This window comes from Adiantum capillus-veneris, chromosome 6 (assembly GCF_014529385.1).
Source record: "Adiantum capillus-veneris isolate H3 chromosome 6, ASM1452938v2, whole genome shotgun sequence".
Lineage (NCBI taxonomy): Eukaryota > Viridiplantae > Streptophyta > Polypodiopsida > Polypodiales > Pteridaceae > Adiantum > Adiantum capillus-veneris.
Window position 1 is genome coordinate 9,048,997 of NC_140936.1, and position 144,179 is coordinate 9,193,175.

The 144,179-nt window shown below is 44.0% G+C and overlaps 4 protein-coding genes and 1 pseudogene across 5 annotated transcripts; 4 read left to right on the forward strand and 1 right to left on the reverse strand.

The window, feature by feature from the left end:
* Positions 1–8,321: 8,321 nt before the first annotated feature.
* On the reverse strand, positions 8,322–104,311 carry LOC147455118 (uncharacterized). 2 transcript variants are annotated; one of them, XM_086513954.1, is made up of 17 exons: positions 104,180–104,311; positions 103,907–104,062; positions 103,529–103,604; positions 103,293–103,400; positions 103,107–103,191; positions 90,119–90,176; positions 12,665–12,765; positions 12,411–12,567; positions 12,261–12,335; positions 12,127–12,186; positions 11,944–12,042; positions 11,718–11,828; positions 11,210–11,281; positions 10,995–11,111; positions 10,762–10,911; positions 10,390–10,490; positions 8,322–8,935 (listed from the first exon to the last, which is right to left on the reverse strand). In XM_086513954.1, the coding sequence occupies exons 1-17, from the start codon at positions 104,180–104,182 to the stop codon at positions 8,641–8,643; spliced, it is 1,824 nt and encodes a 607-aa protein (XP_086370080.1). In that variant the 5' UTR covers positions 104,183–104,311; the 3' UTR covers positions 8,322–8,640. The 2 variants fall into 2 exon arrangements, with proteins under 2 accessions (XP_086370080.1, XP_086370081.1); XM_086513955.1 differs by lacking the exon at positions 104,180–104,311 and having other exon boundaries at positions 103,782–103,920.
* On the forward strand, positions 72,034–73,122 carry LOC147455119 (uncharacterized). The gene has a single exon (XM_086515159.1). It carries the CDS (start codon positions 72,205–72,207, stop codon positions 73,120–73,122), a length of 918 nt encoding a protein of 305 aa, XP_086371285.1. The 5' UTR covers positions 72,034–72,204.
* LOC147455120 (uncharacterized) lies at positions 74,421–75,028 on the forward strand. The gene has a single exon (XM_086513956.1). It carries the CDS (start codon positions 74,421–74,423, stop codon positions 74,919–74,921), a length of 501 nt encoding a protein of 166 aa, XP_086370082.1. The 3' UTR covers positions 74,922–75,028.
* LOC147455121 (uncharacterized) lies at positions 75,030–76,943 on the forward strand. The gene has a single exon (XM_086515160.1). The coding sequence runs from the start codon at positions 75,105–75,107 to the stop codon at positions 76,941–76,943; it is 1,839 nt and encodes a 612-aa protein (XP_086371286.1). The 5' UTR covers positions 75,030–75,104.
* On the forward strand, positions 78,318–79,237 carry LOC147455122 (nuclear envelope-associated protein 2-like; annotated as a pseudogene).
* Positions 104,312–144,179: the final 39,868 nt, after the last annotated feature.

Sequence of the window (144,179 nt, forward strand, 5' to 3'; positions counted from 1 at the left end):
TTTGCAGGGGAGACTCTGCCAAAAAATTTCAGGTTTTCTATCACCTTCTTTAGTGTAGTGGATCTATTACTTTTGTTCCTTGTCGAGTGATGGCTTCATCATCGGAGAACTCTTTGTTCAACATTGAGAAGCTAGATGGCACTAACTTCCCATTTTGGAAGGAACAAATTTACAATGTCTTAGTACAGAAGAAGCAGATCTGGCCGATAAAGATGAAAGGGATAAAGCCCAAGGATATGGATGAGTATGATTGGCAGGAGTTGGATGAGCTTGCCAGATCCACCATCATGCTGACTTTGTCAAAGAATGTGTACTTCAATGTGAACATGGAAAAGACTAGTTATGAGTTGTGGAAGAAGTTATGTGACCTGTATGAGAAGCAAAGTGCATCATCACAAGTTTATTGGCTAAAAAACTTAGTTGATTTGAAGATGGATGAGGGCACACCCATGTGCAATCATCTCAATGAGTTCAACACAATTTTCAGTCAGCTTTCTGTGCAGAGTCAATTTCGACAATTCGGTCAAAGCAATGTTCTTGCTAGTTACGTTGCCAGAAAGTTGGGATACTTTTCACACAGCCATAAGTAACTCAGAACCTCCTGATGGTTTAACATGTGCTGATGTTGAGGGCAGTTTGCTTACTGAAGAGGTTAGCAGGAAGAATCTTGATACTTCTCTTGGTACTAGCAATGCTCTCATTGTTCGTAGTCGATCACAAGAAAAGGGCAAACAGAATCAGAGAGGAAAATCTCGTAGCAAATCACCTGGCGGAAAAGACATTGAGTGCTATCATTGTCACAAAAAAGGTCATATGAAGAAAGATTGTCGAAAGTGGAAACGAGAGAAAGGTAAAGACAAGAAGTCGGAAGAAGGCAAGACTAAGGAAAATAGTATAAAGATTGAAGAGATCAACAATGTTTTTGTTGAAGATTTTGATGGAGATATTTATCTCACATCTGCCATGGATTCAGCATTTTTGGTTGCCACTGATGACTATGCTTTATAGGATTGGGTTATCGACTCAGGTGCATCGTTTCATATGACTCCTCACAGAGAGTGGTTCAGTACATATGATGCAACCCGTAAAGGTCGTGTTCGTCTTGGCAATGATTTTGCTTGTGACATAGTCGGTGTCGGCGATGTGCAACTGAAATTTCAGAATGGTTCTTCATTCATGCTCAAGAATGTGAGACATATGCCGAAGCTTACCAAAAGCTTGATTAGTACAGGACAATTGGATGACGTGGGATATTACTGCACATTTGGTGATAGTTCGTGGAAGATCACCAAAGGTTCTTTAGTGGTAGCACATGGTTCAAAGTCTAGGACTTTGTACATGCTACATGTATCCAATGTTGAAAACCATGTAATTTGTGTAACCGAGCAGCCAAGTGTTTCTTTGTGGCATCTCCGGCTAGGACATATGTCTCAAAAGGGAATGAAAATCTTGTCTCATTTTGATTATGTGCCTAGCTTCAATTTCTCGGACTTTTCAATCTTTATGGTAAACAAAAACAGTCACCACACAAAAGGGGAAGCACTCGGAAAAGTGAGCCATTAGAGTTAGTACATAGTGATGTGTGTGTACCTATGCCTAATGTATCCATGGGAGGTTCATTGTACTTTGGTTACATTCATTGATGACTTCTCAAGAAAAGTGTGGGTATATCCTCTCAAAAAGAAGGATGAAGTTCTTTCAAAATTTCAGAATTTTTTGGCATTAGTGGAGAATCAGTCTGGCAAGAAAGTCAAGTGCTTAAGGTCAGACAATGGTGGTGAGTATGTCACTAAAGCCTTTCGGAATTTTTGTGATTCCAAAGGCATCAAAAGAGAGTTGACTGCTCCATAAAACCCTCCACAAAATGGTGTTGCTGAGAGGATGAACCGTACCATACAATAGAAGTTATGTAGCATGTTGTCTAATGCAAAGTTATCTAATGGATTTTGGGTGGAAGTGTTAGCAATTGCTGTCCATCTTATTAATAGATCTCCTAACAAGTCTTTAGATGAGAAGGTACCTGAAGAGCTTTAGTCTGGGAAGCCACCTTCTTACAAGCATCTTAGAGTCTTTGGCTATGAAGCGTATTGCCATGTTCCAAAGGAGTTTTGAAGCAAGTTGGCTCCTAAGTCAAAGAAATGCATATTTCTTGGTTATGGCAATCTTGGTGAGATGGGATTTCGGTTACAGGATCCTGAATCTAAAAAGATAGTTCGCAGCAATGACGTATACTTCAATGAAGAAAAGATGCATAAGAAGCCTGTGCATACAGTGGAGGGCAGGAGAATTATCTTCCAAGAAGATGGAATTGTCCACAATAGGGTTGAAGTGCCTAATGTCAGACAACAAGTACTACAGTACAAGATGTTGTTGAGGGACAACTGACTCAAGCAGTTATTAGAAGGTCTACAAGAGTTTCAAGGCCTCCTGATAGAATTACTCCCTCATTGGACTATATTATGTTGATTGATTGCGGAGAGCCTTCCTGCTATAAGGAAGCCATGTCATTGGATGACAAGGCGAAGTGGGAGAAAGCTATGCAATCAGAAATGGACTCATTGCATAAGAATCAAACTTGGAAGTTGGTTCGGTTGCCTAAAGGTAAAAACGGCATTACCATGTAAATGGGTGTACAAGCAAAAAATTACACCTCATGATAATAAACCCAATTACAAGGCACGACTTGTTGCTAAAGGATTTAAGAAGCAGCACGGTATTGACTTTGATGCGATCTTTTCTTCGGTTGTCAAGATGACTACTATGCGGTGTGTACTTGCATTGGTTGCTAAAGACGACATGGAACTTGACCATATGGATGTCAAGACAACGTTCTTGCATGGTGATCTTCAAGAAGAAGTTTATATGCAGCAGCCAAAAGGTTTTGTTGAGAAGGGCAATGAAGACTTGGTGTGTGAGTTAGAAAAGACTCTTTACGGTCTAAAACAATCATCAAGGGAGTGGTATCGTAAATTCTACTTGTTCATGCTCTCTCAAGGCTATAAATATAGCAATATGGACCATTGCCTCTACACTAAGCGAGCTAAGGATGGTAGTTTGTTGATTTTGGTCCTTTATGTGGATGATATGTTAATTGCCGGGAAATGCATGGATGAGATTTCAGCCTTGAAGTCAGAGTTACATGCAAACTTTGAAATGAAAGACATGGGTGAAGCAAGCCATATCCTTGGCATGCGTATTAAGCGAGACACATGCATGAAATTGGTTTATTTATCTCAATCTGCGTACATTGCTAAAGTGCTCAAGCGTTTCAATATGGAGAAGGGGAAGGCATTGAGTACTCCATTGCCTCCATATGTGAAACTCTCTAAAAATGATTGCCCTAAATCTGAAGAGGAAAAGGCTGAAATGGCACAAGTGCCTTATTCATCTGCATTTGGGAGTTTGATGTATGCTATGATTGCTATACTTCCTGATATTTCTTTTGTAATGGAAGTTGTTAGCAGATATATGTCAAATCCAGGCAAGAAACATTGGGAGGCAATGAAAGGGGTTAAGCGATATTTAATGGTACAAAAGACATGTGCATTTTCTTTGAAAGAAAGGAAGCATGTGTAATGGGTTACACGGATGCAGATTATGTCGGAGACTTAGACAAGAGAAGGTCCACTTTAGGCTATGTTTTTGAATTCACTGGAGGTGCAGTTTCAGGGCAACCTCGTTTGCAAGATTGTGTTACCTTGTCTACTACAGAGGCTGAATATGTTGTAGCTTCAGAAGCTTGCAAGAAAGCTATATGGCTTGGTCGGTTGGTGGGAGACTTGGAAATCAATGTTGAGATGCCTGTGTTACATTGTGATAGACAAAGTGCTATACAATTGGCAAAGAATCCATTGTTCCATGCAAAGACAAAGCATGTAGATGTGAAGTATCACTTCATTCGTGAGGTGCTTGAGGACAAGCGATTGCAGCTTGCCAAGATTCACACCACTGAAAACCCTGCTGATCTTCTAACAAAGGGCTTACCTTGAGAGCGGTTTGCACATTGTCGGGCACTCATGGACATTAGGTAGATGATGGTCATTGTCTACCTGTATTATATGTATATATACATTGTTACCCCAGCTTAAAGACACATTGTCCTTTAATTAGGAGGTTGTTGGGGTGGTAAAGCCCAATGTGCTGCGCCTAAGTGTTGGACAGTCGGAGACTGATGGGAACTAACACTGACCATTCATTCTACATAAAAGAATAAGGACTCATAACCCTAACAGTATTGTGTTTGGAACCCACCCAAACCTGTGTCTCATCTCTTCTCCTCTCTTCTCCATTGTTGCACACACACATGCTCTCGCACGCGCACTTCACAACCTTGTACTTCAACATGGTATGCCTCGTGATTGGAGCACTAATTGAGTCAAGTCTTTGCATAAAGGAGGGAATGTAAAGAATGTAAATAACTACCGAACTATAATGATTGCGTCCCTTATGGCAAAGTTTTTTAGGTACTTAATGGAGATAAAATTGAGTGATTGAATTGTAGACAAAAGCAAGTGTGCAAAAAAACAAGCAGGTTTTGATCGACTCCATAGCACCATTTGTCATCTTGACACTCTTCGTGTTCTCATGTAGAAAAGTCGATTGAAAGGAAAACGGTTGTATTAATGCTTTGTGGACTTTAAGAAAACTTTTAATACGATTCCACGTAACAATTTGTAGAGAAGGATGGAAGAACTCCAAGTACCAAGTGAGTTTATGCTTGTGGTTTTTCAAATTTATGAGAAGGTGATGTGTCAATTACGCATGGAAAGAGGAATTTCAACAACTTTTGCAAGCACTATTGGGGTTAAACAAGGATGTTCATTGTCACCAACTCTCTTTGATCTATGCATTGATTAATTGGAGCAAATGGTTCTTGACTTTATGCAAGAAGAAGGCATCGAAGGTCACTATTTGCAATGCAGTAATCATGCTTTTGTTGTACGTGGATGATGTAGTGCTTCTAGCACACACTTTAGAAGATTCACAAAAGCTTATGGTTGTCCTTGAGAACTTTTGCTTGCATAGTTGGCTGCTTGTGAATGAATCTAAAACAAAGGTTATGCTTGTGAAAACCAACCATAAGGAGAAGTCATGCATTGTGTACAACAATGAGATACTTGAAGTTGTTGAGAGCTTTAAGTACATTGGCTTTGAGATTCCGGTCAATCATCACAAGTGGCATGAATGTGTTATACATCATTTAGAAGCCGAAAAGAGAGAGTACTATGCATTTAAGAATATGTGTAATGCAAAAAACATCAAGTGTTGGGTTCTCAAGAAGTACCTTTTTGATACATTGGTGACATCCGTTCTTCTTTATGGAGTTGAAGTGTGGAGCAGGAGCATCTCAAAGTCTACTTGGAGATAGTTTAAGAATGTCCAAAAGCGTTTTCTTACAAATGTTCGCCAAGTTAAGACACAAACACCATATATACTCCTACTTCTTGAGTCGGGATCTCTTCTAATTGAGGTTATGGGCATGGAAAGTATTGCAAAGTATATGATAAAGATGTGTCAAAGCCCCTCAGATCAACTTCCTACAATTGCATGGGAAGCAAGAAAAAAATTTAAAAGACACATAAAAGCAAGATCTTGAGCACATGATGGATGCAAGACATAAAGAATAGATTTGGGAGATGTGATGTATTACACTTGCTACATAGTGCCTCAATAGACTCCCAAGTGAATGAAGCTTTTCTACAACGCCAATGTATTATGGCTTGGCAAGAATTTGATGGGTCACGCTTCATACATTACACCATCCATATTGCCCCCAACTACAAAACCATAATTTTTACTGTTCACCCTTACATACTTGAGTCTATCCCCTTGTTAGTGATACGCACTATCGCAGCCATTCAGCTTAGCTCCCACTCCCTTCGATGCAAGATAAGGCATTGGGACAATGGAGAAGAGTTAAATCGATTTGTACACTATGCTCACTGCAAGTTCGAGAGTCTGAGTACCACACACTACTTGAGTGCTCAAATTTTGGTCACATCCAAACTTGCTTCCCTCACATTTTTAGCCAGGACTTAAGACCTACACACTTTCCTCTCCCAGCCTTAGTATGGGCTCTCCTTTGCGACTCTTCACCACAATTTTGGAGCATCGAGAATCAATTATCATCCACATACATACTACATCACATGTAAGTTTGGTCTCATAGGTGATATTTGACCTCGGAGGATAATAATAAAATCTATCTAAAATCTGTGTGTGTGTGTGTGTGTGTGTGTGTGTGTGTGTGTGTGTGTGTGTCCTATCTCTGATCTTCCTTCCAAACTAAAATTAATTTAACTCGTAAGATCTTAAAATCAATAATATTTAAATAATTTATCTACCTATTTCTCTCTCTCTCTCTCTCTCTCTCTCTCTCTCTCTCTCTCTCTCTCAACAATGGAAGGCTTTTCTTCTACATTAACATTTCTAAAGTAAACAAATTCAACGAAATTAACTCTCAACTTTCTTTTTTGCATACAATGTCTTTTGGCACTAAGCGAGGTGAAGACTTATGCACACTTGCAATGGAGAATGGCACGCTAAGAGTTCATTTTGTTGAGAATAAGCATCTCAAGAGGACACTTGAGATACAAACAACATGTTCAAATCAACTTGAAGAGGAAGTCAAAGAATGAAAACACTCTCTTGTTGACGGGAATGCTTTGAAGAAGCAGAAGTGCAAAATGGAGAATATACATATATTGAAAGAGAATAAAGTTGACGCCGTGTCATGCTATATGCAAGATGAAAAATGCATGCCCAAATAAAGTATCGGACTAATGTATGTGGTAGCAATGTGATTTCCAATTCCTCTCATGCAAGTTATGGCCCCAATAAAGAATGTTGCGAATGTGGATGTAGAAGAGATGAAGGAATAAGATCGACATTCAAAGAACATTGTTATTCATGGAATTTTCGAAGAGAGATCAAAGACACCTTTTGCCATTGTTTTTTAAGATATCTTCAAAACCCACTTTGACATGTCAAGAGTTATGATTTATGGGAAACACCGAGCGGATAAACAAAGAGCTCGTCACTCGAGAGAACAGCCATATATACACCATGCCGGATGACGCAAAATGAAAGATTATCCTTGATAATAGTTGGATTTATTTGAGGAAAAGAATGTTTTGTATGAAAAGATCACACTATTATGCAACAAGATGTCCATCAAAAAGCATATGGGGATGGGGAATAAGAAAAACAAAGACATGTATCATGAGAAAACGTGCCCAAGGAGGAAACACAAAGATAGGTATAGATAAACCAACTAGCAAAGCCAATGTACTTCTTGTTGAAACTTTGGAGCATAATACACAAAGGAATACTGGTCTCAATGAACACGATGTATATTCATTGATATGGTCAAAGAATCACAAGCATCAAAGAGGACAAGAAAGATGGCATGTATGATTAAGAAAGGATCGAAAGATTTTTGTATCAATTGTAAAAGATGTCGAACACAATCGTTATGTAATGATGTAAATTAAGACACCAAAAAGAGCACCCATTTTTGTTTTATACATTTCTCATCATGATTCTCTTTTATGCTAGCATTTATAAAGATCAACCATTTGTTAATGTAGGGAAGAACATTGCTTATTTTAAAGACAATGGTGATCTTATTATCTTTGGACATATGAATATCCGCACAAATATTACAACATGATACACAAATAGTTGATATGCCATACATTTCAAGAGAGTTGGAGTAAGTTCACTTGTATGATCATACTTCAATGGATGAGAGAAAAAAAAGAAACAAAAGTGGCTTGTAAACATATCCCACTTCTCATTTATTGGAAAAGGGCTACATACATGTGTGTACACACACATCACACGATGTCCACACCATTTTAGGACAATAATGTATGAACCTAACTTAAACTTGTTGGCTTGCGACCTTGTTGCATAACAACACACATCACCTATTTCACCCACAAAATCAAAGAAATAAAAGTGACAACCAAAATGAGTCACGTAGAAAGCAAGTGTTGCGTAGATGTATATGCTTACCCATATGTCTACGTATATGTATAGGTATATAAAAATACATACACATATAGATTTGAGTAAACAAGGGCTGTAAAACTTGGTTTTACAGTCATGAGTGGGCTTTTGCATCCATTCAAATGCTTTTACTCCATTTCTCTTAAGCAAGCACCCCATGCATAAATGCCACCAAAAAGTACTATGCTAAGAAAGCAAACCTTTGATATTGCCTAAACCGGATGTGCAAATGCACCGAGTACATTAGGTGGAAAAGAGATGCAAAAGTTAAGCGTACACCCAAACAATGTGAGTATTGCAAAAGATCATAATTGAAACATGATTGTAATTAATTTTTCTATTTGAAAGTAAGCTCAATTAAGGGTGATTGTATGCAATTTGTCTACTTTACAAGCATGCCCACAACCGCAAACACTCGGGGGCAAAGCCGTTTTACAACAAGGATGACCACAACATGAGTGCTCACCTGTATACATAGGGTATAATATACAAACATAAATCTATACCTACATTCATTGTATATACATGACCATGAAAACCATGGGAAGCAATAGACCTTTTTACAAGCTAAAAGAACTAGGCCTTTTCTAGGCAATGATTGTATATATAAATCAAGCACCTCGAAAACTAAAGCATCGGCACAGGAAGAGATGGGGGAGTGCCTGCAGGTATACATGCCACACCCGAGTCACCAGCAAGTATGCAGAGTGATTCAGCATCCCGCAAAACGGCTTCGAGGTTGAGGTGCCCACTTAGTCCATTTATAAATCTAAGTAAGCAGTCAAAATCCATCTGCTCATCCACTATTTTCCTGCGGTACTTCTTTAATAATGCAACACATATATAGAGATGGAAATGCTCTGTAAGATAATGAGTCCAAAGAACCTCCCACAGTCGCATAACATTCTCATATTCAAATTCTCTGGGAAAACAGATAAGACCAACATCAGGCCTTCACATTCTGAATTTGAGAGCGCAATAAAAAACAATGTAATAAACAATGCATGCACCTCGACCAATGGCTTCTACGATGAAATTATTAGCATCCTCTAAGAGGCCAAAGGGACAGATAGATGTACCAAATAAAGTGCAAGAACATTTGTACAAAATTCTATACAAATAGAGTGCAAGGACATTATGGATAAACGGGTCTATTTTTTCCCTTGTGTGTGTGTGTGTGTGTTTTGGTTGGCCGGGGGGGGGGGGGGGGGGGGGGGGGGGGGGGGGGCTCTCTGCCTGCACGCACGCATGCCTTCCTCAAGGAATACCAAGATGACATGGCTTGCACCTTTGAAGGAGTTGGGGACAAAGATAGCCTTGTATCCAGAGCACTTTCTTCATACTCCGGACGATGGCTTCATCGTGCGACCGAGATACATGGATACCCATCTTTTACATGGTTTGAGGAGTACCATCTTTCAGATATGCACCTCATCACATCAGCGAGAGACAAGAGACAAGAAGATACAGAAGTACACCTCAAGAGAAGCGGATATGTCAGCAAGCCTGAGACAGAGGAGCATTACATATGCCACTGCACTGCTTATTATGAGATTCCACTCTCTTTTTAAGAGGGGTTTGGACCACTTTCTCAGATCATGGACTGCACGGACCAGAGAAGCTTGGGGCTCTTTCTTCTAGAGATACACCGGTTTAGAGAGAGAGAGAGACTTGGAGAAGCAGAAAATTGACACACACAGCGCTGACCCAGAGAAAGCTTAGGGATTTCTTCTTGAGCACCACTCAGGATGGTGCTAATCGGCAACATACCCTATTGCTTGATCGAGCAGTCTAGCCTCCTCGTCATAAGTCCGGGTGGCCTGCTTCTGCTTCACCTCTCTACTACAGTCGTCCTTTGTCCCTAGTCTTAGATTTTGTAATTCTTTCTCGTGGTTTGTTTGTGGTCATTGTTACATCTCAGGGGCTTATGTAATGCCTAGGGGCCTTGTAACTTGTTTACATAATACACAAGAGTCTAAGCCCTCCTTTAAGAGCTAGAGAGGGGGGTCGAAGGGGGGGGGAGGCAGCAGAGTCCGGATAGGATGAAAGAAACGACAAGGATCATGACCATGACTGGACCAAACCAAGAAGAGAGGATATGCCATGAGATCAAGCTCAATCCCATGTCTCTCGTAAACCTTTCATTGGAGTCGCGTACACCTGTTTTGACAAGACAAAAGCTCTAGACATAATAGCCATTTGTCCAAGGTGGAAAAATTTTGATCACTCAGTCATCCAAGAGGACGTTCTATTAAAAAAAGGTATCAAACTGTAAAAATATCCTCCTTTAAAGAAGTACTAATTGAAAATCCAGAAGACAATCTAACTACCAAGATAACCACTAAAGTCCAGTCTTCAGGGTTTTCTGAGACTTACCTTTTAAATTGAATCAAGATCCAGCGGAAGCAAAAGAAGTAGTTCAAGCAGTCTGCCTGCTTCAAATATTTGTGCAATGGGCTGTCAAGGAGCTCCACCAACTGAAAACATTATATGCAGAATCCCTCAGAAACATTGATAAAGAAAAAAGTGTGTGTGAAAACCTAATCCCAGACATATTTCATGTCCACAAACAAAAAAAAATCGTTGTAGCAAACTGAAAAAAATTTGCTAAACCTTGCAAAACTTTTTCATCAATAGTATCCACATGAATGACTGGCAGTGTACACACTCATCATCCTTACAAGTGGCTAATAGCTTGCACCTCTCACTAACCCAAGTATGAACTGGTGAGGAAAGATTAGAACATACCTTGGCGACTGCTAAAAGCTGTGAATGCATCCCATTTTGATCACGATTGAAATTTGGGGCCAGATGTTCCATAAGAGCCACAAAACACCAGAATGATTCTGATTCGTCTTCCATTACAAACAGGATGGGGGATAAAAAATCACTCATGCCCTGCATACACAGATTCAAGGCTATAATCATGAAGAAACTGAAAATCCAGTACATGTAAAACAAAGGCCACTTTTACTAGATACCTGACAGTAGCCAATGTCAAAATTGTAAAATGAATAAGTGACCAGAATGTCATGAAGTTTAGACACGTTTTGGTTGTCGTCACCCGCATAAAATGGCAAAATTCGATCTGTCCGAACCTGTCTCAGTTAATCAAAACATAATTAATACATCCCTCATCGAAAAAGTTTTGAGCAAGCACTCAACGACTCTTGCATAGAGGGACCAAAAGTTTTACCACATCTTTTTCAACACGACTCTTGCGCTCACGAAACTTTGCAAATCGTTTTGCTTGATCTGCTGAAATAGTCTGCACATAAAAAAACTCAGTACGATAAACCTCAAATCAGACCACAAAGCAAGTAGATAATCACCAAAACATATGCCAACGACACATTGGACAAAGCTGCAAGCCCTTCCCAAAGACACATTGGGCACAGTTGGCAAGCCCTTCTCAATTGTCATGTTTTTCATGCACAATGACCAGAAACATGTCTCATGGGCTTAGTACTATAATATTATACTCAAGTATTGTCATTTTTATGATCAGAGAATACCCGAGTGAGGTATAGGTGAGGTAGTTTCAAGTAGAATCAACATTCAGGCATTTCGAGAGCAGTAATCAATCATATAGGCCACAAATAATGACTTTTTCATGACAAAATTTATTAATTGGACCCTCAGTAGCAACCTTGAACCGAATCCAATCAAGTACAATGCCCAAGATCAAAGATGATGCAACACACCTGCCATTGCGCCTTCAAAAGCTTGTACTCCTTGTATTTCTTGGTACGAAGTTCCTCCCGTTCCATGTATGTTGAGTCATATTGGTGGTAACCTAGAAGGAACTTCCACACCTATAAAGATGTATACACTCTCAGGGCCAAAGGGTCCATAATGCAGTTCATTACAACCTGGAGAAGTCTCAAAAGCTAAATAGAACACATGGTTAAATCTCTAATCAAGACAAACCTCACGACGCAGACGATGCCCTAGTCCACCATAAAAAATTCTCTTTCGTAATGCTTTTGAGTCAACCACACGCCCTTCACTGTCAAGAAAAGTAGCCCACTGCAATATGTGTGAACTTTGGCTCAGAGATATGCAAAAGTTTAGCTGTGAGAAAAAAGAAAACTGAAAAGGCGAGTCACTCACTTCCTCATTTTCCAAAGGAGGTAGGCGAGCCCTTCCCCATACAGAAAGAGAATAATCATTCTGAAAGAGGAAAAATCAGTATTAATTTCCCTTCACTTTCCGGACGAAGCATTGTACTGGTTCTAAAGCAGTACCAGTTTAGACTCAACGAGTTCAAAACTGCCAACACGTGTGGATGCCATCTCATCGGATATTGTAGTTTCTTCAAACTGTCAGCAAATCGAACCATTCTTAAGAATAAAATAGGGTGCCCAACATGAAAACAGTCGTAGATTCTCAAAAACCTTGGAATCAGATTGCGGCATTTGTTCTCTCTCACAGTGACTTTGTTGTGCTGAAGGCCTTGATTCTTCCTGTCTGCCCACTCTTCTAGAATACAGCTTCCTTTGTTCATACCCAGTACTTTCATTAGACACTGAAATTGCAGTATTTATCTTGGAGCTACAGAACCAAAGCCAGAGAGAAGTTAATTGAACATTTCTAATAAACGGCCAAACTACAAAAGTAGGCCATGAAACGGTGAAATACTAGAGCTTACCTTCCATTTTCTGAGCTAATAGCAGCCAATAGCTGGTTCTGTGCAACTGCAACAGACGTGACAGGCACAACATCCCTTAGTTCCAAAGACGATAGACTTTTCTGCACATGCCCAAAAAAAAATCAAAATGATGAAACCATCCATTATAAACACGCTCTTTGACCAGAAAAGTTTTGAACGTTGAGAAATGAAGTACATCAAGGAAGAATATTAGAATTTAGAGAAAGTGGTCTTTGAAGTTTGAGCACCGATTTTTTTCCGAAATAACGAACTTTCTTAAAATCTTTTGGAAACCACGTTGGCACAACCAGAAGGTAAATCAACTGGCACTAGACTTGGCAGTATGCAGAGTTGGAACAATAAAAGGTCGACAAATAATGGCCATTTTGCAAAATTAACCATTGGAAATTTGGATTGGAAGCGTTTGTTCCAATCAGAAAATAATAAGATCTATGTGGTCCAATCATGCGGAGTGGTCCTTGTATGGAAAACCTATTTAAGATGCCAAACCTCAATGGAAGCACGTATGGAGTTTTTTACGCCATTAATTCTCTTCTCTGCCTCATTTCAGTTGCCTTATCATTAGCTTCATTAGCAAGAGTGCTACTCTCTCTTTGCCCCCATAACTGCTGCACTAACAGTGGTATCAGAGCCAGATTAGGTCCTAGTTAGGCATCTTAATCTCCTCTTTCCTGGATCAAGTGAGTTCTCTTCTTGGCTCACCTTGATTGATTAATCTTCATGTATTAAGCATGCATATTAGATTTGCACTAATCCTCTCTAGGTTATCTTTAATGTGAGGGCATTGTACATACTTGTGCCACTACCCTTCATTAAGGATGATCTTTGAGGTGGATTAGCATCGTCATTTTTTCTTTGTGCCTCTTTCATTCTCCTCTCCACCAGATCTGTTTGAAGCCCTTAAGCACAAAATTTGGACTTAATTATCATTCTTAATCTCACCCGTTAAGGGATGTGTGTGCGCGCTTGCACACTTGTGCTCGGAATAAGGTCAACGCTGTTTTCAGATGAGTTCTCCACATGGAAGTTAGTGGTTAGTCAATCTTATCCATCTTTGGCAAGTGGGCGGATACCATTCGGGATTGAAATTCAGTTGAAGTGGATGTCCGGGTTCTAGCCAGTCGGACAGTACCCATCAGAAATCTTTTTTGCAGGGATCCCCGACCGATTAGTTCAGTCAACAGGCAGACGTCAAAGATGTCTTTAAGTCCAACTTATAGAGCGGTAAGTCTGCCAAGGGGTGCTCTCGTGGGAAGTTTGTCTTATCACCAAGCCCATCTAAGGGCAGCTTCATACTGAGCACCAAGTGCTACTTTATACAAGAGATTATTCCCACTGTTTTGGCAGTGCTGCCAGACCACAGTTTCCCCTAAAGGCTGAAGAGCACCATGGAGCAAAATATACTTTTACCTTCTTAAGGTCATAAAAATTCTGAAATTACAAATATAAGAGAGGTTAAAACACTTACAAAAACACAAAAGCAAGGGACATAAGATAACGGACAAAGAAAAAACTAAATCGCCTTCTTTGTTTCTAAACAAAAATAGATAGAAACAAACCATTATTCACTTGAAAATGCTCTTAGAAAAGGCATATGCAAAATAAGTTAAAGCTGCCTACTTGACTGAAACTTTGAAAGAACTTTAAACGATCACAACAAGTGTAAGATATATATACATAGATGAATCCAGGATAATCCCAAATTCACCCTTAAAAGGAAAGTGCAAGGTATAGACCAATGGTAGTCACCCACAAGACAATATAACCATCAGCTCCATCATGCATAGTATTGACTAAATACCACGACATCCCCACTAACGTCGTCAGTGCCCAATAGTGGGTGTAGAACTAGGTACTAACATATGCTCCCAAACACATCACACACACACACGAGCATACATCAACACAAAGTTCAGCGTACTGAGTTTCTGTCATCACTCCGGAGATCAAGGGCAAAGTGTAAGATATCACAAAGACTTAATCTTAACTTTCAGACTCCACACCACAAAGAGAAAAATCTTAAATCCTAATGTAAGCTAAAGACTAAAATAAGAAACTACTACGTACCTACCTACAAAATCTGAAATCCTAATGTAAGCTAAAGACTAAAATAGAAAACTAATACGAACCTACCTAGAAATGGCAAAACATAACCAAACTACTAAGAAGTTGAAAACTTGACAATATGCGACCGTAACTTCATTGCTTGTCCAAACAGGTAGAATCAGGTCATCACCTTTATCATGCATAGCGTGGACAACATCCCAACTCACATAATTAGTGCCCAAGTAGAGTTCATTCATGATTAGAACGTACTCTATAAACAAGTTTCTATCACACTCCAAAGGTGGCGGATTGTTATGATCAAGGTTGCACAAATTCCGTCGTCCAAGAGGTTATTGTTAAGAGTTTCACATTCCTGTCCGGTGGTGGCTATAGTATCTTCCAAGAGCAGATTAGAGAAGTGAGATGTTTTGTGGTTGTGCCCAGCCGTACCTAAGGTAGACGTGCTTTCTTGGTGGTGCATTCCACAGAGTTGCCCACCCGGTAGGCTTGCATGAGGCGGGACCCCTGTTCCTAGGGGTTAAATTCTCCAAAGTTCTACAGTTCAGCTACTAAATGTGTGCAACAAGTCACTTTTCTTGAGTTTTCACATTTATTACCAATCATGGGGTTCTAGCAGTATAGGTAGGGCAAATTGGAGTCCCCTATAGATACTACCCCCTCTCTTCCATATTATCAGCGAGCAAAGCTTCTGACATTTGGGCCATATACTCTCTCTAGCATTTTCTCTCTCTTCTAGCATTTTATGCATCAACGTTTTCTCTCTCCCCCTCAGTTTGCTTGTGATCACTCTTCTATCTCCTAGAGCTTCCTTCTCTCTCTCTCTCTCTCTCTCTCTCTCTCTCTCTCTCTCTCTCTCTCTCTCTCTCTCTCTCTCTCTCTCTCTCTCTCTCTTCACACAGGTTAGAGATTGAGATCGGGAGACATACTGGTGTTCCCAGGGAGGAGCGAGTCTGCAGAGCCTGCACAGAGGAGGTGGAGAGTGAGGAGCACTTTGTATGTAGATGCAGAGCATACACTGAGATCAGAGGCAAGTATGAGGCCTTATTCAGAGGACAGCCCACTCTCCGAGAGATCATGGACTCTCGAGATCAGAGACAGCTCGGACGGTTCTTACTAGAGATACAGAGCCATCGGGACACACTACTACAGCCACACACAGCTACACAGACAGAGGGGAGACAGTCGCAGCTCACAGACTTCTTTCAGAGGATTGCCGCCCCTCCCTCACCAGACACTCAGAGGGGAGTGACACTCCCACAGGCGGAGGTGAGCCGAGCTAGACGACGACCACGAGTCACAGGCTACAGGGGCGCGAGCTCCCACCACCGACAGATCGAGGAGATCTGAGCCCGGGAGCGCCGTGCCACTGAGGAGCGAGTGGCTCAGATGAGGGCCGACCCGACAGCTTTCATCCGGGTAGCCTTGGCACCAGACCCGCCCATGTACCACATCTTACATCCCCCCATTAGTACAGGATGGAGCTAGATAGCTTGATGCATTCTCATGATTGTACTACCTTGAGCATATAGACATGCATATACCCCTAGAGATAGAGCTCCATCCCTCCTCAGATACCCCACTACCTACATTCAGTTCAGTTTTGTATCAGTTTTGTTTCATTTGTCTTTCCGATAGACGGATGACATACACACTATGTACATTTGATTTGTCTCATAGGCCGATTTCGGCCTGACATAGACGTTAAAATCTTTCTTTCTTCTCTCTCTCTCTCTCTCTCTCTCTCTCTCTCTCTCTCTCTCTCTCTCTCTCTCTCTCTCTCTCTCTCTCTCTCTCTTAGGTCATTTTGGCCTTTTGAAGACGTTAATATAACATTTCATTTCATTTTCTCTCTCTCTCTCTCTCTCTCTCTCTCTCTCTCTCTCTCTCTCTCTCTCTCTCTCTCTCTCTCTCTCTCTCTCTTTTTTTTTTTTTTTTGAAAAAATCAGGGCTGTATATTACTGAGTACAAGATAATCCCCAACGGATGCCAAAATAGCCTATCACGTGGGGTCTACAAGCTGAATGTAAGGTTGAGAGCCACTATAGTGACAACTCGACTAGAACAATCTCATGGTGGTCTGTATGATGAGTGGAGGAGAAACCACTGAGGAGGTGCATAATGCCATGTAATTTGTCCACCTGTAAGTGTGAAGAAGAGTGGAGATCGGGCCCAACGCCGAAGGAAGTCAAATCGACGAGCCTCGGCTGCTCTAGATGTACCTGAGGAAGAATCCCACTGCCAAATGAGGGTGTGAATGATGTCCAGCCAAATGGCAGTGAGGGTATCTGGAAGGAGCTGGGGAGCCGCTCTGAGAATATGAAGACAACGAGCTCTCCAAACATTCCAGAGTGCAATGCTAGTGATGATTGAGAAGATTTCATCACGTGTCTGAGGATCCCCTTGCCAAGCAATCTGTGGTAACATAGCCAAAGTCCCTCGCCGGTAACCAGTCATGGTAAGCATAAGAGCTGGATCTGTGTCTGAGCCCTCGTAGAAAAGATGCGGTCCGAGCATCGGCATCAACCAGGAGACAGATCCCCAAGTGAGAAATCCATGCTGAACACCAGCTTTGCTAAGTAAAAAGCAAACTGCTAGCCATACTGCATGAGAAGACGAGCATGACCAAAGGCAGTGTGCAGGTGACTCTCGTAGGCGCAAAGAACAGCGAGTACATAACAGATCATGACCCATAGAAGCTAACCAAGTCCCAACTGGAAGTCCGGCATGTGCAGTCATCCACAGGAAAAAGGAAATACGACGAGCCACATGTAAATCCCAGATGGCTGACCAAAACTGTTGTATATAGGCATGGGAGAGACCTGAATGTAACCAGAAACGCATACGAGTGGGCTGCTCTGGGTGTTGTCTCATCAATGCGAATCTTCCAATTTTGACTGTGTACTCAAAGAATGATACATGTGCGCCGGTGGGTTAGAGTGAGGCCAATGCCACTCTCCTGGGTCCCAATAAAGCTGAGATAGGGCACGACCCTCCCACACCCAAAGCCTCCAAAGTGCAACATTAGCGGAAGCGAAACGGGGGTCAACACAACGACGCTTCCCGCAGGAGCCAACTACTCGTATGGCCTCCCATCGAGCGCCGGAGTAGACAAGGCGCGGAGAGGTAGTAGCATATGTCAGCCTAGCATGCATCCCCGAAGAGTAGTCAGTATCAACTGTGAACAGCATGGTGTTGAAACGAACTAATAAGAGAGTGCTCTGAGTAAAGAGGCCTTCCCAGCCACAATGTGGAGGCATCTGAACTGTGCCTCGCATGACTGCGTCCCAGTGTGAAGGAATGGCAGAGCCAATCTCAAGCAGTCTGTCTGTTACCCCACGACCAATGGCATAATGTTCTGCCACAAAATCTGCATCTAGCATACGTGTCTCATGAAATAGCCGCATAGAGGCAGCAGGGCCAGTGTCCCAAGCAGCCCAATCAATGTGAGTCCTCTCTCCAAGCTGACGGGGTGGATTAACCGAAGAATCAAGAACTGCATCATTCCAAATGAGAGGCTGGCACTCAATCTCCTCACGGCATGAGGGAGGTGAGCGTTTGATAGCTCGTCGCATGGATACCCAAATCTGAAGGAGCGATCGGATGAAGGGTGAGAGAGTGCTGGTACACAAGGGGGCATCCGTAAACAGAAAACGATACCCTGTTTGCCAAGTATGGCCATCTCTAGTGCCGTGGCGCGGAGTCGCTGTGGAAAGAGCAGCCTGAAGAAGCATCTTCCAAGGTTCTTGGCCGGGAAGAAGACCCCGAACAATAAGCTTGGTAAGAAGAGCGCGGCTCTGTAATTCTCGATCAATAATGCCAAGGCCACCCTCTGATCTAGGACGAATAATCGTGGACCAGCAAACTCGAGCACGAGTATCAGTAGTCCCATCTGTGCCACTCCATAAAAAGTTCCGCACGAGTCTGCGGAGCTGAGCTATCACTCCAGAATGTAGCATCCAACAAGAGGCCGTATACCATACTGTAGCCAGAATGACCTGGTTGGCGACCAATGCACGGCCAGCCAACGACAGATGACGTGAAGACCAATGACAAAGCTTCCTGCGAATAGACTACAGTACGGGTGCAAACTGTTGCTGTGAGGAAACGTCAAATCCAACCTAAAAGCCCAAATATCTGCATGTCTGACCTGGCTGTAGCCATGTGAAACCATCAGTTACCCCCCAAGTAGGTATGTCATCACTGCCAACCAATAACCCATAGGATTTATGCCAGTTAATGCGTGCATCACCGGCAATGCAGAAAACCTCCAGGGCTCCCCGCATGGCATCAAGACTCAAGAGCTGCTAGCAAATAGCGCAACATCAGCATAGTGTCATCAGCAAACTCCTGATCGATAAGGTCCGGAGCTGAAGGTACTGGCATGGTCAAGCCACGAAATGCATGACTCTGAGCACGAAGAAAGTCGGACATAGTCTCTCCCACAAACAGATACAGATATGCTCCTAAAGGGCATCCCTGACGGACAGATCGAGAGAGCTCAAAACTGCGACTGACACGACCACCAATAGTAATAGCACTGCCGGCAGTCCTGAAGAGAGCGGAAATGCTTGAGATCCATCTCGAAGGGAAACCCATCCTGGCTAATGATCCTTCGAGAAACTCCCACTCAACACGAAAGTCAAGGATGAAGAAAGCGAGAGGTTCAGAAGATGATCTGGCCCACTCTACTGCCTCATAAAAAGTGAAGATATTATCAAGTATGCATCGATCCATGACAAAGCCTGTCTGAGAAGTATGAATAATATCTGGTAAGAACGGTCGCAAGCGATGGTTGATCAGTAACGCTAATATCTTATAGACCGAAGGGAGTAGGGTAATAGGTCTCCACTGGCGAAGCTGAGTGGTGTCACCCCCTTTCCGAATAAGAGATATGAGACCTGAACAAAGATCCGGATGCATATAGCCTGATGCAAAGATATCCTGACAACCACGAAGCAATGGTATATGCAATACATCCCAATAGGTCAAAAAGAAAGCTCTAGTGAGGCCATCCTCGCCTGGACAGGAAGATGGATCTAGACTCTCGATAGCAGCATGAAGCTCTGCAAGTGTGAATGGGGCCAACAAGATCTCTGCCATAGTGTCTGTATAACGACGTCGGGTGTGATGCCAGATCTGCTCACGGGCAAGTAAAACCTCAGTAGTGCATACATCAGCAGTGAACAATGCCTCAAAATAATCTGCAGACATATCAAGAATAACATCAGGATGCATATGAAGTGTTCCTTGAGCATCGCACAAAGTCCTGAGGGTGGTGCTAGGAGGGCGCTCTTTATGCGCAGTGAAGAAGTCCTTATTCATTCGATCAGCTTTAGCTGTCCAATGAGATACTAAAGCATGATGAGTGAACTTAGACCTAGCCTCCTGTACACAATGAATTTCCTGTGTGAGCTCTGTTTGTCTAGCAGCGAGATAAGCATCCTGAGGCCACTCCTCAAGCAAGCGCTGTGTGGAACCAAGAGGAATGTGGAGGTCAGACTCACGTACTCTCAACTGACGATGAATACTAGCAGTTTGATCACGGCAATAAATACTAGACTCAGTAATGCAATGGGCAAGGAACTCTCCAGGGGGACCACAATAAGAATCACCCGTGGACCACAAGTCACGAATCTGCTGCTGCAAAACTTCAGTGGTGAGAACACTGTCAGGGATGCTGAAGCCTCGTCTCTGTGCAGCGGATCTAGTGAAAGAGATAAACAATGAGATGGGAAAATGATCGGAGAGGCTGTCCCTCGCCAAATAGCAGTAAATCCACCTAGAGCTGCTGCCCAAGGGCCAATGTAAAAACGATCAAGTCGCTCTAATAGTCTTCCCTGCTGTCTCTGAAACCCCCACGAGTAATGAAGTGTAGCAGGGTGGTGACCAAAAGAGGGTATGTGCCAGGCGTCAACACCTTGAATAGCTAGAAGAAATCGATCCCAAGCTGGCTGCTCATCTGGAGAAATGGATGATAGAATTGGAGGAGTGAGCGATCGCCAATCAGAGTCGCTCTCAATGTTGTTGAAGTCGCCTCCAACAACCCAAGAGTCCACAGCAGGTAGAGCAGCAACCAAGGAGGAACAAAAAGTAGCTCTCTCCCGAGGAGTAGTGGGTGCATATACTGACATAAAGCCAATCGTAGAGTCCCGAATCCGGATAGAAACATAGACTGCTCTGCCAGCGACAAGTGTGCCATGCTGCTGAACTGATGCCAAGTATCGTGGCCCCACTGAAATGCATACACCACAACTCTGTCCATGAATGCCTAGAGCAGGCTCCCAAAAAGTGTGAGCGCCCGAGGGTATGAGATTACCAAAGGGAGTGGCAATCTTATGCTCCTGTACTAGTAATATATCCACAATGCCTACTACATGAGCATGTAAATCTCTGCGAAGTAAAAGCTTACGTGAACCTCTTACCCGAGAAGTCTGTAAACCATTAGTATTCCAAGAAACTACATGTAAATCCATAGTCTGCATGGAGGAAGTGGTAAAGCATCTGACTAACTGCGCATCTTCTTGGAGGCAGCTGGGCCATCCAAGGGATGAGCTTCTGGCGGGAGGTAGGCAACCGGCAAGCCCTCTCTAAAATATGGCGTCTCATTGCACCAACTGCGGACCTCAGCTTGTTTACATTGCATGACCGATGCTGCGGCTTTGACACCCCAAATGCGCATAGACATAAGAAGCACCACATCCGAGGATACATGAATGATCATAGGCAATGAATAGCAAGCATAAACATCACTCCATTCCATTGCACCAATACAGGAAGGGAAGTGTGGAGACAATACATCTGGAGCGGAAGTAGACAACCATAAATTAAGCTGAGCCATAGTTTGTGCATGCACAAAATGCAGAACCTGATCCTCGGACCATTCCTGAGCTGCATGGAACGAAAGGAAAAAGGAATGGGTAGGCTGAGAGCGACTGCCTATTAAAGAGGGAACACAACCTGGCTTGTGGTGCATAAGGTAGAGCTGCACCCACAATGGTCCTTCTGAGTCACCGCACATTTCAGCTCGATGGGTGCCCCATGAAAGAGGGCAAGAGCTGAGAAAACTGCGTGCGACGTAAGTATGAGAGGGGGTGGACCAGAAGGTGGAGGGGGGGGAGTAAGGGCGAGAGGGAGAGGAGGAAAAGGGAGAGGTAGCAAAGGTGAATGATCCATCTGCATGGGAATAGGGACCTCGGGAATAGGGGAAGGAGTAGGCAGGGGAATGGCAAGTAAAGGAGGAGCTGGTAGCAGAGGTATGTGATCCTGGGTTGAAGAAGAAGAATGGCGAGGAGAAGGTGGGGGTAAGGGAGTGGCAGAAACTTGAGAGGGAGCAGGAGAGTTAACACTGGAGGTTGCTTGCGGGGTGGGTTGATGACGAGGACGGAAGGAATGGTTACGACCTACTGTCTGCCATGCAGTCTCAGTAGGAATTGAAGCAGAGGGAGGAACATGGGGGGTTGAAGCTCTGGGAGCGCCCTTAGGCTGCTGAGGTGCTCGAGTAGTAGTAGTAGTAGGAACCGACTGTGGATGCTGACCACGTGGCTAAGTGTGGGTGCCACGAGTTGGCTGTTGTTGTCGCCGATGGCGTGGCTGAGTGGGACAATCGCGTGCCAAGTGTCCCATCTCGTGACAACGTAAACACTGTCCTGGGCGGCCAGTGACTACCATTCGGCAAGAGTAGTCTCGATCACGCACAGCCACAGTAACTGTATCTGGTAATGAAGTATCTCCAAACACCAGGACCTAAATGCGAGGTGGACCAGATGAGAAGATGCAGGATCTTGGAACTACTCTGCCAAAATGAGCAGCAATCATCTGAAGGAGATGCTCATCAATAAAATGGAGAGGCATATCCGGGAAGGAAAGCGTCAGAGGGAATCTGGGAATAAGATGTCAGCTGTCAAACTCCTCAGTAGTGAACTCTGGATACCACCTCGTCAAGTATATCATTCTGCGATCAGAGAGTATCGAAGAGCGAGCCAGGAGAGCTGAGGCAGTGGCGGGATCTGAAAGATGTACCATGAATATGCCTCTGCCAAGTAATGTAAGTTCCGAGACCCGTCCCTAAGTAGTGCCCAGTGCAGTCTGACACCAATCACGTATAGAAGAGCGAGGTGGAGACTGTCCAATCATCCGGCCAACCAAGGCATGCTGTGCCAAGTGTTGAATTTTGGAGTCAATGCGTGTCAACAGGTCACCAGTACAATCCGCGCGACAGGCAAGTGGTGATGGAGTGCCGTGTGTGGTACTCAAGACCGGCAAAGCCGCCATGAAGAATGGGCGAGACTGGCAAACGGGAAAAGCAAGACCCAAAGTGAAGCTTGAACTCTTTCACGCTCTTTCTCTCTCTCTCCTTCCCTTGCAGGTAGTAGAACGATGCACACGGTGAAGGTTTGAAACAGGTGGGGTTGGCGGACTGTTAGGGTTTCGGAGAATTAGGGTTCTTCAGGGAATTAGGGTTGCAGGAAATTAGGGTTTTCAGGGATTAGGGTTTCGAGAAATTAGGGTTTTCAGGGATTAGGGTTCTGTGAGGCTGAGACGCGTGGGGCTGCAGGCAGCAGAGCGCGAGGAGGAACGCACGGTGACGCGCTGCAGCCAAGAGACGCCGTGGGTGCAGGCTGCAGGGATGGGGTTACGCGGCAGCAGCAGGAGCGCGTATAGTGATGCTCGCGGCTGGCTGCAGGTTCACGCAGGGAGCTTTGCGCAGGGTTGCTCGCGCAGGCTGAGACGCAGGGTTGCTTCGCGTAGGGTTGCTTCGCGCAGGCTCTCTCTCTCTCTCTCTCTCTCTCTCTTAGCGGGCTGATCATGAATGGATCCAAAACGAAGGTTATGCTTGTAAAGACCCTCAATGACGAAAATCCATGCATTGCATACAACAATGAGCAACTTGAAGTAGTAGATCACTTCAAGTACCTTGGCCTTGAGGTTCCATCCAATCATAAATGGAGGAATTGCGCAATGCATCGCTTGGAAGCCGGAAAAAGGGCTTATCATGCATTTGAGAACATGTGCATTGCTGGAGAGATCAAGTGTTGGGCTCTCAAAGAGTACCTCTTTGACACATCGGTGACACCAGTGCTTCTTTATGTGTGGGGTGGAAGCATCGGGAAGTCTACTTGGAAAGAGTTTGAGAATGTCCAAAAAGCGTTTTCTCACCAACTTTCTCCAAGTCAAGACACAAACACCCTACATGCTCTTACTTCCCGAGTCCGGATCGCTTCTTATTGAGGTCTTGAGCATGCAAAGAGTTGTGGAGTACATGCTTAAGACACAACATAGCCCTTTGTATCGACTTCCTAGAATCGCATATGAAGCAAGTCAAAAGGTCCAAAAGACATGCAAGAGTAAAATACTAAGTTCGGGGTGGATGCTTGACATCAAGAAATGGTTTGGAAGATGGGATGCATGTCACTTGGTCAAGGATGCGTCGATCGACTCCCAAGTTAATGAGGCCTTCTTACAACGCCAATGTATCACGGCTTGGGAGAAATCCGGAGGTTCTCGCTTTAGCCATTACACCACACACATTGGCCCCAACTACAAATCTCTCTTCTTCTCCGAACGAGGTAGCCGAACCCATCCCTACATCCTTGAGCCCATCCCATTGAGTGCGATCCGCACCAGTGCCTCCATTCGTCTTAGCTCCCACTCTCTACGTTGCGAGACAGGACGTTGGGGCACTGGTGAGGAGTCTCATCGACTTTGCACCTTATGCCCTTGTCAAGTGCGAGAGAGTGAGTACCACACACTACTTGAGTGCTCAGCTTTTGACCACATTAGGTCCTCTTTTCCCCATATATTCAGCCATGAGCTCTCCCTACATGCCTTCCTCTCCCAACCACGATGTGGACTCTCTATTGCGACACTCATAGCCATTTTTGAGCATCAAGAGTCACTTATGACCTCCACTCACACCACGTGACATGTTCATTTGGTCCCATAGGTCATATTTGACCTCCGAGGACGATAATAGAACTCTCTCTCTCTCTCTCTCTCTCTCTCTCTCTCTCTCTCTCTCTCTCTCTCTTTTGGAAAAATCAGGGCTGTATATTACTGAGTACAATATAATCCCCAACGGATGCCAAAATAGCCTATCACGTGGGGTGTACAATCTGAATGTAAGGGTGAGAGCCACTATAGTGACAACTCGACTAGAACAATCTCATGGTGGTCTGTGTGATGAGTAGAGGAGAAACCACTGAGGGGGGGCATAATGCCATGTAATCTGGCCACCTATAAGTGTGAAGAAGAGTGGTGATCGGGCCCAACGCCGAAGGAAGGCAAATCGACAAGCCTCGGCTGCTCTAGATGTACCTGAGGAACAATCCCACTGCCAAATGAGGGGGGGTGTGAATGATGTCCAGCCAAATGGCCGTGAGGGTATCTTGAAGGAGCTGTGGTGCTGCACTGAGAATGTGAAGACAACGAGCTCTCCAAATATTCCATAGTGTAATGCTAGTGATGACTGAAAAAACTTTATCACGGGTCTGAGGATCTCCCTGCCAAGCGATCTGTGGTAACAGAGCCAAAGTCCCTCGCCAATAACCAGTCGAGGTAAGCATAAGAGTTGGATCTGTGTCTGAGCCCTCGTAGAAAAGATGCGGCCCGGGCATCGTCGTCAACCATGAGACAGATCCCCGAGTGAGAAATCCATGCTGAACACCGGCTCTGCTAAGTAAAAAGCAAACTGCTAGCCACACTATATGGGAAGATGAGCATGACCAAAGACAGTGTGCAAGGGACAAAGGTAGTCGCAGAGGACATCGAGTACATAACGAATCGTGACCTATAGTAGCTACTCAAGTCCCAACTGGAAGTCCTGCATGTGCAATCATCCACATGAAAAAAGAAATACGACGAGCCGCATGTAAATCCCAGATGGCTGACCAAAACTGTTGTAGATAGGCATGGGAGAGACCTGAATGTAACCAGAAACGCATACGAGTAGGCTGCTCTGGGTGCTGTCTCATCAATGTTAATCTTCCAATTCTGACAGTGTACTCAAAGAATGATACAGGTGCACCGGTGGGGTTAGAGTGAGGCCAATGCCACTCTCCTGGGTCCCAATAAAGCTGAGATAGTGCACGACCCTCCCACACCCAAAGCCTCCAAAGGGCGGCATCAACGGAAGCGAAACGGGGGTCAACACAACGACGCTTCCCGCGGGAGCCAACTACTCGTATGGCCTCTCATCGAGCGTCGGGGTAGACAAGGTGCGGAGAGGTGGAAGCATATGTCAATCTAGCATGAATCCCCTGAGAGTAGTCTGTATCAACTGTGAATAGCATGGTGTCTAAACGAACTAATAAGAGAGTGCTCTGAGCAAAGAGACCTTCCCAGCCACTATGTGGAGGCATCTGAACCGTGCCTCGCATGACTGCGTCCCACTGTGACGGAACGGCGGAGTCAATCTCAAGCAGTCTGTCTGTCACCCCGCGACCAATGTCATAATGTTCTGCCACAAAATCTGCATCCAACATACGTGTCTCATGAAACAACCGCATAGAGGCAGCAGGGCCACTGTCCCAAGCAGCCCAATCAATGTGAGTCCTCTCTCCAAGCTGACGGGGTGGATTAACCGAAGAATCAAGAACTACATCATTCCAAACGAGAGGTTGGCACTCAATCTCCTCACGGCATGAGGGAGGTGAGCGTATGATAGCCCTTCGCATGGAGACCCAAATCTGAAGGAGTGATCGGATGAAGGGTGAGAGAGTGTTGGTGAACAAGGATGCATCCGTAAAGAGAAAACGATACCCTGTATGCCAAGTATGACCATCTCTAGTGCTGAGGCGTGGAGTTGCTGTGCAAAGAGCGGCCTGAAGAAGCATCTTCCAAGGTTCTTGGCCGGGAAGAAGACCCCGAACAATAAGCTTGGTAAGAAGGGCGCGGCTCTATAATTCTGGATCAATAATGCCAAGGCCTCCCTCTGACCTAGAACAAATAATCGTGGACCAGCGAACTCGAGCACGAGTATCAGTAGTCCCATCTGTGCCACTCCATAAAAAGTTCCGCACTAGTCTGCGGAGCTGAGCTCTCACTCCAGAATGTAGCATCCAACAAGAGGCCGTATACCATATTGTAGCCAGAATGACCTGGTTGGCAACCAAAGCACGGCCAGCCAACGACAGATGACGAGAAGACCAATGACATAGCTTCCTACGAATAGACTGTAGTACGGGTGCAAACTGCTGCTGCGAGGAAACGTCAAATCCAACCTGAAAGCCCAGATATCTGCATGTCTCGCCATGCTGCAGCCATGTGAAACCATCAGCTACCCCCCAAGTAGGTATGTCATCACTGCCAACCAGTAACCCATAGGATTTATGCCAGTTAATGCATGCACCACTGGCAATGCAGAAAACCTCTAGGGCCTCCCGCATGGCATCAAGAGTTGCTAGCAAATAGCGCAACATCAGCATAGTGTCATCACCAAACTCCTGATCGATAAGGTCCGGAGCTGAAGGTACTGGCATGGTCAAGCCACGAAATGCATGACTCTGAGCACGAAGAAAATCAGACATAGTCTCTCCGACAAATAGATACAGATATGCTGCTAAAGGACATCCCTGACGGACAGATCGAGAAAGCTCAAAACTGCGACTGACACCACCACCAATAGTAATAGCACTGCTGGCAGTCCTGAAGAGAGCGGAAATGCCTGTGATCCATCTCGAAGGGAAACCCATCTGGGCTAATGATCCTTCGAGAAAGTCCCACTCAACACGATCATATGCTTTCTCGAAGTCAAGGATGAAAAAAGCGAGGTTCAGAAGATGTTCTGGCCCACTCTACTGCCTCATAAAAAGTGAAGATATTATCCAGTATTCATCGATCCATGACAAAGCCTGTCTGAGAAGCATGAATAATATCTGGTAAGAACGGTCGCAAGCGATGGCTGATCAGTAACGCTAGTATCTTATAGACCGAAGGGAGTAGGGTAATAGGTCTCCACTGGCGAAGCTGAGTGGTGTCACCCCCTTTCGGAATAAGAGATATGAGACCTGAGCAAAGATCCGGATGCATATATCCTGATGCAAAGATGTCCTGACAACCGCGAAGCAGTGGTATATGCAATACATCCCAATAAGTCAAAAAGAAACCTCTAGTCAGGCCATCCTCTCCTGGACAACAGGATGGATCGAGACACTCAATAGCAGCATGAAGCTCTGCAAGTGTGAAGGGTGCCAACAAGGTCTCGACCATAGTGTCTGTACAACGGCGTCGGGTGTGATGCCAAATCTGCTCACGGGCAAGTAAAACCTCAGTAGTGCATACATCAGCAGTGTACAATGCCTCAAAATAATCTGCAGACATATCAAGAATAACATCAGGATGCATATGAAGTGTCCCCTGAGCATCGCACAAAATCCGAAGGGTGGTGCTAGGAGGGCGCTCTTTGTGCGCAGCGAAGAAGGCTTTATTCATTCGATCAGCTTTAGCTATCCAATGAGATACTGAAGCATGATGAGTGAACTCAGACCTAGCCTCCTGTACGCGACGAATTTCCTCTGTGAGCTCTGTCTGTCTAGCAGCGAGATAAGCATCCTGAGGCCACTCTTCAAGCAAGCGCTGTGTGGAACCAAGAGGAATGTGAAGATCAGACTCGCGTACTCTCAACTGACGATGAATAATAGCAGTCTGATCACGGCAGTAAATACTAGACTGAGTAATGCAATGAGCAAGAACTCTCCAGGGGGACCACAATAAGAAGCACCCGTGGACCATAAGTCACGAATCTGTTGCTGCAAAACTTCAGTGGTGAGAACACTGTCAGGGATGCGGCAGCCTCGTCTCTGTGAAGAGGATCTAGTGAAGGAGATAAACAAGGAGATAGGTAAATGATCTGAGAGGTTGGTCCCTCTCCAAATAGTAGTAAATCCACCTAGAGCTGCTGCCCAAGGGCCAATGTAAAAACGATCAAGTCTCTCTAATAATCTCCCCTGCTGTCGCTGAAACCCCCACGAGTAATGAAGTGTAACAGGGTGGTGACCAAAAGAGGGAATATGCCAGGGGTCAACACCTTGAATAGCTAGAAGAAATCGATCCCAAGCTGGCTGCTCATCGGGGGAAATGGATGAAAGAACTCGAGGTGTGATGGATCGCCAATCAGAATCGGTCTCGACGTTGTTGAAGTCGCCTCCAACAACCCAAGAGTCTACAGCAGGTAGAGCAGCAGCCAAGGAGGACCAAAAAGTAGCCCTCTCCCGAGGTGTAGTCGGTGCATAGACTGACATAAAACCAATGATAGAGTCTCGAATCCGAATAGAAACATAAACTGCTCTGCCAGAGACAAGGGTGCCATGCTGCTGAACTGAGGCCAAGTAACGTGGCCCCACTGAAATGCATACACCACAACTCTGTCCATGAATGCCTAGAGCAGGCTCCCAAAAAGTGTGAGCGCCCGAGGGCATGAGATTACCGAAAGGAGTGGCAATCTTATGCTCCTGAACTAGTAATATATCCACAATGCCTACTACATGAGCGTGTAAATCTCTGCGAAGTAAAAGCTTACGGGAACCTCTTACCCGAGAAGTCTGTAAACCATTAGCATTCCAAGAAACTACATGTAAATCCATAGTCCGCATGAAAGTATTGGTAAAGCATCTGACTAACTGCGCATCTTCTTGGAGGCAGCTGGGCCATCCAAGGGGTGAGCTTCGGGCGGTAGGAAAGCAACCCGCAAGCCCTCCCTAAAATATGGTGTTTCATTGCACCAACAGCGGACCTCAGCTTGTTTATATTGCATTACCGATGCTGCAGCTTTGACACCCCAAATGCGCATAGACATAGGAAGCACCACATCTGAGGATACATGAATGACCATAGGCAATGAATAGCAAGCATAAACATCACTCTATTCCATAGCTCAAATACAGGAAGGGAAATGTGGAGACAATACATCCGGAGCGGAAGTAGACAACCATAAATGAAGCTGAGCCATAGATTGGGCATGCACAAAATGTAGAACCTGATCCTCAGACCATTCCTGAGCTGCGTGGAATGGAAGGAAAAAGGAATGGGTGGGCTGGGAGCGACTCCCTATTAAAGAGGGAACACAACCTGGCTTGTGATGCATAAGGTAGAGCTGCACCCGCAATGGTCCTTCTGAGTCACCGCACATTTCAGCCCGATGAGTGCCCCAGCAAAGAGGGCAGGAGCTGAGAAAACTGCGTCGCACGTAGGTATGAGCGGCTGATGGAGGGGGAGGACCAGAAGGTGGAGGGGGAGGAGTAAGGGCGAGAGGGAGAGGAGGAAAAGGGAGAGGTAAGAGCGGGGAATGATCCATCTGCATGGGAATAGGGACCTCGGGAAGAGGGGAAGGAGCGGGCAGGGGAACGGCAAGTGAAGGAGGGGCCGGTAGCAGGGGTAAGTGATACTGTGCTGAAAAAAAGAATGGTGAGGAGAAGCAGGGGGTAAGGGGGTGGTGGAAACTTGAGAGGGAGCAGGAGAGGTAACACTGGGGGCTGCATGCGTTGTAGATTGCTGACGAGGACGGAAGGAATGGTTACGACCCACTGTCTGCCAAGCAGTCTCGGTAGGAGCTGAAGCGGGGGGAGGAACATGGAGTGTCGAAGCTCCAGGAGCACCTGTAGGCTGCTGGGGTGCTCGAGTAGTAGGAGGAGGAACCGGTTGTTGACGCTTGCTCCTGTAGGCTGCTGGGGTGCTCGAGTAGTAGGAGGAGGAACCGGTTGTTGACGCTGACCACGTGGCTGAGCATGAGTGCCACGAGCCGGCTGTTGTTGTCGTCGATGGCGTGGCAGGGTGGGGCAATCTCGTGCCAAGTGTCCCATCTCGTGACAACGTAAGCACTGTCCTGGGCGGCCAGTGACTACCATTCGGCAAGAGTAGTCTCGATCGCGCACTGCCACAGTAACTGTATCTGGTAATGAAGTATCCCCAAACACCAGGACCTAAATGCGAGGTGGACCAGATGAGAAGATACAGGATCCTAGAACTACTGTGCCAAAATGAGCAGCAATCATCTGAAGGATATGCTCATCAATAAAATGGAGAGGCGTATCCGGGAAGGAGAGCGTCAGAGGGAATCTGGGAATAAGGTGTCGACTGTCAAACTCCTCAGTAGTAAACTCGGGATACAACCTCGTCAAGTATATCATTCGGCGATCAGAGAGTATCGGAGAGCTAGCCAGGAGAGCTGAGGCAGTGGCGGGATCTGAAAGACGTACCATGAATATGCCCCTACCAAGGAATGTAAGCTCCGAAACCCGTCCCTGAGTAGTGCCCAATGCAGTCTGACACCAATTACGTATAGAAGAGCGAGGTGGAGACTGTCCAATCATCCGGCCAACCAAGGCATGCTGTGCCAAGTGTTGTATTTTGGAGTCAATGCGTGTCAACAGGTCGCCAGTACAGTCCACGCGACAGGCAAGTGGTGATGGAGCGCCATGTGTAGCACTCGAGACCGGCAAAGCCGCCATGAAGAGTGGGCGAGACTGGCAAATGGGAAAAGCAAGACCCAAATGGAAGCTTGGATTCTTTCTCTCTCTCTCTCTTTCTCTCTTTCTCTTGCAGGCGGTAGAGAGATGCTCTCAGTAATGGTTGGGACAGTTAAGGTTTACGGGATTTCACGGAATTAGGGTTTACGGGATTATGGTTTACGGGATTAGGGTTTCGTGGAATTAGGGTTCTGCAGGCAGGTTGCGCGGCAGACAGAGCTAGGCTTCGCACAAGCAAGAGAGTTGATTTGCGCGCGCAGCAAGGCAGGGATTTCGCGCGAAGACAGGCCAGCCGCAGATCGCGCGCAGGCAAGCCAGCAGCAGTAGATCGCTGCAGGTCGCGGCAGTGCGTCAGCAAAGCGTGCGTGGCAGTGCAGCAGCAGAGCGCGCGCAGGCAGTGTAACAGCAGAGGTCGCGCAATTGGGGTTTCGCTCTCTCTCTCTCTCTCTCTCTCTCTCTCTCTCTCTCTCTCTCTCTCATAGGTCTTTTTGGCCTTTTGAAGACGTTAATATAACATTTCATTTCATTTCATTTCTCTCTCTCTCTCTCTCTCTCTCTCTCTCCACGTCCCTGCAACCCTAATTCCAACAGACTCTCACATTATGGGAAAGGTTATAATTTTGATTATAACTCGGTCCATGATGAAGTACGACACGAGGAAGTTAATGATGAAGCTTTCGTCAACAAGGAGTGGGAAGATTGATCCCAATTGAAAGCATCTTTGGTTTTATTTGAGTACTCTCCCCGTGAGCTCCCTGCTGCTGTACTCTCCCGCTGCGCCATCGCCCCCTCCCCCCCCCCCCCCCCCCCCCCCCCCCCCCCCCCCCCCCCCTCCCCTCCCTCCCTCACGTGCTGCCCGCTGCCCTCCTCGTGCTGCCCTAAGCCCCCGCTGCCCCCCACCTGCTGTCCCTCCCGCCTGCCCTTTGCCCCCGCTGCCCCCCCCCTCGCGCTGCCCTGTTCCAGCCTTTCTGCCCGCCCTCAGCCTCATCCCATGCTGCCGCCTCACGCCCTCATCCCTTAGCCCAAACCCGCTTTATCCCCCCCCCCCCCGTCTCGGCCCATTCACCCATCAGTTAGGGCCCCCCGCCTCGGTTGCTCCCTGCAGTTTCGGCACTCTCGGCATCTGTTCCAACTCCTTGGAGCAGTGTTTGCGCGCCCTTCTGCAGCATCCTCCCGTCGTCCTCTTCTTACGCCACAGCAGTAGACACAGATGGAGGCTCCAGCTTCGCCACAGAGGGACTCGCCTGAAGCCCCCTCGCCCGACCCCGCTGAGCCCACCATTCGACTTGCTCTTTCGCCGATAGAGCAAGCGAGCCTTGCCGCAGAGGTAGAGCGCTTGCAGGCAACTTCGGTCATCTGCAAGGTTCTCGGCACTCGACATAGTAGAGGAGAGCTGCGAGACCTTCTCCAGGCCCGCCTTCTCACAGAGGTGGGCAAGATCTTGGATGTCCATATTCTCGGACGGGGGTACTACCAGATTGAGTTCGAGACTTCCGAGATGGCCTCCAAGGTCATTGCTATGAGTCCACTGGCCATCCGAGCATCACGCGCCCACTTTCGACAGTGGCGACATGGTTTTGACCCGACTTCGGATGTGCTAGTAGAGGAGGCAGACATCCCCATCTCAGTATGCTTTCCGGGTTTACGGAGGGAGTACCTTCCACTTCTCTCCAGGATTGCCTCCGCCATCGGGACAATCCTGGAGACACCTCGTACGGCAGCATCAGTAGCTGCCAAGGTGGCTGGCATCCCTTCAGTTCGAGTTTTAGGCAGAGATACCCACACGCTCCCGAAGGTCATCCTTCTGCCTCGGGTGAGTTGGGGTTGGTTTCGACAGAGTGTGGAGTACTCGGGTCTCCCGAACCAGTGCTTCATTTGCAGACAGATGGGCCACCTAGCGAAGGCCTGTCCACGGAGGAGACCACGACCCGCACCCCAGCCTCAGCCCCAACCTGCCAAGGCTGGGCCGCAGCCACAGCCAGCGACACAGAGCACAGATTCAGCGCCACCCTCCGAGCCTGGGGCTCTAGCGGAGGAGGGGTGGCAGCAGGCCCGTGGCCGTCGACGCCAGGGGCCACAGCGATAGCCTGGCACTCAGAGTGGCCCCCAGGTGCCTACTCAGCAGCAGTGGGTTCCCACGGGGAACCGCTTTGGGCCTCTTGAGCAGGAGGAGCCTCCTTCGCCAGCCTCCACCTCCGCTTCACCCTCGCCAGCCGCTCCGCCTTCCGATCTCCCCTCCTCCTCATGCCCTCCCCCGCCCTCTGCTACCGCTCACCCCCCACCTCGCCCCCCCATGTCTCTACCGCCCCACCCCGCTTCTCCTCTCCCCCGCCCCCCCCAGCCCTTCTCCCCCTCCTCCTGCTTCAGTACCTCAGTCGGCTCAGGACACTGGACCCTCGCCGGCGGCTAGGAGATCTCTTGGCAGCGCCTTTGCCACGAGTCGCCTAGCGAGAGAGGGTCAGCCCTTCATGCGGCCCCCTCTGCAGATTCAGACATCTTCTCTTGCAGCTATCCCGCGTGGTTTGACGAGCATTGACCTCCGACGCCGCTGGGATTTCTTCGATTACGGGTTTACTCGTTTTCTTGGCGACTCCGCAGCAGACCACGAGGCAGCCTGCTTCATAGTCCACGCTTTGTTCCTCGCCGCTAGGGGGACAGAGGCCTTGGACTCAGCAGTTGGTTTCTCCTTCCCCCTTTGTGGCAGGGCTGAGACAGAGTGGTCCCTCAACTCAGTGGTGGGATGGTTGCATACACAGGTTCTCGAGTTCTCTCACCACATGGGAGAACTTGGCGTTACAGATTTGCTGCAGACGTTGTGGCCACTGGCCAAGTTTGCGGTGACACCCCCAGACTCAGCAGGATGTAGACACATTGTGGTGTACTTTTTTGCTGATACGCAGTGTTTGCCTTGCTATGTATTCATTCATGAGGACTCCTGGACAGAGGAGGTTGCTTTACGCACGGCTCGCTCTGCTTGGGCTTGGACCAGGCACTCACTGCAGTCTCACCTATCTAGAGGACGCTCGGATGCGGATTACTCCCCATCCAAGCCTGCTTCGAAGATAGCTCGTCTTGCTGCTGCGGCAGCATCTGTTCTCTCTCGCTCCCCATGAGGATCGTCTCGTGGAACGTGCAGGGACTAGGTGGGCCCCAGTTTCAGCGACAGCGGGGCCGATTGCGTCAGGAGCTTCAGCGTTGCCTTGTGGGAGGAGAGATTGATCTCCTTATGCTTCAGGAGCACCATTTGTCTGAGAGCCGCATTCGGCGATGTGGTCAGATTTTGCGTGGACGCTATGATACCTTTTGGTCAGCTGCTTTTGGACCTGGAGGCATCAAGGGTGGGGTATGTATGACTATTGCGGACTCACTACAGCATGCCATTGTGGGCAGAGGGATTATTGTGCCAGGCAGGGCTCAGTGGATTACTATGCAGGTTCAGGGTAGCCTTGTGGGTTTCCTAAACATCTATGCGCCCAATGTGGCGAGTGCTCGTGCAGAGTTTTGGTCACAGATTGTTGAGTCTTTGCCACAGGTTGACCAGTGGTGTGTAGGAGGGGACTTCAACATGTTGGAGGATCCTTCTGACAGGATCGGAGGCAGCCATGCTACTGTGCATGGAGTCGAGTTAGCAGCTTGGGAGAGGTTTTGTATGACGCTGAGGGTCTCGGATACATGGCAGCATTCTGGCTTTGTGAGGCCTCCAGAGAGTCTTGCCTTCTCTAGATCGGACCGCAGAGTGGGAGGAGTGAATCTATCGCGCATAGATCGCTTCTACACTAGTGACCACTTCAGTGACTTGGGGGGATCAGTGGGCATCCTGGCAGGGACATCCTTCTCGGACCATGCACCAGTGATTCTCACAGTGGCAGATAGGCAGAGGAATGGGAGCACGATGCTTCGCATCCCAGAGCGGGTCTTGTTGGACTCAGCACTCAGAGAGAGGGTCGAGGCTCTATGGACAGAGGGCATGGATAGCCAGGCTCCACCTGCAGACAAAGTGGCCTCAGGCCTAGCTCAGCTTAGCCACTTCTTTCTCCAGGAGTCTCTGGCTCGACGGGCTGCAGCGAGAGAGGAGGAGCAGCGTCTCAGACGAGGCATTGCTTCACTACAGAGGATGCAGGAGCAGCATCCAGACAGTCCATGGTTGGAGGAGCAGTTACAGCAGGCTCGACAGGAGCTTGCTTGCACAGAGGAGAGGCGCCATGAGTTTGCCTTTCATCGACAGGCATCTCAATGGACTCAGGTGGGTGACAGGGTGACAGGTGGTTTTTTTGAGACAGTGGAACCTCGGCACTCGCATGCCAAGGTCAATCAGTTGAGGAGACCCGATGGGTCAGTTGTTTGTGAGCCTGAGGATATGCGTGCAGTCGCTATTGACTTTTACCGTGAGCTACTGTCGGCTAAGCCCGAGTCAGAGAGACAGGATGCATGCAGGGAGCAGGTTTGGGCACAGATGCCATGTCTTGTGACTAAGGAGATGCGGCAGAGGCTTGAGTTACCTCTTCAGCTTGAGGAGCTGCACACGGCTCTTAGGGCCCTCCCTCGTGGTAGCTGTCCAGGTGAGGATGGGCTGACTCTAAAACCGGCCTGTTCAATCCAAAAAGGGCGGTAGACTTTACTTTAAACCTTGATTTAGCTTTCACCCATTATTAGTCGTCTATTTTACCTGTACTTTCAAGACACAACAAAGGGGAGAGGGATACAGGCTGCTAGATTGCACCTGTATGAGTAGACAGACACCATATTGGCCCCTAACTTAGGCGCCCCTTTCGGTATTTCTTTATTGTTCAAAAGAGGGAATAAACGCTGTGGTTCCTACAAGCTGCCCCGCACAAACTCGGCTGAATTTCCTCTGTTCCAGCCCGATTTCGGCAGCATAACTGTACTAGAACCCTTCACGGTCAGTATTCCCACGCATTGACTGACTTTCCCGACGCATACGGGCACTTTGCAAAACCTGGCGAGAATCTGCAGCACGCTGAATTCTCTGTTTTCAGCCCTGAAAATGCGCCAGATCGCCTGTACAGCGGTCCCCTTGCGTCCCCGAACCTCCTGGGGGTATTAGGGTCCGTTTAGGGCCAAAACCCTAAACCTGCAAAAATACACAGCAGGCTGTAATTCACTGTTTCGGGCTCCGTTCTGCGTGCCGGTCGCATCCCTAGCAAGTCCTCGAGCTCCCGCACCTGTAGGGCTACTTGCCCTTTGAATCGGACGAGATTTCTGGCGTGAAACCTCTCCGAATTCACCTGTACCTGCGGGGGGATTAGCCGCTAGCTAATCCAGTACCTGTGCAAGAGGCTCTTGCCTCGGCAATCGCGCATGAACCCACACAACTGTACATTGGTCAAATGAAGAGCCCACTAGAGGGGCATAACATACTGCCAAAGGGGAGAGAGAGGGCAGTGCGTAGCGTGCAGGGCATCACTCCTGGCACCGCACTGTGCATAAGAGGGAAAGCAAGCACTCCATAGCTCTTAACCTGTGACAGAGACTTGCAAAATGAGCCTCCCAGCTATAAATCACGTTTTTGCCTTGTCTATAAGTAGTAAACTGGCCTCAGAGTGCCAAGTGTCACTCATTTGTGCATTTTCCCGCTTTAGACCCTCGGGTCTAAAAATATCTCACCTGCAGCCTCTGTTGACTTGGCCACAGAGTAACAAAATGATCCCCATGTCAAACTGCACGTAATGACGCGAAGACATTTTCAGGTCCCAAAATAGCAGTTCCCTAAATTTTAGGAGATGCTGCCATTATATCTTTCTAGGTCATCCGACCCTCTTTGTACACTGTGGCCACATCCAAAACTGAAATGTAGCCTCTGTAGCAAAGGATTCCACTTTGGCTAGTCAATGACCCCACTTGGCTAACCATAGTCCTTGTCCAACCTTAGTGCTCTCTTGCCCACAGGCCTGGACTCCCTCTGGACAGTTCCACACTAGCTATGCAATGCAGGGCAGTTAGATTTCCTGAGGGGTGTTTCCAAAAAGTGAAAGTAAATAGATAATAAGAAAGAAATCAACAAAAAGGATAGATAGTAGTCACACGCTGGTGACATACCCCCCTCCTTAAATCTCAAACGTCCTCGTTTGCATCTATGTCGTACATGCTTACTATCAACACTGATGTATTCAACACCTGTCGACACATATACGACACATACATGCTCATTGTCAACCCTGGTGTATTCAACACCTCGTCGACTCATGTATTGCCTGTGTGTGAACCCTGTCCCAATGACATAGTGGTAGCTGCACACTCTGCCATTGCTTTGAGTCACTAACTTTCCAATGACAAAATGGTAGCTGCACATTTTGCCACTGTCCTATAGTACACGTTGGATCCCGTAACACTTTCGAGCATACCCAAACCGACAGTTTAAGAATGCAGTTACACATGTACTCTTCAATAGAAGCAATCACTGTATCCTTGACAAACTGACAAGAAATACTCACTTCTATAGCACTAACCAAACTTTTGGACATTCCATAAGAGCAATTGCCAAACTGACAATCTGTACAGCTCTAACATTCATGTAACAGGTATTTGATTTGAGCTCACTTTAAATACCTTGTACATCATTTGTTTCAGAAGCCATTGTCACACTGACAATCCATTTAGCTTTGAAACTCAAGGGGTCAAGGTAGGTTGCAAATCGAAGGCTTCCAGGTAAAGTGATAACACAGTTGGTGACTCTGCAAGTTCACCTTCTTCCATCCACTTAGCATCCATTGGTGGATAGTTTCTGAACTTTACCAAGTAACGCCTAGCAACCTTGCCTTTCACTTTCCTTTCTTTGTGTGCCAAAATCTGTTCAGGGACCAAGATCTCGTCAAGTTCCTCGACTTCCGGCTGATCTTCAGCTTGTATATCTTCTGGCACATCACCCACATAGGGTCTGAGAAGACTCACATGAAACGCATTGTGAATCTTCCAACTGTCAGGCAATTTCAGCCTATATGCAACATCACTGATTATGTCGCATACTTGAAAAGGCCCATAATAACGCATGCTGAGCTTTGGAAAGAGTCTTTCCTTGCCCTTCATCTTCTTTAACCTTGCCTTTTCAAACCGTAGAAGCACCCAATCACCAAGTGAATATACCACTTCACGACGGTGACGATCAGCTGCTTTCTTTTGCTTTGCCTGAGTCCTTTCTAAGGCCACTTTGACCTTCTTGTACATTTCATCCATGTCTTGAACATACTTATCTGCTTCAAATATCTTGTCCTTTGTATGCAGTATGGGAGGAACTTTCTTGCCACCTTCAACTATCTCAAAAGGTGCCTTGCCAGTTGATGAATGCACTGTATTATTGTATGCATACTCCACCAATGGCAAATACTGCTCCCACTTTCCTTTATGCTCTGACACATAGCACTTCAGCAGATCTAGGACAGTAGAATTTGCCTCTTCTGACTGTCCATCTGTTTGAGGATGAAATGACGAAGAGAATTTGAGCGTGGTACCCATATTCTCAAACAAGCCTCTCCAGAACAAACTAGTCATGCGTGGATCACGGTCGCTAATAATCGACTGTGGGATGCCATGATACTTGAAAATATTGCTCATAAACAAGCGTGCCATCTGATCTGGCTTTATCTTCTTCCTGACAGGAATAAAATGAGCCTGTTTGCTGAATCTGCAAATAATGGTCCAAATACCATCATTTCCTGTCTGCGTTCTTGGAAGATCAAAGATAAAATCCATAGCAATACTTTCCCATGGTTTATCTGGAATAGGTAGTGGTTGCAATAACCCTGGTGCCTTTTGCCTGTCAAACTTGACCTTTTGGCATATTAGGCATTCTCGCACAAAGGCATCCACATCCCTTCTCAATGTAGGCCAATAGAAGAATGTCTCTACCGCTTTAACTGTAGCATCGATACCACGATGCCCTGCATACGGTGGGACATGACTCTCTTCCATAACTTTGCGTCGCAATGGCTTTGTGACACACAATCTGCCATGCATCATCATGAACCCGTCTTTAAGAAGATAGTGTTCATGACGTTGTCCATCCATTAGTTGCTCGAAGACCCTTGCAAAATCTTCATCATTTGCATACTGTTCTCTCATATCATCAAGTTCATGATGATAAGGAATCGACACAGCTGAAATTTGTGGCTTTCTTGACAAGGCATCAGCCACAACGTTCTTCTTGCCTTCCACATGCACAATCTGAAAATGGAACATGGACAAGATATTTGCCCATCGCATATGCTTTTCAGATAACTTTGTCTGTGTCAAGAAGTATCGCAAGGTCTGATGGTCCGTTTGGACAACAAAGTCTGCACCTAGCAGGTAGTGTTTCCAACTTAAGAGCGCATGAATCACAGCCAGTAACTCTTTCTCATAGACCTGCATGGTCATCTCTGGCCCTTGCAAAATTCTGCTCTCATAGGCTACTACCCTGCCCATTAGAACCAGCTATAGGCTGCTGAAAGGTGGCGGGCTGAATTGGTACAGCTTGAAAAACTGGCATCTCAGCCACCTGTTCTTGCACCTTAGGCATACGTTGTGGAGACTGCATGTTCTCCGTCAAGTGTACAGGTGTTTCCATTGACTGTGCGGTATGAATCACCTGTGCTCGAGCCTTAACAGGCTTTTGAATATGATCCAGTGACCCAACTTGCTGAGACGGAACAGGAGGTTGCAGAAAGGCTAAAAACCTTGGGTTCTGCATTACTTGTGTGAACATAGCCACAGCAGTAGCCAACTGGGTCCTGAATATATCATCATCAGTCTGTGGTGGTCTTGAGGACTCACCCACTTCATGTGTCTGTTGACCCTGTGAAGAGGAAACCTCTTCAGTCACATCATCTGGTCTGTCAGCCATAATTACAATTCCCTGTGTCTGGTCTATGATCCCTGTGTCTTCAAGCCCAAAACTGACCAAGGCTCACTTCTATGGGAAAAAGTGATTTAATCCCGTCGATGGAACCATGAAACCGGCCTGTTCAATCCAAAAAGGGCGGTAGACTTTACTTTAAACCTTGATTTAGCTTTCACCCATTATTAGTCGTCTATTTTACCTGTACTTTCAAGACACAACAAAGGGGAGAGGGATACAGGCTGCTAGATTGCACCTGTATGAGTAGACAGACACCATATTGGCCCCTAACTTAGGCGCCCCTTTCGGTATTTCTTTATTGTTCAAAAGAGGGAATAAACGCTGTGGTTCCTACAAGCTGCCCCGCACAAACTCGGCTGAATTTCCTCTGTTCCAGCCCGATTTCGGCAACATAACTGTACTAGAACCCTTCACGGTCAGTATTCCCACGCATTGACTGACTTTCCCGACGCATACGGGCACTTTGCAAAACCTGGCGAGAATCTGCAGCACGCTGAATTCTCTGTTTTCAGCCCTGAAAATGCGCCAGATCGCCTGTACAGCGGTCCCCTTGCGTCCCCGAACCTCCTGGGGGTATTAGGGTCCGTTTAGGGCCAAAACCCTAAACCTGCAAAAATACACAGCAGGCTGTAATTCACTGTTTCGGGCTCCGTTCTGCGTGCCGGTCGCATCCCTAGCAAGTCCTCGAGCTCCCGCACCTGTAGGGCTACTTGCCCTTTGAATCGGACGAGATTTCTGGCGTGAAACCTCTCCGAATTCACCTGTACCTGCGGGGGGATTAGCCGCTAGCTAATCCAGTACCTGTGCAAGAGGCTCTTGCCTCGGCAATCGCGCATGAACCCACACAACTGTACATTGGTCAAATGAAGAGCCCACTAGAGGGGCATAACATACTGCCAAAGGGGAGAGAGAGGGCAGTGCGTAGCGTGCAGGGCATCACTCCTGGCACCGCACTGTGCATAAGAGGGAAAGCAAGCACTCCATAGCTCTTAACCTGTGACAGAGACTTGCAAAATGAGCCTCCCAGCTATAAATCACGTTTTTGCCTTGTCTATAAGTAGTAAACTGGCCTCAGAGTGCCAAGTGTCACTCATTTGTGCATTTTCCCGCTTTAGACCCTCGGGTCTAAAAATATCTCACCTGCAGCCTCTGTTGACTTGGCCACAGAGTAACAAAATGATCCCCATGTCAAACTGCACGTAATGACGCGAAGACATTTTCAGGTCCCAAAATAGCAGTTCCCTAAATTTTAGGAGATGCTGCCATTATATCTTTCTAGGTCATCCGACCCTCTTTGTACACTGTGGCCACATCCAAAACTGAAATGTAGCCTCTGTAGCAAAGGATTCCACTTTGGCTAGTCAATGACCCCACTTGGCTAACCATAGTCCTTGTCCAACCTTAGTGCTCTCTTGCCCACAGGCCTGGACTCCCTCTGGACAGTTCCACACTAGCTATGCAATGCAGGGCAGTTAGATTTCCTGAGGGGTGTTTCCAAAAAGTGAAAGTAAATAGATAATAAGAAAGAAATCAACAAAAAGGATAGATAGTAGTCACACGCTGGTGACAGACTCCTAGCTTCTTCTTGGAGTACTGGGACCTGCTTGGCCCAGATCTTTGTAGTGCCTTTCCCTTTCAGTACATTCTGCACACAGGAGTGATGCCGGATAGCATGAGTGAGGGCCTGATTTACCTCATTCCAAAGGAGGGTGGCTCCTTGGATGAGATTCGACAGTGGCGCCCCATCACCATTCTGAACTCAGCCTACAAAATTCTTGCCAAGGCTCTGAGTTTGAGGATTCAGCCACTTTTGGAGAGCCTTATACATGGGACTCAGACAGGTTTTGTCAAGGATCGCAGTATCCTTGACAACATCTTCACTTTTTGGGAGGCTTCTGCCCTTGCACGGCTCCGTGGGGAGGACCTTGTGATTCTTCTTCTCGATTTTGAGAAGGCATACGACAGAGTCGACTAGGACTTTCTAGAGGGCACGCTACGCAAGATGGGCTTCTCAGAGGCTTGGATCAGAGGGGTGTCAGCTTTGTACAGACAGGCTCATAGTCAGGTGCTTTTGGCAGGAGGTAGAGGTGAGCGCTTCATGCTCACACGATCGGTCAGACAGGGTTGTCCTCTTGCCCCCTTTCTCTTTCTGTTCTATGCGGAGGCGATGAGCAGATTTTTGGTGTCACAGCAGGTTGGTTTGAGGGGCTTAGCACTCTCTCTACGGGGAGATGAGCTCCTGGACGCTGAGTTTGCCGACGACTCAGCCTTGTACTTAGAGGGCCAGGAGGCCAATTTACACAGATGTGGGCAGGCTTTGGAGACCTTCTGCTGTGCATCGGGCGCACTCATCAACCGGAGAAAGACAGTGGCTTTCTCGGTTGGTAGTGCTCCTGTGCCAGATTGGATGCCAGGAGAGGGTTTCAGGTGGATTCCTCCAGGGACTGCAGTTCGGTACTTGGGTTGTCAGGTTGGTTTGGATTTGTCCCCCGAGCAGCAGATTGCTCCTCTTCTCCTGTCCATCAGGAGAAAGCTGTTACATTGGAGCTCAGCCCGACTTTCGCTGGCTGGTAGAGTAGTAGTTGCCAACCAGGTGTTGTTGGCAACTATGTGGTACATCACTTCTTGCTGGATCTTCTCGAGTTCTTGCATCAGCCAGGTACAGAGGCTGATCAGGAACTTCCTTTGGTCAGGTCGCGACACTCAGATTGCCCGAGCCAAGGTGGCTTCGTCGGTCATCACACTTCCTTGTTCTCAGGGAGGGCTTGGGATCATTGATCCAGCACAGCAGAGCAGAGCCCTTCTTGGGAAGTTCGTCGTCAGAGGACTTCTTCCAGGCGAGGAGCCCTGGAAGGAGTTCTTGTTGCAGAGGCTTCGTGCCAGGGTGCCTCAGTCAGGAGGCCCTTGGCAACCTTCGACCAGATGGATCTTTACAGAGTTGCGTCGAGTTGGTTTGAGCAGGAGACTGGAGGACTGATTCGCTGTGAGTCTACTTCGTTCTTGGGAGCTATTACGGCGTGGCCTAGAGCAAGGACAGCCGACGTGCACGGAGGAGCGCCTACGGCAGCCCCTCGTCTGGAACCCCATGGTTAGCACTCAGCGAGGCCACTTGGTTGGGAGTAGGCCTCATGTTTCTTGGGGTCCCATGGCAGCAGGTCCAGCGCACTCTCTAGGTGACTGGCTAGAGTTCACAGGTTTGTCAGAGGAGGTGCAGGTTGTCCAGCTACAGGGCATGAGAGGGGTTCAGAGCATGTGTCAGGACATCTCAGAGTCAGTTCCAGCTGACTGGCTCACGCCTCTCGAGCCAGTAGCACCCCGGTGGATGGGAGCCTTCACACGATTGGAGGTTCTCATTTCAGTCAGGGCTTGCTCAGAGACTGTCCCAGCCCTGTTCTTCGAGCTTCAAGGTGGGGGACGACTACAGAGAGTTGCAGTAGAGGCCCCGCAGGTAGCAGAGTGTTGTTTCTAGAGGATCCGAGTTGTGGGCATCTGTGGAAGGACTTGCGTCATAGACCCTGACCCAGCAGCTCTTGAGACAGGACACTGGAGGCAATGGGCTTGGGAGTGCTGTCCACTGGCACGAGTACAGTGGGATCCTGGTGAGTGGCTATGGAGGGGCCCCTTCTCTTCTGCAGACCGCCCAGGAGTCCCTTTCTTTCAATACACTGTTCGGCTTGGACGTCATATACTTGCAGCACAGAGTGAGGCCCGCCCCGCTGCAGCACGTCATTGGCAAGAGGAGGGTCTCACAGTTGAGTTCTTGGCAGCTTTTTGGCAGAGGCTGTGGGACTCCAGACAGCCGAGGCGCGTCACCTTGTTCCAGTGGTTGGTTGCACACAGAGCCACAGCAATAGGGAGCTGGCTTGTACATAGTGGTCTCTCGGCCGCATGTACAGCCTGTGACCAGTTGGTGGAGAGTCAGCGTCACTGTCTTTGGGACTGTCCCTCGGCCCAACAGGTGTGGCTACGAGTTCTTCGGCTGATGCCTGCCCTCTCCACGGCTCGACAGTACACTTGGGGGGCAGCGGCTTGGTCCACCCTCACGGGCCCGGCACTTCAGTTTGAGCTATCTTCCACCAGCAGGATGATAGTGATACAGGGGGGTCGACCTACACTCCAGCCTGCTACAGACCTTACTCCACAGGAGTGGAGCAGTGAGAGAGCGGAGTGTTGGGAGCTCATCAGCGGCCTAGCTCTCTGGTTCATCTGGCGGGCCCGTTGTTTCCGCATCTTTGAGGCTCGCCTTGTACCACCAGCAGAGACTGTTCGTGACTTTTGGCTAGAGCTGATCCTTACTCTCAGAGGACAACTTGAGGGACTACAGGGCAGCTCCGACCGCATGCGGGAGCGCCGCGAGGCTTTCCTTCGACTCTGGTGCCCTGGGCCGTTCTACTCCATGGTCCAGGGGGTGCTCAGATGGCACTACTGTCCACCTGTGTGGCTTTTCCCTCCTCCCATCTCTTGATTTAGCCCCATTGTACATATGCTGTTTTTTCATTGGGAGAGTCTCCCCACCATGCTTGTTGTAGCCCTCTCTTGCAGAGGTGGATGTAGCCCTATGGGCAGTTTTCATTAACTAATAGAAGGATCTTTTTCTATTAAAAAAAAAAGATTGATCCCAATTCTCCTCCGACAAAGGTGATCAACCAATCAAGATACTTACCTTTCCCACGGATTGGCAATTGAATAGCGAAAACTATGCCATTTGGAAAGCGAAGATGACGGCACTCTTCGCCTTGGAGGCTTTATTACAATCAGCTTTCTAAAGCCAAGGGATACTTGGAGAGCAAAGTCATGGGAACGTGTCAATGCTCGAATCCGTTTATTCATCATCCTCAATAGTACACCATTTGTCATCAATCACATCCGATTGGTGAAGGACGTGAGCAGATATGGGATCGCCTTTTATCTTTATATGATCGAGTTTCTCCGATGAAGCGGATAGCTTTAAAGGTGCACTTGACGACCCTAGATGCGAAGCACCCATCCATAAGTAATCACATCAAACAAAATGCAAGAGCTAAAACAAGAGGTACTTCATCTGGGAAAGTTGATCAAATCAAAGGACATGGCCATCCAACTTTTGGCCGAGTACCTCCTCGGTATTCCAATTTCTGTTCTTCACTGATTACGAGTGGCCAATAAATATTATTTCTAGGGACAAGATTGTTCCAATGGTGTTGGACCAAGAGACCGGTTCTTCCAAAAACATCGGCAGAAGGGTAAGAAGAAAAGTAACAACAATCGAAAGAAAACGAAATGGGGAGCTTTCAAGCATGTTTGTCGGTGGACTCGAAAGTTTAGCCACTCGCAAAAAGGGAGATCTTCAAGGTATCAAGCCAGAAAATTGGAAATGATTAAATGGACAAGAGATTTTACACATGAGCGGATGTGTGATATGTTTAACCTTGCACGCTTGCCATTCTCTTCAACCCAATCACTCAATTTTATCTCCACTATGCACCCAAACAACTTTACCATAAGAGATTGTAGTCCGGTAATTATTTACATCCTTTACAATCCCTCCTTTATGCAAAGGCTTGACCCAATTAGTACTCCAATCACAAAGCATACCGTGTTAAAATGCACGACAACCACAAAGCACCAAGATAGATTACACATTCACTTGCAGATAAGTAATCACCTAAACCACACAAATACTCGAAACAAAGAAGCTTAAAAAGAACTTCATTAAGTATTTTGGGATAGAAATACAAAATTCAAAGACATATATGGTTATTCTACAAATGAGAAATATATAATAAGGATGCCATGGTTTTCCGCATTGATAAGAAGATAAAAAGCAACTGCTTCTTGCAAAAACAAAAAGATTCGAATTATGAAGCCATCACTTAATTATTATGTTGTGCTAGTCCCTTCAGTTCAAATGTCAATGAGGTTTAAGAAGTAGAATCGCCCTTAACTGAGTTAAAGATGTAGCGTGGATAGTGTGTCGTGCTCTCTCCAGTGGGTGCTCCTCAGTGCAATGTGCATGACATCTCACTCAAACAGAATGAAAACACAGGAAACAATAGATAACAACAAATCAACACAGAGACACAGTAGCAGACCAGAACATATGGACTCGACTCTCTCAAAGGAACTGTCACCAGGAGGTGTATTTTTCCTGTTGCCTTCAATAAATAAGTACTAGATATTTTTATTTATTTTTATTTTTACTTGTTTCCCCGGGACCCTTGAAAAAGGTGCAAGTGGCCATTGCATGGTCAGTGTGAAACGGCTGCGACCGAATAGGTTTCTCACATCGGGAGTCTCGATCGGTCGGTCAGGGACTGGTCGGGGCCAGTTAGCACTGAATTCTGATGAGTATGGAAGCCTGTGTGCACCACATGAAGTCTGGGCCACTCGGAAAGTCACTTATAATTTTATAAGTTAGTGGGAACTAGAGAATTAACTCAAAGGGGCAAATTGGACACTTGGCAGGAGGAGAGCTGCCTGCAGGACACCTCAACTAGAGGAGGCGCCCAAGAGAGAGGGGGCTGATTTTTTACTCACAAGTGACCTACAGTGTGTGTGTGAGTAGTGGGTGCAGGTCTACAGCTTTAATGAAAAGCTTGCCTTCTCCTCTGTCTCATGTAGCGCGATGATTTGCTTTCGTGCATCTCTCTCTCCCCTTTGGCACATATGGTAATGCCCCACTAGTTGGGCTACTCAGATGAACATGTACAGTTCTGGGGGTTTATGCGCGTTTGCCAAGGCAAGAGCCTTCTGAACAGGAACCAGATTAGCTAATTGCTAAACCCCCACAGGTACGCACAGTTCCATCGCGAAAGATTGCGAATTCGGAGAGTTTTCTCGCGTGAAAACTCCGTCCAATTCACAGGGGAACTGTCCCATTGCGTGCGGGAGCCCTTGGGACACGTGTAGGCCTGTTCGCTCCGCTAAAAACGATCCGAAACAGTGAATTACAGCCTGCTGTGTTTTTCTGCAGGTTTAGGGTTTCGCACCTAAACTGCAAGGGAACCCCAGGGCTCGTGAGAGCCTTGGGATGCTTGTACAGGCTTGTGGGCACCCGGCAGTGAAAAACAGAGAATTACAACCCGCTGAATTTCTGTGACAGCTCACCACAAAGTTTCCGGATAGCGAGGGAATCCGTCCTAGATAGGTGCTTTTGACCTACAGGCGTTTTTGTGCCGTCATGCTGCCAAAGTTATGGCAGAAAAGAGAGACCAAGTACCTGAAGAGGGATCTTCCTCACATGGCACGGAGAAAGTTCCTTCAACTCTTCAAGAAGAGGACAGGTTGTTTAGAACTCAACTGCGTTCCTGCATGGACATGTTTCAACAATTGGCTAACAACCCAAGGATGCAGGAGTTCTGACAGGCTCCGACACAGGGTTTTCAGCCTCCTACACAGGGCATGACTGATGATGCGCAAAGGACTCATGATGCTCGAGGGAAAGCCCATGTGGTTGAGCAACTAGCGGTGTCCAATGATCCAAATCAACTTGCTTTAGCTGGACAGGAACCGTTTGTGAATGGTCAACGGAGTAATGAACACGCTATGCATCAGACCCTTCCATTACCTAATACTTATCCTGGTTATTTTGGAGGTGGTTCAGTGTTTCAAGCTATGGCTGGACCTTCCACAGGTTATATGCCAGGGAATGTGTTCGGGACAATGCAAGCAAGCATGGGTTACCCTATGTACGCGAACATGGGTGTCCAACCAGGTTTTCAAGGTGCCTATGGCCAGTTTCGAGTGCCTGGAACACAATTCGGTATGGCTGGTTTTTCGAAGCCATACGTACAAAATGCAGATATGACAGGTAAAACAGTTGATGCGAGTGCTAGAATGAACAATCATGGAGCACCACTGTTACACGCACCTGTTTATGATAATGTGGCTCCTTTGAGTCAGCTTAAGGATTACAAGGAAGGTGGGCAAGGAGTGAAGTTTGAAACTTTCAAAGGAACTGAGGATCAATTGAAAGCTTTGACCTTCATACAGCAGTTCAATGCAGCTTATGCTGGAGGAAACTTCACGGAATCTTCAAAGATACGCAAGGCTGCCACTTTCTTGAAAGGGAATGCGCTTCAATGGTGGACCGCATTGTTGAACCAGGGTCAAGCCCCAACAACGTGGGTCCAATTCAAACAGCTTTTTGCGCCTGCATGGCTGACAAACACTTTTGAAGTGGATGTGATGAGAGAATGGCACGAGTTGAATGCTAAACAGTGTGCGAATCTGGAAGAGTACAATAAATAGTTTTGGGTCGCATTGTTGCCAGTCAACTCTTACAAGTTTGTGCCATTGTCAGAACAGACTGAGAAGTATTGTTGCGGATTGCCCAAGAAAATCAAGGACTACTGCACAAAGACTACTGTCATGAATATGTTTCAGTTGATTGAGAATGCAAGAGTGGCCGGCAATCTGTCGAAGGGAGATTCCGATGGATTTAATAGCCACAAGAAAGGGTCCCAGGGCAAACAGTTTTCAGCCAAGGGCAATGTTGCAGCAAAGCCTTCTGAGCCTCCCACAAAGAAGCCCTCCACTGAAGAAGGTGATACGTCCAAGAATCAGTCTAAGTCTTCTTTGGGACGAGGACAAGGACAAAAAGGCATTTTTCTGGCAAAACTTTTGAAGAAAGGAAAGCTCTTAGGGAGGCCAAGAAATGCTACATTTGTGAACAGGAAGGACATTTTGCAAATGAATGCCCACAGAAGAAGTCACAGGATAAGGATGACAAGTCAGACAATAAAGGGAAGAAGCCAAAGCCAAGTGCAGGACTTGTTCCAGACTTGGTTGGAGACCAGCCAAACACAGATGCCACGGAGCTGTGCAGAGCTTGGGGCAAAGATAGAGACCAAACAATGCTGGTTTTCTTTGATCCAGGAGCCCATGCAAATTTCATATCACCAGAATTGGCATCAAAGTTGGGCATTCGTGCAAAGGAGATGGATATGACAGGAGAAGCAGGTTTGGCATGCCGAGGTCATTCAGAGCCCGTTACTCCCATTTCGGGGAAGCTTCGTCTGCACATTCAGAGTTATGTGGATGCGGAAGAATTTCATATTACGCCACTTGAGGGCTGCGATGTGTTACTGGGTATCCCATGGTGTTACAGGTTGCATGCTATGGTGGATACTTACAACAAAAAGATTACCCTTTGTACATAGAGGAAAGACTCATGTCCTTGATGTAAAGCTTAAAGGCGAGTCTGTTCCAGTTGTTTCTGGTTCTGCTATTTCATCTGTAATAAAGAATCATCCTTCTGCGTACTTGATCTTTGCAAAAGAAGTACCTCAAGTTGTATCTAATTTGTCTACCTTAGATAAAGACAGGTCAACTTTTTTGAGTGGTTTCAATGATTGTTTTTCAAACTCTTTGCCAGGGGAGTTACCTCCTGAGAGACCTGAGGATCATACCATAGAACTTGTGCCAGGTTCTCGTCCACCGAATAGACCACCATACTGGGTTAGTGCAGCCCAGCAGAAAGAGATTATGAGTCAGGTCAACGAGCTTTTAGAGAAGGGGCTGATTCAGCCCAGTTCATCCCCTTTTTGTTCGCCTGTACTCTTAGTGCAGAAGAAGGATGGTTCATGGCGCATGTGCATTGACTATCGCGCCTTGAATAAGAATACCATCAAGAACAGGTTTCCCACACCGAGGATAGATGACATTCTTGATCGGCTTGAGGGAGCGTCATTGTTTACAAGGATAGACCGGCTACCATCAGATACGCATTAGGCCAAAAGATGTCCATAAGACTGCATTCAGGACAACATTTGGTCTCTATGACTTTCTTGTTATGCCATTTGGTCTCACAATGCTCCTGCCACGTTTAATAGAATGATGGACCATGCATGGCACTTTTGTGATACGTTCTTTGATGACATGATTGTCTATTCGAAGTCTGAAGAGGAGCATAGGGATCACTTGACTGCATTTTTCAATGAATTACGTAAGAACAGGCCACTCATTAATGCGAAGAAGAGTGAATTCTTTTTGCAAGAAATTCACTTCCTTGGGCACATTGTTTCAAAGGATGGGGTACGCATGGATCCCGCTAAAGTGGAAGCAACTAGGTCATGGCCAGACTTGAAGTCCGTACATGACATTCGAAGCTTTCTAGGCTTATGTTCCTACTACAAAAGGTTCGTCCGAAATTTTGTTGAGATTGCTTCTCCACTCCATGCACTGCAAGGAAAAGGAGTTACTTTCAAGTGGACAGCCAAGGAAATTTTAGCGTTCAAACACTTGAAAGAGAAGCTCACTTCAGATCCGGTAATCATTTTGCCAGATCTTTTGAAACCTTTTAGTGTGATGCGTGTGGCCATAGTCTTGGTGCAGTTCTAATGCAGAATGGCCGAGTAGTCGCATACGAGAGCAAAATTCTTTTGAAGACTGAAAGGAACTTGCAAGTCTATGAGAAAGAATTGCTCGCAGTAATTCATACTCTCACTAGTTGGAAACACTATCTGCTAGGAGGCTGATTTTGTTGTCCAAACAGATCATCAAACCTTGCGATATTTTCTCACACAAACGAAGTTCTCTGAGAAGCGCATGCGATGGGCAAACATCTTGTCAATGTTCCATTTTCAGATTGTGCATGTGGAAGGGAAAAAGAACGTGGTGGCTAATGCATTGTCACGAAAGCCCCAAATTTCAACAGTGTCAATTCCGTACCATTGTGAACTAGACGAAATGAAGACACAATATGCTGAAGATTCAGATTTTGCAAGGATCTATGACCAACTTGTTGATGGGCAACATCATGAGCACTATATGCTTAAGAATGACTTTCTCATGATGCATGGAAAGTTATGCGTTACTAAACAATTACGGCCAAAGATTTTGATGGAAAGTCATTCTCCACCTTATGCTGGGCATCGTGGAATTGATGCGACAATGAAAAGGGTTGAGACATTCTTCTATTGACCAGCTTTGCGTCAAGATGTTGACACATTTGTAAGATCATGCTTAGTATGCCAAAAAGTCAAATTTGACAGACAAAAACAACCAGGATTGCTGCAACCATTGCCGATCCCAGATAGGCCATGGGAAAGCATAGCAATGGACTTTATCTTTGATCTTCCAAGGACGCAAACAAGCAATGATGGGATTTGGACTATCATTTGTAGGTTCAGTAAGTAGGCCCATTTCATTCCTGTGAGGAAGAAAATAAAGCCAGAACACATGGTCAAGGTATTCATGAGAAATATCTTCAAATATCACGGGATGCCTCAATCAATTGTCAGTGACAAGGATCCACGTATGACGAGTCTTTTCTGGAAGGCATTGTTTGAGAACATGGGCACTACACTAAAGTTCTCTTCTTCGTTTCATCCGCAAACTGATGGACAGTCAGAAGAGGCAAATTCTATTGTCCTGGACCTGCTCAAATGTTGTGTCAGAGCACAAGGCAACTTGGGAACACCATCTTCCAGTGGTTGAATATGCTTACAATAACACTATGCATACATCAACAGGTAAGGCACCATTTGAGATAGTGGAAGGAGGGAAGAAAGTCCCGCCCATTTTGCAGACTAGGGACAAAATATTTGAGGCAGACAAGTATGTGCAAGATATGGATGAAACATACAGGAAGATAAAGATTGCTCTTGAGAAGACTCAGGCTAAGCAAAAGAAAGCTGTTGGATCGTCACCGTCGTGAACTTGTATTTTCACTTGGCGATTGGGTGCTTTTGCGCTTTGAAAAGGCAAGGTTAAGGAAAAGGAAAGGCAAGGAACACTTGTTTCCTAAGCTCAGCAAGCGATATTATGGTCCTTTTCAGATTTCAGAAAAGATCAGCGATGTAGCTTACAGGTTAAAGCTACCAAAAGGCTGGAAAATACATAATGTTTTTCATATCAGCCTTCTAAGACCCTTTGTTGTTGGTAATGTGCTAGAGAATATGCTTGATGAGGAACAACCCGAAGTGGAAGAATTGGATGAGATCCTTGTTCCTGAACAGAGATTAGCACATGAGGAAAGAAAGGTTACAGGGAAAATTGCAAGACGCTATTTGGTGAAGTTCAAGAACTATCCATCGTTGGATGCCAAATGGATGGAAGAGTCTGAATTGCTTGATTCACCTCAGCTATTGCAATTGTATCTTGAAGCCTTTCAGATGGAACCCACAGTGACTTGATGTAGCCTTTTTGGAGCAAGGCAAGTGAAACCGGCCTGTTCAATCCAAAAAGGGCGGTAGACTTTACTTTAAACCTTGATTTAGCTTTCACCCATTATTAGTCGTCTATTTTACCTGTACTTTCAAGACACAACAAAGGGGAGAGGGATACAGGCTGCTAGATTGCACCTGTATGAGTAGACGGACACCAGATTGGCCCCTAACTTAGGCGCCCCTTTCGGTATTTCTTTATTGTTCAAAAGAGGGAATAAACGCTGTGGTTCCCTACAAGCTGCCCCGCACAAACTCGGCTGAATTTCCACTGTTCCAGCCTGATTTCGGCAGCATAACTGTACTAGAACCCTTCACGGTCAGTATTCCCACGCATTGACTGACTTTCCCGACGCATACGGGCACTTTGCAAAACCTGGCGAGAATCTGCAGCACGCTGAATTCTCTGTTTTCAGCCCTGAAAATGCGCCAGATCGCCTGTACAGCGGTCCCCTTGCGTCCCCGAACCTCCTGGGGGTATTAGGGTCCGTTTAGGGCCAAAACCCTAAACCTGCAAAAATACACAGCAGGCTGTAATTCACTGTTTCGGGCTCCGTTTCGCGTGCCGGTCGCATCCCTAGCAAGTCCTCGAGCTCCCGCACCTGTAGGGCTACTTGCCCTTTGAATCGGACGAGATTTCTGGCGTGAAACCTCTCCGAATTCACCTGTACCTGCGGGGGGATTAGCCGCTAGCTAATCCAGTACCTGTGCAAGAGGCTCTTGCCTCGGCAATCGCGCATGAACCCACACAACTGTACATTGGTCAAATGAAAAGCCCACTAGAGGGGCATAACATACTGCCAAAGGGGAGAGAGAGGGCAGTGCGTAGCGTGCAGGGCATCACTCCTGGCACCGCACTGTGCATAAGAGGGAAAGCAAGCACTCCATAGCTCTTAACCTGTGACAGAGACTTGCAAAATGAGCCTCCCAGCTATAAATCACGTTTTTGCCTTCTCTATAAGTAGTAAACTGGCCTCAGAGTGCCAAGTGTCACTCATTTGTGCATTTTCCCGCTTTAGACCCTCGGGTCTAAAAATATCTCACCTGCAGCCTCTGTTGACTTGGCCACAGAGTAACAAAATGATCCCCATGTCAAACTGCACGTAATGACGCGAAGACATTTTCAGGTCCCAAAATAGCAGTTCCCTAAATTTTAGGAGATGCTGCCATTATATCTTTCTAGGTCATCCGACCCTCTTTGTACACTGTGGCCACATCCAAAACTGAAATGTAGCCTCTGTAGCAAAGGATTCCACTTTGGCTAGTCAATGACCCCACTTGGCTAACCATAGTCCTTGTCCAACCTTAGTGCTCTCTTGCCCTCAGGCCTGGACTCCCTCTGGACAGTTCCACACTAGCTATGCAATGCAGGGCAGTTAGATTTCCCGAGGGGTGTTTCCAAAAAGTGAAAGTAAATAGATAATAAGAAAGAAATCAACAAAAAGGATAGATAGTAGTCACACGCTGGTGACATACCCCCCTCCTGAAATCTCAAACGTCCTCGTTTGCATCTATGTCGTACATGCTTACTGTCAACACTGATGTATTCAACACCTGTCGACACATATACGACACATACATGCTCATTGTCAACCCTGGTGTATTCAACACCTCGTCGACTCATGTATTGCCTGCGTGTGAACCCTGTCCCAATGACATAGTGGTAGCTTCGCACTCTGCCATTGCTTTGAGTCACTAACTTTCCAATGACAAAATGGTAGCTGCACATTTTGCCACTGTCTTATAGTACACGTTGGATCCCGTAACACTTTCGAGCATACCCAAACCGACAGTTTAAGAATGCAGTTACACATGTACTCTTCAATAGAAGTAATCACTGTATCCTTGACAAACTGACAAGAAATACTCACTTCTATAGCACTAACCAAACTTTTGGACATTCCATAAGAGCAATTGCCAAACTGACAATCTGTACAGCTCTAACATTCATGTAACAGGTATTTCATTTGAGCTCACTTTAAATACCATGTACATCATTTGTTTCAGAAGCCATTGTCACACTGACAATCCATGTAGCTTTGAAACTCAAGGGGTCAAGGTAGGTTGCAAATCGAAGGCTTCCAGGTAAAGTGATAACACAGTTGGTGACTCTGCAAGTTCACCTTCTTCCATCCACTTAGCATCCATTGGTGGATAGTTTCTGAACTTTACCAAGTAACGCCTGGCAACCTTGCCTTTCACTTTCCTTTCTTTGTGTGCCAAAATCTGTTCAGGGACCAAGATCTCGTCAAGTTCCTCGACTTCCGGCTGATCTTCAGCTGGCATATCTTCTGGCACATCACCCACATAGGGTCTGAGAAGACTCACATGAAACGCATTGTGAATCTTCCAACTGTCAGGCAATTTCAGCCTATATGCAACATCACTGATTATGTCGCACACTTGAAAAGGCCCATAGTAACGCATGCTGAGCTTTGGAAACACTCTTTCCTTGCCCTTCATCTTCTTTAACCTTGCCTTTTCAAAGCGTAAAAGCACCCAATCACCAAGTGAATATACCACTTCACGACGGTGACGATCAGCTGCTTTCTTTTGCTTTGCCTGAGTCCTTTCTAAGGCCACTTTGACCTTCTTGTACATTTCATCCATGTCCTGAACATACTTATCTGCTTCAAATATCTTGTCCTTTGTATGCAGTATGGGAGGAACTTTCTTGCCACCTTCAACTATCTCAAAGGGTGCCTTGCCAGTTGATGAATGCACTGTATTATTGTATGCATACTCCACCAATGGCAAATACTGCTCCCACTTTCCTTTATGCTCTGACACATAGCACTTCAGCAGATCTAGGACAGTAGAATTTGCCTCTTCTGACTGTCCATCTGTTTGAGGATGAAATGACGAAGAGAATTTGAGCGTGGTACCCATATTCTCAAACAAGCCTCTCCAGAACAAACTAGTCATGCGTGGATCACGGTCGCTAATAATCGACTGTGGCATGCCATGATACTTGAAAATATTGCTCATAAACAAGCGTGCCATCTGATCTGGCTTTATCTTCTTCCTGACAGGAATAAAATGAGCCTGTTTGCTGAATCTGCAAATAATGGTCCAAATACCATCATTTCCTGTCTGCGTTCTTGGAAGATCAAAGATAAAATCCATAGCAATACTTTCCCATGGTTTATCTGGAATAGGTAGTGGTTGCAATAACCCTGGTGCCTTTTGCCTGTCAAACTTGACCTTTTGGCATATTAGGCATTCTCGCACAAAGGCATCCACATCCCTTCTCAATGTAGGCCAATAGAAGAATGTCTCTACCGCTTTAACTGTAGCATCGATACCACGATGCCCTGCATACGGTGGGACATGACTCTCTTCCATAACTTTGTGTCGCAATGGCTTTGTGACACACAATCTGCCATGCATCATCATGAACCCATCTTTAAGAAGATAGTGTTCATGATGTTGTCCATCCATTAGTTGCTCGAAGACCCTTGCAAAATCTTCATCATTTGCATACTGTTCTCTCATATCATCAAGTTCATGATGATAAGGAATCGACACAGCTGAAATTTGTGGCTTTCTTGACAAGGCATCAGCCACAACGTTCTTCTTGCCTTCCACATGCACAATCTGAAAATGGAACATGGACAAGATATTTGCCCATCGCATATGCTTCTCAGATAACTTTGTCTGTGTCAAGAAGTATCGCAAGGTCTGATGGTCCGTTTGGACAACAAAGTCTGCACCTAGCAGGTAGTGTTTCCAACTTAAGAGCGCATGAATCACAGCCAGTAACTCTTTCTCATAGACCTGCATGGTCATCTCTGGCCCTTGCAAAATTCTACTCTCATAGGCTACTACCCTGCCATCTTGCATTAGCACTGCACCAATGCTACTACCGCAGGCATCACACTGGACCACAAATGACTTCCTAAGATCTGGCAACACAATGACTGGATCCGAAGTCATCTTTTCCTTTAAGAGATTAAAAGCTAAAATCTCTTTTTGTGTCCATCTAAAGGTGACTGCCTTCTTTTGAAGAGCATGTAAAGGTGAAGCAATCTCAGCGAAATTTCGGATAAACCTTCTGTAATAGGAGCATAGTCCCAAGAAGCTTCGGACATCATGCACCGTCTTCAAATTTGGCCATGACTTGATCGCTTCAACTTTTGCAGGATCCATTCTGACACCATCCTTTGAGACAATGTGTCCCAGAAAGTGAATCTCTTCCAGAAAAAACTCACTTTTCTTTGCATTGATGAGCAACCTATGACTGCGTAGCTCTTTGAACACAATGGCCAAGTGATGCCTATGCTCCTCTTCATTCTTTGAATAGACTATCATGTCATCAAAGAACGTACCAACAAACTGCTGGTGTGGACGGAAAATTCTGTCCATCATCCTATTAAACGTAGCAGGAGCATTTGTGAGACCAAAGGGCATCACTAAAAATTCGTAAAGGCCAAACGTTGTTCTAAAAGCAGTCTTGTGCACATCCTCTGATCTAATGCGGATCTGATGATACCCACTCTTTAGATCTATCCTGCTAAACATAGCTGCTCCTTCTAATTTGTCCATAATATCATCAATTCTAGGTATAGGAAACCTATTCTTGATGGTATTCTTGTTCAGTGCACGGTAGTCGATGCACATACGCCATGAGCCATCCTTTTTCTGCACCAACAACACTGGAGAACAGAATGGAGATGAACTGGGCTGAATCAGCCCTTTTTCTAACAGCTCCTGTACTTGGCCCATTATCTCTTTCTGCTGAGCCGCACTAACCCTGTACGGAGGCTTATTTGGTGGGCTACAGCCTGGCACCAAATCTATCGCATGGTCCTCGGGTCTCTCTGGCGGTAATTGAGACGGTAATGAATCGGAAAAACAGTCACTATACTGTTGTAAAAACATTGACCTTTCTTTATCTAGCACAGATAAATTTGATTCATCACAATCTGACACTTCACGTGCAAAAACCAAGTACGCAGAAAGATGCTTTTTCATTACAGAAGTAATAGCAGAAGCTGATACAGTAGGAATAGACTCCCCTTTAAGCTTTACATCCAGAATATGAGTCTTTCCCCTGCTCTGTACAGTGATCTTTTTGTTGTAGGCATCCATGATTCCCTGTACACGAAATAACCAAGGAATACCTAACAACACATCACATCCGTCCAGTGGCATGATGTAAAATTCTTCAGCATCTACATAGGACTGGATATGTAGACGCAACTTTCCGATGATGGGTGTCACAGCCTCTGTATGGCCAGGACATGCCAAACCTGCCTCTGCTGTATACCCCATCTCTTCAGGTCTGATTCCCAACTTTGAAGCCAATTCTGGGGAAATGAAGTTGGCTTTGGCACCTGGATCAAAGAAGATAAGCACTGTTTGATCCCTAACCTTTCCCCATGCTCTGCAAAGCTCACTTGCATCTGAATTTGGCTTGTCGCCCACCATATCTGGCACTAGACCAGCCATGGGCTTCTTTCCCTTCCTGTCCTCCTTGTCTTCAGAATCAACTGGCCTTTTCTTTGTAGGACAGTTGTAAGCAATGTGGCCAGGCTGCTCACATATAAAGCATTTGTTCTCTGTCCTCAGGACCTTCTTTTGCTCTTCTGACTTGCGAGGAAAACGTCTTTTCCATTTCTTTGCTGGTCCTTTTTCTGATTCAGCCGTAGCTTTGTCTTTCCCTGCATTGGCTGACTCCTGAGTCCCTTTAGGAGCCTCATTGGGAACGTGCTTCTTGGCTGAATTTTTCTTGCCTGATCCTGCCTTGACGCCAGTGTTAAATTCACAATCTTCTCCCTTGAGCAAACCATTGCCAGTGTTTGCTACCTCGATGAGCTGCGTCAAAGTAGTGACTTTGGTCTTTGTGCAGTATTTTCTCAATCCTTTGGGTAGGCCACAACAGTATTTTTCTATCTGTTCTGTCAATGGCACAAACCTATAGGAAGTTACTGGAAGTAGAGCTTTCCAAAACTTCCGATTGTAATCATCCAGATTTCTGCAAGTGGCAGCATTAAGCTGGTGCCATTCTGTCATGACATCTGCTTCGAAATCATCAGATAACCATGCTGCTGCAAAAATCTGCTTGAAGTAAATCCATGTGGACGGAGCTTGCCCTTGAAGCAATAAAGTTGTCCACCATTGTCCCGCATTCCCTGTCAAGAAAGTGGCTGCCTTGCGGACCTTTGAAGCCTCTGTAAAGTTTCCCCCTGCATAGGCCTTGTCAAACTGCTGGAGGAATGAAAGAGCCTTCTTCCTGTCATCAAACCCTGTAAAGGTCGTGAATGACACACCTTTGCCACCTTCTTTGTACGGAGTTGGCCTCTCCAGCGGCGTTAAATTGTCATATGGAAGTGACTGAAACATGGGAACACTAATAGGGTTCATCTGTGTTCCTTGGCCGCTATTAACTTGACCTGGAAATGCCATATTTGGCTGCTGATTTGTAATTCCAGCCATACCAAAATTTGCTTGTGGCATCCCAAATTGTCCCTGAGTGCTTTGAAACCCTGGTTGCATACCCATGACACTGTACATGGGGTTAGGCATCATCGTTTGAGCACCCGCAAACACTGTTCCTGGCGTATAAAACTGATTTCCAGGTGCATGACCAGCCATGCTCTGAAATACCGATCCACCTCCAAAATAGCCAGGGTGTACTGAAGGTGGTGGGAAGACCTGTTGCATAGCCTGTAAGTTGCTTCCCTGCCCATTAGAACCAGCTATAGGCTGCTGAAAGGTGGCGGGCTGAATTGGTACAGCTTGAAAAACTGGCATCTCAGCCACCTGTTCTTGCACCTTAGGCATACGTTGTGGAGACTGCATGTTCTCCGTCAAGTGTACAGGTGTTTCCATTGACTGTGCGGTATGAATCACCTGTGCTCGAGCCTTAACAGGCTTTTGAATATGATCCAGTGACCCAACTTGCTGAGACGGAACAGGAGGTTGCAGAAAGGCTAAAAACCTTGGGTTCTGCATTACTTGTGTGAACATAGCCACAGCAGTAGCCAACTGGGTCCTGAATATATCATCATCAGTCTGTGGTGGTCTTGAGGACTCACCCACTTCATGTGTCTGTTGACCCTGTGAAGAGGAAACCTCTTCAGTCACATCATCTGGTCTGTCAGCCATAATTACAATTCCCTGTGTCTCGTCTATGATCCCCTGTGTCTTCAAGCCGAAAACTGCCCAAGGCTCACTTCTATGGGAAAAAGTGATTTAATCCCGTCGATGGAACCATGAAACCGGCCTGTTCAATCCAAAAAGGGCGGTAGACTTTACTTTAAACCTTGATTTAGCTTTCACCCATTATTAGTCGTCTATTTTACCTGTACTTTCAAGACACAACAAAGGGGAGAGGGATACAGGCTGCTAGATTGCACCTGTATGAGTAGACGGACACCAGATTGGCCCCTAACTTAGGCGCCCCTTTCGGTATTTCTTTATTGTTCAAAAGAGGGAATAAACGCTGTGGTTCCCTACAAGCTGCCCCGCACAAACTCGGCTGAATTTCCACTGTTCCAGCCTGATTTCGGCAGCATAACTGTACTAGAACCCTTCACGGTCAGTATTCCCACGCATTGACTGACTTTCCCGACGCATACGGGCACTTTGCAAAACCTGGCGAGAATCTGCAGCACGCTGAATTCTCTGTTTTCAGCCCTGAAAATGCGCCAGATCGCCTGTACAGCGGTCCCCTTGCGTCCCCGAACCTCCTGGGGGTATTAGGGTCCGTTTAGGGCCAAAACCCTAAACCTGCAAAAATACACAGCAGGCTGTAATTCACTGTTTCGGGCTCCGTTTCGCGTGCCGGTCGCATCCCTAGCAAGTCCTCGAGCTCCCGCACCTGTAGGGCTACTTGCCCTTTGAATCGGACGAGATTTCTGGCGTGAAACCTCTCCGAATTCACCTGTACCTGCGGGGGGATTAGCCGCTAGCTAATCCAGTACCTGTGCAAGAGGCTCTTGCCTCGGCAATCGCGCATGAACCCACACAACTGTACATTGGTCAAATGAAAAGCCCACTAGAGGGGCATAACATACTGCCAAAGGGGAGAGAGAGGGCAGTGCGTAGCGTGCAGGGCATCACTCCTGGCACCGCACTGTGCATAAGAGGGAAAGCAAGCACTCCATAGCTCTTAACCTGTGACAGAGACTTGCAAAATGAGCCTCCCAGCTATAAATCACGTTTTTGCCTTCTCTATAAGTAGTAAACTGGCCTCAGAGTGCCAAGTGTCACTCATTTGTGCATTTTCCCGCTTTAGACCCTCGGGTCTAAAAATATCTCACCTGCAGCCTCTGTTGACTTGGCCACAGAGTAACAAAATGATCCCCATGTCAAACTGCACGTAATGACGCGAAGACATTTTCAGGTCCCAAAATAGCAGTTCCCTAAATTTTAGGAGATGCTGCCATTATATCTTTCTAGGTCATCCGACCCTCTTTGTACACTGTGGCCACATCCAAAACTGAAATGTAGCCTCTGTAGCAAAGGATTCCACTTTGGCTAGTCAATGACCCCACTTGGCTAACCATAGTCCTTGTCCAACCTTAGTGCTCTCTTGCCCTCAGGCCTGGACTCCCTCTGGACAGTTCCACACTAGCTATGCAATGCAGGGCAGTTAGATTTCCCGAGGGGTGTTTCCAAAAAGTGAAAGTAAATAGATAATAAGAAAGAAATCAACAAAAAGGATAGATAGTAGTCACACGCTGGTGACAGCAAGAGCATGGTTCATGATGCTCAAGAGAGTAGTTAAGCAATTGTATCTACTCTTTCCATACAGAATTTAGCTAGAGAAGTTTGTGCTTGAGAGTACACTAGAAGACTTCTATGCTTGATATATGTGTCATAGCCAGGTTGGTGGGATTGTTTAATCGTCCAACGCTACATTTCCGAAAGCATATATATCTTGGATTCCCATCATAGAATATGTGTGATATCAAGAGATACCGCATGCATTATTGGCATGCAAGCGAGGTCGCTTGCAATATTTCAAGGGTGGGGTGTGTCACCAAGAGGTGTATTTTTCTTGTTGCCTTCAATAAATAAGTACTAGATATTTTTATTTGTTTTTATTTTTACTTGTTTCCCCGGGACCCTTGAAAAAGGTGCAAGTGGACATTGCATGGCCAGTGTGAAACGGCTGCGGCCGAATAGGTTTCTCACATTGGGAGTCTGGGTCGGTCGGTCGGTCGGTCGGGCCAGTTAGCACTGAATTCTGATGAGTATGGAAGCCTGTGTGCACCAAATGATGTCTGGGCCACTCGGAAAGTCACTTATAATTTTATAAGTCAGTGGGAACTAGAGAATTAACTCAAAGGGGCAAACTCGACACTTGGCAGGAGGAGAGCTACCTGCAGGACACCTCAGCTAGAGGAGGCGCCCAAGAGAGAGAGGGGGCTGATTATTTACTCACAAGTGACCTACAGTGTGTGTGTGAGTAGTGGGTGCAGGTCTACAGCTTTAATGGAAAGCTTGCCTTCTCCTCTGTCTCATGTAGCGCGATGATTTGCTCTCGTGCATCTCTCTCTCCCCTTAGGCACATATGGTAATGCCCCAGTAGTTGGGCTACTCAGATGAACATGTACAGTTCTGGGGGTTTATGCGCGTTTGCCAAGGCAAGAGCCTTCTAAACAAGAACCGGATTAGCTAATTGCTAATCCCCCACAGGTACGCACAGTTCCATCGCGAAAGATTGCTAGTTCGGAGAGTTTTCTCGTGTGAAAACTCGTCCAATTCACAGGGGAACTGTCCCATTGCGTGTGGGAGCCCTTGGGACACACGTAGGTGTGTTCGCTCCGCTAAAAACGATCCGAAACAGCGAATTACAGCCTGCTGTGTTTTTCTGCAGGTTTAGGGTTTCGCACCTAAACTGCAAGGAACCCCGAGGGAGCCTCGTCAGAGCCTTGGGATGCGTGTACAGGCTTTTGGGCACCCGGCAGTGAAAAACAGAGAATTACAGCCCGCTGAATTTCTGTGACAGCTCACTAGAAAGCTTCCAGATAGCGAGGGAATCCGTCCTAGACAGGTGCTTTTGACCTACAGGGGTTTTTGCACCGTTATGCTGCCAAAATCCGGTCGAAAACCTGCGCTTTCAGCCCTCGCCAGGTTTGGACAGCCTTGTGAAAGCTTGTGCTAAGTGGTCAGATTGTCTACCTTAATTTGAATAAAGAAATACCGAAAGGGGCGCCAATCTTTGGGGCCTACAGGGTGTCGGTCTCGTGTGCGCAGTGACATTCTAGTCGCTGGACGCAACTGTGTTCTCTTCCCTTCTCGGGGCTCTGTGTAAAGTTCACAGGTAATTGAAATAGTACCGCCCTCTACGTTGTAGAGGTCGGTTATAGGAACCGGTATAGACTCTTGCGTGGCAACACACTCAGCCCCAGCCCAGAACTCACGGGTACAATAGGGGTGTCAAGACTCAGATGTGCAAGGATGGTGCAGACGTGCTGTGTGTATAGACTCCCTTCTCTAGACGACAGCACTGGACCATATATGAGGAAGATGATAATGATGACCCAACACCTACTACTCATATGTACAACCATAAAGAGCCACCAACGTCTTATAAATGTCAGCCATCTAAGTTTATCTTCAAACTGAGTGGTGGTGGTCACCTGGCCATGATGTCCACTAGACCACCGTCCGTATCCCTGCCACGTGTCACTGCCCAGCCCATAGAGTCCGTCCAGTGTGAACCTGTCACGTGCACATCTAATCCTATGTGCATGTGGACAAGCTACTTCAGGACAAGGGCTTCAGTTAGCATAGCTTACGAAGTGTTTTGGCACTTTTGTGAGTCTGTTCGCAAACCGTGCATGCCCAGGCATTTAGAGTAGATGCATATCCTCTGGTTGCACACAGCATGATCATCAGCATTACCCTCAGAATTCATCAGGAGTATTTTCCAGTGCATTAAACCTATTTTTCCTATTTTAACCATTTTTCACTTATTATTTTTAAGTGACTTTTGTTGGGAATTGGGTAGGGCAAATGAGCCAAGGCAATATAAAAGAAAACCTAGCGCTAGGCTTATCTGGCAGAAAAGCAAGAAGTGCACAGGCAAGGAACCTTGCAACAGGCATCTCTCTCTGTCTCTCAAGCAAGAACAACCCCAAAAAGCCCTGGCATTTTTCCAAAAGCAAAGCCAGCGTTTTCAGCACTGATTCCCTGGCGTTTTCAGCTGCTGTCCACAGCGTTTTCAGCCAAGCACTACAGCGATTTCAGCCTGCTGCTACAGTGTTTTCCAAGGACAACACTTCAGCATTTTCATAACCAGCAGGCAGCGTTTTTGGGACAGCAGAAATCAGCGTTTTTCTAAAGACAGTGCTTCAGCATTTTTACAGCACAGCAGATCAGCATTTGAAGCCCTCAGATCAGCGTTTTTGCAGCAGCCAAACTCAGCGTTTGCAGCAGCAGATAGCATTCCCGGTCGTCGTCACTGTCGTCTCCACACATTGCATCATAGCCTCTCAAGTTTGCATCAACATCTTGTACCAGATTTGTGCAATCAATAGCATAGACTTTTCTCGCCATCGAGAGAAGGGCCTTCGGAAGAGGGTTTGACAACTTGTTTGGTGTCGTATTCTTCTCTCTCTATCTCTCAGTCTCAGCATCTTAATTCACAGTGTTTATCCACTTTGTTTGTGATCACTTGCACTCTCGCATTAAAGGACAGAAGGCTCTCCCTTCCCTAAGTAAAAGGAACCTTGAGCACAGTTTGGAGCACTCATCTTGAGCAAAGTTCAACATTCACTTCCGCTGCACCTTACATTGGTATCAAAGCTTTGGCAATGTTCTGTATCACTCAAGGAAAGAACCACAGATTTTTTTTTGCTTGTTGCGGTCGCACGTAACCCAAGTTCTCTTGGGCGTGTCGATTCCTAATCGTGTTTTTGAAAAGTGACAAGAAACCCAAGAAAGAAGGGCTTGTCCAACCTCCCCTTGTGCCTCTTTTCACTCATTGAGAGCGGACCGTGCACTTAGCGGCCGGTCAATCGACGTGAGCTGGGGAAAAGCAACCTTGGTGTCAGCGCAAGGCCGCCAAGGGGTGCGCCCATGGAAAAGAGAAGAACTCGGGTGAAGAAATGATCCTTCTCTAACTCAGATTGCAAGCTAAAGAAGAACCTCAAGAACCCAAGATACTTCGCATGGAGGTGATGGGCATGACAGTAGCGAAGAAGAATCTCACCACCAAGGAGGTTTTTCTGACCCTCCTCCTTCCCCATCTACGCCACGGATTGTACCAAATCCTATGGAGGCTTTGGTCAAGTCAATGATGGACATGATGGCACAACAACAAGAAGGGAATCGCGTTGCCGATGGCACAATAAGAAGCGCAGCGCGTTATCTTGGAGCGTGAGCGCCAAGAAAGACAGGCATCCTCAGAGGAACGGATGATTCGCGAGCGTGATCAAGGGCGCTTAGCGGACAAGGAACGAAAAGAAAGAAAGGCAACTTTGGAGCGTGAGCGCGATGAAGCGCACTTGGCAGCCGAAGAAAGACGAGTGGCCTTTGAGGCGGAGCATGAGGTGCAGAGAGACCTATGCATGCAAGAGTTGGTCCAACAGGTTCCCACCTCGAAACCCGAGCCGGCCAAAGATGTTGGTGGTTCATCAAGTGGCGCAAGCCGAGATTCGGACTCCAATAACCCAATCAAAGAGAAGTTGACTTTCAGTAAGTATGATGGTAAGATGGATGCTACTGTTATTCATTCTTGGTTGCATCAATTTAATGCTTATTTTGCGACAACTAAGAAGACAGGCATAGCAAGGTTTGATGGCAGCCATGTACCTTGCCGTGATGCCATTAATTGGTACCACGCATGGCAAGAGGCACAGTTGGCCGCGCACCTAGAGGAAGCCAACGAAGAAGCACCCCTTTCCTTCAATTGGGCCGACTTCCAAGACAAGCTTAAGGCACGGTTTATGCCACCACAGTACCTAGCGCGGTTGAAAGAGGATTGGCGCAATCTCAAGCATAATGGTATGCCAATCACGTCTTTTTCTAACAGTGTTTTGCAGCTCAACACCCAATTACACAAATCGGATGATGAGCGCAAATAGGCTTTCCTTTTTGGGTTGGACGAATATATCAAGTTTGATATAGAAGTCTTCAACCCCTCGGATCTCAACAAGGCGGTAGCAATTGCTCTCTCCCAAGAGATGAAGCACAACAAGGACAAGCGTAAGGAGACTGGTCGTCTCAAAGTACCTCCTAGACCTCTCAGAACCCTCAGAATGGTAAGAACGGTAAGAATAGTAAGAACGGCAACTCTTCTAGCCAATCTTCCTCTAATTCTTCGGAAAAGAACTCTAACAATGAATCTAAGGGTAAAGCTAAAGCACCTGCAAAAACTAAGCTAACCCCGGATAAAAAAGCCACTGAAGGAATTGTAGGAGGATACATAACGGCTGAAGAACAAGTGATTTAAGCTCAGGAAGGTAGATGTTATCAATGTCACGTCAAGGGTCACATTAAGAAGGCTTGTCCTAAGACAGCCCCACCTAAAGAACCTAAGGCACCCACAGCAACCACAAGCACTTTAATGAACCAAGTTGAATCTTCTCATGTCTCTGACACACACATTGAAGAGTCACTCATGAAGTGTTATGGTCATGTAAAGGGTCAGCGTTTTATCATATTGTTTGATCCAGGCAGTATGCATGATGTGATTGGTGCCTCTCTTGTTGAGAGAGCCCGCCTAGAGGTTAGTCAAAAATCTCCTCTCGAGGTGTCTGGCTTCGCTCCCGGTATGGACTCTCTCATCACAAAAGAGTGCCTTGATGTGTTGTTTACAGTTTAACAAGCTGCTTTCCGTAGGAAATTTCTCGTGTCTCCTCTTTCAGGATGTGATATGCTTTTGGGCATTAGATGGTTTCGTGAGCATAACCCTCTCATTGATTGGGAGGCCAACACTCTCACATCAAATGCCAAGACTGACTCTCCCATGATCATTCGTGCTGAGGAGGGTCTGCATTCTTTGTCTCTCATTTCTCATGTGCAAGTCAAGCGTGAATTACAACGAGGAGCACAAGCGGCATTTATCTACACTGCTCCAGTTTCCCAGAGCATTCAGGCTCCGAACAGGTATTCAACTTTGTTTACCAAGTTTTAAGCATCTCTTTTTGCAAGATGATCTTCCACCCCGTCTCCCACCCGAGCGGCCGGAGGACCATCGCATCGAGCTTATGGAGGAGGCACAGCCTGTCAAATTTCAATAAGGCTCCCTACCGTTTGAACAAGACACAGGAGGAAGAGTTAGAGCGGCAACTCACGGAGTTGGTGGCTCGAAAATTCATACGTCCGAGTATAAGTCCTTTTGCTGCTCCTATTTTATTTGTCCGCAAGAAAGATGGTTCGCCTCGTTTGTGTGTTGATTACAGGGCATTGAACAAGATAACCATCAAGAACAAGTTTCCGATACCTCGCATTGAGTATATACTTGATAGGCTTAATAGCCGAAAGGTTTTCAGTAAAGTCGATCTCAAGAGTAGATACCATCAGGTACGGGTATTCAAAGGCGACATCTTCAAAATTGCTTTTCGCACAGAGCGAGGGCAATGGGAGTATGTGGTTATGCCTTTTGGATTGACAGGTGTCATGGGTACATTTAATCGTCTCATGGTAGGACGTTTCGGCGATATGGTTGGTGTATGTGTGTTCATCTTTCTTGATAATATTCTCATTTTTTCTGCATCGTGTGAACAACATGAAAAGGATGTCGAAAGGGTACTAACCCGTTTACATGAGTGTCAGTTGTACATTGCCTAAGAAATCTGAGTTTTTTCTCACTGAAGTTACTTATCTGGATTATATCATTTCTGCAGAAGGCGTCAAGCTAGACCCCGAGAAGGTGGAACAGATACGTAATTGGGATTGCCCAAAACTGCATATGATGTGCGTTCGTTTCTTGGTTTATGTCAAGCATACAGTTCGCACATAGAGAATTTTGCACGTATTGCCGCTTCTATGACTGATGTTTTGAAAGGGGTAAAGACTCGCCGTCAGCGTGAAGACTTGCCCGAGGCAGCCATTGAGGCTTTCGCAGCTCTCAAGGTTGCGGTGAGACAGAAGCACCGTGTCTTATCCTTGCCTCTTGAGATGACCCTTTTGAGGTATGGACGGATGCGAGCAATGTCGCCATAGGCGTTGTGCTTCAACAGCATGATCATCCTGTAGCTTTCCTTAGCCGGAAGCTCAATAGTGCAGAAAAGAACTATTCAGTTTATGATAAAGAATCTGCCATTCACTCTCTTAAGCATTAGAAGCATTTTCTTTATGGTAGAGAGTTCATGGTTCGCACAAATCACTAAGCCCTCAAGTGGCTCCAGTCTATGCTTAGTGCACATTCGAGTGATCGCCAAGCACGGTGGTCACAATTTTTTGAGCAATTTGGAGGTTTGATTGAGTATGTGCTTGGAAAAGCTAACTGTTGCTAATTGGACTATTTTCTTATTTTTAATGATTAATTTCTTTTTCTAGGATATTTTATTGTGTACACTAAGAACTGTTAAAAGATTGTAGCTATAGGAAATGCCATCAGGAACGGAGAACTTTGATGTGTCATTTGATGGGTGACGGTAAACATCGCGAAGGAGTTTCCGTAAGTTCGATGGAAAGGGCCGGTTTACGAGTGCCCCTGATGCGTCACATGATGGGTGACGGGTGCATCAGAAAGGGGGCATTCCGTAGGCTAAGAAGGAAATCCGAACTGAGTAAGAAAATACGCGTAAGAACGCAAGCACAAAAATAAAAATGGGTTCAATGAAGCTTTTTACTAAAAGCAAGAATGCTTGCGGGAGGGCAGATGTCTTCCCCGCGAGGAGTCTGTGTCTGCATTGCATCTGTGTCGTGAAATGCATCCGGGGACGCCTGGAATGTGTTCGTTTTCATTAACTGAGTGAGTTTTTAAAGTTTAAACAAGTTCACACTTTATTATAAAGTGGCCGGTCACTTAAAAGTGACCGGCCCTTTTATAATAAAATAAAGCAGTGCTCTTCAAAAAAAGGTCCTACGTTAAAAACTCTACGCAAAAAGCTTACGCAAGGCTATACGGACAGCAACGTTCTCTCTCTCTCCTCTCTCTAACAAAGGCTACTGCTTTTGCTTTGTGCAGTAAGAATAGCCAAAAGCAAGGGAGTATAAAGAGAAACCTAGCGTTCAGTTTTGGACACATCGCAACAAGCCAGAAGTGCAAGCGCTGGAGAATCTGGTAGCAAGTACCGGTGACGGATTTCGCGAGAGTTCGTGTGCCGACGGAGTACGGAGGTCGCTTTTTCGAGTGAGGAGCAACAAGTATAATTTGTCGATTACGCATTGCGAGTATTGTTTTGTGTGGTTTGTTTTGCAGGAATCTTCCTTTTACGGGAAGTCCCTTACGGGAAAGTACGACTTCGTGCCTAAGTCCTTTACGGGAAAGAACGACCTTCGGGTCTAAGATTACAGAACAGAGGGGTTTCCTCGGGTTCTTGTGCTTGTATACGAACTCTCCCTAAATAAAGAATACTCTTGACGGGGGGGGGGGACCAGCCCATCTTCAGGTCCCCAATACTGTGTCGATCTTCTCCTTTCTCTCACATTTGCAAAGTTATTTAATTTTCAGATTTTCAAGTGCTCGTGTACGCTCCCGTTTTGTGACACTAACCCTGTTGCACATGCGTTGTCGCAAAGGACAGATTTTGGCTCTTGAGTCAAGATCCACAGTTTCTATACACGGGGTGTCTTTCGACAGCATGAAGAACCAATATGCGGATTCCGAGTTTGGTAAGCAATGGTTGCAAGCTCTTGCTTCCCAAGGGCCAAGCAACCATCTCATTCATGATGGTTTGTTGTATTTTCGTCAACGTCTATGTGTGTTGCCCTCTCTCAGGCAAACCATATTGCATGATGCACATGATTCTCTCACGGGTGGGCACAGGGGAATAAACACCACTTTGGAAAAAAAAGAAAGATTCTTTTATTGGCCTAAAATGCGCAAAGATGTTTTTCGTTATGTCACACAGTGCACTATATGTCAAAAGGTAAAAGCTCCTCAAGGTAAGCAGCAAGGCCTGTTGCTTCCGCTGCCTATTCCCAATGGACCTTTTCAAGATATTTCCATGGATTTTGTGACTAACCTTCCACCTAGCTTGCATTCAAGGAACACTCGATGTTTGACAATTGTTGATCATTTCAGCAAGTTTTGCATGTTGATTCCTTATAAGGCCACAGTCACTGCTCAAGATGTAGCACGGTTGTTCATAAAGCATTAGTACCCCCTCTGAGGTTTGCCAAAATCAATTGTTTCACATAGGGATGTTAAGTTCACGTCCAATTTTTGGTGCGCACTCTTTGAAAATTTTGGCACTAAGTTGAATTTTTATCCACTTTTCATCCACAATCAGATGGCCAGACAAAGATTTACAATCAGTTGGCTTTTGATGTTTTAAAGTCATATGTGCATGATCAGCAGTCTCATTGGAAGCTCTATCTCCCATTGGTTCAAGCTATTTTGAATGACTCTTTTTCCTCTACCATTGGTCGAACTCCGTATAAGGCAGTTTTTGGCGGTGCGTTCCAGTCACTCGCACGGTCAGTCAAATGCCTAATGCCAATGCTGAAAGTCAGTCATTGGAAGAGAATTTTGAGAGTGTGAAGCTTCGGCTAAGCAAGGCTCGAAATTCTTATTCACGGCAGGCTAATAAGCATCGTCAGGATGTTTCGATCAAGGAAGGGGATTGGGTGTATTTAAGAATCATGAAGCAACGTCTTAAACAAGTTGGAAAGAAGTGTCCAAAGTTGTCTTTTCGAATGTATGGTCCATTTCCTGTCATTAAAAAGATAAATGAGGTTACAATGAAATTGCAATTGCTTAACTCATGGTCAATGCACAACGTTTTCCATGTTTCTTGGTTGAAAGTGTTTCAGGGAACGCCTCCAAAGGACATTTCATAAGAAGAAGAACCGGAGATAATCGATGAAGCTGAAGTCATGGAGCCGGAGCAAGTGTTGTTGCATTTGTTTCGACATGGTTCGAAGAAGCAAGCGAGACAGTACTTTTTGAAGTTCAAGGATCGCGGAACCATCGAAGCAGTGTGGGTCGACGAAGAGTTTTTTAAAGATTACCCAGAGTTGTTGGCAAACTACAAGGAAGCCATGCAACTCGGTGTCAGTACCTCACTTTAAAAAGGAGGGGATGTCACGTGCACATCTAACCCTATGTGCATGTGGACAAGCTACTTCAGGACAAGGGTTCAGTTAGCATAGCTTAGGAAGTGTTCTGGCACTTTTGTGAGTCTCTTCAAAGACCGTGCATGCCCAGGCACTTAGAGTAGATGCATATCCTCTGGTTGCACACAACAATTTTAGCCATTTTTCACTTATTATTTTTAAGTGACTTTTGTTGAGAATTGGGTAGGGCAAATGAGCCAAGGCAATATAAAAGAAAACCTAGCGCTAGGCTCGTCTGGCAGAAGAGCAAGAAGTACACAGGCAAGGAACCTTGCAGCAAGCATCTCTCTCTCTCTCTCAAGCAAGACCAACCCCAAAAAGCCCTGGCATTTTTCCAACAGCAAAGCCAGCGTTTTCAGCACTGATTCCCTGGCGTTTTCAGCCGCTGTCCACAGCGTTTTCAGCCAAGCATTACAACGATTTCAGCCTACTGCTACAGTGTTTTCCAAGGACAGCACTTCAGCGTTTTCATAACCAGCAGGCAGCGTTTTTGGGACAGCACAAATCAGCGTTTTTCTAAAGAAAGTGCTTCAGCATTTTTACAGCACAGCAGATCAGCGTTTGAAGCCCTCAGATCAGCGTTTTTGCAGCAGCCAAACTCAGCATTTGCAGCAGCAGATAGCATTCCCGGTCGTCGTCACCGTCATCTCCAAACATTGCATCATAGCCTCTCAAGTTTGCATCAACATCTTGTACCAAATTTGTGCAATCAATAGCATAGACTTCTCGCCATCGAGAGAAGGGCCTTCGGAGGAGGGTTTGACAACTTGTTTAGTGTCGTATTCTTCTCTCTTTATCTCTCAGTCTAAACACCTTCATTCACAGTGTTTATCCACTTTGTTTGTGATCACTTGCAATCTCTCATTAAAGGACGGAAGGCTCTCCCTTCCCTAAGTAAAAGGAACCTTAAGCACAGTTTGGAGCACTCGTCTTGAGCAAAGTTCAACATTCACTTCCACTGCACCTTACAGAACCAGACCAGACCAACTGTATTGTGTGTCCTGCAAAAGTGACATTGTAGCTTGCTACAAGGTGCCCGCCACAAGACCGCTCACCGTCTCGGTGAGAGGAATACTCAAAAACTGTGAAAGAAAACCACTAGGTATTGCATCTGTACAATGGTGAGCTCCTGATTCTATCATCCAAGAGATAAGAGTTGTGGCCACTGCTGCACCCGAAGTATCAGACTCTGGAGGTGGAGTTATCAAATCGATGGGAAAACTCTAGACTCTATGAGGGCTCTCCACAACCATCCACTCACGCGCACACTCGAACCCACACTCACAATAATCTTTGAAGGAGCCGAGTCTGCTTTGTTTACATCCTCGTGTGCTCTAACGCCAGTTTACATAATTTCCTATGTCTTATCCAATACTCTCTCTCTCTCTCTCTCTCTCTCTCTCTCTCTCTCTCTCTCTCTCTCTCTCTCTCTCTCTCTCTCTCTCTCTCTCTCGTCCTACAAGCTCGCGCACTGCAATTGGGTGCCCACAGGCTCGCGCCACTCCCCCCTCCCCCCCCCCCCAGCTCGCGCCAGCGCCACCCTCCCCAGGCCCCTACCTGGTCAGCAGCGGGCTCATTTTTGAGTACCTGCTGCATTTTTGACTGCTCACACCAAGATTGGAGGGCTGGTCCAGCCCTACACGCAGGCCCTTTTCCAGGAATGCAGGTCCAGCAATACACACAGGAATTCTGTAAGAAAGAAGTTTTCAAAAATACAATTTTTCACAGAAAATTTGCAATTCTTGCAACTTTTTCAGAAGTACAGAACAGGTGCTTTGTGCAAACCGACACTGAGACGGGCCTGACATGGCGAAAGGAGTGACCAAAGAAGAAATGGCCAAGATGGACGACAAACTCCACACCGCAATCAAAGAGAACAAGAAGTTGGTGGACTCCACCATCAACACTATCATCAACCGCCTCTCCAAGCTTGAGAAAGAGGTGGAAGCCTTGCATAAGGAAAAAGAAGAATGGACCAAGGAGAAAGAGACTAAAGAACAAGAGCACAAGAAGGAGACCGACAAGTGGAAAGGAACCCAAGAGGAATGGAAAAAGGAGGAGGAGGAAATGCAAGAACAAATGGCCATCCTCAAGGCCTCCATCGCTTCCCTCACCCCCGAAGAAGGGGAAATCAATAATGAAACCAAAGAGGCCATTAAAGAGGAGCTCACTAAAGCCCTCACCGAACGCTTGGAAGACAAGCTCGAAGCAACGAAAGAAGGATGGGTAGAAGTGGTCAAGAAGAACATCAAGAAAGAAGCAAAAGAGAATGCACACAAGGAAGAAGCTCTCCTTGTACACACCACCCTCGAAGAGGAAAAAATGCGCCATGCCCGTTGCCTCAACATACGAGTCACCAGCATTGAAGAAGTGAAGGACTCCACCCCCGAGAAAGATGGCAAGACTTTATGTACCACTCTCGGATACAAAATAGAGGAATCAACCCCCTTCACCAAAGCTTGGCGAGCCGACAAAGACCCCATCAAGAAGAGGCCTCTTATCCTCCAATTTTCATCGAAGGAAGCACGGACCCTTTTCATTCGAAAGAGGGTAATTTTACGAGGTCTCACGGCCCCCCCCATCTACCTAGATGATGACCTCACAAGGATGCAAGTAGAGCATAGAAGAGCATGCATGCCTCGGATACAACAAGCGCGCAAAGAAGGAAAACGGGCCTCCTATCGCGACGGTCGCGTCATCATTGATGGCAAAGCCGTAGCATAGGGACTCGCGGCCTATGAGACACTATGCGAGGAGATACACATGGCAGTTTGCAACTGCAATGGCTCTTTGTGGACACATCCAGGGAAACTGGAAGAGGTGATGCATGGTAGACACATCATTCTCCTCACAGAGACACGAGAGTTCAGAGAGAGGCCTACCCCGAGTACAAGATTACCAATGGGAGTCTACACACAGGAAGTGTACACGGCACAACACTTCTAGAGGATCTGGCGGAGTAGTAGTCCTCTACCGCCGCTCACTTCATAGCAGGATACAGATAGTAGCACGCGATCCAGAGGCACGCTACATGTGGATACGGATTGAGCTATCTGAGGAGCACATCCTCCACATCGCCGTATGCTACTTTGCACCTAGCAGCTCCAGGTTTGCACAGACAAGTGGAGGGGAGACAGAGGAGGTACACACACACGGAGGAGAGGAGGAGGATGATACACACTCACCATATGCATGTCTTAGGGACGAGATCATGGAGTACTCTAGACTAGGTGAAGTCTTCCTCACGGGGGATTTCAATGCCAGGACACAGAGTAGACAGTGTGATATTTAGGCTTCGACGACCCAGAGCTACTCTCCACTATGGAGGACACAGGGGCAAAGAGGATCTCTAGTGATACCACCACACCCACACCATATGGGAGGCACCTACTTCGCTTGGGATCACAGCACCGTCTTGTTATCTATAACGGGATGGCGCAATGGCCATCATCCGGCGGCCTGACTTGTATACCGCCATCAGTAGCCAGCGGAGGTTGTACAGTGGACTACATCATTGGCTTCAGAGAGACAGCCCACCTACTCACATCCTTCACCATCCCACCATTGCCTATCGGGGCTGACCACGCATATATCGCCCTCTCTCTCACTGGCTCACCCATCTCACATACACCACCTACATCCACACCATACACCACTATACACTTCACACATGAGCTAGCCCACGTTTACTCATCACATGTATATGAGGGGATCTACACTCTCGACCCAGACACACCACTCTCTACACTCACTAGCCAGCTCTCAGTAGTTCTACACACACCTCAACCCTCCGCTGCTTTCCACACACTACCCACAGTGGCTCCCCCCCCCCCCCCTCTGGGACGATGCCCCAGAATCGCTGGTACGACAGGGAGTGCAGAGATTTATACAGACAGCTACGGGCTCGACGAGCCTTAGAGGAGATTACTGAGAGTGAGGTCAGACGACAGATGAAGGCCATCACACGCCGTAAACGGCGGGCCTTCGAGGAGGCACAGGAGCTTGAGCTATACCACCTTCTTATGAGTACAGACTGCGCCACAGCATGGAGGACTCTGAGAGAGCCACGCCCCACCACCCCCCTGGAGGACCCCCAGATTTGGCATGATTATGCCGAGCGCTTGTACCAGATACCTAGGCAGCCACTGATCCCAGAGCCATCAGATCCTCGACCTACCACCTCGACTTTCTTCACATCTAGCATGGTGGAGAGGGCCATCCAACGCCTTCAGCATGGCCGATCAGCAAATCACACTGGACTACAGAGTGAGCACTTGATATATGCAGCAGACACTCTTTCCCCCTTGATAGCACGTCTCTTCAACCGTGCCTTGGTTGAGGGACTACCAGAGGAGTGGACTATGCACACCATCGTGCCTATCCACAAGTCTGGCGACACCCTGGATCCAGGGAACTACAGGACTATCATGATTGGCCACACACTGGCCAAACTATATGGGGCTGTTCTTGAGGCAGAGCTTAGCACGCATGCGGAGGCATCAGGGATACGAGCGTCAGGATAGGCACGCTTTCGACGCACTTTCTCGACTATTGACCACATTTTCGTGCTTCGCTACCTGATCGATGGAGCGAAAGCACGGAAGAGGAGACTCTACTGCTGCTTTGTGGATTTCCGCAAGGCCTTTGACACTATCCCTAGAGAGAGACTCTTCCAGCGCCTTCAGAAGCTACAGATACCATCTGAGATGATATGGGCCATTCATTCTTTATACGCACAGGTCTTTGGTAGAGTGCGCTGCCCAGGTGGACTATCGGATTCCATTGCTAGCACTATTGGTGTGAAGCAAGGATGTCCCCTCTCCCCGACTCTATTTGGTCTCTACATCGACGAGATATCAGATTACATTCTACGCACAGGAGGGGCGGGATCAGACTTGGCAAGTATACCAGTACATATTATGCTTTATGCTGATGATATCATTCTAGTTTCTGAGACACGGGAGGGACTACAGAGCCACCTACGAGCCTTGGATGATTTCTGCACACATCGAGGGCTCACAGTGAACCTTGGCAAGACCAAGGTCATGATCTTTCACACCTCCAGGACAGTGCGCAGCAGAGCAGTACTCACAGCAGTAGGCGGGCAGGTCGATGTGGTTGATTCATATGTATACCTGGGGGTGACTTTCACTGGCACCACTGGTAGATTTTCCATGGCACAGGCAGCCCGAGACCGGCTTACACGAGGATATGCAGCGCTGGCCACCTTGGAGCGCAGATGCCATCAGGCCCACTTCCAGGAGCCCCGCACCAAGGGGTGGCTTTTTGACACTCTAGTCACACCTACCATGATGTATGCAGCCGCTGTATGGGCTCCAGGGCTATCTGCATCCCTATGGGCACAGATAGAGCGCCCACAAATCATCATTATCTCCCGTTTGCTCCACAGCAAACCCTCAGTACCACATGATATCATCAAAGCAGAGCTAGCTACCCCACCGATGCTAGTAGAGGCTCTCTTTCAGACAGTTTGTTTCATCCAACGCATGCGAGAGCTCCCACCAGACAGACTCACCCGCAGAGCTTTTGAGGCATCGATACAACTGCATCAAGAGGGGGACACGAGGGCATGGTACTCACAGGTCATAGAGTGGTTTACATCCCATGGCTTGGACATCACGGATCTGCCCCCTTTTCAGTATGATCCCGACTCCCCTCACATACGCCTCTCACACACCGAGAGGAATCGAGTTCTCAGACAGGATCTCTGGCAGCTATACATCAGGGAGACATGGATCACACCCAGAGAGCCTCTTCCCACGAAGAGGCAGTACTACAGAGACCACTTCCTCACTATTCTAGCAGATGGTTTCATCCAGAGACCAAGATACATGGATGTCTATATGCCACATAGAGCACGGGTCGCCATCGGACAGCTCAAAGTATCATCACACCAGCTAGAGATTGAGGCAGGCAGAGCGGCACATGTCCCCAAAGCAGAGAGGATATGCAGACTTTGCACAGCAGAGGTTGAGAGCGAGGAGCATTACGTATGCAGATGTAGAGCATATGAGGAGATTAGAGACAGATATCCGACCTTGTTTGCAGATCAGCCCACTCTACATCAGATCTTTGAGTCCAGAGACCAGCGACAGCTCGGCCGCTTCCACATAGAGGCACAGCAGCATCGGGACTCCCTCCTCCAAGCAGCACTAGGGATGAGAGACGAGCGCCTTACACAGCTCGCGGACTTTTTCCAGAGGACCATAGCAGCACCATCACTTTCGACCACCCAGAGAGGAGTGACTCTACAACAGGCTGAGGAGGTCCGAGCTCGCAGACGCCCACGCACACATGGACGTAGGGCACCCCGCCTACACCAGAGAGAGATCCAAGAGATCCAGGAGCACTACTACAGATCCTTGGAGGAGCGACGTACTCGGCTTTTGCAAATCCAGCCGCCATCTTACGCGGATTGTCCGCACCCTACCCATCCATGCATCATGTATTACACCCTGATTATGGGACTAGATGGAGTTAGAGATAGGATAGCATCTCATGATTGTATTTACCCTAGCATATAGGATTGCATCTCTCCCCCCGTTTTTGGAGCTCCACCCCCACCCTCTTTGAATCACCTCCCCCCAGACATTACATAGGATAGTTTACTTTTACTTTTGTACCCTTTTATCCTTTATGGATACACAGAGGACACCCACCTCATGTACTTTGCTTTGTCTCATACGCCGATTTCGGCCTCTTTAAAGTTTATAGACGTTAAAAAATCTTTCTTTCTCTCTCTCTCTCTCTCTCTCTCTCTCTCTCTCTCTCTCTCTCTCTCTTAACACCCCCCCCCCCCCTTTTTTTACATACACACCCGCACCATGACAAGGAAGCAGAAGAAGACTTTTGTTGACATCCTGACACAACCAGATCGCATCCCTCCACCAATCATAAAACCAACAGGATGGGAATCTTACCTGCTACAAGAAATGAAGAAACGTCAGAATGAACTCGGTCTTGTCAAACAAGAGCTACAGAAGAAAGAGGAACACATAGCAGACCTTCAAACAAAAGTACAAGAATTGACAACAAAGCAAACAGCAATGGAAGAATTCCCACCAAAGGTTGAAAAAGACCAATCTACAGCTAAGGTAACTCCACAAAGCTTTTCTGATGAAGTTTTGTCTGTTATTAAAGAAAAAGAGAGAGTACAGAGCATAGAAAGACATTTTCGAATTGGAGGTCTTCCCGATGGGTGGGACACGCAAAGGCATGAAGATGAACAAGATGAATCTGAATACACTGTAGAGGCAGATACACTGACTAACCGATTGTCTCGGGTGGTCCCCTTCATCGATTTGGGAGAGCCAATGCATGTGGAAGTCAAAGGGAAACAGGCAAAGGTTTTCTACTATGATATGAAAGAAAAGATAGTAGTCATGAAGCAGACAAGGTCATTCAAAGGTACATCCGTTTGGATATCAGATGAGTTGACACCTACCCAACTAAAGAACAGATCAAGAGAACTAGAAAAAGTGAGAGAAGCAAGGAAAAAGGGGAAGTGGGCAGTCTATAGAGGAGGAATAGCCATCATTAGAGAGTTTGTTAACAAATCACCTCAAGAACAGGAGACTAAAGAAACCTGATTGCACATCTTTCTTTTCTTTATATGTAGAAAGCATGGGTAACATGTTGTAATGGTAAGCTCATGACCATGGAGCTCTGAGCTACTGAGGTAGTTTTATTTTATTTTCATTTTGCTATGATGGAAGACAATGTAACCAAAGATGTATTTTGATATGTCCTATAGGTCAGCTTTGGCCTCGACAGGACGTTAATATCTCTCTCTCTCTCTCTCTCTCTCTCTCTCTCTCTCTCTCTCTCTCTCTCTCTCTCTCTCTCTCTCTCTCTCTCTCTCTCTCTCTCTCTGTGTGTGTGTGTGTTTCTTTGTGACCATGGCAACTCTTGAAAGGGCTCCCTCTTCAATGGAACGAAATGCCCTTCTAAAAGACCTCTATGAGAAGAAGCAGAACATAAGAAGAATTGCAAATGAGGTGGGCTCAATGGCTTCCGAACTTCGAGACGTTTGTGCCCGCATGGCTATACAGGAGGTCAATTTAGAGCAAGAAACTGCCAGAAGACAGGCAATTGCCATGGAAAGAGAGTTGGAGGTTTTACATAAGAGCTTGGAGGAAAGGAATGGCCAAACGACTACAACTGCCGCTGTTGCAGAGCAATCTGTGATGCAGTATTTATGAGAATTGGTAGATGCAAGGGCAAGATTAGGATCAATCAGTGAAACAATTGAGACCAATGCCTTATCTGCGGCCACAGCTCAATCACAATACAAAGTTTTAATGAAAGAATTGGAGATGCAGAATGAAGCTTTGATTGAGCAGGATGCATATGCAACGAAGCTTAGTCAGCAACTTCTGGACTTACAACAAGAACTTCATAAAAGAGAGGGCTCCCAAAAACATTTGAAAGATGAAGTAGAGAAGATGGAGGCGGAGATGAAATTAGCAGTTGCAAAGATGATCAACCGAAAAGATTCCGACCTTCAGAGTTCCTTGCAAGACCTTACCATGAAAAATGTTGAGCAGCTTGTGAAGCATTTGAGTGTGAAAGGTGAGGAGATTGTGCGGCAGAGAGAAGAGCTGCGACTACTTTCTGCTCAACTCAAGATGAAGGCCAGGAAGCTTGAAGCGCGGGTGGATAATCATCGAAGTGCAGATCAGGATTTGAAGAAGAGAGTTCTTAAGCTTAGTTCCAAAGGACTGCGGAAAGGAAGGAAAAAGAGTTGAAGGATCTTCGAGCTCGGCTAGCATCCCAACCATCTGTTACCAAGCATAAAAGTGGGGTGAGGGGTGGATAGGGGAGGCGAGGCCTGGGCAGGGACAAGGGGGCGAGGCCTAGGCGCGGGGCGAGGCCTGGGCAGGGGGGGGCGAGGGGAAACTAGATAGGGGCGAGGGGAGAAAGGGGTGGGTAGGGGCAAGGGGGCGTAGATAGGGGCGAGAGGGGGAGGGTGGGTGGGTAGGGGTGAGGGGAAAGGGGTGTATATGGTGGGGGTGTGGGGAGGTGGATAGGGGATGGGTAGGAAACAGCAAACAAAAGCAATAGATACAGATACAATGCGAACATAGCAAATACCACTTGAGTTATAATGGCAACGGTCCTCCTATTGCGCTCCTTTGCGACCTTACCTAGTGTGAATGCTTTTAGTAAAGGGGCAACTGAGCAATCAACTTTTGTGACTTCTACGCTATTTGTTGGCTTAAGTGGTTCATTGGGCTCAATTACAGTAGGAACACAGCAAAAGGGTGTGACCTCAGGCAAAGGTTGAATAGATAGTCCATAACAAGGCGTAGGCTTGGTAGCTTCCAACCACTCTAGCAGATCTTCGTTCGACCCTTCAAGTGTAGTAGGCTGTTCTTGTTGAGGATTGGTTTCCATTAACAACTAAACTTGCTGCACAACGGGATCCATGCCTCCTCCTAAGCGAATGGGTTGCATCGGGGAGGCAGGAGTATGTATCCACATTGCGTCATTTCCCCAATCACGCAGTGCATTAATATGTCATAGCCATGGTCTACCAATGAGCAAGGGAAATCCTCCCTCAACCTAGGGAAGACGAACCACAACAAAATCCAAGTTAAATGTGAAGTCTTGTACCTGCAGAGGCACTGTGTCCACTATGCCCATTGGGTAGACTGTCCGTTGGTCTGCCAAAGTCAATGTAAAGGGAGCGAGCTGGGTAGGCTGGAGACCCAATGCCAACATAGTGAATTCGGGCATCAAGTTGATACCCGACCCACCATCCACTGACACCGGAGAAGTGGTGCCCTAGAATAGACGCGGTGAGACAAGGACTCCTGTAATCAGTGAGCGGAGCAGCGGGAAATGAAATAAGGTAGGACTCTAAGGGCTGCACCGGTAGGTGCCCGCCACTAGACCATGCACCAAGATACAGAGATTGAATGATGGAAAGGGTGTCACTTCAAAAATTTGCATCAAGTCGAAGCATGTTGTACAATGACACCTGCTGAAAGGTGTTTTGCAAGAAAGTCTCTGCTCTAGGATTCTCTCTTTTGATCAGTGCTTGCTCTGGTATCTTGAGCTTCTACAAGTCCTCTACTGCTTCTATGAAGGCACCATCAATATTTGAGAGAAGAGAGGTAGGTTGGCTCTTGGCACTACCTGCTGGTTTGTCAACTACTAGGGGAGGTTGACTCATTTGTGACTCCCTGGAGATGAAAAAGTTGGACCGTCAGGGGGGCTGAGACCAAGAGCAGCTCTCTGTGCCCGTGTGAGCACACGAGCAAGCTCTTCCACCTGTTTCAACCCATTTTGAGAGGCAACTACAAGAGTGGAAGGTGGGGCCTGTGGAATGGTGCTTACTGTGATTAGGTTGATCTTTGGGAATGTAAACTCCTGCTGGTCCTGGCTTGTGCTTGCAGATGTGGATGCGCATTGGTTTGGGCAGTCCTTACTATAGTGATACTTAGCTTCAGGGCAGTGTCGGCAAGGAGGGGACCATTCTGGCAACGGACATTTTCTCTGATAATGTCCATAGTCCTTGCACCTGTAGCACCAAATTGGCCTATTGGAGGGGCGAGGTGTCTCGGCCCTTATTGTATGGGGACGGATGCTGATGTGTAGAAGCTTTGGGGAACTGAAGGAGCATTGGCATATATATACCTTCATAAGTTCAGAATAGTCTGAACTCACGAATTATAAGAGGGAATAAAGCACTCATAAAACTATAAAAGCAAGGGACACACGAAAAGAAAAGAAAAACAAAAACAAACAAACTAACTAACTAAATCACTTTGATTGCTTCGAAACAAAACTAGATAAAACAAAACATTATTAACTTAAAAATGTTTTCAAAAAAGGTATGTGTAAAATAAGTTGACGCAACTTACTTGGCTTAAAACAAGTACTCAACTTTAAGAAAAAAAAAAAAAAGGATAAGACATCTTAAAAACTTAATCCTAGAAATCAAACTTCACACAACAACATATAACGAAACACATTCTTAAGTCCTCAGGTAAGCTAAATATGAAATCGAAAAATGAATACTACTACAAACCTACGAAGAGCAAAGAACCAAACTTGACAATATGTGATCTCAACTTCACTTCTTGTCCAAACAAGAAGAATAAGATTATCACCTTTATCATGCATAGCTTGGACAACAGCTATGACATCCCTACTCACGTCGTCAGTGCCCAAGAGTAGGTGCAGGTTTACATAGAGGTCATTCATGCTTTGAACGTACTCTACAAAACCAACGAGCTGAGTTTCTATCACCCTTCGGAGGTGATGGGCATACTCAGCCATGATAAAGGCTAGCCATTGTCAAGCTATAGTGAAAATACTAGAAACGCTAAAGATCAAAACAACAACATAAGGTGTTATTAAGTCAAACAATAAGTCGGCTTTTTAGCTCCCCACTTCTATTGAATTTACTACTGATTATCTTGAACATTCCAAAGGAAGAAACACTAAAAATAAACTTACTACGATGCAAAAATGAACGAACTTTTTTCATGATTCTTTTGAATGAGTATCCTTTTTCAACTAGTAAAGAAATAAGATGGCAAGATTGAACAACAAAAGTAGATTTACTAGAACAAAGACGAGAAAATCTGAATAGTTGAGAGCAAATGACACCGTACTTAGCTAAAAGAGAAATGTTCAAAGAAATGTGAGGCATGCGGATGATTTTTAGATTGGCATATTCTGGTTCAAGGCGCTTATCATAGATATCTACTTCTAATACCAAGGGAGTCTGAAAAATCTTAAGGTCTAAAAAGGCACAACAATCACTATTTGTGGTACAATTAAGTTCACAAAACTCCTTGGGATAAATCCCTCCGCCTACAGAACTCGAATTCAAGTACATAAAATCTTGAAAAGAAGGAACGTCGGGGACAAAAAGATCATCTACAAAGCGTCTTACATTGCATAACTTGTGCAAAAATATTGGGCAAGTGTTATCAAGGACAAGACGCTCCATAAAATCAAACTCATAAGTAAAAAGATAGAAATTAGCAAGAAAAACAGCACAATTGGTACCCATAGGGATACCAATTGTTTGCTTGAAAAGAGAGTCGCCGATGGTTATATATAAATTGTCCAAAAGAAAATCTAGCCAAGATATGATGTCAATGTCATCTACAATCCTGGTGAATCTCTTTCTTCCTTTGTCTACATCTACATTCTTATTTTTCAGCCATAAGAAGTCAAAGTTCAAGGCTGACTTTTCTACTAGCAATGCCTTGTACCTATCCTTCTCAAGCTTGTACGCAAAAACTTTTGAAATAAGAGACTTGACTCTAAATTTAAGGTCCTCCAAATTTAGCTTCGTGTATAGCGTTGTAAAGTCAAAAGTTTGGAGACATAAAGGAGAAGATTTCTCCTTAAGGCTTCTTGAAGAGTTCAAAAACTTTAAAACAGGAATCACACCTACTGAATCATTTAAAATCCAACTTGAATCGGTGGGTACGTCTGCTTCCTTTAGCATATTATTCCACAATTCATTTACGCTAGGTAAAATGGCTTTGAAACAATAACTAAGCCATTTGGAAACCTCGGTCAAAGAGGTGTTACAAGAAGCAGCTATAAATCTAGGCTTTATAGGGTTCTTGTGGAACTTCCAAACGGTATATAAAAAAGGTAATTTAGGCTGGCACTTAAAACCAAAAGACTTACAAAAGTCTTCATGTTTCAAGATAACCTCTTGCATTGAAAGATCACAATCACTGTAAGTCTGAGAATTTACTTCACCTAACAAGCATTCTAAATAGAACTTTTTGCACGTAACAACAAAGTTATTAGAGCACTTATCTACATAAGAGATTACAAAATCACGATGAAATTTCCTAAGAGCATCACGATCAGAAGAAGATAAGCTATTCCTTCCTGAAGAAACGTTCTGAGAGCAAGATGCTAATTTCAAAGAAGCTTTCTTGAGGATTACAAACTTCCAATGGGTAAAAATACCTTGAACTCCTAAAGACTCCTCAAACTTTACTACGAAACTAGAAATTCCTTTTTATATGGCTTTGAGAAGGGAAGAGTCGTTTGAGGAAGGGAGCCTATATTTAGTACCTCTTGAGAAAAGGTCTTTCAAAGAATCCGAAGGAAGGATAGAACAATCGGCAATAACTACATGACCCAAAGCTCCATTTACGTAAGAAGAAAAGGCAGTTTTACTACAAGGGCAATCAATACTTGAGATTGCAAGCCTCTCTTGCTTTTTAAGATTACGTCCTATGTCACTATAGTTGAAAGCTTTTTGTCCTAAAGTTTTCACATATTTGAAAGCTACGACAGGATGGTTCCATACCTTTCTCACACAAGGAGGGAGAGCATCCAAAGCTTCTTGAGATCTCAAAATAGAGCTTAATCCAACCTTGTCTAAGTCAGGGGAGGTAAAGATAGTTATCAACAAATCTTTCTTTCCAACCAAGGGATTTTTCAAACTAGGACATTTGGACTTCAGAAATTTGCCTAACAGTACTCGAAGTTGAGTACTATGAGACTCTCTTAGCTCCAAATCTTTATAAGAGTAGTTCTCAAGGGTATACAAGAGCTTAAATAGGATCCTTATATTATACCTTTCAAATATTTTATAAGAAAAAGAACCCAATTCCATGGCGCTAGATAAGTAAATCAATCTCCGTTTGAAATCTCTATAAGCAAAAATTCTATGGTTAGAAGGGTCATCACTCTCAATTCTAGAGATTGAAGCCCTAGGGAGACCTTGTACTCTACTAGAAATAGTGTTGTGCAAAACAACTGGATTGATTTCAGGGATAGAAGGCGGATCTGAACGAGAACCTTTAGGAATCCAAATTCTTTTAAACTGACATGAAGGGAGAACTAACTCGGGTTTGGGATGCCTTCGCCAAAGCATAGGTTTCTTATGGTAAATTGTCTTATTTTTACGTAAAGAAGACTTTACTTCCAAGTTGAAACCTTTAGGGAAAAAAGTATGCAAAGTTCTCATCCAAAACAACTCTCGAGGCCACGCTGATTTATAGAACTCTTTAGAGTTTCTAAAATTACCTTCATGTGCTCAATGGGAAAACAACGGAAAGACTCAAACCCATGTTTTGCTATTGCCACATACAAGGGTTTCACACTTTCACGTACGGTGCTCTTACTTTGAACTTTTCTCGCTTCTCTTACATGTTCCTGAAAACGAACAAAAGCTGTTCGAAAGGTTTGGCAAACATACATCACAGAACTATCGTGAATATTATAAATAACATAAATAACTTGAGAGGTATGAACCGGACTTAGAGGACGATCTACCGCAAAATGTTTTTTCCTTGAACGCCTCAAACGATTGAGGGCTTTTATGGAAGAACTTGTGTAATGAGTACTAACTAACACATTCTTAAAAGAAGCCCAACGAATAGGACCATCACCAAAAACATGCAAATTATTCAAATTAGACTTAGCTAAAAACTTAAATCTTTCTTGATACAGACTATGACTACTTCTAGCTACTGAAAAGAAAGAAGGGTCGAAAAGACGTACCTGAGAGTCATCAACATTGCTGGTTGAAGCTGAAGAAGAAGTAAAAGTGTTTTTCATTTTTGTAGTAAGGTCGGTGTTTCAGATCAACGCCCGCCTCAAGGCTAAAGATCCTAAGGCTAAATTGGTGCTAGCCACACCCCTCATTTGTATAGCAGGGCTGCTGCCAAGCAGTGAGGTCCTTAAATAAGGCTGCTTGCTACACTCAAAAGATCATCGACAATAGCGTGCAATCGAGTGCCCGCGATCCCTTGCTAGAATCACTACTCAACCTCTCCTCTCACAAGAGATATTCATGAAACCGCACAAGAAACCCTTGATCCAAAGGACCCAAATTAAGAAGTTATTTTTATTTTTTAAGAGATTTAAGAGAAAAACATTATTTATTAAAAACATGCAATCTACAAAGTTAGATTTATAACTTTCTCACTACAACTACCAAACACACACACACAATCAAAAGCAAAAAACAACAAATAGATAAATCAAGACAAATTAAGAAATAAAAGACATAACACTCAAACAAACCAAAATCAAGACGAAAAGAAGCTCTACACAATAAATTAGGATCCAACCAAAATTACAAAAAGACCCATTACTTATTATTATTATTATTATTAAAAAAAATATTTAAACCAAGGAATAAAAGTAATACACACATAAAATTACATCGACACACAAATGAGTATAAGATCGGTAGTTGTTGGGGTATGCACACCCTCCCAATATATCTTCATGAAGCTCAACAGCTGGTCACCACTCGGACGAAAATCAAAAAGATTTGCATGTCCGCTAGATGACTGAAAAATATACCTTCATAAGTTCAGAATAGTCTGAACTCACGAATTATAAGAGGGAATAAAGCACTCATAAAACTATAAAAGCAAGGGACACACGAAAAGAAAAGAAAAACAAAAACAAACAAACTAACTAACTAAATCACTTTGATTGCTTCGAAACAAAACTAGATAAAACAAAACATTATTAACTTAAAAATGTTTTCAAAAAAGGTATGTGTAAAATAAGTTGACGCAACTTACTTGGCTTAAAACAAGTACTCAACTTTAAGCATTAGCATGATTAAAGCTGGGAGATGCAAAGTTGTTGTGCATACCTTGCATAGGAGGTGTTGTAAGCAGAGGTGGCATAGGGTGTTGATGGCCATAGGGTGAAACCATGTTGGATGTAGGTGTCAACCCTTGTTGAAGGTTTTGGGGACGAGGCTCTGTTGTAGTTGCCGCATTCCCTTTAGATAATAGCACTCTTTGTCATCATGGCCAGGTTTCTCGCAGAAATGGCAATAAGCTCGAAGTGGGCAGTCCTGAGGAGCATGCCCTGGAGAGCGACAAGAGGTACACCACACCATCGGCGACTTAGTGTCTTGATGTGCCTGGATCTCTTCTAGCTCCCGCTTGAATTGTTTTAAAGCCTTACTATGGAGATTTTTCCGGTCTAAGAGAGAAGGACCTCTCCTCTTGAAGTGCTCTTTGCAACTTCAGTCCTTTTCACTCCCTATGTAGAGAAAGCAAGGAGTCAGAGGGATTTTTCGTGAGTGCTGAGGCAGTCTCCACTTGAAAGGGGTCCTTGAATAGCCTCCTTGCTCCTTCTATCTTGGTAGACTGAGACGTCTTTGGAAGAGCTTTCTCTACCCACTTCTTGACCATAAATTCCCCTGGTTGCTGAGAAAGCTTGGCAACCAGAGACTTGGTTTTAGTCATGAGTTCTGTAAAAGTCTCCTCTGGCTAGAGCACCATGTTGGCCAACTCATCCAAAACCTTTTCCTGGAAGTCACCTCGCCTGAATGCTGCACAGAACTGTTGTCTTAAAGCTGCCCAAGTTGGAAAGTGATTCTTTGCAAACTGATTGTACCACTTGTCTGCTAAACCATCCAAGGTTGATGGAAACAACACCAAATAAGCATCTTCTCTATTAAGACCACGACCTCTACAGAGAGAGACAAACCTCCTTGCATGGTCGTCTGCATCTTCTAAGGAGAGTCCCTTGAAAGTAGGAAACTTGATGTTTACCTTGGCCAAAACACTGGTCAACTCCTCCATGGCCTCTTGCTCAGGAGCCTGTAGCTCAATAGCTTGCTGTAACAAAATGGGAGAGGGCTTTATTGGGGAAGGTGACCTGGAAGATGTAGAACCGGATGGAGGAATGGATGATGCCGTATGTGGAGGTATGGGTGATGAGGTTGGTGGACTTCTACTAGGTACCAAGGGTTGACGTCTTTTGTGGTGGTACTTCAGAGGACTCAGTAGTGCGCTTTTGACGCTCTAATGACCGCCTTGTATGTGTCATGCAGTAACCACAAATCCAACCAAGCTTTGGGCAAGAAGACCTTTATCTGGCTGAACACCTGTCTAGACTCTACTAGACCAAGGCGAGCGACTAGACCACCTGGCTGGACCAGGGACGAGGAAGGACTAGACCAAGACGAGAGTTGGTTGGACCGAGGCGAGAGAGAACTAGACCAGTAGGGTGAGAGACTAGGTCAGCTAGACTAAGCTATCTAGGCTGAAACTGGACCAGACCAGCAGGCTGCACTGTGCAAGGCGAAGCAGGCGAGGCTAGGTAAAAACCAGCTAGCTCCTCGATTTGTACCTCAACAGAGAGTGAGACTTCAGTTGAGGTCCCATAGGGCATGCCAAAAATGAGAGCGCCTGTAGCGTGGATAGTGTGTCGTGCTCTCTACAGTGGGTGCTCCTCAGTGCAATGTGCGTGACATCTCACTCAAACAGAATGAAAACACAAGAAACAATAGATAACAGCAAATCGACAGAGACATAGCAACAGACCAGAACATATGGACTCGACTCTCTCAAAAAAACCAGTATAGACTTTGGCGTGGCAGCAGTTCAGCCCCAGCCCAGAACTCACAGGTACAATGGGGGTGTCGAGGCTCAGATGTGCAGGGATGGTGTAACGAGGACGTGGCAGTTATTAACCATGTCACAAAGATGTGGCAACTGCTAACCTTGGTTGTTGGTTTCTTTCCAATGGGGTTTAGTTTATTTGTTTAAGACCCTCTTTTTGAAGTAGCAAACGGTCGGACATTGTATGGCCAATGTGAACGGTAGATTCACCCGCAGACGAGAAGTGGTCGGCACTGGAATTCGTATGGTAAGAGGATGTCTAGGCTCAGAGCAAGATCATATAGGTCCCCCCGTCGCACTTAGCAAGTTGGTGGATACTAGGAAGTGAACTCAATTAAGGCGTAAAGTCAAGGTGGGACTACCAACAAAAAGTATCCGACAGTTGGGCCACATTGCACTTTTGGATGCGGTCCCAATGAGGATAGGTGGTCAGAAGACCAGTGGGAGCCCAACCGAAGCATCTCCTAAAATTTAGGGAACTGCTATTTTGGGCCGTGAAATGTGTTCGCGTCATTACCTCCGGTATGACTAGGGGAACATTTTACAACTCTGCCGCGAAGTCAACTGGGCAACCGGTCAGGATATTTTTAAGCGGCAAACCCGAAACGGGCAAATGCTTGTAAATGCGCCAAGTGGCAAAAACTCATGAACTTGCCTCATGCAGAAAAATGGGCGCTGATTTTTATGCTGGGAGAGGCCTCATTTCAGCTTTTGTCACAGGTTAAGAGCTATGGAGTGCTTCCTTTCCCTCTCATGTACAGTGTGGTGCTAGGAGTGATGCCCTGCACACTACACACTGCTCTCTCTCTCCCCTACGTGCAGTTATGTGATGCCCCACAAGAGGGCTACTCATTTGACTGATATACAGTTGTGTGGGTTCATGCTTTTGTGCTGAGGCAAGAGCCTCCTTGAGCAGGAACAGGGATAGCTAGCTGCTGCTCCAAAGCAGGCACTGGTGAGGGTCATAACCTCACCGTACAGGTGCAAAATCAGCGCTGTGTATGTGCTGTAAATTCACTGTTTTTCAGCCGTACGGACGCCAGGACCATTGGGAATCGTGCCCCACTGGCAGAGGACAGTTAGGGGACTGTTTAGGGCTGAAAACAGGGCAAAAACCAGTAAATACAGCGTGCTGAATTTACTGTTTTTGGACAGGAATCAGAGGGTATACGCCAGTGCAAGCGAGTTCCAGCAGGGGAATTGGTTTCGCGCAAGTTTTGGGGCTGTTATGCTGCCAAAATTTGGCCAAATCAAATGGTATCTAGGTGGATACACGTGAAGGATTCCCAGGACCTTACCTTGTAATTTACCTTCCTAAAGAATAAAGAAATACCGAAAGGGGCGCCAATTTTGGGGACTACAGGTTGTCGCGTCTGCTCGGAGCATTCTAGCTTCTGAGCCGTGTGTGTGTTTAAGTGTTAACTCCCGTCGCAGGTTCTCTTTGCAAAGTGCTCTGTGTGTGTGTATAAAGTAAAGAATTTCGGGTGAAAGCCAACGCCTACCGCCCTATGGGCCGGTTTCAGATGGTGCAGAGGTGCTGTGTATAGACTCCCTCCTCTAGACGACGGCACTGGACCATATATAAAGAAGATGATAATGATGACCCAACAGCTACTACTCATATGTACAACCATAAAGAGCCACCAACGGCTCATAGACGTCAGCCATCTAAGTCTATCTCTAACTGAGTGGTGCTGCTGGCCTGGCCAAGATGTCCACTAGACCACCGTCCGTATCCCTGCCACGTGTCACTGCCCAACCCAGAAAGTCCGTCGAGTGTGAACCAGACCAAACCAACTGTACTAACTGTGTGTCCTATGAAAGTGACATTGTAGCCTGCTACACAAGACAAAACACAAACACTCTAATTGGATATAATTTTTTTATCTATGGAGAGATCAAGGTCGAGGACAAGCAGAAACAAGACAAAACTAGACAATATGCGTTTTCTCCCTCTATCTCCTGGGGTGAAAAAGCATAATGTCACCAATTGCAAAAAGAAACATCACAATTTAGACGATTGCCAAAAAACCGTTACTATTGATGGTGGATCCTTCCCCTAGATAGAGAATTCATTTCAAGAAAAATCTCTTTGAATTATAGTCTACAGTATTCATGTGAAGTCAACACTCCATTCCCAAAACCTAGAGATTTTGAGCAAAGCTCATGATGACTCTCTATGTGGCATTGGCACACAAGATGAGACAATTTATCAACAAATCTTGAAAAACACCAACCTTTAAAATCTCAAAAGATACTACTGTTGATGTTGTAACAATTTTGCGTGACAAAGTAGAGACAATTTTTAATATGGAAAACATGTGTACCTGAAGAGGATCTTGAACAACATCATTGAGAAGATACAAATTTGCATCATCAAGTGACCTGTACCAATAAAACCATGTCAACCTCAAAAATAATTTAGATTTAGAAATACAAAGAATAACAATTTGGAAGACACTATAAGACTCAAAAACTAAATATTGCTAAGAATCTTGCTTCAATTAAGGTACTAGATGAAGACTATTAGCCAGTTCAATCAAACTAACCTATTTTGGTATTATTATCTCGCTAAATATTGCCTAAAACTAGTTGAGTACAAAGCTCTTGTTACAAAGATTGATGTTTTCAATGTTTCAAGGTTTAAAAGCTGCAAAGCGCATGATTTGAAACAAGTTTTGTGTTTCGGTCGTTCCGCCAAAATGTTTCGCACATTCGAGGTTTTGGGGTTTCAAAGCCACAAAACGTATTTTTATGTCATATTAGTGCCTCCCCCATAGAAGTGTGAATAGTATTGTTGTAAGCAGACTCCACCAATGGCAAATAGTTTCTTTTTTTCCAAGAAAACGATCCTTCTATTAGTTAATAAAACTGCCCATAGGGCTACAACCACGTCTACTAGAGAGGGCTACATCAACCATGAGGGGAGACTCTCCCAATGAAAAAACAGCATATGTACAATGAGGGCTCAATCAAAGAGGGAAAAACCACACAGGTGGATGGTAAAGACATCTGGGCTCACCCCGGACCATGGTGAAGAAAGGCCCAGGGCGCCAGAGTTGAAGAAACTCCTCTCTACGCTTCCGCATGCGGTCGGAGCTGTCACAAGCTGCTGGCGTGTTAAGTCACTAAAGAATGAATCAAACCTGGGCCTAAACCCTAAGAAGCAGAAGCAAAAGAAGAAGAAGAAGAAGTGGAAAATTGATGACATGGCATCCAATACAAAACTTCGGATTTTACGTTGGCCTGTTGACCTGGCAAAACCGTACGGATTTTCGTGTTTTGCGCTAACTGCTAACGTGGCAATTGTACGGAATTTGGTAAAACACGCTCACAGTTTTTGTAGCTTTTTGGACCAATTGCTTTTGAGTTTAAAGCTTTTCATGTAAACTGCTTTTAATGGCCAAGGGCCTTCAAAATATGAGGCTAGAGCTCATTCTCTTGCACTCTTCTGGGAGAAGGTGCAGAGCGTGGAGTACCAGCTTGTACTGTGTTGATGCGATATAAAGAAATACCGAAAGTGTTGCCAAGGTTTGGGGCCAATACTCTCTGGGGTGAAATTCCGCCACTCCGTGTTGTGTGTGCTCTCTCTCTTTCAGTTTCAGTTGTTATTGAAGTGCTAAAAGTCTGTTCAGTCTGTTCTTTTCTCTTGGCACGAAGTACCCGTCTTGTGGCAATGGTATCAGAGCATTAGGCATGTGCTTTTCTGAAAGCATACTGGTCCTACAAAAGAGGAGACAGAGCAAACCAAAGACTTATTAGGCACTCCGACCCTTACTTCATCGTGCATCGGGCGCACTCCCGTCTTCACCGCTCATGTCTTACAGGGCATAAGCCAAAGAGATCACTTGCAAGAGAAGGATCCAAGATTTGTTTCAAGCTGTTGTTTTTCTCAGATGCAGTGTCATGCAGTGGTGGAAGTCTATAGCTACCAAGCCACACACTCCGAGGACTTGGCAAGCTTTCAAGAAAATTTTTTCCCGAAGTTATATGGTTTCTGATAACTTCCTTCAGAGTGCAACTTCAGGCAGAGTGGGGTATCCTGAAATGCTTGCCATGGGAACCCTAGCAGATTATAACTTGAAATTTCTCGACATCTCTCAGTAGGTGTCTCTTTTCGAGCTTAAAACCTTGGAGGTCGAGTGTGATTGCCGGCTCTTGGGACTACCATCTCCGTCAGAAGAGCACTGTCTGTCCAAGAGCTAATGGACCATGTTGTGGTCGGCTACAACCTTATGGAAGGAACCTAACCCTAATTTTTGGTGCAGGTTTTAGGATGGAAAGTCAGTCGACTTTTTGAGCTCGACTGATGTCGAGATTGCTTTTTAAGTTTGAATTTTGTTCGAGAATCTGTAACAGACTTAGACACTCCAAGTCAAGAATCTACCGCGACAACACCAAATAACCACTTCAAAACAATTCACAGTTCACAATTTATTCAACACTGGCCCGGCGAAGTTCCTTGCCTAGAGATATTGGCCCCAAAGATTGGCGCCCCTTTCGGTATTTCTTTTTGTATTAATCTGAGTTCGAAGTACAAGAGTGCGGGCAGGCGCTCACACTCAGACTCTGCGTCTAGATGCTCTGAGTTGTGAGAGGCCAACCCGTGTATTTAAAGGTTACAAGGGATGCCAAAAGCTGAAAATCAAAAGCCCAAATAAAGCAAAGGTTCTTTCTCTCTCTTGCTTGTTAAAATAAAGCAAGTCCCAAAAAAGCTGTCCTTTTAAAATAAAGCAGAAAAGCTCTCTCTTTCTCTCTTGCTTAATAAAGCAAAAGGCTTTTCTCTCTCTCAATTGCGTAGGAAATAAAGCAAGCCAAAATCTACCAAAAAGCTGTCGTACAACGCTACCACGTCCGCAATACGGAATTTGTCACAAGACGGGCACCACGTGGCAATAAAAAGAACAGACTGAACAGACTTTTAGCACTTCATTAACAACTGAACTGAGAAATAGAGAGACAACACGCGACACGGAGTGGCGGAATTCCACCCCAAAGAGTATTGGCCCCAAACCTTGGCGCCCCTTTCGGTATATCTTTATATTGCATCAACACAGTACAAGCCAGTACTCCAGACTTTGCACCTTCGCCAGGAAGCATGCCAGAGAATGAGCCCTAAACTCGTATTTAAAGGCCCTTGGCCTGAAAAGCAGTTACAATGAAAAGCCTTCAAAACTCAAAAGCTTCTGGTCCAAAAAGCAAAGCCAAAAGCTGCCAGCATAAATCACGAAAATCCGTACAGCCTGCCACGTCATCATGCCAGCGCAATTTTTGAAAATCTGCCACGTCATCAATTTGCGTATGTGCGGGTCCTGCTTTATTTTAATCCTTTATGTCACTTGGGGCCCCATCGAACAGGGTCCCCATAAGTTGGTAGGACTTCTTCTTCTGTTACTTGTTCTTCTTAGGGTTTAGGCCCCTCGGCCGACATCTGCAAGTTGACTCCCTTCTTCAGGGCTTTGACACGTCAACTGTTTGTTACAAAATTCCGCAATTTGCGTTGCCTACCACGTGTCATTTCTGCAATTAAGGTTAGGGTTTTTGCAATTAGGGTTTCTTGCAGAGACAGCCGCATCATCACTTTGTGACATACCCCCCTCTTGAAAACATTGTAATGGCCCTCGATTACGCCTGCAAAACAGACAGAGGCCATAAATCGTCTTAGCAGACACTGATTGTTAGTACCTACGTACTAGGAACACACATCTAGCACATGTACACATCACAGGACATCACTAGACATCACATGACATTCAACATTCATTCGGATCTTAGACCATGATTTATCGGCAATGTAGTTAGCAATCGCATCTAGATCCAGTCGGGACCTCATAGATGCCTGATTGACTAACCCCTATTGCAACCATGTCTATTCGAGATCATTTAGACCAAAATGCTGCAGTCATTTCGGTTATCAGTTCCTGCACTTAAAAACAAGTCAAGAACAAATCAGTTTCATATTCAGGAATTCCAGTTTATAAAGTCATACAGCAGAATACTGTCCGCTCTCAGTATCCCTGAAGCTCAAAGAGACATCAGTGACTCTAGTATTCTAAAAATCAAAGCATCTGTTGACAAAGGAGCGGAGAAACTCCCCTCTTGTGCATCCCACTGCACCAGATCTGCGGCCAAGCTGAATTCTGGGTTCCATTTGGAGTAGACTATGCTAAACCAAAAGCTTCGAGGTAAAGTTTCACAATCTGAGGAGTATCTGCTAGGTCCTCCTCCTCCATCCACTTCGCATCCTATGCAGGATAGTTCTTGAATTTAACTAAGAACGCCTTCTTACTTTACCTTTATTCTTTGTGTCCGTATGTGCCAAAATCTGTTCAGGAACAAGGATCTCCTCGTTTTCCTCCACTTCGGGTTCCTCGTCGAGCTCCCCATCTTCAAGCACATCACCTTTGAAAGGTTTCAAGAGACTCACGTCAAATGCGTTGTGAATCCTTCAAGTGTCAGGCAGTTTCAGTCGGAAGGAGACATCATTTATCTTTTCAGAGATCTGGAAAGGTCCGTAGTATCGCATACTAAGCTTTGGAAAAAGCCTCTCCTTTCCCTTCTTCTTTCTCAAGCGTGCCTTCTTAAAACGTAAGAGCACCCAATCATCCTCCTTCAATTTCAAATCGCGACGATGGCAATCTTCTTCTGTCGTTCTTGAGATTTCTGCAAAGCCTTGCGGACTTTGGTAAAAGCCGTATCTAAGTCGCGCGTGTATTCATCCGCTTCAAAAATCTTATCTTTCGTGCTTAGGAAGCGTGGAACCTTCGCAACACCTTCAACAATCTCAAATGGCGCCTTCCCTGTCGAAGAGTGTATCGTGTTATTGTAGGCAAATTCCACCAAAGGTAGATACTTTCCCATTTGAGTCTTTTGATCCAAGATATATGACTTCAATAGATCTAAAACCACTAAATTGTCAATCTCAGATTGCCCGTCAGTCTACGGGTGGCACGACGATGAGAACTGCAACCATGTGCCAATGTTCTCCCAAATTGCCTTCCAAAACAAACTCGTAAATCTGGGGTCCCTATCGGAGACAATCGTCTCAGGCATGCCCTGTAATCTGAAAATCTGGGCCACAAACAGTCTCGCTAAGTGATCCGGCTTGACTGTTTTCTTCACTGGAATGAAATGAGCCTGCTTGCTAAATCTGTCAATAACAGTTCAGATATCATCGTGACCACTCTGTATTCTTCAAAACAGTTCAGATATCATCGTGACCACTCTGTAAATCTGGGGTCCCTATCGGAGACAATCGTCTCAGGCATGCCCTGTAATCTGAAAATCTGGGCCACAAACAGTCTCGCTAAGTGATCCGGCTTGACTGTTTTCTTCACTGGAATGAAATGAGCCTGCTTGCTAAATCTGTCAATAACAGTTCAGATATCATCAAAAATGAAATCCATTGCAATACTTTCCCAGGGGCGGGTGAGTATGGACAAAGGCTGTAACAGTCCCTGTGTTTTATGCCGATCAAACTTGACCTTCTGGCATACCAAGCAACTGCGCACAAACTCTTCAACATCCTTCTCAAGTCTCGGCCAAAAGAAGTCTCTCTCTATCCCTTTCATGGTGGTAGCAATGCCGCGATGACTCGTAAAAGGTGGATAGTGGCATTCGGTCATAACCTTTTCCCTCAACGGCTATGTAACGCACAACATGGTTTTCCTCATCAAGTAGCCATCCCGAATGGAGCATCCTGCTACTGTCTCCCCATCCCATATCCGTGTGAAAACGTCTACAAAATTTGGATCTGTGGCATACTGGTCAACCATATCCTCGAAGCTCCTATGATGTATCGCGGAAATAGCTAGAACCAACAGCTTCCGAGACAAAGCGTCTGCCACCATATTCTTCTGTCCTTGAACATGGACAATCTGGAAGTAAAACTGTGACAAGATGTTCACCCACCGCATCTGCTTTTCCAATAGCTGCTTCTATAACAAGAAGTAGCGCAAACTCTGATGGTCTGTAAAGACGGTAGAATCTGCTCCGAGTAGGTAGTGCCGCCACTGAATAAGAGCATGGATAACCGCCAAACGCTCTTTCTCATAAATCTATGCTGTCAATTTTGGCCTTGAGAACAATCGGCTCTCGTAAGCAATGACATGGCCTTCTTGAATTAAGACCGCACCCAGACTACGACCACAAGCATCATAATATACTTCAAATGACTTCTGCAAGTCCGGCAAAGTCAAAACTGGTCCATAGTCAATTTCTCTTTCAAAGTCTAAAAGGCAGTCACCTCTATGGGTCCCCGCGAGAAAGGGACTCCTTTCCATGTCAAGATATGCAAGGGGGAAGCAACCTCTGCAAACTTTCGAATGAACCACCTATAGTACGAACACAGTCCCAAGAAGCTTCTAACTTCATGGACATTCTTCAAATCGGGCCAATCACGAATAGTCTCTATCTTGGCCGGATCCATTAGCACTCCTGCTGCTGAGACAATGTGTCCCAAAAAGTGTATCTCTGGTAGGAAAAATTCACTTTTCTTTGCATTAATCACTAACTTGTGATCTCGTAATGCTTGAAAGACCTGCAGCAGATGATCTCTTATGTTCTGTCTCATTCTTGGAGAAAACAATAATATCATCAAAGAAAGTGCCAACAAATAGCCTGTACTCTCGAAAAATCTTGTCCATCATCCGATTAAATGTCGCAGGAGCATTGGTTAAGCCAAAAGGCATTACCAAAAACTCAAATAACCCAAAAGTCGTTCGAAAGGCTATCTTGTAGACATCTCCCGACGCAATTCTGATCTGATGATATCCACTCTTCAAATCAATCCTGCTAAAACACGAGGATCCCTGTAATCTGTCGAGTATATTATCGATCCTAGGAATCGAAAATCTGTTCTTGGTGGTGATTTTGTTGAGAGCTCTATAATTGATGCACATTCTCCAGGATCCGTCTTTCTTCAAAACCAACAACACTGGAGAGCAATACGGTGAAGTACTAGGCTGGACAAGACCCTTTTCCAAGAGGTCTTTCACTTGGTTCATAATCTCTTCGTTCTGTGCTTGGCTCACACGGTAAGGTGGCCGGTTCGATGGGGTGCTTCCAGGGATCAGATCAATGGTATGATCTTCAGGGTGAGCAGGTGTTAACTCACTTGGCAGGCCCTCTGAGAAGCAATCGGCATGAGAGTGGAGAAAATCTTGGTATTCTTTATCAAGTTCATACATATTTGTCCTATCCTCATCATCACTTAACTCTTTCATAAAGATCGAGTAAACAAACAGACTAGATTTTATTAATTTAGAATTGGCCGAAGCCGATACAATAGGGACACACTCGCCCTTAAGTTTGATGTCAAGTACAATTGTTCTGCCCTTCTCCGTACTCAATGTCGCTTTCCTTGCCCAATAGACGACCACGGCGTTGTTCTTGTGGTACCAGGGAATTCCCAAGAGAACATCACAACCTTCCAAAGGCATTATGTAGAAGTACTCATGCCCCAAATACCCCCGACAATGCAACCGAAGTTTGCCAATGACAGGTGTAATGGCTACGTCCCTACCGGGTGCCGCTAGAACTGCCTCCGCAAGTGGTCCCATCCGATCAAGAGTGATCTCGAGCCGCGCCGCCAATTCCGGTGAGATGAAGTTTGCCCTGGCTCCTCCATCAAAGAAGATAAGGGCTTCTTGATCTTTTACTTTGCCCCAAGCTCGGCAAAGTTCTATACTCTCGTCCAACGTGTTGGGATCGGTACCCACGCAATCTGGAACCAGTCTTGTTTTCATCTTGCCTTTTCTTCCACATTCCTCAGCTGCTCTCGAACTCTCAAGCCTTTCGTCGTCCTTGTCGTTCTGTTCTTTCTATGCCTTTTTAGGGCACTTCGCGGAGATATGTCCAATTTCCCTGCATCCAAAGCACTTCCCCTCCCTGATGAAGCGAGCTCTCTCCTGAGGAGTAAGCTTGGGTCATGCATCTTTCTTTTCAGAGTTTCTCTTTCTCTTTCTACTTTCATTTGTCGAAGTCTGTTCAGCTCTTTGTGTCATGATCTCATCAGTGGGGTAAGTGAGACTGCCAGAGTGGATGGCAAAACCCGTTTCGCATGACTCATCAACTCTTGCATAGAAGCTGACTTCTGTTCCAAGCAGTGATCTCGGATCTCTGTAGGTAGACCCAAGGTAAACCGCTCAATCTGTTCCTTGAACGAGATCTTCTTAAATGAAGAGGCGGGTAGAAAAGAGCTCCAGAATCTCTCGCAATAAGCGTCCACTGTATCCTTCTTGGTCATCCGAAGATGGCTCCAAGCAGTTCATATATCACGTTCATACCTCGAGTCAACCATGAAGAAATAAAAAGCCTCTTGAATTTCAGCCATTTAACTGGCGCAGTCTTGCTTAATAGAAGTGTGGACCACCAAGTTCGAGCATTCCCCTTAAAGTAAGGGGCAGCTCTCCAAATCTTAGAGTGCTCTGAGTAACGTCCTCCCGCGAAAGCGATGTCAAACTGTTGTACAAAAGACAAAGCCTTCGAAGCATCTCTATATCCCGAAAAGATGTCAAATTTAATTGATTGTCCACCTTCTTTAAACTCTCGGACTTTCTTGCTTTTGTCTTCCAGAAAGTCATACTGGTTGGCTTTGTAAAAATTCTTCTTCTTTGCATAAAAGTTGTTGTCGTCAAAGTCAGACTATCTGTAGACGAGTCCTCTGTAGAATTGTCACTCATTGGGCGAAATTTAGATTTCTTTGCCTTTTTCTTGCCCTTTCCGAAGCGTTGTTTCTTGCTTCGCTTTTTGCCTTTTCGGTCTTCTTCGCTCGAGTCAGATGAGCTAGAAGAACTGTCGGAAGAAGAAGAAGAAGAAGAATTGGGTACTCCTTCAAATCGAACACGCTTCTTCTGTTTTTTTGCCTTTTCAAATGTCGACTGACGACCCAAATAACCCGGGAAGTCAATGCCTTTCTTCTTCTTTTTGCCGTGCTTTTTAGCTTTGTTCTGCACGTCAAAAAGCTGAGCAATTTGTGCATCAACCACCTCTTCTAATTCCTTCCCTGTATATTTCTTGTGAGCAGAAGGTTTCTTGAGAGCGTGTTTTGGGGGTGGTGTTGTGGTTTTCTACCACTGCGCGTGCACCTCCTGAGAAGGAGTCTCGCTCATATATTTTGTAAATTTTGGGTCCTTCGCAAAATTGAGCATCATCTTTGTTGCATCGCCGATCAATTGACGACGCTCCATCTCTCGACGCTCCGCCTAAGTAGGCCTAGGGAGGCCATACTCCTTGCCGGAATCTTCGTTGTGATCCCTTCCCGCATCTCCGAATGTAGAGGGAGTCGATTGATCCTTGCCTGAAGCCATAGGTGCCGCGGAAAAAAAAAAATAGGATCAGATTTCTCGTAGAAGAGAAATCTGCCGTGCTCTGATACCAATGTAACAAACTTAAACACTCCAAGTCAAGAATCTACCGCGACAGCACCAAATAACCACTTCAAAACAGTTCACAGTTCACAATTTATTCAACACTGGCCAAGCGGAGTTCCGTGCCTAGAGATATTAGCCCCAAAGACTGGCACCCCTTTCGGTATTTCTTTTTGTATTAATCTGAGTTCAAAGTCCAAGAGTTCGAGCAAGCGGTCACGCTCAGACTCTGCGTCCAGATGCTCTGAGTTTTGAGAGGCCAACCCGTGTATTTAAAAATTACAAGGAATGCCAAAAGCAGAGCCCAAAAGCTGAAAATCAAAAGCCCAAATAAAAGCAAAGGCTCTTTCTCTCTCTTGCTTGTAAAAATAAAGCAAGTCCCAAAAAAGCTGTCCTTTCGAAATAAAGGAGAAAAGCTCTCTTTCTCTCTTGCTTAATAAAGCAAAAGGCTTTTCTCTCTCTCTCAATTGTGTAGGAAATAAAGCAAGACAAAATCTGCCAAAAAGCTGTCATACAACGCTGCCACGTCAGCGCTACGGAATTCCGCAATTTGCGCTGCCTACCACATGTCATTTCTACAGTTAGGGTTAGGGTTTCTGCAATTAGGGTTTCTTGCAGAGACAGCCACGTCATCACTTTGTGACAGAATCTGTCCGAGAACTTGTTTGGTGATCCTATTTGGAATTTGTTTGAATGGATGGTATCTGTTTTGAACCTGTCTTGGTGCCGACTTGAACTATTTGACTCCGGTTTCAATGATTGGTGATTTTACTTTCCGGTGGAGTAGTGAGAAATGTTGTTTTGGTATTGTTTGAACCTCGGAACGACGCATAGGGGATGTCTGGGGAGGGTTTCGTTGTATGCTAGAAAACCTCTGAACGACGTAGACGAGATGTCTGGGGAGCGTTTGGTTGTATGCTTGAAAAATATTGTTGTTGTTACTCCCGGCCTAGACCTGGATGGTTATGTGGGAGAAGTAATAAGAAGTCTAAACAGTGATTACTCTCAGCACCTTCAAACGACGCAGGCTGCGATCTGCGGGACGTTTGGTTGTAAAAAGCCTCTATATCTCCCGGCCCGGACCTTTTTACATTATGCGGGAGGAGTGATGAGGGAGCCGTTGGATATATCTCGGCCCGGACCTTGTTAGGTTATGTAGGAGGAGTGTTGATCGGCAACTTTATGTTTATATGTCTTGTAACATGCATATGTGAGCATTTGTGTTGCATTGTGATGTGCCAACCACTGAATATTCCTAATTGAATGAGATTGTTTGGGTATGTAATTTTAGTGCATCAAGACACCCGTGGAAGATCAGTGCGGCCTGGGTGTGATGGCTAATTTTACTACACTGGAATATCAAGAGTTTCGATTTGGACAAAAGGAGAAGCCAACTCCTTAACAAAAAAAGAACAAACTGATTGTCCCTCGGAATTTATTTTCTTTTAGCTAACTTGAGTTGTTTTGCAAACTGATTGTCCCTCGAAATTTATTTTCTTTTAGCTAACTTGAGTTGTTTTGCAGATATGCTAGAATCGCGGACGATTACCTTCTTTCAAGAAGGGGGGATGTCACAAATTGCTTACGTGTCAAGCCACTGTAGAACGGAGCCGACTTGCAGATCCCGATCGAGGGGCCTAAACCCTAAGTGAAGAAGCAAAAGCAACAGATTGTACGGACGCCCGCAATTCGCGCTGACATGCTAACGTGGCAGTTGTACCAAATTCCGGATTTTTTGCTAGTTACAGACGTGGCGAAAATGTACGGATTTCCGCGTTTCACACTGACTGATGACGTGGAAGCCTGTACGGATTTTCGTGATTTGCGCTGGCTGATTTTCAACGCCAGCTTTTGGGCAAATTGCTTTTGAGTTTGAAGCTTTTCACTGTTTAATGGCCAAGGGCCTTTCGATATGAGGCTAGCACTCATTCTCCGGCATGCTTCTTGGAGAAGGTGCAGAGCGTGGAGTATCGGCTTGTACTATGTTGATGTAATATAAAGAAATATTGGAAGGGGCGCCAAGGTATTCCGCCACTCCGTGTCACATATCGTCTCTCTCTCTCAGTTCAGTTGTTATTGAAGTGCTAAAAGTCTGTTCAGTCTGTTCTTTTCTATTGGCACGTGGTGCCCGTCTTGTGACAGTGGTATTAGAGCATCAGGCGTGTGCTTTAATGAAAGCATATCGGTCCTACAAAAGAGGAGACAGAGCAAACCTTCGACTACTGGAATTTTATTTGAAGTATCTTCGGTTCCCGACTCTGGACTTATTAGGCACTCCCATCCTTACTTCATCGCGCATCAGGCGCATTCCCGTCTTCACCGCTCATGTCTTACAGTGTCACAAAATGATGACGTGGCATGACCACCCACGGGCAGAAACTGTACGGGTAGATGTGCTAATGTGGTAGTACGGACAGGTGCTGACCTGACAGAAATCGTATGGACAAGTGTTGACGTGGCAGAAACTGTACGGACGGCAGTACGAACTCCGCATGCCGCGCTGACATGCTGACGTGGCTATTGTACGGATTTTCGCAAATTGCTCTGATGTTTTTTTTTTGGGCAGATTTTTGGGATCAGTTGCTTTTGAACAAATTGCTTTAGGGACTATTTGCTTTTGAGTTTAATAATTTTTGGGGCTCTGCTTTGGCATCCCTTGTAAGAATAAAAGAGCCCTAAGGGCCTCACTTCTCAAAGCATCTGGACACAGAGTTTGAGAGCGGAGGACCCTTCGTGAGTTGTACTTTGCTTAAAGATTAATATAAAAGAAATACTCACAGGGGCGCCAGTCTTGAACAGCCCTCTGGTCGCTTGCTTTAGCCTTTTGGACCATATACTTTTAGACTTGTTGCTTTTTATATAACTTCTTTTGTACAGGCCAAGGGCCTTTAAATTCGTGTTGTGGGCTCTCTCTGGCATGCTACCTGCGGGAGATGCACAACAGAGCGACAGAGTTGTACCTTGTGAAGCAATATAAAGAAAAACCAAAAGGGGCGCCACCGTTTGGAGCCATTGCAGTCTGGGAATGAAACTTCGCCACTCCCTGTCTCCAGTGGATTCTCTCTCTCTTTCAGTTCTGTGGTTTGAGGTGCTAAACGTCTGTTGAAATCTGTTCTTTTAGTTGGCACATGGTGCCGTCCCGTTACAGTACCGCGGGTGATGACGTGGCTGATAGGACCTACATTTGGCCTCAGTTGTGAAGGTGTTGACTTTTTAGGCTTGTGAACATCAATTTTTGTGAGCAATTTACTTTCAATGCTTTTGCATTTCTGATTTTTTAAGTTGCTTTTGGTGCCATCACCGGAGATCGGCTTTGGAGGACTACAACTCTTATGGAAGATTCGGAGGGAGAGCATGGCTCTTCAATTGACGTCGCACTTATGGAACAAAGAAAAAACTCAAGGGGCACCTAGGAGCCAATGCTTCTGGAAGTGGAATTCCGCCACTCCATGTTTCTCCTCTACTGTGTGATGTTCTCTCTTTGAGGGTCAGTTGTAAACTTAGACTTTAAACTTATGGAGCAAAGACAAAAACACAAGGGGCGCCTAGTCGAGGGGCCAATGCTTTTGGAAGTGGAATTCCGTCACTCCGTGTTTCTTGTTTACTGTGATGTTCTCTCTTTCAAGTTCAAGTATTTGCTGTTTCGGTTCAGTTCGGTGTTGTTGTCGTGTAATGAAGGTGACTCGCCGGTTACAAAAGAAAGCTTTCAACCTCCGTCTATGTGTTATGTGCTCTCTCTGTGTGTGGAACGTCCTTGAATCTAAATTCATCTTCCCAATTATCGCCTTGACCAACCTACAAGTCAAACTCGTGTATTGCATTCAGAATATACAAAACTTATTATACCCACCTTTTTCAAAGTCCCAACAGACAAAATTTGGCCACCACATACTGAACCAGACTTCTTCAAAATAGTACGTTAAACCACAAAGGGCAAACGAATTACCTCACCATATGAACATGCTCCTTCAACTTGTTCAGAAGCTCCTTAATGCCACCATTATGAAAATACAAAGGAGGAAAAGCAAGACCTGAGAAAAAAAAAATCAAAGCAAAGGTAAATACTCTTCCTATAAGAAGAGAAATTAAACATTAAAGTTGGTAGCACAATAAAACGGTATTGATTGAGTACCGCAGTTGAGCACGACAATAATGTACTGCCAAACAAGCGGGCGGGTGTGACGCCATATTGACTTCACTTCAGCCAACGGAACTGCTCGAATAGAATATAAGTTTCTATCTGGAAAAAAAAAAACATAAAACAATAGACGAAGTACCTATTCAACACATATTGTCGATCATGGGGGACAAAATAGATTTGTGACTAATTATGCCACTTCTGTAGACTGCACAAGACAGAACCTCTACCTCTTTCAGAAGATTTGTTGTTGTTCATGTCGGAGGCCACCTTGAGATTGCCTTTTTGTGTGTATGGAATCCACGTCTGCATTGCCAACACACGAACATGATTAGTGGCTACATTGCATTAACAAAGCTTCCTCCACTTAGGTACACAACTTTTGTGAAAAAAACAAACGATTTTATCATTAGCAGCAGTGATGCCAGTACCAAAATGCCAACTATACCAAAAGAAGGTGATGTGTAAGTGTAACTAACTCACTCAAAACAAATTAGACTCCTCAACTTTTCTTCTGGAGATAGACAGATGAATGCAAAGCTTAAACAACCTGCAAAAGTTTTAAAAAATCAAAACACGTGCATTAAAGGTATAGAAAGCACCTATACCATGAACAAAGAAGAACTTTGTTTAAGAATACGAAAGCGTCCACTGATTCGCTGGCTAGCATCTTGGGTAGGATGCATAGATACATTCTCTCTGACAAAAATAACTTCAGACTCTTCTCCACCAACTTGTCTACCATCCTTCGCACCTTGCACAAGCTTTCAAAACAAGGTAAAAGTCACTTAGTTGGGGTTTGTGCAGTGTGATTGAATGAACAGATGGGCTAGCCGATATGTGAGGCAGCCAACGATGGAGCAGAAAGTGAGAAAGCGTACCATGGTTCTTGTGCTGGCAGGAGAGGGGGAAGTGGGTCCTCCGAGAATGTTAGGCAACTGCGATCTACCTGCTTCCGATCCCGACTCCAAACTACGCTCATGCCAAAAGAATGATCTGCGTCGCACGCCAGGTCGACCAAAGTTTACCTTTTTATTTTAATTATAATGGCAAGTTTCCCACACGTCGACAAAGGCTCTTACGTGGACCAATGATCGCACGATCTGAACACACGTGCACACGACACGTCGGACATCCCATTGCTTGGCCACGTCTCTACTTGTTCTTTAGAGGGGATCTACGGTCCCAAATGATTGTTCATTGTGGATCGTTTATTCATTTGGAGGAAAAAAGAAGGATGTGACGGGATTCGACCTTGCAACCTTCCCCTCCTAATGCCATTGCTTTACCACTACACTATCGTGCGCGTTTTGAAAGGGAGAATGATAGCATTATATTGTGTAGTCCTAGCTGCTCGTCACGATCTTAGTTCACACTAAGTTTACTTCGAGTTTATATGCAAGTTCACAACGAGTTCACATTTGTTCGAGTTTACATCTGGTTCACATTCGGGATGAACGGCTGTGATCTTCGTCGAAAAGCGATGCCGATTTTCAATCGTAGATCCCCTCCAAAAAAAAATAAGGGTGTTAATTAGTGACGAGGCTTGCTTGGCCTAGTGAACACTGAACACTACTCATTAGATGGGCAAGTAGGAGCAGATCCGCAAGGGTTGGGGTTCTACCCTATACTGCTATCATCAGCAAACGACGCTTGCCACTTTCAACTCTGTCAAAATCGGCAGGGTTGAAAAACACGTCTTCTACCCTTGTCGGGCTCGACAAATTCCTTGTTCACACTGGCTGAAGTAGGCAGAACGTGACAAATTAGCTGAGGAGTGGTTGGGGTTCTTCCCCCCCATGCGGATCCGCCCTAGTCGAGAAGAGAGCTGGCTATGTCTTTTTGCACGCTCAAAATGCTATACCAGCTAAGGACTGGGATAACGATGGTGGTCCCACAAGCATTTTGTGGAGCTACCATAAGTTTTGCACATAGCTATTCCATGGGTTGTATGTACAAAGAGGCTGGACACTTGGCTTCGAGGAGAATATTAAACCAAAGTTTCTCAATGTGCTTGCTTGATTTGGCTTGCCTTTGGAGATCATTAGTGATAGAGGCTATTACTTTGTTGCTTCGAGGGGGATACTATAACCAAAGTTTCCCTCTTTTTGCATGAATCCTTGTGACAACTCTCTTCTCTACATCTGCTCCAGCTTGAGCTCCATCTCCAAGTCTTTGGTGCTTTTTTCCATACCTTGATAGGCTTCATATGTGCCTTGCAATGAGATCAGGACTCTAGGGTTGGTTCTTAGCTATGCGAGGATTGGATCTTGATCTTTGTTCCTTGACTTTGCCTTGCTAATTGAATGTTTGCTACTTCAAGTTGTATTTGTAGCCGTTGAGTGTGTGTGCTCATGTTCAAAATTATAGTGTTCATTTCTGTTGGTATACTTGCAATGCCCACCTCTCTCAGTTTTGCCACCTTAATATATGTTACACAATTTGTAAGGCCCCATACAAGGAGAAGCCAATGGTGCACATATAATTGGTGGTTTCTAGCTTTGTACGCTGATGAGATCTTTATTTGTGATCGTGGATAGTACGGAGAAAATTCAGGGGCAGCTTTGGGGCCTTATTCGTCGAAATATTCCTTTTCACAGGTTGGACGGCAGACCGGAAGACAATCAAAAAATGGTCGTCTAATGTGGTCGATGGCCGGTGGCCAAATTTCAATGGCCGAGTTCTAGGCGAACTTGTCTACCCAAAAGCGGCTACACATGGGCGCATGGGAGAGTCCTACTTGGACTTAGCTATCTAAGGGTGGCTACACATGGGCGTTTAGAGACTTTCTTACATCTATATAAGAAGACCTTATCCGTTAATATTTTCAGCATTATACATTAGAGGTGTGCACACTTCACACACACACACACACACATCCTTGTTGAAGGATTATTAGCCCCTTGTATTTCCTACTTGCTCTCGTTGTCTAAATCGCCATCTAAGACTTTTGTCGATTTTATGGAGCTCTTGTTGCACCCTTAAACTGCGACATAATGTTCCTTACAGACCATGCATGGCCAATACATGTGGCCTTGATGGTCTTCATCACCCTTGCATGGCCTTGCTGTAGCCATGCTTGAGGTATTGCTTGAACTTTGAGACAAGTTTGAAGCCAAATGATCCTTCGTGCTAACGATTGTTGTTGCAATCTTTTGCAGCTTAGCATATATCGTTGACCGTTGTCGATTCTTGACCATAGCTTGTGTCGATTCCATGAACACGGCCTTGCCTCGTCTCCATGGCTACGAGGATCCACGCATCTGTGCTTCCAAAAACCTTGTGGGATTTCACCCTTAAAAGGGAAAGGTGCCCAAAATAAGGCCTTGTGTAAAAGTTTAAAAAAAATCGTATGAAAACAAATGGCTATGGCGATGTAGACTTTGCCGAGCGACTAAGCAAGAGAGAAACGAAGTCAGTGTGCCCTCCACCCGCCGTGTTTGCCTCGGCTGCAGTAGCAAAAATCGTTGCTCATCCCATGGCGATGTTGTAGACGGTGTTCTTGCTCAAATGGTGCATGCTCACCCGCCCCCATACTTCTTCACAAGGGAGTATACCCACGCAGCCTGTTGGCCAGTGGAACCGCCATGGGAGTTCGGCTTGAAGGGGAGAGAGAGAGAGAGAGAGAGAGAGAGAGAGAGAGAGAGAGAGAGAGAGAGAGAGAGAGAGAGAGAGAGAGAGAGGGAAGAGATAACGAGAGAGTGAGAGAGAGACCACTGAGAAAGACCTTGCTTCTTCCCATCCTCCATGGTTGCATGCTTCCCCTGATCTCTGATGCCAATCTAAGACCGCGGGGAACAACACATGCAACTCTCCACCCATCCTCACCATATATAGGCTCATAGCCTACTAAATATGGCACCCCTTGACCGCATGTGAGTCTTGGTCCCTGGCCTGCCCGGTCTTACCCTAGGCGTGACACCCAGGAATGGTTCAATCAACTCTACGAAGATGAGGAAACAAGGCAAAACCTAGAGGCTCTGGTACATATTGCCAAAGAAAACCATCAAGGTAGAGGAGATTAACAAAAAAGAAAGAAAGTCTGGGAAAGGTGATTGCAGATGCTCCATTAGTGGAGTAAACACAAAGCCAAAGCACAAGCGAAACTACCAATGGAAGAAGAAATGCCTCTTTAGCCACTTCAAGGACAAATCTCTACATGGCCTTGGTATGATATTTCTCCAAAGGCTACCCCGTAGTAATTCTACCTAAAACAAAACATGAAGGCCAAGGGGAGTTGCATAGAGACAATGACCAAGGTGAGAACAAAATAGATGAGCAGGAGAAAGCCACAACATCGCACATGGCTCCTCTCAAGGATGTTGAAGAGACTATACTGACATTGCCCACAATCTTGTCGAGAATATAGAGGATGGAAATCTATGTCAAGCAAAGCCGATTCCAAAAGTAGCAGCTTGCACTACATGTCACAACCACACAATTGGAGGTGGCTGATGCATTTATAGAATAGTAAGATGCACGATATCACCATTGTAGAGATAAAGGGATTGAAGGGAAACAATAAAATCCAATAGAAAGAGCCGATAAATATGGTTGAAGCGTTGGAGCGGCTTTCAACAACGAGTGAAGAGTAGGAGAAGAGGTGCAAGGAAATAGTAGGAAATGTGGAATACAATAAGGATCTAGTAGCAAAGATAGTAGAGAGAGATACAATGCAAAGTAGATTAGTGGCAAATCAAAAACTTTAGATTAGCACACTATTACAAAGTGATGGCGTCACCATTGATCCTTTGGTCCATTATGCACGGCAACCAGTGGCTTAGGGCACACCAAGAAAGGAAGCAGCGCTTCTATGCTAGTCGTGGCTCGCTACGGTCCGCATAATTTAATAGACAAGCGATTTAAATATAGAGTTTTAACTTGTTGAGTCTTGCAATTTCTCCACAATATATAAAGCGCAAGTGAAAGTTTCTTAATTGGAGCACGGTTGGACAATCTAAGCGTAGCATATGGGTGTTTCAACATTGCACAAGTCATTAGCATGGAGTACAGTTCCATATGAGCAAAGTACATCAATCATGTTTAGATTATGGAATACGATTATGTATGATGCTATACACGATGTCTATGGAGTATGACTCCGTATGAAAATGCCAACATGCAAGGCTTGTGTCAACGGAGAGGCTAGAACAAGGTCAAGAATGGTTTGATTTAATTATATGATGATATGATCTAGATTTCATTTTGCAAAAACACATACAAACGTAACGAAGATAGCACGGCTACATCTACAAGCCGTTTTTGGACATTTTCGAGTTTGGTCATGTCCCTTTAAATCGGTTTGCATACATTCATGGCATGTCATTATGTATAGATCAAGGAGCAAGGCTCCATGCAGGGATACACGAGATCCTAATATGAATTATGCATCAACAATATGCTTGAAGTTTGCAAATTTGGGTTTCTACATGCCGTGATACATTGTTACTTTCTAGTTTGCAAGACCTTTAAGGCAAGCATGACTTGCATTGGATTCCAGCAAAACTATAAGTCAATTGGGCCATAGATCTCATTGATCAATATATCTTTTGATGTGTCCTCTTTCTACTATCAAGAGGAGGGGAAAAGGCAAGGCCTCCAGGAACACGGATCCATATCTATGTATATGCATTGGGTGCATGGTCATTCCAAAGCATTTGCAGGTAAAATAAGTACACAAAGCACATTAATAGCCACAGCTATGAGTTGGATCCAATGTCAACAATCATGACACAGGATGCTACAACTTTCGGTGCCAAGTACAATGGTGAGAGAAAATTGGTAAGTATCTTAAACTTAAGTTTCGACCTTTAACTTATTTCATTTTGCAGGATTGTCTACAATGCCAGCTTGCCAAGCAAACGTTGCTTTGGTTAAGCAGAGTTTGGCACTTGAGATAAATATCATAGCTCATTCTCGTGATTCTTAATAAGTTGCATTATTCGGTAAGGCCGATTCTCTATGAAAGTTTGATAAGGTCGATTCTCTTTTGCTTTGATATCTTTTGTCAATCAGAATACATGTTCTCATCTTTTTTATGAACTTATGCAAAGCAAGGCTTCACTTTTTGGCATATTGCATATGAGATTCCAAATTTTGGAATGTTTTTATTGTGGAGGATTGTATGAACCAAGCCCCGAGGGCATACAAGGTACATTTTCCGACAAGTCTACATTTTTCATCATACATGGCTACAAGCCACATTCAAGTAAAGGCAACTGCTCTCAGAGGGACGACGAGGTTATATAATTCACGTTCTACTTGTATTTCTGTCTTTCAAATTTTCATTTGATTAAGATTTCTCTACTATGCAAAGCAAAGTGCTTTGGTAGATTTATTGTGAAGCAAGGCTCCTATTCGGTGCCATAGTATTATTTATGGACTTAGGATCAAGGATAATGACACACAGGTTTGTAAATAAGAGGACATAAGCTAATAGTTATGGTTGGCAATAACCAACTATGATGTATCCATCAGTACACATCATGCAAGGCACATATGGCATCTACACACATTGTGGAGACCATCATTGAAGCCAACACTATTTTTTTGCTATGCATGCATGGCATGCCAATATCGTGGACTCATTCCACTAAAGCATGGTTTACGCTTTGGCTCTAATACTAGCTACTTTGTTCAAGAAGAATTAAGGCTAGTAGATTAACTTGTGAGCATAGTATATTTTTACAATGGCAAGCACTTTACATGATTGGCTCTATGCACAAGGTGCAACTATTGAAGATGAGCTTTATTGTGATAGCAAGTAGGCATGGCTTACTTATCAAGCAGCCAATTCATGCAACAACATGATAATCTAAGAGCTCCTCAAAGTAGGGGATCTCTTGTTTTTAAAACCCAAGGAAATTTAATAGGACTACCTTTTTTGGGTGTTAGACATCTTTATCTTCTTTTCATAGCGAGAGAATATTATTTCAAGATCCAATTGTGAATAAGATTCCAACTTGCAAAGACCTGTTGCTTAATTGTAGCATTGATTGTTTTCATTGGTTGCATGTCACAAGCAACACCATCATAGATGAAATGAAGGAGTTGTCTACACATTTTGGAGAGAGGAGACTCTCATTTCACCCAACAAGAACATTTTTTCGAGGGGAGGAAGGCCCATTGGCATGAGAGCAACCATGAGTCACTCAATCAATATACGGGCATTTGATGCCTGCTAGGAGAACTTGATACATGTGTGGTGCCATTGGAGGTGAAGCTCAAGCTCAAAGAGCTATAGACACGGGAAGAAACACTCCTACACATGAGGGGAGGAAGGCCCATATGCATGAAATCAGCCATGAGTGGGCCAACTCAACATCTCATGCCCGCTAGGAGATCTTAAATCAGGCACAAGCCACCATGAGCACTTCTCCCTCTTGCGTTAATTATGTGTGTTGCCCATGCTCCATGTTTCACACTCTTTTTGACTTGGGATTCCACCCTAAGTGCCCTCCCCTATGCAAAGTCATGAAGCTTTTGAGTTGAGGCGCCATGGCCATCCAAAGACCACAAAAAACCATGCATGCAAAGTCATGTGATGACCGAGTAATTCATGCGAAGCAGAGAAAGTTCATGAATCCAGGTAAAGACCATGCAAAGCTATGAAGTTCCATACAAAGCTATGTAAAGATCAATATGTAAAACTCTCGAGTGCAAGAAGAAAGGCATGCAAGGCGTTAAGTGTGTTTCAAGGAGCAAGAGTCTATCTTGAGGGATTCACTATGTAGGTCCATACGATATCACATGAGTGTATGCAAGGGGGTTTTGAATATGGGTTGCATAAGCACATACACTAGGGATAACCCCACTTATTTTGCAACATCTGCCATATGTATAGAGGGATGGGGGAACCTTGAAATTTCAAAAACTCCTCATATACCCCTCAAATTTTAAATATTTTTAATCAAAAACCCCTACAAATTTTTCAAAATATTCAGTCTCGCAAACATAGCTATAGACATTATTTTTGTAGCTTTTCTAACGAATGATTGATTTTCCCTCAATTTAATTCCTCTATCTAGTAATTCTTTTCTTGCCTTTCAATGGGTTCTCTTGACAATCTTGTTCTTGTTGACTTGATCTAAGCAGTGTAGCCTCCTTGTTGAAACTTAGCCTTCATCCACATGCCATGTTGTAATGATGTCTACCAAGAGCTTATGTCACTTGATTTCCATTGTCAAAATTTTGTATTATTAACCTTCTTCAAAGTCTACTTTTAGCAACCTTAGTGATTGACATAATCGCTCTTTTACAGGTAGAATTGTATTTATGACTCCAAGGGATTCCGAATCGCCTTCAAACTTTCAACTCTCAAATTGACATAGCTTTTGCTCTTATTGTGTCTATGGCACTCTTGATCTCTCTTTGTTCATCCTCGTTGAGGTCCTCCTGCACTAATACCTTACAATTCCATCCCCTCCCATTGACATGTTCCACTTTTTTTTTTGAGTTGTAGTTAAACAAAGTATGTGGCATAAGTTGTAGGTTGTTCTATGTTTTGTAGATGTCATTCATGGAGATTGAAATATCCAAGAGCATGAACACATTTTAAAGATTTAATTGAAATGATGCATCAACATGTTTAGTCCATATCATTTTATATAATATCTTAAATAAAAACAAGTGGCATAAAATACATTGATAAGTCAACTTATTATAAATGTAATTTTTTGCAATTTATCATCACTAAAGATTTAATTCTTTTTTGATTGTGGAAGCCTTAACTTAGTAAGAGGCGTGCTTATTTGATAGGCATTTCAAATTAGTGTCAATGTACAGAGAAAGTTGATGCACATTTTTTTAACGTGGCGCAATATCTACAACTTTTAATAGAGAGATTAAAGCCAGTATATATATTATGGAGGAGGTCAGGTTGACTATGCAAACGTCATAGAAAAGGGGTATATGACTTCAAAATTTTTAGCATTTTTTGATAGGGGACTAGGATAGTGCTATATAGTTTATACATATGGGGTTTCTCTTATAAGTTTGCATGCAATAAAGCCAGTATATATATTATGGAGGAGGTCAAGTCCACTATGCAAACGTCATAGAAAGGGGGTATATGACTTCAAAATTTTTAGCGTTTTTTGATAGGGGACTAGGATAGTGCTATATAGTTTATACATATGGGGTTTCTCTTATATGTTTGCATGCAAGTGACATCCCCCCAAATATATAAGTGAATCCTCGAGGACTCTATACACGGCTAGTACAAAGTGCAGCAAACACCACAGGCACCAATGTGTGAGCGAAGTGTTCTTCAAGCAAGGTAGCAAGTTGTCAAAACCAAAGAGCATACAAGGCATCGGCTGTAGTTTCATGAGGAATCTAAATCTTGTGAAGGTCTCAAGAATCAGGTACACATGGTTCCAAGGCTCTCGCAAAAGGAGGGGAACCTGGATTGGCAGGGAAATTCATTAACCACTAGAAAAGAGGAGGAAAACACTAAACACACAAGAGTGTTTCTAGAAACTGAGGTAGCACGGCTTAAGCAAGATCTAAAAGCATCAAACAGGACAAGACCAGCTCAAATCTAGAAGATAAGAAAGACACAAATTTGGGAATTTCATCTTCAAGGTCAATGGCTTCTATTACATTTGCAGAATTGCATGTTAAGCATGCATGTATGGTGGACTTAATTCCACACAAGAAGTTTTTTTAAAGCTTTTTCTATGATGTGCAATGCTCTTTCAATGATGTCACCAATCAAATAATGGTACATGTTTTTGAATATATGCATAAGAGTGCTTTGAATAGGTCTAAGTTTGATAATGCTCGACAAGGTCTGATAAGGTTGATTCTAATTAAGGTATGCAATGCATGCATGAGGGTGCATAAGTACACACATTTTAAGCCATGAATTTTTGCATGAGGATGCTTATGGAATTTGCATAAGGGTGCACACAAGGTTTATGTGATTGGCATTTGTTTTGTCCTATATGTATTTTCTATTATGCTCTGGACATTGATATTTTCTTTTAGGGATTTATTTTTTCTTCTATGGACAAACAACGACTCATTTATGGCCGAGTCTAATGGTTCTTATATCCACACAATAGAGGTGTTGTGTTTTCTTCTCAATAAGCATGGTTATGAACCATGGAAAACCAGTCAAGTGGAATTTATTTGGCTGATTCTTTATTAGTTTTACAATATGTCATTCCATTGCTATGCTCTTTGTTACATGTGTGGCATTCATTCCATCGAATGTGTGATTCAATGATATATTGAATGTCCACATGGTACAAATTAAATGATGATTTACGTTGAGGGTAGGGGTCTTAGACTATCACAATGATTTTAGCTTATGACATAAGTGACAAGGGTCTTACGATGGTGCTATAGGCTGATGATGCTTATGTAAAATTTCTCTAAACACCTAGGTATTTGATACCAGTTGAGAAATTGGGATCAATTAGAGAGAGGTTAGACTCAAAGCATGAACAAAGACTGGGCATAGCACACATTAGAGCTTGAGCTAGGTACAAGGACCCTAATGTTAACACTAGATTGTAACATGACACTTTTATGTCCTCTAACCAAGCAATTTCCTAGAATTAATACTAGGGATTCCAATGACTTCATAGAGTGTTTGGTATCCACAAAGATAGCCTATGAGATAAAAAAATCTTGGAATTTTTTGGGGCTATGGATTCAGCTCTAGATTTGTCTTTTGTAAGCACTTTCCAACCTAAACTGTGACAAAAAACATGTTCTGTTATTGCACATTTTTTTATAAAATTGGTCATAGACCTCTCCAAAAGCCTCTTAATGAGTTCTAGGGTGCTTTATAAGTAGCATTAATCATTTTAAAGTTTTCAAATGCTTCTAATGCATGGATACTCTATCTATTTGAAGTTATGGCCTATTTATGAAAATCATGCCATGCAAATTTATGGATGATTTTTACACTTTGATCAATTTGTTTGCAATGTATATATGAAATAGAAAGGAAAATTTTATTGTGCATATAGACTCATCACTGTGTATTGCATCTTTCTTGAGTTTTGGGGCACCTAATATCCCCAATAGCTTACAACACAAAGTCAAGAAAAAAAATCCATTTTACAAAAACGAGACTCATTTTGAGTTTGAAATGTGTAATGTCCAATATTGTTCAATTCCTTCAATGGACATGGTCAACTTGTAGCTTAGATCCAATCCTAAGCATACAATTTGGATATAAGTACATACTTTTTAAAGAGATTGAGATGGCCACAATGTGAAAGCCAATTTTTTTGTTCGTGCAATTTTTGGGTTTGGTAGTTATGTCTAGAATTGTCATAAGAAAACACATTCGGATGTTTTTGATGCTTTGTATGTTGGAATTAGGGTTGCAGAGAAACGCACACAGTTTGGAGAAGATGAAGGAAGCTCAAGGCACACAATAGAGAGTGTGTCACTTAGTGTGCAATGGAAAGATAGATAGCCCTGGAGTGATGGGCGTATATCCAATGCTCGGGGGAAAAAACCTCCTAAAGAGGGAAAAAATGCCCCGGTGGTCCTAGTGTGTTCACACACATCACTACCACTTGTATATGGTAACAAATCCCCCCTGGAGTGATGTGGTGAACAAGAGCTCGCACATGAGTAAAGGGAAGTGCCATGCCCTGAGGACATGATCAGTCCACAAAGGGGAGTAAGCCCAAAGCTTTGCGAAAAGCTTCAAGCTTCTCAGGAGATAATGCCTTTGTGAAAAGATCTGCAAGGTTGTCTTGTGTTGGCACATAAGCCAAGCTAATCTATCCCGCTGAGAGCCTCTCCCTGACATAGTGGTAATGCACCTCAATGTGCTTTGTGCGAGCATGAAAAACTGGGTTCCTCGCAACTGCCAATGCGCTCTGACTGTCAGCGTAGATAGTGTTGGCAGTGTCCTGTCCAACACCCAAATCAGCCATAAGGCGTCTGAGCCATACACACTCAACCGTAGTTGTGAAGATTGCCCTGTACTCAGCCTCATAACTCGAAGTGTCCACACTAGGTTGCTTCTTGCTCAACCATGATATACATGAGTTGTCAAGCATGAAACAAAAACCACTTGTGAACACTCGCCCAATCTGAGTCTGAAAAAGCATGTAAGTCTGGCGGCAATGATCCCCCCTTGGGATAAAACAAGCCAAGATGTAAAGTGCCACTAAGGTAGCGGAAAATCCTCTTGACAGCCTGCCAATGCTTAGACCTTGGGCTATGCATAAATCTGCTGACCTGTGAGACTGCAAACTGAATATCCGGCCTCGTGTTGCATACATAAATGAGGCAGCCAACAGCAGTTTGATAAGCAGTGACATCAGCAGGATTGCCAGCATCATGTAGACTCAACTTCAAACCTGTTTCCATGGGAGTTGCAATAGGTTTGCAATCCTCAAGTCCAAACTTACATAGCAATGTCTCTATGTAACTTTTCTGACACAAGGCAATACCACCATCACACTGCTTAAACTGTATACCCAAGTAATGATGCAATAGCCCCAAATCTTTCATCTTGAAAGTAGCATTCAAATCAGCCTTAAATTCAGCAATATGTCTCTCATTTGGTCCAGTGATCAGCAAATCATCTACATAAAGAACGATAATGAGAAGTATATCACCCTCACGCTTTACATACAATGTGCTTTCTGTTGGACTGTTACAAAATCCTCGTTTGACCAAATGAGTGTCAGCTTTCTCATACCAAGCACGAGGAGATTGCTTCAACCCATATAAAGCCTTCTTACATTTTCACACTTTGTCCTCTTGTCCTTTTATGACAAAACCGCAAGGCTGCGTTACATAAACTTCCTCAAATATGTCACCATTCAAGAAAGCAGTAACAATGTCTGATTGATGTACATCCCAACCAAAATGAGCTGCCAATGCACATAGAAAGTGCACAATAGTCATACGACAAGTGGGAGCAAAGGTCTCTTCATAATCTATGCCTTTTTGCTATGCATAACCCTTTGCAACAAGTCGAGCCTTATGGCGATCGATCTCACCATTCGGCTTGCGTTTCAACTTGTAAACCCACTTTGTACCAATGGCCTTTTTGCCAGGAGGCAAGTCACATAAAGTCCATGTGTCATTTTCTATAAGTGCATCATATTCTGATTGCATGGCAGCCATCCAATTTTTTGAATTCTGTGCTTCGTCAAAAGACAGAGGCTCCTCAACATCATGTAAGCTAGACACAGCCAAAGCATAACAATCTGATGCATAAGATGCATGGCGAGAGCCTGAACAAGTACGACTAGACAAAGGTGCATCCAATTTACTGTCACGCAAAGTGTGCACCAACCATTTTGGCATACCTCTAGCCTGCTCATTTTCAACCCTTTCCTCATCAAGTACATCATGTACATCTGCATCAGTAATAGGCTGATCTGTAACATTTTCAGAAACCCCCATAGGCTGTACATTTGCCTTATTGGAACTTACATTCGTATTTCCACCACTGAAAAGAGGCAACAAAGTGTCATAAATGTCTTGTGAGCTTACATTACTGTCTCTAGTACATGACAGCAAGGGCTGAACAGAATCTTCCACAAACACTACATCCCGTGAAACTAGAATACGCTTTGCTTGCGGATGATATAACTTTTTTGCGCTGTGTTTGTGGCACCAAAGCATATGCCAAACAACCAAAAACACGCATGTGCTCAATAGAAGGCTTTCTATCATGCCATGCTTCATATGGAGTAATAGCCTGCAAAGCTTTCGTAGGACACCTGTTAAGTACATTAGTGGCACACATGATGGCCTCAAGACAAAAAGAATGCGGCAAAGCTTGACTTTTGACCATACATCGTGCCATTTCCATTAGTGACCTGTTTTTCCTCTCAGCAACACCATTTTGCTAAGGTGTATAAGGCACTGTACATTGGTGTTTTATCCCACGACTAGCCAGAAATGCATTAAATTCATGAGACATATACTCCCCCCCTCGATCGGAACGGAGGGTGCCCATAGTACGTTTCGAGACATTTTCAGCCATAGCCAGAAATTGTTTGAATCACATAAAAACTTTGGACTTTGCTTTAAGCCGAAATACCCATGCATGCCTGGAGTAATCATCAATAAAAGTCACGAAGTACTGGTAATTGCCCAAGGACGGAGTTTGTATGGGCCCACAAACATCACTATGCACAAGCTGCAACCTGCATGTGGCCCGAACTGAACCATCCTTTGGAAATTTAGAACGTTGCATCTTACCCAAAATACAGCCTTCACAAACATGTTTGACAGGTGCTTCAAGAGGTGGCAAAGAAGCAACCATATCAGATTTCTGCAAATGTAGCAAACTGGCAAAATTCAGATGACCAAAACATGCATGCCAAAGTTTTGCATATGAAATAGCCCTTGAATCTGCAACAGCATTTGCAAAATTTTGTCCACACTTGTCATACAAAGTGAGCTTATACAGCCCACGGCACAGAAGGCCAGATGCAACAATTTCATCACCAAAATTGAGATCATGAACTGTACATCTGTCATCCACAAATTTGACTACAAGTCCAAGTCTAGCAAGTGCGGATACAGACAAGAGATTCTTCTTGATCCCAGGTACATAAAGTGCATCAACAAGTGTGAAGGAACTTCCATTTGCAGCAGTAAGCACAATCTTTCCCACTCCCTGAACCGGATAAGAGGCACTGTTGGCACAAGTGACTGAATTCCTATGAGGGACAGACTTGAGAGAGGTGAACAATTCACGATGTGAGGTAATGTGCTTTGTAGCACCACTGTCGAAATACCACACATGTGAATCTGCAGCAATTGACAAGCATGCATCATGGACAACAGGATTGTAAGTGCACTCTGCGCTAGAAGCCCATTCTGCATCAACATCAGCAACAGAGTCTTCTTTCACAGAAGACTCAACAATGGCTGCATTTGTAGTGGAACCAACATTTGCAGTGGAACCACCCTCTTTCTTCTTAGCCTCTTTGGCCTTCAACTTAGGACACTGCTTGATCAAGCGATCATTAGCTTTAATGCATCTTCTTTTTGCCCTTATCACCAGAATTTCCAAACGAATTGCTGCCACCATAAGCATTAGGAACATAAGTTTTGCCACTCATAACAGAACCATAAGAAGTGGCCGCATTGCTATTACCACCCTTTCTTTGAGAAGCAATAAAATCCTGTTCAACTGCACATTGCCTAGTTCTTTTTTTTTTTTTGGAAAGTGACTCTTGCAACAACAATGTGCATAATGCATCAAACTTGACAACTTTAGGATTTCCTTTGGTCATCAGTCTCCAAGTACTAGCAAAAGTCTGGTAGGAATCTGGTAAGGCATCAAGAACAATATGCACAAGGGAACTGTCTGAAATGATTTCACCTGCAAAAATAAGTTGCTCATTGATATCCTTGACACCAACAAGGAAAGTGTCCATATCATCTTCCTCATGCATAATCTTTGACTCCAGCTCTTTACGCAGCAAAGCAATTTTAGCCTCATTGCGGCTTGCATAAAGACCTGCATGAATATCCCAAGCCTGTTTTGCAGATTTTGTTGAACGAATGTCAGGAACAATGATGCGCTTCACAGACAACGCAATCAATGCATGAGCCTGTGCATCCTTTGTATCCCAACAAGCTTGTTATGTCGTAGGCAAAACAACTCTAATAGCAGCAATCCTTGCAGCAAGACCTGCAACATCCTCAACATCGTCTACATCCTCAGAACCAGGACGTACATCAATGCCCTGCACAATGTTCCAGACGCCCTTTGACACAAGAACATGTTGCATCATATAAGCCCACATAGGGTAGTTGTCCCCATCCAACCTGTCCTCAGCAACAAACATCTTGAACACATCCGTGTTGTTGTCAGCCATGGTAAATGCTGCACCTGATGTGAAAACTGCCCGAAAATAGGAGAAACGAAGCGGGAACAACACGTGCTATATAGCACAAACCGTAGAAGACTATGAGGCACCTGTTATGCAAAAAAACGGTACTGAAAAAATTTTGCACAAAATGACGAAAAAGCCTATGCAGTACTGCCTGTAGTGGAAACGGAGGCCGAAATGAGCATGAATCAGAAATTTGAGCAGACTGAGCTCTATGAGTTCTCCTGAAATATTTGTCGACCTGCGAACGCTCGCCAAACCTCACTGTAATCGGAGAAAGTGAGCAGGTGTATGCTGGAGCAGCTGGCGACTAAGCCTGGGAATACGTAACCTGCTCTGATACCAATTGTTGGAATTAGGGTTGCACAGAAATACACACAGCTTGGAGAAGACGAAGGAAGCTCAAGGCACACAATAGAGAGTGTGTTACTTAGTGTGCAATGGAAAGATAGATAGCCCTAGAGTGATGGGCGTATATTTAATGCTTGGGGGAAAAAACCTCATTAAGAGGGAAAAAATGCCCCGGCGGTCCTAGTGTGTTCACACACATCACTACCACATGTATATGGTAACATTATAGGTGTTAGTATGAAGGTGAATTACCAAGGCGTATTGATATAAAGCACTTTTTTGTACCTCATTGTATGCATAATAAAAAAAGTGGGGCTATAGCAACCTTATACTTACATTGGGAACTCATTGAAGTTAACGGGGGAAAAATATATTGGTTGCATGTGAAATTCTTTATGCGGCATAGCATGAGGTTAATCATCATGAAAATATGCTACTTTTAGTCAAATGCAGCACTACATTAGCTTTGGAAGCTTGTCATAAGTCATGACCTAGGGATCAAGAAATATGCATGATACTTATTTTTCCCATGTAGAATAGGTTCTTAGCATCAAGCTCATGTAAGGAAACTTGAAACTTCACACATATATAAGGAATAATGATTTTTTTTCCAAAACCCTAAAAGGACACTTTTATGTCCTGTTATGTTACCAAACTAGTGTTAAGGTTGATATTTCAACAAGTGATCTCGCAAGATAAGTCATGATCACTCTTGGTAGGTAGTCCATGTCGATGAAGTCTAGCTGTAGTACCACTCACAATGATCCTCGTGTCTACTACCTCATGCCAATGATAAATATAGGAGATAATTCATCCACGCATACCATGTGATGATTTTGATATATCTCAACATTCTCTTTTAACTAGCTCTTGTACTCCAAACATGGCTCATCACCTCAACTTCTCTACTCATGCGACCTTCATAAAAATGTCTAAAATCTACTAATTGTGTCCTCACATACCTAAGGTCCATGTTGCTAGCCAAGACCCTATCTCTGATGAAGTGGTAATGCATCTCAATGTGCTTTTTCCTTGCATAGAAGATTATGGTTAGTGCTAAGTCTATGCTGCTAAGGTTCTCGTCATAATAGGCTTAACCTCTACACTCAATGAAGCAACCTTGGGTTGTTTTTAGTTGCTCCATGTGATAGAAGCACTCCCATTCGAGAACATAAACCCACTGGTAGATCATTGGTAATATAGACTACCACCCCATCTATGTATCCATAAAGCTTCACCTCTGTGCTTTGCCTCATAAAAGGTGCATACTCCAATGTAGCCCTCACATAACGCAATGTGTCACACAGCATCTAAACGTAACTTCCTTTGAAACTGCATAAATTGTCTCTCAACTTGATTGTGTAAATTGAATCTAGTCATGAGATTACCAAGTAGGTTATGCTACCCACAAATTTCATGGAAGTCACCCACTTTAGGTTGCACCTTCCAATTATGATCCAAGGGCATAATAGTAGGCTTACACTCAGTCATACTACACTTTGAAAACAACACACACATCATTGTGCACCCACAAACACATTACCATCATCAGCTTGCACCTTCAAATTATAATGCAAGGGCATAGCAATAGGTTTATACTAAGCCATACCATACTTTGAAAACACATACAATGCATATTGCCTTTGTGATAGCAATATGTTCTCTTTTGTGTGCATAATATGCCCAAACAATAGCACAACTCCCATAGATCCTTCATGCCAAACTCTTTCCTTACGAGGCACTTTACATGCTCAGCTTTAGCCTCGTGATTTCCACCAACAATCAAATCATCCACAAAGATGCATATGATCACAATACCTACCTCATTCTCTCATGCATACGAGGAAGGATCCACATCAAATAGGTTACAATCATCTCATGCCAAGATCTCCATGTTTGCTTCAGCTCATAAAGTGCTTTCCTCAGCTTGCATACATACTCGAGATATCTCAATCCTCATATCACTTTGGCTGATCCATGCACATCAATTCTAAATGTTATCATGAAAGAATGCATTCTTTACATCCATCTGATGCAAAAACCAACCTTTTGTTGCAGCCATTGTGATAATGGTGCAAACAATAGCCACGTTAGCTATGAGGCTGAAAGTCTCCTCATAATCCATGCCATAAATCTATGCATAATGCTCGCATAAGGTTTTGTTACCAGTCTAGACGTGTACCTACTCACTATGCCATTTGCATTACGTTTCACCTTGTAAACACATTTACGTCAAATCACATTCTTTCCTTTTTGGCAATGGTACTAAATTCCATGTCTCAGTAGCGTCAAGGGAAACCATCTCCTTATCCATAGCTTGATCCCAATTTGGATCTTTGAGAGCATCCTCAAAGCAAGTAGTCTCTACATCCTACATAATCTCTAGGGGCTACATAATTGATTTTTGCATTGGACTCCTTACTCTATCAAACCTTCGTAGCCTAGAATTATTATCAAAAGCCTTGCCTTTTTCATGTATCCTTCTTGTACACAGAGTATTCATAAGGTATACAAAATTCCTCATCAGACTTTGCTCTGAACCACTTGAATTACCATAATCATGACCTCTACTCAAATTTGGAATCCTTGGGACACCATCAACCTTTTCTTTCCCTTTTCTTGAGACATTTGATGATTTTTGAGGACCTAATCTTTCATGTAACCTTCCACTCAATGGATTCTAAACATAACTTGAACTAGGCAACCATTTTGGTCCACACAAAACATGTGTGCATCTGCATGTTTAGCAAGAGTATTCTTCTGTATATCAGTCCCAAAATATAATTTAACATCGACATACTAACTCTTTAACTCATCAAAAAAATTCCTTGCTCACCCTCACTTGCTGCATGATGGAGTTGTAATACTTCTTGCTCAAGGGAATAATAATTGAACTTACGTTTTTTAGCTTTCGAATCCAACTTTATATGCAACTCATTTGGCACATGCAAATATGCAATACATCCAAACAATTTACGTTGTGCCAGTAAACTTATCCTTGGAGTAGTGTTATGTACAACAATAGTGAGCACATTCATAATATATACAACCGTAGAAACTAGCTAAGTCCAATAACAATGAGAAATATTCTTCTCATTCATCATTGCCCTTGTAACTTCTTCAATGTGCCTGTTTCTTTTTCTTAGCAACACCATTTTATTGTGGAGTGAACCTATATGAAAACTGCCACTCGATTTCATGAATACTAAAAAATACTCTTTTGGAAAGTACTCTCCCCCTCCCATTAATCTCAAGCGCTGTACATATTTTCCTTTCCTAGTTTTTAGCCACAAGTTTGAAATTCTCATAGTGAGTAAACACCTCACTTTCCCCATTCATGAAGTACACCCATCATTGTATGTTCATCAATGAAGGGAACATAAAACTTGCCTCCACTCATATATATAGTCTTTAGAGGACTCCCCACACATTAGAATGTACTATCTCCGGCATAGTTTTGCTTACATACTTTTCATGAAAAAATGACGCTTTTCCTGCTTTCCAAATGGACAAACCTAACAAACCTTATGCATTTAAGACATCTTCAAAACTAGCATACCTGGAAAAAGCTTCTGACTTTGCATAGTTTTCAACCTTTGCATATTTGCATGTCGAATATGCTGATGCCAAAGATCCTTGTACAAACATGGTAATTTTTGTGTCTCGTATGTTTACGTCAAGAGTGAACATTCTACCCACCATTTTACCATGTGCAATGAGCCTTCCATTCTTCTTGTATTCTTCTACATACAAACTGTCAAAATTGAAAATGATGTGCAAACCCTGCTCAACCATTTTTCCAATAGGTATCGTGTTCTTTGTAATATTGAGCACATGCAATACATCTGCAATACTTACTTTTCCATTTGTAAAAAAAAAAATCACAGTCCCTATCTATGCAATAGGAGGTGTTGTATCATCTTGAGCTTCAAGACAACCAGGACTATCCAAAGTTTGTATGTCCCAAAACCACTCACCATGGTTGGTCATGTGATTCAATGAACTTGAATCCATTTACAATACATTATCACTACATTTTGATACATTTGTAGACAGTGTATATCATACTACATTTGTTCATCATACTCATGTGATTCAATGAACTTGAATCCATAATACAATACATTATTAACTACATTTATAGACATAGTGTACTTCATATGCATTGTTGCCATAATAATATCTTCCCAAAACTCTTGAGGGAAATTTGCCATAGATAGATAGATCAATGTGATCCTCTCATGAATAGTCATATTCAAGCATTCAGCAACTCCATTTTGAGTAGGTGTGTACAACATAGTAGACTTACTCCTAATGCTTTGTTTGCTACAAAAGTCCTTAATGTAAGTGGAGACATACTCTTCCATGTTGTCAGTGCACAAAGCCTTCAAATTTTTGCATGACTAGTTCTCAACCATAGCTAGGAACTTTTAGAAGAAGACACTAAAGGTTTTGTCTTTCCTCTTCAAGAAGCAGACCCACACCTTTCGAGTAGAGTCATCTATGAAAGTTAGGAAATATAATGTCCCCCTAGGGATTTATGCGGCATAGGCTCACATAGATTGCTATGAACCAAATCTAGAGGATTTTCTAAATTTCTATCCAATGGAGATGAGGTAAGCCCAATCTGTTTCCCATATATGCAATGCTCACTCAAAGTAAAATCAAAATAATTTAACACAAAGATATAGCCAAAAAATTGTAATTGCTTCATTCTCTTATGACTCATATGACCAAGCTGGCTATGCCACAACTTTGTAGAAGGCAGTTTAGCTACATGGATAGAGTTCTCTTTCATAGAAGAGACATATACGGAATATAATGAGCCAAACCTTTGTCCTTTGATCATGACCATGTTACCTCTTTTGATCATCCAAGAACCATTGCAAAACATTATATCCAAGATCATCAAGATGTCCTATCAAAACAAGCTCTTAGTTAGCTTTGGCACATATCTAACACCTCACATCATGAACTTAGTACCGTTGTACATACAAGTTCACATCTCAATGCCACAAATCTCAAGCTAATGAGGATCACCTAGCTTAACTGAACCATGTGTAGAAGTATAATTGGAGAACCACTCCTTGTAAGGAGTAACATGAAAACTAGCACCTGAGTCAATAATCAAATTCTATGCATAATATTCGTCAAGAACTAACGACTCCTTTGGACTCAAATCAAAAGTGAAGACTAGTACATCTAACAACTATGGCAGCACTTCAAGAACAATATCAACATGTGAAGACTAAATGAAATTGTAGAGGAACCTTCACATTGCTCTTAGGAGGTGCAAAACTTACGACACAATGGCTTTACCCTTCTATCTTTGCAAAAAAAAATAAAAATCATTTTTTAGGTGTCCTTTCTTGTGACAATGGTAATTCAATGTTCCTCGTGTTACGTCCATGGTTCTTACTATGTGCATTCTTGCAATCCTGAGAATGACCGCGACTATGACTATGACCTCTCTACCTTTGATTGCTTGGTGGAGCTCTCAGTGAGGATTATAATCCTGTCAGTACTCCTTATTTTTCTATATAACAAAAGAAGAGAGATAAGGTTAGTAGTACAGTCAGTCAGTGAGATGGGTGTCCGTTGGCCACTTGGCCTGAACCCCAATATAGCCTCCTTGCCTTGCATGTAGCAAAACCAAACTCCTCCATACCTCCTTTGGGGAACTGGCATTGTGTATATGCCCAATCATAGTATTCCCCACATCGACACACAACCAATACAAGACCTTCCATGCTTCCAAGTTCCAATCTTTGAAAGCTTTCACGTGCTGTGAGGAATAGGATTCTCCTTGGGCAACACTCGTGCAGTTTCATGTTCACCTTTAGTGTACTCACAAAATAACCTTTAACCCATTAGGAAATTAGTCATTTTGAACTTCCACGCACTGAAGTTGTTCTTGTCCACCTTCCCACTAACAATACCATTGGTTCCATGATTGTTAGACATGTTTGTAGAAAATTGAGAATCTGAATAGCAACTAACCAAAAATAGCATGTATCTAGAATAACCTACTACCATAGTATGGTACATATACCCATTACAACACTTCATACTACCATACATTAGCTTTGAAAATTACAGCACTAACTAAACTTCCTCCTACACCAAAACGAGAGATTTACAAAAACTTGAGTCTTTGTGTTTTTGCATGCAAACATTAACTCCAGAATGGTGGTCAATATGCACTCAAGTTGAAATCTGATTGCACAATCTATCTCCCAACAAATCAATGCGCCACATGAATCTTACCTAAATCAGCAAAACCCAAGATTTTTGTTGATGCCTCTTAAGTAGTACCAAGAGGAGAATGGAGAAATCCTATGGTCGAGCTGCCAAGCCTCACCATATCTATGATAGCAAGTGAGAACCACAGACACATAAAACTTCAATCCGTGAGATGTAGCTAACCCAACTAGTGAGGCTACAAGAGGTAGCTAACCTCTTAGAATATCTAGTCTGGCTTGCTAATCCAAAGTGCTAATCTCAAGTGTCAGTTAAACACCGAAAGCTAGTTAGCTTTTCTAAAAGCCTAATGTGATGGTTTGTGATAACTATAGGATCCAAAATATGTTCAGACTTGCTACAGTGATAGGCCATACCCTAACAGACATTCCCATGTAGATAAATCCCTCTTTCAACACCTTGGCAAAATTACACCTGGTGTATAAAGCTTGTTTTTAGCAACTCCATTTGGGAACTTAAATCACTCTATAACATCCTCTAAGCATGCTCTATATACTATACTTGAAACTTGATTTAGACATGCTAAACGTGTGTTATGAGAAGAAATAAAATGTCTACAAACAAATGTACTCAAAGTTACACAATACCATAAGAAACTTAGATCAAATGGAAGAGCTTTCACCTATGAATGCATAGCTATGCTTGGAATCGCAGTGCCACATCGTACAATAGAGATACTAATGGAAGAAGCAAGAGGGTAGACACAAACAACAACATTAGTTATGTGTTCACTTTGTATTATCCAAAAGTATTATTTTTACAAAATTTGTCTTTTATACCTTAGCCAAGGTTTAAAAATTGTCGTTTTTACTCAAACTTGGGGAAATGAGGGGTTGATAACCTCTAAGTAATAAACACTTACAATCTAGAAGCTCATGGACTCAATCACTAACTATATATCTCCAAATGAATAAAATAAAGTACAAGGTTTGGAATTGACAAGATTGTCTTTTATTAATGAGCATAAAATTAAAAATGGACTCAATATGATAGGAAACAATAGAATTATTAGTTTGGGTGATAGCATCCCTCCTCCTAGCATGGGTCACTATGTCACAACTACCTAGGTTCAAGGTAGTGTTCGGGCTTCCATGCTTTATGTCTTTTTTGTAGGGCTTTCAAAGCCTCTTAGTACTTGATTCAAAGTTTCTTCTTTGATTAAGTGATGAATTCCATGTCTATCATTCTTTAACTCATTTTTGTGTGGCCAATGAACCGTGATCAAAGGTTAGCAATCACAGGGCTAAAGATCTTTGATCTATGAGTAAAAAATAGTGTGTCAAAGTCCTCCACAAAATTTTGCATGTAATAGGAAGGTAAAAACATCAATCTAGCATAGTCACAATAATTTGGCATAATCTTATAACAATGAGGTGACTACTTATAACTTGTTCACATCTATATTGAACTTATAAGTGACTCGCTATAGTTTACAGATTTAGCATGTGTGTGCATACACTCAAAATGGGCACCCATCTCAAGATCCATTGCTATAGTGTTTCTCTTGCACATGAGGCATGGTACACCTTGTTCGCTACAAATATAACCTTGACTAATCTACTTTTGAGCATGATATTGCTACAAAGCATTGTTGTGTGTGCGAGCACACAAACTTTGTAGACGCCATTGAACATCTTGTGCAATGTGCTATGGCATCATCTTTCCGCCACCATATTGCCAGTGTGATCTCTTCATCGCTTGAACAAGTTGTCACTAGTTGATGATATGGTAGTGCTAAAACCCTAACTCTCATGATTGAAACCCAAATTTTAATTGACGTAGCTGTCTAAGACCCTAATTTTAGACACTTTATCTTTTGAGCTTGTCAGAACAAAATTTTGTTCACATCAAAAGTTATCCCTTGTCGACTAGACAAACTTTGTCTTATGTGACATCATCAACTTCCAAGTGGCTTGTGATTTTTAGAGTTCTATTGAGGGCCAAAAGAACCTAAAAAGCAACATTTTGGACCAAAGGTAACTAAAAAGCAAGTTTTTGACTTTTTAAAGTTATTTTTAGTACTTTGTGTCTTAGCTTTTAAGGATTACTTTTTGGCTAGTATAATTAGAGCTCCTATTGTAAAAGAAGTGCAAGCTTGAGTCTTGTGAGATAGTGAGCTCTGCAATCGTAACCAAGGGGCACTAGTGTTGGGGTCAATCATCTATGTTTGTGCAATCAATTATGGCTTTTGTAACCAATTATTCTAAAGAATAAAGAAATATTGTAAGGGGCACTAGTGTTAGGGGGTCAATCATTTACCCACAAAATGCTCTAGCTCTGTGTCTATGCAATAGATTCTAGATCGCTTTGTTGTGTTGGTGGTCTTGAGCTTTTGGGGTCACCACCTGTGATTTTTGTCCTGTCGATTTATAGTTCCATTGCCAAGATACTTATAACAACAAAGAATGGGACTAATGAAGGAGAAGAATTTTATCATGGTATTATGCTATGTGAAGCATCACAACATGAGGAGGAGCATGCAGAGGAGCGTCATACTACTCAGAAGTCTCATAATGAACCTAAAGCGTCTGGCAAACATCATATTCGTCCTCCCTAGGATGGAAAATACATCTATATGGGGCTCAAAAGGAGAAACTCCATCATGATGCAGATGCACTGTGGTGACTACAGTGATTGGAGCTATGGTAGATCCGGGTGTGCTACTCCTATCCATAGTCTAGTTCAAGGGTCACCTAATCCTACTCCTCATACTTTTGTTCCTCCATCACGGATTGCTACTCCTATTTTTTAAGCACCTAGTTTGCCCAAAGTTACAACGGATTTTGTACATGCCAAGCCTAGTGATTGCTGCCTCTAAACTTATTGCTCCCTCTTCATTGAAGCCTACTTCATATCCACCTTGGCACACACTTTGTGTGACTACTTCGGCATAAAATCTTTTATGAAGTGATGGTGGAGGAAGAGGTTCCTCTAATGACAGAGAATGCTCCAAGGCATATGACGAGCTCTGTGGGGGATATACATACTCATGATGGTACACTTGGACATGGGCATCATCATGAGGGCTATATTGGGGGCATCAGAACTTCTATTGCTCCATCATATGACTATCTTGCATTGATTGGACCAGCTAATGATTAAGGAGGATGGTTAGTTAGTGAAGTTCAAGATGTTTCATGGTGGCACCTGTGAGAAGAACGGGTTGGCTTTTATCCAACAATATGATATGGCCTTTAGTGGTGGAAATTATTTGGAGGCTTCCAAGATTCGCAAGGTTGTGACTATTTTGAAGGATGACGTGCAAGCTTGGTGGAATGGCCTCCTCAATCATGATGATCAACCCAATGGATTTCAAGAGAGCGTTTGTAGTAAAATGTATATCGATGGCTTTTGAGGCCCATGTGACATCTACTTGGAATACGTTTTCTTATAATGTATGTACCATCATGAAATAGTATATTGCATGGTTTTGGAAGTCATTTGTGCTTATGAATATTTTTTCATTTGCTACTCTAAAGGAGCAAGTGGAACAATTTGTGTCGAGCTTGTTGAAACCTTGTGAAATCATTGCATAGAGTTTTTGATACATACAATTTTTCAATTGATGGATATTGCACAACAAGCTTTAAAGATGTACACCAAGATAGCGCAAACTATAACGGAACTTGATGATTCTGATGAGGACATGCCTATGTTTTTTTTGTGCTAATGGTAACTCAACCATGTGTATCTATGTCTGCTCTTAGTGTTGCGTCTGTATCTATTCCATTGACTTTGATGTAGCCACAAAACCAGAATAACAATCAAATTTTTCCATATTGACTTGAAGAGTGGTTATCATCATTTTTGAGTTAATCCAACTGATGTACCTAAGACTTTTGGCATGACATATTTTGGTCTCTATGAGTTTCTTGTCATACCTTTGGGCCTAACCAATGGTCGTGTGATTTTCAACCACAAGATGTATAATATCTTCCTGCCCCTTTGCAATTGCATTGGGATTTTCTTTGATGACATTATTATTTTCTCAAAATTTGAGGCGAAACATTAGCAATTACAATTGGTTTTTGAGACTCTTTGACACAAAAAGTTGGTCATAAATGGTAAGAAGAGCGAGTCCTTTGTGGAGGAGATTCACTTTCTTGTGCATATTGTATCTAAGGATGGAGTTCAGATGGATCCTGCCAAGGTCAAAGAAGCGATTCAAGACTAGCCAAAACCAATCAATCTTCATGAGGTTCATAGTTTTCTTGGAGTGTACTCTTACTATCACAAGTTCATTCATTTCTTTGCTAAGATTGTGACTCCTTTGCACAATTTGTTCCGTTTTGGTGAGCAATAGAGGAAGGCTTTCCAACTCCTCAAGCCAGTTCTTGTACTCCACGACTTGCATAAGTCTTTTTGAGTTCAATGTGATGCTTGTGATGCTTTTCAAGCTCAGTGTGATGCTTGTGATAGTAGCATTGCTTAAGAGAGCCGTATTTTGAGAGGGCAAGAGCAACATATGCAGATATACAAGAAGGAGTTTCTTGCCATGATTCATGCTTTGCAATCATGGAAGCATTATATTCTTGGGGATGATTTCATAGTATATATTGATCATCAGTCTATGCATTATTTTCTTACTTAGGCTAAGCTTTCAGAGAAGCATTTGTATTGGGCCAACATATTATCCGTGTTTAACTTTCATATTGTGCATGTTGTAGGCAAGATAAATGTAGTGGTGGTGGATTATTTCCCTCAGGTCCACATGTGGTAGTTGTTTCAATTATGTTTCATCATGAGTTAGATGGTATGCAGGATCAATATGAAAATTTTGATGAGCCTTTTGATGATCTCGCCAGGGATGAGCATCCAGATTCCTACGCGTATAGGGATTGCTTTCTAACTTTTTGTGGTAATATTTTTGTTTCTTGCTTGTTGGGGACAAAGGTTTTAACCGAGTGTCATGCACCACCATATGCTAGCTATAGAGGGATCGATTCAATAATCAAAGCTTTGTAGATGTATTTTTACTGGCCTACTTTGCATGTTTTGAGTTGTTTGATAAATTCCAGGTTTGCTTAACCCTCTGCCAATCCCTATAGCACCTTGGGAAAGCATTGCTATGGATTTCATATTTGGGCTTCCAAAAAGACATCTTCCAAGAATGAAGGTATCTAGATGATTGTGGATTAGTTTTGTAAATAGGCACACTTTATTCATGTGTCTGATGCTTGAAGATTACTATAGAACATATGGCTACTAAGATTTTCATTGCCATTATATTTAAGTATCATGGATGCCTAGATCAATTGTAAATGATAGGGATCCATGCATGGCAATATTATTTTAGCAAGCTTTATGGTAGAGCGTGCATTCAACTTTGTGGTTTTCCTCTTTGTATCATCCATAGACTCGACAGTATGAGACTATTAATTTTGCGGACTTGATTTGTTGAATGTGTTATTTCTCAGATAATTGGGTGCAATGGGAGCATTATTTTCTATTGGTCTAGTTTGCTTATAACAACACCATGCATTGCTCCACTAGTAAGGCATCGTTTGGAATTGAAGAGGGAGCATGCAAGCTTCCTCCTATGGTAAAGGTAATGGCTGAGGTATTTGAAGTAGATACGCTTGTTGAGGATTTGGACTTGTCCTACAACCAAGTTCAAATTGATATACAAAAAACTTAGGATAAGTGAAAGATAGCTACAGATAAGCATAGACACCGATTGCACTTTAGGAGAGGTGATTGGGTCTTATTTCATTTTGAGAAGGCAAGACTTGGGAAACAGAAGGGCAAACAAAAATTTAATCCGAAGCTTTGCATGAGATAGTATGGTCCCTCCCAGATCACGAACGTTATTAATGATGTTTCCTAAAGGTTGTCTTTGCCTACATCTTGGATGGTTCATAATGATTTCCATGCAAGGCTTCTTTGATAGTTTATGGGAAAGATGACGCATCAACCCAAGGACGTCCACAATCAAAGCTTCATAAGCTTGGTGAGGGTTTATAGCCTGAGCAGATTTTTGCCTGCAAAGAAAGGCAACAAGGAGGCAAACTAGTCCGGAAATATTGGTCAAGTTACCTGACCTTGGACTCAAAGTGGATGGAGGTAGACACACCTCAGTTGTTAGAACTCTATCTTGAAGCCTTTTCTTTCTAGAGTTGACTAGTAATGGGGCTAGAAAAGATCAATAGTAGTTCTAAAGCTTTCTCTTGGTGCTCAAGAGGGAAGTCCACTCCAACTCCTTTGTCACAAAGAAGTTAAATGGTGGAAACAAGCTAAGCATTCACTTACTTATATAAGCCAAATTATAGCTAGGTGCTAGTTATGAAAATGCATTTGCTTGAAGTTTCCATGAGGGATTTGATATGACCAGTCAAATATTTTTTGGTGCTATAAGAGTTGGGAATGCTTGATTGTAGCCAACTATTTGTAACAATTTATGAGAGATCATGCTAAATTTGATTTGTGTATTTCTCACTGTGCATTTAGAATGATTGTGCATGCACTGTTGCATGGTTTGGAATATGTATACTTGAAAATTTTGAGTGTATTTTGCATATCCTAATCTTTACACATGTGCAATGTCTAAAGGATTTTGTGAGGTCTAATCCAAGGGAAATTGCATCGTAGTCTAAGGGAAGTGACAATCCCTATAATAAGCAGGAGATATACTAAGGGCACCTAGCCTACATTTATTCCAAAGAGTACTTTTGGTGTGTGAATTGATTAGAGAGGAGTCAATCTCTTGCATCTTGTATGTGAATGCATGTCAGTATGATTATGATAATTTGGTATCTCCTATGTTGTTGGATTGTGCAGATAATTTGTTTATTGAGCTATTGCCAGTCGAGGATGTTTGGCTTTCTAAAGGGGGTGTATGTCACAAATTGATGATGTCACAGTGTTAAAACCCTAATCCTTATGACTAAAACCCTAATTTTTACCGATGTCGTTGTCTAAAATCTTGATTTTCTAGGTTTCTAGAATGAGCTTTTGTTCATATTAAAAGATATCTCTTGTTGAGTAGACAAAGTTTGTGATCTGGAGCATCATCAAATTCCAACTGGTTTGGGATATTTTTAAAGTCTTTTGTTGAGGGCTAAATGCACCTGAATAGCAAAATTTTTGACCAAAAATGACTAAAAAGCAAGATTTATGACTTTTTGAAGCTATTTCTAGCACTTTGTGGCCTTAGCTTTTTAGGATTACTTTTTGTCTTCTATACTCAATTTATTTGTAGGCCATGTTGTGACTTGGTGCAAACCCCCCCAAATGGCCATCTCCAAAATAGATGTGCCTATTTTGAATCTACCCAAATTTGTGCTTTTTGCAATTGAAGGGTATTGGTAGGTGCCCGTGATACTGTGCATAGCATTCTTATGCACTTTGGAGCTCATTTGGGTGTTCCGGGTGAGTATTTGGTGAGAACAAGTTTTGTGTGTGTACTTTGGGATTTCTAGCTTAAATTTGGCATTCAATATTGATATGGCAGATGATTCATGCTTAGAAAGTAAGGTGAGAATTTTTTGTTGCCAAAGAGCTTTAAATAGTCCCAACTATATCCTAGAGGTTATTCCCAACATGTTAAAAATGGTAGCTCCCCAAATAGGGCATCCTAAAATAGACGCACCTATTTTGGCTAGGTTTAAAAAAAAGGTTTTTGAGCTTAGGAATTAGTTTTATACACTGTGGACATGCTATGGTTCAAATTGGTGTAATTTGATCAAGTGGCCTGGTTGGTGCATGAGATTTTCTACCTACGATTTTGCATCATGCACTGCGTTGCCTAGATCCATTTTTCTATCCTCATACCCCAACCCAACTTTAAAACGCTTCTACTTAAAGTTAGGAACTTACCCCTCGTGTAAGAAATGTTTGAACGTGCGTACAAGTGTGTGGAAGTCTCTCTCTCTCTCTCTCTCTCTCTCTCTCTCTCTCTCTCTCACACACACACACACACACACACACACACACACACACACACACACACACACACACACACAGAGGACAATGGAAAATGAGATAGGATTTGGACCTAAGAGGATATAAATACCTTGGACTCCCAATTGACCCCGGCTTCTACCTTACATGTTAGTCTTTAAAGCTCATGTAATGTACCCTTGGGTCAAAAAAATTTGGATTGTGACACCGAGAAGTCTTTCTACCTCTAATAGCCCCATAGCAAGTCGTTAGTAGCAGGGCCATTTGGTGATGTCGTCCACTTTTTCTATCCATTCTCTTGGGTTTGATAATTGGGCATTTGAAGTTAAAATTGGATTTTGGCCTCTTTGCATATTTATTTTGGAGCTTTATTAAGAAAAATAAAGAAAATTATTGAAAATTGCTAGAAAATGCCAAACTTGACTCAAAAATTTCAAAAAATAACATAGTCACATTTGGCCAATATCTTATTGAGTTTTCTCTTTTTAGCCATTAATAGTAGAAGTTGTGTTTATTTTTGAAGATTAACACACACACACACACTTGATCACGCTCATATTCAACTTTTGTCCCTAATTCTTATTATCAGCTACTAGTATGGGCATTTATAAGAGTTATGGAAATATTAGCACGCAAATGACAAAAATCACGTTTGAAAACAATGCCCATAGTTATCATATGATCATCCTTCTGAATTGGTAGATGTTCTCCCTCCCCCCCCCCCCCCCCCCCCCCCCCCCTCCTAGAGAGAGTCCTCAATGGGTAACTGCTAGCATTGTGTCATGCATGGGTTGTTAATACCTCTGCAAATCATGAGAAAGCAAACAAGGAAAATTCCCTTTATATCCTTCACTTCAATAAATTTGGAGAAACTAGACACACAAATCACTTCATCGAGGCAATCTTTATACGTTTCTTTATCTTGTTCTACTTTATACGCTTCTATGGTACCCAAAAATCCATTGATACCTCTGAAGGTTCTTCTTGCATCCCCTTTGAATAGGTACTTACATCAGAAAGCCCATCCATATTGTTATGTTCATCCGCATCATAACCTGTTAAGAAAACATCAATAATGTGTATCCTCTTCTTCCAATCCTGATAAAGAAGCTTTAATAATAGAATCCTTGTATTTCTTTGTGACATCACTACCTACAAGCATTCCATCAACAACAAAAATAGGTTCTTGCATCTCCTCATGTACATCACTGGTCACCTCGACGATACCCTGCACTTCATCAGTCATTCACTGCACATGTAAAATTCATATAAATGGTTTTATCTATACAATCCTCTTCAATGAACCCATCATTATTTGGGGCTTCACGTGCTTCAATGGTACTTGAATCCACGGTACTTAAAAATCCATTCGCACACTGCAAAGGTTCTCCTTGAATCCCTTGTAAATAATCCATGCAAAGGGTACTACTTAGGGGTATTTGTTGGAAAAGTTTCTTGTACTTTCTTACCAAATATGAGATTTTGTAGGTGGAGTGCACATTCTTTGATGGTTGGCTATACCATGTAGATGTCACTTTGGGTGCCAAATCCATTGAACTAGGATATTAGACTGTGACTGAAATTTGCTGGTGCGGAGAGTATGTGATGTAGCAATGATTAAAGAGTAGTAGTTTGATTTGGCTGTGTTGCAGTAACTGATTGACTAATTTGTTGAGTATTCTTCTTCTATCATACCAATTTGGTCGTTTGCCATGGCTGTGCCAATGTTTGTTAGGGATTGTTGCTCGGTGGTTGGTTCATGTTTTAGGTATCCAAATGTATTTAGTTTGGTGCTAGAGAAGTATTTTTAGTACCCAAACTTGCTTGGTTCCTTGCAAATGTGCTTTGTGATGGGGCTTTGTGACTGCAGTTGATACATTAGCAGCTCGTCCAATTGTTGTGCATAAGGAAAATCACTTGCAATGATGCATTGCCCCTTTGGTGTTTTCACTTGCAATGTAATGTTCTCCCAATTTGTGCTTGCATTGTAGGTTTGAATCCAAGGGGTGCCAATGATTATCTTCTCTGTAATAGTTAACAATTGCTGTTCATTCAATTGTTCAAGCTCATCTATCCTTCTGGATAGTTCATGGTCATTCCATTCAAGTGTTTTAGTTAACCAAAGTGTTGGAATTAAAAACTCCACGTTGACGGCTGGGTCAACAACACGACATAACTCAACAAAGCCTTATTCTCTGAGAGTTATAGAATGCTCAAGATTATGGTTATAAACATCATTTGTCATAAGTAGGTAGTCTAGTAGAAGAAGCCGGGGAGCAATGGCACTTCCAAATTGTAAATACAAAGCCATTTGACCCCTCAAACTCTATTTTAGGTTTAACCTAAGGTGAACTTAGTATATAAGGTACCTAGGTCATTTTGTAAGATTTTTTTTTAATCATAATCATAGTTTTAAGTTGTCGTTGACTGTGTTGAGAGAGGAAGAGTGTGAGCTTCATCCTGACGCTACTCCCCGCTTGTTCATCACATTGTAGATCCGACTGCACCATCGCACTAGACTCAATAAGAGCTACGCGACAACGCCAAGCATTCCTCGCAAAACGGAGCAAATGCGCTCGCGCATCTACAAGCTCTCTGCAGACATATGTAAGTGTATCTAACGATGTCTCTTTTCTACCTGCAAGTAGTCATTAGAATCGTATTAGCGACATAAGCTACGCATAGGTACTCATAGATTTCAGTTTCAGACACTTTCATAATTCGGCTCTGTCTTTATGCACGTTTTTTGTAGATGGGTTTAGAGCTTAGGGACAGGTGTATCCTAGTGAGGGGATGGTGTTCCTTAAGTTTCATGCAATTCTGGCATGATTTGATGGGTTTCCTTCCGTTTGTGTGTTTGTGGGTAGGTGTTGTAGTTGAGAGTAGTGAGATTCTAAGTTGTGGTTTAGTTGGCCTTCCGGAGTGTTGTATGTGTAGGATGGTCTCAACCCGACAAGCTAAAGAGATTTCCTCCGTGTGCCTACCGTGTCATGTGTGTCCTCCATTGACATTATGTTGATTTAGGTTGTGCTATATGCACTTTATGGGTGGTGTGATTTACTCCCGCAACATTGGCACCGTTGCTGGGGATACAAGGACTTAGATAGGTATTCCTACTAACACTCATGTGATGGTTGCTTGCTTTAGTTTCGGCTAAAGAAAGCATTTTTCTTAAATGGATCCGGAAGAGGTTATTCAAAGATCAAGTGGATAGCCAGAAAGCGTGTGTCTTGCCGAGGGTCTGCGACTACGTCGATTTAGTTAGGATTTGTAGATTAGAGTAGTTGTTGGTGGTTGAGTGATTTGTGAGGTGATAAAAGCGTTTGCTAGTCCGTGTGTGGCATTGAAGCGTTTTTGTACTCATAGATGCAAAACCCCATATGATTTGTAGGAGTAGCTTTAGGTAAGTGATCTGATTTTGATCTAGAGCTATTCATCATTGATCTATTTGCTAAGTGCTTGTTTGCATTTGAAATGACAAAAAAGTCTGCCTTTGAGAAAAAAATGTAATAAAAAGAGTTTTGTTGACATTTTTGCATGGCTGATTGGTGTTGAGCATATAAGAGGGCATGAGCAAGGGTTCTGTGAAGAAAAACTAATTCTATAAACTGGGATATTATATACGTATAATGTCTCAAGGGGCATCTAGAGACCACATCTGAAAAATTTGACTGCACTAGTGTGTTCAGAAGGAGGGTTTTACCCTAGGTATACATTGAAACTAGAGTTTTGACCAACTCTGGACACCCAAAAGACAAAAGATGGAGTGTCTGAAACAAAAAAAAGTAAAACTTGTGATTCTGAGCATATTTTTGCATGAAAATTGGAAGAAGTGCTTGAAAACCAGTGTTAGAGACTTGGGGATGCATGTGGATGAAAACTGTCCAAAAATTCATCAACAGACATCATATGCGTATGATGTCTCAAGGGTCATTCTGGCAGCCAAAATGAAGCATTGACATTATACCCATCTTCTGCACGTTGTGCTGAGCACACCCACCAAATCTCATATCATTTGGGCTTATAGATTGAAAACTGGGAGGATTTTACTCTTTCAGGGGATTTCCTTGTCAAAAGTGATGATTTTGTGTATTTTTGAGTTCCAAAATTTGCTGTGAGTACATATTCTTCATCTACACACTAAGGGGCACCTCTAGTAGATACATAAATAAAATCTGAGCAAAAGACATTATACGCGTATAATGTCTTAGAGACCAGATCTGGGGTCAAAAGTTACATATGAGTGCACCCTTGTGATCTACAACATCTAGGAAGCATATACGCCAAATTTTCTCAAATTTGAAGCATTTTTGGGCTTAAAAAGACCATAAGACACATCTAGGCAAGTGAATGCTTGTATTGGCCACAACTTGCTCAAAAAGTGTCAAAATTCAATTCTGAAAGGTGCTCGGAGTTGCCAGTATAGAGAGGAACCTCTGGAGGAAATTCACTTCATTCTGATCAGTTAGACATCATATGCATATAATGTCCAAGGGGCACTTTTAGAGAACAAAATTGAAATCTGAGCTTACCAGGGTGTTAATCACCACAAGACAAGCTCACAGACCAGATTTTGTCAAAATCTGAGCACATAGACTTTATACGCGTATAATGTCTCAAGACCAGATCTGAAAGTCAAAATTCACTTTTGACCACACAGGGGGTTGGGAAATGATGTGTTAAGCTTGCTTGCAAAATTTCAACTCATTTGGACACATACTTTTGCATGTAAAGAGATTTTTGTAGATACAAGAAGGTAAAGGTGAAAAAATGCTGATTTTGTGCAATTTTGACATCCAAAATTTACTGCAATCACATATTCTCGTTGAATGCATCAAGGAGTACCTTGGGTAGAGATCTAAGTGAATTCTGATCCAAAAGACTTTATACGCGTATCATGTCTCATAGGCTAGATCTAGGTCAAAACAACCATTTGAGTATACCTCAGTGTCCTAGAGCATAAAACAAATCCCTAGCCAAAATTTCATATCATTTGGAGCTCATTTGGGCTTGCAAAGAGCAAAAGACAAAAAACTACAGATTCAGGCTTGTATTGGTCTTAACTTGCTCAAAAAATGTCCAAATTGAATTATGAAGCTTGCTGAGAGTTGCTTGAGTGATAAAGAATCAGTGGAACAAAAGTCACCTCATTCTGCCACAAAAGACTTTATACGCGTATAATGTCTCAAGTGCCAAAGTAGAGGTCAAAAGTTACATCTCAGCTCACAGAAGTGTTTGCCAGCATAAAGTAAGCCTAGTGACCAAGTTTCAACAAATTTGGGTCACATTTGGTCAAGGTACAAGCAAAAATCCTTGGTCTTAAAACTGTTTTGAGTGTCGTTTCAAGTGCAGTTCACCAAAACTGCTCTAACTAGTTTCTAAAGACCAAAAGATTCAAATTCTTGACTTGAGAGAGACCTGACAAAGGGCCAAAGGTGCTTATTAAGGACTATCTTCAAAGTAGAGAGTGGGCATGACATTAAGAAATCTAAGATCATTAGGATGGAAAGCCAATCTACCAATCCTTTTGTAGATATGACTAGAGGTATGGCAAGCCAAGCTAGAAGTGCTGAAATGCCAATCTATCCACATTTTGACACAAAACCACACAACACACTAGAAAGAGGTGGATATTTGGTCAATGAAGGACCACGGATACCTCCACCAAACATGAGAATTCAAAAAAGGGAGACACTTGGATTTCCTTCTAGAGCGATAACAAGAGATGAAATGATCACAGAGATGGCATACATGCCTTCTCAAGTGAATCTTCCTAATGGACCATGGCTATACCCAGATGCAACCATAAAACATGACTTTCATAGGAGGTGGACATTTGGTCAATGAAAGACCACAAATACCTCCACCAAACACGAGGATTCCTACAATGATTCCAAAGAAGGAGCCACCTGGATTCCCTTCTAGAGCAATAACGAGAGATGAAATTATCACAAAGAGGGCAAACATGCCTTCCCAAGGACCATATGTACCATCACCACCCCCAATAACTTATCCCTACCCAAATCAGAGCAGAACCTTGAAAAGATATGATACTGAGAGTAAGAGTGACACATCTTCTCAGAGGAGTGATTCACCAAGAATCCAACCCACATTGAAGCCAGAGGTATCTAGTGAGCGAATGAAGCTTATAGAATCATTAGCTCAGAGACTTGCTCCTCTACTCAAATGTGACCTCCAAGAATCTCTATGGTGTGAAATTGAGAGAAAATGGACGAACCATACGAGAGAAGAGTGTTACTACGGCATGGGATATGCTGAAGAGAGGTATGTACAACCTATTCCAGTAGCACCTCCTCCACCTAGATACGCTATGGGGAATGCACCAGGAACATTAGGAGTTTCAAGGCCACAGCCTGTCTTAGGACCTATGCTACGAGGTGCTAGAATGCCTATAGACATGAGATTTACGTAGATGATGAAAGCATCCAAAAAACAAGCGCTAGTACCAGCTACATGTATTATAAGAACCAAAGCGAGTACTGCGCTTTGAAGCGACAAAAGATGAGAGAAACAAATGGAGTGGTGAAGCCGGTACAACCTCCACTTTCTATTTTTCAACGTGAAGAAAGAAGGTACAAGATGGATGAAAGGACATTGCGGTTCATTGCTAATAGAGGCTTAGCTAGGTCAAAGCCTATTTACAGACAAGAGGAGATGCAAGAAGAAGCTCCTCAACCACATATAGATTGTCACAAAAGCCGTGGCAACCACTTGGTCAAACAATGTCCTCAGACGGAGATCACACAAGTAAATTCCTACTGTCTTGACTGTGGCGTCATTCACTTGATCCCCAACTGTCCAAAAAAACCCAAACTGAGTCAGAAAGATCACAACGAATGCCTCAGGAATTGTTCAGCTACCCAGTAGCTTGGAAAATGAAAACGTCATACCAATTCAAGTAGTTACGAGAGCGCAAGCTCAAAAGGAAGCTCATAAGGACCCAGCGACAGAGAAAACAAAAACTGAAGCGAGTCCAAAGACGGGTGAACCAAAGACCGACGCACTTAGTCAAAAAACCAAGAGCAAACGGAATAGCTGGAAAGCTAAAAAGGCTAGGATGAAAGCACGTAAGGAACAAGAGCAGAAATCCCTAGCTGAGGAGCTTACTCAAGCTAAAGAGAAGATAAGACAACATGAGGAAATGGTTGCACCTTCTCTTACGCAAATGTCTAAACCTCTAGAAGAACCATACATAGATGAGAAATAGAGAAGTGCTAGTTTGGGAGGATCAGTGTTGGCCGAGAAGGTTAATGAGCCTTTAGATGCCCTCCCAAACTCCTATGAACACGGCTCAAAAACAACCAAACCCAAGAACAGAGGTGGATGACATATCCATACGCGGAACTAGAAAAGGATGGGCTTGAGATTTGTAGGAAAATGATTGAAAAAGCCCAAGCCTTACTAGAACCACAAGTTGGAAAACCTGAGGATGTCATCCTTGTCCAACCTACACCAGTAATCCCACCAAACCAGGAACGAAAAGAGCCAGATTCCAGTCATGAGCATGGACCAAAGCTCAAGGACCCCTCATTAGAACCAAGGATAGTGCTGAATACCACGGATAACTCTTTCGAGGGATTTCACATAACTATGTCTGAGAGTTGTAAAGAAATAGATGGTCTTGACAAATTATGGAAACAAGTTAGAGAGGCCAATGAAGCAAGTGAAATAAGCAGACGAGTAAACCAAACGGGTGATGGAAGAGGAGTGTCTCTTCCAGCAATAGAGGAAATTGAGATTGGATCTCAAATGAATCTAGAAGTGGAATTGTATTGGGGAGACAAAGGATATGGACAATCAACCCCATTCGCTAAGAACAATACCATCCTATATGGGAGAGTACGAGGCCAAGTCAGAGGTTGTTGCAGTCCCATCACAGAGACTGTCTCCCAACAAGGTCATCGATTCGAAAGGACTGATAGATATTCTATCTACCCCAGTCACCTGTACGATAATATTATCAAGCTACTCAGAATACGACCAAATATGTGGGCTACGGTGGGCAAATGTCTAGAGAAATTTGGTGTGAAAAAACCAATGACTCAGATCAAGGAAGGGATCAAAGATCTAGAAATGCCACAACTAAACACTAGGCCAATACCTTTAAATAAGGTAGGCGAGTATTATGAGGGAGAAAATGGGAACACCACTCTTCCTGTGGAATTACAAGGTGTAAAAACCATGGCAATCCTTGACAGTGGAGCCCGTGTTTCCATCGCAACAAAAGAGGTCTGGAAAAAATGGGGAAAACCAGCAGTGAGGGCTACAAGGATGAAATTGCAGCTTGCAGACGGACACATGGAAAGGCCCATAGGACTATTAGAAAAAGCATTTGTTACTTCTTGTGGCATTTAATATGAGCAAACCTTTGCTATTGTTGACTTTGGCAAGAATAATAATTATGATATCATTCTAGGAAGACCACTCATGCGACAACTGAAAATGGTCCAAGACTGGGGTTATGACCATATCTACTTGAGAAATATGGAAACCACGACAAAGAACCATAGTTACAGGGATGTGATGAGAACGCCAATGGAGGAGTTTGATTCCTCTACTGTAGCAGGATGAAAACTTGTAGTATGGTTGGGTAAGCCTAAAGAACTGTGGATGTGTGGAGCTTCGCGATGTGGAAGTTTAAAGCAAGAGGAAGGCATCCTAGAAAGGGCAATTGAAGATGAGGATTATATCACAGAACCCTTTCCTGAGGAAGAATTAGAGCCACTTGAATGGGAACACATCTTGGCTACTTTGGATGTGTGTGCTATTTAAGATAATCCAACAACAAAGTTTTGTGATGAAAATGGCTTTGATATTGTTCCTTACTTTGCAGTCAGTGTAATCCAGGAAAAAGAAGACAAAAAAGAAGACGAGTTCTACGACTCTGTAGAACACTTGGAGCTTCAAGAAGATTCCAACAATGAAAATTCAGACGACCCAACACATGACGTGAAAAACACTTTAACAAAGGCATGGTTTTATGATTGTCCAGATCAAAAACCCAGGAACCAATGTCACCTTTACAAGAATAAAGTGCATCAAAAGTGGATTACAAAATCCTCGATGGAAACGTAACCGCAACAAGCATCATACGCAACTCCCATACATGAAGAAAAGACTCAGCCAAGAAGAAGACTACCATGTCAACGAGCTACCAACGCTCTGATCAAGTGGATAGAAAAGTCATCCCAAAAACAACAAACAAAGAAAATTGCTTATACCCACAACTTGCACAACATAAATCTTTTCCATGCATTGATTGTGTATGCATAATAGGGCTACATTACAAAGCTTGCATAGGCACAATTTTTGATTGCCCAAGCACAACACATACCCTTGGCGATACCCTGTCATCAAGGAGGACTCCAAATAGGAGGGGGGGAGGCATTCTAAATGTGGACCTATTTATGAATATTAGAGGGCAATGTTTTGTGAGTTGTATTGAATTTTTGCGTTTGATTGTGATAATTTTTTGACAAAATTCAGAGTATATGCTCTGATAATAGCGTTCTAGGAGAAGTATGGGGACAAAAGCCATACATGAGCCCCTGGGGACATTGTACAATGTACATAGCATTTTGAATTCTATTAGAATAATTTTGCTTTTTGAGTTGAGGTGATTTTTGGTTTTATTTTGTTATTTTTGAGATTTCAAAAAAAAAAAGCAAAAAAAATCCATAATCCAGATGAAGAAAAGAGTGAAAAGATGTCGAGCAGTACAAAGAGAGGAAGGTACAGGGAAAGGTCTTCAAGGACAACGGGAATTGGTGATGCGACTAAACAAAAGCACCCATAAAGTGTAAGGTTGCCTATCACACACTTCATGGGACTATAAGGCCGTATACAGGAAGTCGACCTTTATATTGTAATCTTCTATCTTGTACGTGACTTAATGAAGCCTAACAAACAAAAGGGACGAATAGTACTAAAAAGAAACTAACGTACCAGAGATGCCATCATTCATTCTTGAGACTGAAATTCAAAAAGTTAAGCTTGGAAAGCCACAACAAGTCTGAATCAAGCTAAACTTTGTTAGGAGGCTAAAAATAGAGAAGAGAAGACAAGGGTTTCATAAAAAAAAGAAGGGGAAAACCAGCAAATTATCACAAAGAAGTGGGTCCCAAAGGAAACCAATAACACTGCTGTCACTGCACTGCCGCTTGATTTCTTTCAATTCCTCTACGGTTACAGTACAGTTAGCAAAGAACCCAATGTAAGGAACAATTCCAAATACGAAAACCAACCACAAGGCTAAACTAGATTCCAACGAAACAGTTACGCCTTCAAAAAAGCTCTACAACCTTCAATCAAGAAAAATGGCACATGAGCTTAAAAGAAAAACACATTGCTCAGAATAGGAAGCTTCATCAGCAACCGCCAATAAGAAAATTGCTTATACCCACATCTTGCACATCATAAATCTTTTCCACGCATTGATTGTGTATGCATAATAGGGCTACATTACAAGGCTTGCATAGGCACAATTTTTGATTGCCCAAGCACAACG

What these genes read in the sequence shown, in the direction of transcription:
- LOC147455119 (XM_086515159.1), top strand. Translation starts at nt 72,205, where the DNA reads ATGGCGAAAGGAGTGACCAAAGAAGAAATGGCCAAGATGGACGACAAA.
- LOC147455120 (XM_086513956.1), top strand. Translation starts at nt 74,421, where the DNA reads ATGAGTACAGACTGCGCCACAGCATGGAGGACTCTGAGAGAGCCACGC.
- LOC147455121 (XM_086515160.1), top strand. Translation starts at nt 75,105, where the DNA reads ATGATATGGGCCATTCATTCTTTATACGCACAGGTCTTTGGTAGAGTG.
- LOC147455118 (XM_086513954.1), bottom strand. An exon ending in GAGCATGTTCATATGGTGAG is followed by an intron (nt 90,177 to 103,106) that starts GTAATTCGTTTG and finishes TTATTGGTACAG; the next exon opens with GTCACTTGATGATGCAAATT. An exon ending in TTGTTCAAGATCCTCTTCAG is followed by an intron (nt 12,766 to 90,118) that starts GTACACATGTTT and finishes GGGCATGTGCAG; the next exon opens with AAAAGTCTATCGTCTTTGGA.